The sequence below is a fragment of the Capricornis sumatraensis genome, chromosome 13, assembly GCF_032405125.1.
Source record: "Capricornis sumatraensis isolate serow.1 chromosome 13, serow.2, whole genome shotgun sequence".
Taxonomy (NCBI): domain Eukaryota; kingdom Metazoa; phylum Chordata; class Mammalia; order Artiodactyla; family Bovidae; genus Capricornis; species Capricornis sumatraensis.
In genome coordinates, this window is record NC_091081.1 from 64304808 (window position 1) to 64448986 (window position 144179).

Sequence of the window (144179 nt, forward strand, 5' to 3'; positions counted from 1 at the left end):
TGGCCTACTCAGCATCTGGCACTAGTGTAGCCTATTTGTTGAATGAATGAATTTATGATTGAGGGGTTGTGGCTTCAAAGACAAACTGTGACTCTTTCAATATTTTTCAAGGTCAGACATTACACCATTCCCACAGATCCTATGAATGAGTCCAGCATATCTTATCCCATGTTTCACTGGAAGATGATAAGGATGCTCTGTTTAATCCGGCCATGTCTTGCTATCTATTGATGACAACTGCTGATAAATGCTTGCTATTGGAGCTACAGATACTGACTGCCTGATCCTCATGGAAAGACCCTGCTACTGGAAAAAGTTGAGGGCAGGAGGAGAAAGGGCAATAGAGGATGAGGTGATTGGATGGCATCACTGACTCAGTGGACATAAGTTTGAACAAACTCTTGGAGGTAGTGAAGGACAGGAAAGCCAGTCCAAAATCAAGGTGTTGGCAGTCCATGAGGTTGCAAAAGTCAGACACGACTTAGTGACTAAACAACAACAGCAACAAGAAAAGATGGTACAGGAAGGTCATGCTTGATTTTCAAGCAAGTCTCATTAAAATTTCACTCTCAGTTAATTAGCCAGTGAATAGCTACTTTATATATCTCACAAACTATCCATAGGTGGTCCTACTCTCTCTTGGAAACAAAATTAATATTTAAGACAGAATGATAAATATTTCACAATTTTAAAAAGGGAACTAAGTATAACTCTAATGGTATTATTAGATTCTATAGTGAAAATATTTTATTGAAATATCTGTTTTCCCCCATGGTCATAGGACCATCATCATAGAACCCTTAACAGCTACCCACTATGTTTGGGGATATTGGGAAATTTTATATGCTCTCAGAGTTATCTTTCACTCAATGTAATCAGGGTAACATTTGGTCTGCTGAAAATAAGAAATTACTAATAGATTGCATTTCCATTCAAATAAAGACAGTATGCAGTAGGAAGGGAGAGTGAAGAGCATGATCCTTGGGTTTTAATATTCCTAAATCTCTGAGAGCAGACCCAGGATTAAACAGATACTGTGATAAATATAGAACTTAATCTGAGCCACTTAATGATCTTCCATTAAGGTTATTTCAATTCAATAACAATGAAGTCTAATTACTATTTATTGAGTGCCTAGAAGAAACAAAATTTTGATGATGGGTTTCTTGGTAATCCTTAATTGTTCTCAGTTAAAAGCTCTGTTTCGGTTCTGAACATAATTCATGCTTACATGTCTAACTCCCTGACCTAATCTTGGCTCCTCTATTCTTATAATAATCAAATTATGCTCTATTCTCTTTCAAAATTCTGCTTAAGCCTCATCTCTTTTAAAAGCCTTCCCAGACTAATGGGAATACCAATGGATGCCTCTGGTGGCATTTATCCCCACAATCTCTTTAATAGAAGCAGAAATATTGACTCTCAAGAAGCGAAAAGCATGAACTGTCATCTGCCCAACTTCCATTCTCCAAATTCCTCACAGATATACCTCAATACACCCAGACCAGTAGTCCTTATTCCTGAGTGCACATTAGAATGACACAAGGATCTTTAAAGAAGTTCCTTTTAGAAGATTAAGAAAAACCTAATTTGGGAGATCTTGGTCAGGCTAATGAAATCATAGTCTCTGGGGTGAGGCTCTCACAGTTTATTTTAAAAAATTTTCAGATCATTTTAATATTGGCCTAAGGGTGAGACTCTGTACTGCACAAAGCAGGACTCTCAAGTACCCTAATATACCTGGCTATGTTTCTTGCTTTGCTTTGCATGTGTATGTGTGTAAAATCTCACAGAATTACCATTTTATTTATTTATTGGCCACACCATTTGGCATGCAAGATCTTAGTTCCCCAACCAGGGGTGGAACTTGTGCCCCCTCAGTGGAATCACTGTCTCAACCACTGGACCACCAGGGACATCCCTAGAACTACTAGTTTTAAAATTAAAACTCATAGGTCATCTCTTCCAATTAATTTTTTATTTTTGGAAATCTCCTATAAAGGACCTGGTATACTCAATCCATGAATAAAGCACCATTTGAAAAATTTCAAGATTTACTAAGTAAACGATGTTAGGAATATAATTATCTAGAAAGCAAATGCAAGGGTGCTTTGCATTTGAAGTAGCAGACAAAAGTGAATCCAGAGATCAGTGGAACAGTGATGCTGTGATGGACACACCTGGCTCTAAGATCTCAAGTTTGGCTCCTGGAATTTTGAGTGTGTCTCAGCTCTTCCTCCTTCAGCCTGTGTCCTTATTTGCAAACATGTGGACAGTAATGCCTCCAGGCTTGTTTTGAAGATTAAATTCGGTAAATAACTGTGAAAGTAGATGATACATAGTTTAATTTTTTAACAGTTGTACAATTGTGAGAACCTTCTTTCACTGACCTTAACAAGGTAAAAACAAAAAAACTATTTTGCATTTAAATAAGTATTTCTTTATTCTGCCAATTCTAATGATTTTTAAACATCTCAAAGTTTCCCAGCATAACCTGGGCTTTTTGGCCTTTTGGTTTCAAAAATGTGTCCATTTCTAGAAAGTATTCCAGCTTTCTAGAACTCAGTCTTCTCTATTCTTTGAAGCATGTGATAGAAATATACGCTCTGCTGTTGTTCAAAAGGAATTTATCGTATTAGTAACCTACGAGAGAACTAAACTACAGTGTGGAAACTATATCCCTTTCAAAATTTGTTTAGAGGAAGAAAAAATTAATTATTTGAAGTAAACAAACTTCTTTATGAAGTTATGGTTATAAAAACCCAAAGCAGTTAGAGGACATTGTGATTTATCCATCACAAACGAGGAAGAAGTGTTAGAAATGCAGCCGACTAATGCTGTGTGTGTGTGTGCATGTGTGTGCATGTGTGTGTCTGTGTGTGCATGTGTGTGTGTCTGTGTGTGCATGTGTGTGTGTGTGTGTGTGTGTGAGACTGTATTTTCCTGATGGTCTTCTTTTTAGTTTGAGCCCAGAGCAAAGCAAATACCAAAGCTCTTTTCTCTTAGGCCCAGGGCAGCCTATCAGAGGAAGAAAAACAACAGAAGATAAGATCTTAACTAGAGCAATGGGGGCAAGTACTTGGTTTTAACCTCAGATGCAGGGGAAGTGGTAGAGTTTCAGGGTGTTGTTTGTAAAGCCTAAAGTTTTGCCTGAGGCTGAAGTGATGCAGACGTCTCCCAAGGCCTCTCTGATTTTATGTGACCAATTCTAACATCAAGTTTATTGGGCTAAGAATTAAACAGAAATAAATGCCATTCCCTAATATTTTTTTAAGGAAAAAAATTCTTGGAAAAATCATTTCCCATGGTCTCCTATTCCCAAAGCCTTTCATCTGCTTGGTTTTAAGCTGGGGAAATTACAGAAATTGGAACAGTATAAGAAATCGAGTGATGACAGTTGAATCTAGTTAGAGACAGTGTAGCATTGTACTTGGGGGTAGTGGTGGTGGTTTAGTCACGAAGTTGGGTCTGACTCTTGGAACCACATGTAGTGTAGCCCATCAGACTCCTCTGTCCATAGGATTTTCCAGGCAAGAATACTGGAGTGGGTTGCCATTTCCTTCTCCAGGGGATCTTCCCAACCCAGGGATCAATCCCACGTCTCCTACATTGCAGGTGGATTCTTTACCACTGAGTCAATACTTAAATTTTAACTCCATATACCATATGCCTTGAATGTAAGTTGGAATAATGAGTTATGCTATTTACTTTGATTCAAAAGGCACTATTAGATATATACATATGTATCTTATTTCACCTCTATTAATTTTCTACTCTTCAGGCCTAGGATATCTTAAATTGTCATTCTAGCTTCTCAATGCTTTTGAACTGTGGTGTTGGAGAAGACTCTTGAGAGTCCCTTGGACTGCAAGGAGATCCAACCAGTCCAGTCTAAAGGAGATCAGCCCTGGGTGTTCTTTGGAAGGAATGATGCTAAAGCTGAAACTCCAGTACTTTGGCCACCTCATGCGAAGAGCTGACTCATTGGAAAAGACTCTGATGCTGGGAGGGATTGGGGGCAGGAGGAGAAGGGGACGACAGAGGATGAGATGGTTGGATGGCATCACGGACTCGATGGATGTAAGTCTGAGTGAACTATGGGAGTTGGTGATGGACAGGGAGGCCTGGCGTGATGCAATTCATGGGGTTGCAAAGTGTTGGACACGACCGACTGACTGAACTGAACTGAACTGAACTAGCTTCTCAAAGATTTCTCCACAAATTATAACATAGAATCTTCCAGACAGCAAAACTATGATCAATGGAGAAAAATTATAAGTATGCAAGATTCACCACAACATACAAAGGAACTTTCTGGGAAACAAAAATGACCAATAAGGAGTCTGCCTTTGCTTATTGTCCTGGGAAAATTTCAAGTTAAAGGCTAAATAACGAAGCACGTTTGGAGTTGGCCTAAGGCTAAATGATCATCTGCTTCAGGACATTCCTTCAGTAGAGGGAATTCCAGGGCTCAGTAAGAGCTTAGATTGCTATGTCTCCTCCCAATATAAGATTATATGATTTTGGGACTTTCCTGGTGGAGCAGTGGGTAAGACTCACTCTGCTAATGCAGAAGACCAGGGGTTTGATCTCTGATTTGGGAAGATTCCACATGCCTCGGAGCAACTAAGCCCATGTGCTACAACTACTGAGTCTGCATGCTGCAACTACTGAAGCCAGCATGCCTAGAGCCTGTGCTCAGCAACAAGAGAAGCCACAGCATTGAGAAGCCCCTGAACTACAACAACGAGTAGCTCCTGCTCTCCACAACTAGAGAACACCTGCAAAGCAAAAAGACAAATAAATAATTTAAAATATTAATATACATTTTTTAAAAGATTATATGACTTTGGATAAAATAAATTTGACACAGAATACTTTGGTTTCTACCACCTTTCTGATTTTAGATGATAATTCATCATGCTTTTATGAATAAGGCATTAACTTACAACTGAGAGAATGGTGAATATGGCCTATTTGCAAGCTGGAGAACCTCTTGCTATATTCTGAGAGTTCCTTAGTTTTAAAAACTGAAGTACTGAAGTATCACTCATATTTATTGTCTCGGATTCCTTTTACACGTATTCCCTTGGTCCTCTTATACCTTAGCTGCCAATATATTCTTCTGTTTCATGTTTTACCTATTCACTATGTTCAATTATATCTGAAGATGGGGTACTTTAATGGTGGGTTGATTTCCATGGCAGACTAGAGTGAAACTATATACATCATTTCACCAATAACTTTTGCATACTGTGTCCCGTGTCTACTGCAGACATTAAGATGGCCAAAAAGATATATCATTGGTACATTGGATGAAAAATATATTGCATAAAACATAATTTATTCCTTTTAATTTATTAGAAGCTATTTCAAAACTGATAGCAAAGTTTATTTCTTACCAAAAATGTAAGGGGAGGCCGCAGACAAAATCGAGTCTTTCTCCCCAATGCCTGGGCATCGCACATGTTGAGGTAACAGCTGGCATAGGATATTAATAGATAGCCATTGTCCTGGCACCTGGCTGGGGAATCACAGTCTGAGACTATAACCAGTGCAGCTGCAGGTTCTTGTCAGATTTTTCTGAGCCACAGAAATGAGAAAAATAATTGTTTTAGAAATATATAACATACTGGCTCTCACGAAATACCTCCAATACTCAGGAAAACTAAATGAAGTACATTGTAAAATTATTTTTGAACAGTCTCTAAACTATTTAGTCAATTTTTCTACTGGTGGCTCAGTCGGTATGGAGTCTGCCTGCAATTCAGGAGATTTCATTGAATCCTTGGATCAGGAGACTCCCCTGGAGAAGGAAACAGCAACCCATTCCAGTATTCTTGCCTGGAAAATTCCATGAACAGAAGAGCCTGGCAGGCTACACACAGTCCATGGGGTCGCAAGAGTCGGACATGACTTAGTGACTAAACCACCCACCCTACTATCTTAAGAATAAAGAATATTGATTGTAAAGAAAATCAAACTAGAAGAGGTCTTGGAGTAAGAGGAAAATATGGGGCTAAACACTGATATTTGAATATGTATAAACGTGTGTGGTTTACCAATTCCAAATAAACTAGGGATGCAGTTATGAAAAAAAGAAAAAGTATGAAAAAGCTTGTTTTGAGAAGAAAGAAAATTAAACTAGTACCGAAGACCTATTATACACCCCAGATAAAAAGATGCTACTAAATTTCTTCCGCACCCTTCCTTCTCTCTCCTTTCATTTTATTCCATCCCCTTCCACTGCCCTCTGCATTCCCTTTTCCTCCTCTCTCCTTTGCTTTCACAAAGATTTCCTAAAATTGTCAAATCTATAAAGTCGAGGAGAAACCAGCCCTCATACAGCTGCCACTGTACTTCAGGGAGTCTGTATGTTCGTAAATAATTCAAAAAATAATTTATAACAGATCTAAGGGATAAGTCAATCACAGAGAAGTGTGGCGGGTATTGAGGGCTGGGAGAGACTGCACCCTTCCGGAAGTCGGCGCAGGTCAGACAGCGGAAATGGCGGTGGGAATAGAAAGGAAGGGCGTTTACTTACGGGAGACTGGAGATGCAGAATCCACAGCATCTGGACTCTTCATGGATGAAGCGGGGCGAGTGAGGGGGAGACAAAGATGGCTGCCACTTTTCAGTGATTTATACTGGTCCGTCAGAGTTAGGAAATGGATGTGCCTGTCCTCTGAGGGCCACTTCTGTTCTTGCCCCATTCCAGCCGTGAAGTAGGATCAAACACGACTGTTGGTTCCCCCAAAGGAAATCCACCCCAGAAGCCAGTGTTTAGAGGCTGATACTCCTGGGTGTTCTTTGGAAGGAATGATGCTAAAGCTCAAACTCCAGTACGTTGGCCACGTCATGCGAAGAGTTGACTCATTGGAAAAGACTCTGATGCTGGGAGGGACTGGGGGCAGGAGGAGAAGGGGACGACAGAGGATGAGATGGCTGGATGGCATCACCGACTCGATGGACGTGAGTTTGAGTGAACTCCAGGAGTTGGTGACGGACAGGGAGGCCTGGTGTGCTGCAATTCATGGGGTCGCAGAGAGTCGGACATGATTGAGCGACTGAACTGAACTGAACTGTACACGAGGTTTTATATTGTGTCTTGTGTGTATATGGAGACTGGGGCAGATTGTTATGTGGCAAGTCATTTCCTTGTAAGAGGCAAGTCTTCTCCCTCAAATTTTGTTTCTCCCCCAGATTTACTCCCTTCTGTCCCCACAGCTGATGCGTCTCTGGCTCCCTGACTTGCCTCTTCTCTCCCTTGCATAACACTTCCATCTTCCTCCCCTTCTTGGTCTCCTCCCCACCCACCTTTCCCCTCCCTCTGCACAGAAATATATCTCATCACCCCGCCTCCTCACCCTCACTTAATACAGTCTCTAAGTGTCTGTAGTACTGAGGATGACTTCATCTGTGCTCAACAAACAAAAGATCCTTAAGCTGAAAGATCCACCCTCTTTACAGGGTGGCAGATGGATTTGAAATACTCAATTTTTATTTCTGTCACATACAAAAATTTGTCAACCTTAGTATTTAAAAGCCCTGCTGCATGCAGATCTTAAATATCATTTTGTAATCTTGGCAGCCAATCAAAAGTACTGGGAAATAATAGAATCAATGCAAATGGTCCCCAGTGCTCTCTGACTGGTGGTGGGCAAGTAGATTTCTCATCCGTGCCAATCTTTATTGTTTTGCCTATTTTTATCTGCAGAGATTTGGGAAACGCTACCCGCTCCAGTATTCTGGCCTGGAGAATTCCATGGGCTGTGTAGTCCATTGGGTCACAAAGAGTCAGACACGATTGAGCGATTTTCACTTTCACTTTACTTTTTGTTGTTAGTCCCAATCACCTTGCTATGGAGGTCTTTCTGCCACTCACTTGTCTAGTTCACCCAGGCTGCCCTGTATCGGTTGATGAGGAAGCAAGTAATGGTACAAAGAGCTGGAAAATACTACTCCCCTTTCATACAGGTTTGAATACTGAAGAGAAATACTATCTTCATAAAAACAACCATAAAAGCTTTTGCATTCTTTTTGCTTTCCTTTCCCTTCGAGACAAATCTTGTCACCCCTTTTTATTGAATTTGCTTAGAAATTTAAGACTCTTTGATACCAGATGTATTAATTCTTTCTTTTATATTGACAACTTCCTTTTCTGTTTGCTCTTTCTTTTTCTAGTATCAGGTGGAAATCAAACTCATGACAGGGTGGCAGATGCATATTTTAAAAATCCAGGTTAGCATGGAATCAGAACTTATCTCCCAAATTCCTTTTGCTCTGTGGTCTTGGATTTCTGAAGGAGCCTACTATAAACCTGATATAACTCTAACCTCTCATTGATTCTGTGGGCATCCACATCTCATATTTGTAGACTCCTTTATTCTAAATTTATTATTCATTATATTTAATATTCCAGGTGAACTGAGATATGTACACTACAGAGAAAATGAGAATCTTTCAATTGAAGGCATGTTTTGATTTTTCAAAACATTTATTTATTTATTTTTGGCCGCGTCAGGTCTTGGTGTGGTGCGTGGACTCAGTAGCCCCATGGCATGTGGAGTCTTAGTTTCCCGACCAGCAACTGAACCCACATCCCCTGCACTGGAAGGCTGATTCTTAACTACTGGACCACCAGGGAAGTTCCAGTGTTTTGATTTTTTTAATGTGAACTTTACCATAATGAGAATGGCCTTTTAAAACAATATTCCATCCATAATGAAGGTTAAGCAGGTTAAGTATTTGCAAAATACTTGCATATTTCCTTTGGAAATTGAAGTTCCCAGAATCTCTCCTCAATGATGACAGTGATTCCTCCTCAAAATAGTGATTCCTGCTCCAATAGTTTGAATAATGAAATTGCAGTTGTGTCCCCTCTGTTCTTCTTTAGCACTTTACGCATATTTCTATCACATTATAATGAATTTTTATGCTTAAGTGAACCCCTGCAAAATTGCTTTTACTGAACTGGACTTTGAGGATAAGCCATCAGCACACACTGAGTAGTGCTGTAAGAAATAGATCTACTCCTTTGCTGTAAGGATATTATTGAGGATGCTCTTCAGGATATCAGTAGTGTTGCATTTGAAGGATCCTTGAGGGTTTTTCTGTTTGACCTTATATCAGGATTAGCTATGTTTCCTGAGCAGTTGATTGCTTTTATCTGGTGGAACCCGTGCATTGTGTTTCTTCTTTTACAGAGCTTGCCAAAAAACTTAGAGCCAAATTCCTGGTGGATCCTTAGCAAACACATGTGGGCCTTCATTGTATTTATTTTATGTATTTGTCTGCCTCTGTTGTATGAGTCCATCATTGCTTTCCCTTTGCGTCTTTCTCATTTTCTACTGATATACTTCATTTTCTTTTGTTGCACATCTTTTTGTTCTCTGTAAGACCTTTTGAAGAAAAACATAAGAATGAAGACAGTATCTGTAGATACCTCACCAGGATCTGAGCTCCCTGAGAGTGGACTGGGTTTGTTTCTTCATCGCTGCACTTGGATCTGGCACAAACCTTCATTGTATGTTCAGTGAATATTTTTAAAATAAAGCAAATTAAGTTGCCATTATAGAAAAGAATCGTCTGGTAATTTGATCCATGGCTAAACAGCCATGTGGTAAGATGAACGGAAAGGACTGTGAATCAAATTATCTCCTATAGACAAAAGGCAGAAGATATATTATATATGAATCAAAGATAAATTAGATGAGCTAAACCCAAAGTTCCTTCTGTTTTACCTGTTCATAATATGGTGATGACACTTTTGTGACTTATAAATGAATGGTCTTGCTATCTGTCTATGACAGGGCTTTGCATAAAATTGGTACCAGAGAAATACACATTGAGTAGTTAAATCTACTCTGGATACTAGGTTGAGAAATAGAATCACCTAGAAGGCTGAGCAGGAAGTGTCTGGCACTTTTTTCATCTCAGACTGAAACCTAAAAATGTCTTGAGAAATTGAGATTATTGGGACTATTGATTTAATCCAGAGTTGGTACAAAAGACATCTAGCTCACTGAGCAGTGTCTTTTAATGGCAAAATGCCCAACGTTACATAGAACTTTCAAATCTTGATTAGTAATAAAATAATTTTGATCTTTAAAAGCAAACAAAACAATGTGGTAATATGGTTCTTTTTTATCCTTATGGGCTTTCGCAGAGTAGAATATGCTACCAATTTATTAATGAGTATTAGAATTCATGGTATCAATCTAAACCAAATAAATATTGATGAGATTGCCTTTCTTTAAGATCAAAGACTTTTGTCTTTAGGGTCTATGATTTCTTCCTTCAAAATGTCTGTCATGTACATCCTTTCCTCTGGGTTTCGCTGTTGACCTCCTAATCCCAAACTCTTATGATCTCCTCCCCAAAATGGTGCAGTAGATTTTCTTCTGGCTTCTGAGCCACCACTTTTTCTATCCTGTCAGTCCTGAATGTTACTGTCAGACTATTCTTTCAAAAATACTATTTTCATTGTATTATTTTTTATCTAGTAACTTGTTATAACTTCCTATACCCACACAAATCAACTTCAAACTTTTGGGCAAAGAAAGCATTGCTTCTTATAATCTACCATTCTGGTTTCCAGCTGGGTACACCAGAGTGCGCTCTGTAGCAATCTTAGCATCCGCATGGGTCCCTGGTTTTGACTGTCCCTTTAAAGTACCCGTATTTGCACACAACAGGAAGTAGGGTGTGGTTTGTTCTTGGATGAGACTAAAGTTGTGTGCTGAAAACAGTTTATCCTTGACCTAGAACCAGTGCTGCTTTTAGGAAAAAAAACTTGTTTACAATTGAAGTGAAAAGTTAAATAGCTTTTTCAGTTAAAAGGAGCATGTTTGAGTAGCAACAATGAAAGCAAACTTTAAATGCTTCTGCTAATAAAAATGATGATGGCTCTTATGTATTGAGAACTTACTATGTGCTAGGCACTACACAAATGTTATCTACCTTAACTCTGAAATAGATACCATTATTATCTCTGTTTCACAAATAAGCTGTCCAAGGTCACACAGTAAGCCAAGCCTGAAATCTGGGAAATTTGGCTGTAAGAATAGTTTCCTAACCACACAACTATACCAACTCTTGGTGGTGGTGGTTTAATTGCTAAGTCGTGTCTGACTCTAGTGACCCCATGAACTGTAGCCCGCCAGGCTTTTCTGGCCATGACACTTCCCAGGCAAGAATACTGAAGTGGGTTGCTATTTCCTTCTCCAGAAGATCTTCCTGACTCAGTGATCAAACACATGTCTCCTACATTGCAAGCATATTCTTTACTGCTGAGCCATTAGGGAAGCCCTATAATAACTCTTTCAGTTCAGTTCAGTTCAGTCGCTCAGTCGTGTTCGACTCTTTGTGACCCTATGAATCGCAGCATGCCAGGCCTCCCTGTCCATCACCAACTCCCGGAGTTCACCCAAACTCATGTCCCTCGAGTCAGTGATGCCATCCAGCCATCTCATCCTCTGTCATTCCCTTCTTCTCCTGCCCCCAATCCCTCCCAGCATCAGGGTCTTTTCCAATGAATCAACTCTTCGCATGAGGTGGCCAAAGTATTGGAGTTTCAGCTTCAGCATCAGTCCTTCCAATGAACACCCAGGACTGATCTCCTTTAGGATGAGCTGGTTGGATCTCCTTGCAGTCCAAGGGACTCTCAAGAGTCTTCAACACCACAGTTCAAAATCATCAATTCTTCAGCGCTCAGCTTTCTCCACAGTCCAACTCTCAAATCCATACATGACCACTGGAAAAACCATAGCCTTGACTAGACTGATCTTTGTTGGCAAAGTAATGTTTCTGCTTTTGAATATGCTATCTAGGTTGGTCATAACTTTTCTTCCAAGGAGTAAGCGTCTTTTAATTTCATGGCTGCAATCACCATCTGCAGTGATTTTGGAGGCCCCCAAAATAAAGTCTGACACTGTTTCTACTGTTTCCCCATCTATTTGCCATGAAGTGATGGGACCAGATGCCGTGATCTTCGTTTTCTAAATGTTGAGCTTTAAGCCAACTTTTTTCACTCTCCTTTTTCACTTTCATCAAGAGGTTTTTTAGTTCCTCTTCACTTTCTGCCATAAGGGTGGTGTCATCTGCATATCTGAAGTTCTTGATATTTCTCCCGGCAATCTTGATTCCAGCTTGTGCTTCTTGAGCCCAGCGTTTTTCATGATGTACTCTGCATATAAGTTAAATAAGCAGGGTGACAATATACAGCCTTGATGTATTGCTTTTCCTATTTGGAACCAGTCTGTTGTTCCATGTTCAGTTCTAACTGTTTCTTCCTGACCTGCATATAGGTTTAGAACCTAAATCCAGTATCCACCCTGAAACCCGAGAAATGGCTGCTCTAGGAAATAATATTTTGGGCTTATGTTGTAGAAGAAATGCCATCTGGAAAAAAATTTATTTTTTTTTTAACAAAATCGTGATTTATCATGAGCCCAAAGCCAGCCTAGATGGTCATCTCCCCACCTTGCTTCCATTTTTGTCTGGTTCCTCCCGTTATTGTTCAGCAGACATGTTTCACAAAGAAAACCCACAGTTTAGAGAGCACAGTGTTTTATTCCAAATCAGACCTTTCTCTTCAGTACTACAGATTAGAGTGCAGTGGGATTACTCTATAGTAAAGTCCATGCTGTGATCCTCTGTGAGAGCCTCTTGACTAAACCCAATTTGACAGTTTTAATGGCGTAAAAAAATGGCTCAAGTCAGAAAGACCAGAATCAGTGTCTCTCATTTAAAGACGCTTCCAACAGAAATGTGATCACAGACCATATATGAGTAGAGAGAACTAGACAGTCAATGGAACATGAGAAAGCCTATGCCGAGAATTCAGATCTAAAGAGACATTGGACATGAGATGTTGCCTCAGTTGCCTATTACAGTGTAATCAAGTCCTAGTGACTCAAAGAGCCAGTTGTCACACTTCTTTCTAGCCTTGTATCCAATGGCTCATGTTGGTAACCTAAATTGGCCATGCTAGGAGCACCCTGGGCAGGTGCAAACACTACAAGCTGTGACTCCTTCCCTTCCCCTCTTCAGCGGTTTAACAAAAGTACCTCCCCCTAGAATAGCAGCTGTGTACTACTTCTTACAATTCTGTGAGTTGGCTGGGCTCATCTGGGCAATCTGCTTTATATGGTGATGCTATGGTGACTTTTATGGCTGCCTGCAGCTAGGATAGGATTTCTCAAGTTTGGCATTACATTTGGAGCGAGATAATTCTTTGTGGTGGAGGTTATCCTGTACATTGCAGGATTTTAGCTGCATCTTTGGCCTCTACCTACTCAATGCTAGAAGGGACAACCAAAAATGCAGGGTAAAATTGCTCAGGCTGAGAACCATTTACCCAGGAGCTTGGCTGAGGCTGAAACATCAAAGATTGTTCCTTTTCTTCCACTTGTCAAGGATCCTTTGTTAAAGGACAATGTATTCCTGAAACTTGTCTAAGATGGCTATGTTAGTGGCTCAGTCATGTCTGACTCTTTGCATCCCCTTGGACTGTAGCCTGCCAGGCTCCTCTGTCCATGAGATTTCCCAGGCAAGAATACTGGAATGGGTAGCTGTTCCCTTCTCCAGGGGATCTTCCCAACCCAGGGATCGAACCCAGGTCTTCTGTATTGCAGGCAGATTCTTTACTGTCTGAGCCACCAGGGAAGCCCTATAAGATGGCTAGTCAGACTTTATTCAGGGGGACTACTACTTGGGATGAGAGATTGGGCTCAACTCCAAATACAGCAAGAAAAGTAGGAATTTATAGCCACAGAGCGGGGTTGCGAGGTCAGTGGATGGAAAGTTACTGAGAGGAAACATCAGGGGTCGAGACACTGGCTAAACCAACTTGATAGGATTCTTGCTGAAGGCAGCCTGGGCAATAAAAGACCAAGCATGGAATATTCTTGATAAACTGACTCAGCATGATTCTTACTAAAACTAAACTTTCATGCATTGGAGAAGGGAATGGCAACCCACTCCAGTGTTCTTGCCTGGAGAATCCCAGGGACGGGGGAGCCTGGTGGGCTGCCGTCTATGGGGTCGCACAGAATCGGACACGACTGAAGCGACTTAGCAGCAAACTAAGCAGACCAAGGACAGAACCCGAAATTAGAGTCCAATCAGCAAGAGGACTCTGAGGAGTCTAACTCAACTTTGGTCAATGAAAGAGTCTTTGTCATCTCAGTGTGGACTCTTATCATTCCGCAGTCTAGTTTAAGCTGCTTCACAGCACAGTGTCTAGCTTTAAGACAATAAGAGCAAATGCTAACTGGAGCAACATCACTTTCACTGTATTTTAATTGGTTAAAGCAAGTCACAAGTCCAGGTCAGCCTGGAGGGGAGGGGAAACAGACTCCACGTCCTGAAGAGAAGAGTAGTAAACTGTAGTCATCTTTAATCCATATGGTACCATATTTACATTTACAAGTATACTCTGCAGAAGGAAAGGAAATCTTAAGAGATAATTGTATTCAGGATCAGTCAAAATTAACTCCAGAAATAAGCATAACAGCCCTTTACAAGTGGACAAAAGGTGAACCTGATTATTCATGAGTTGGCAAAGAAAAGAAGTGTTACCATACTCTGAGGATACAGGTGTTTATTTTCAGATTCTACTGTATCAAAGGTTCTGAACAATTTTCCCACTGGAAAAATAAGTAGTTCTTAGTAGGTTGCTGATACTAATTTTTTGTTCTTCAATGGAATAATGATAGGCAAAAAGATGTTCCTGAAAATGGAAGCAGTATTGTGAATTTTTGACTGTTTTATATAATTTAGAATTAATGTTTTATGCATCCTTGCCATTATAGCAGTTAGAGTTTACAGAGTTTTTAAGGATCTTTCCCAAGATGTTTTCTAAAGAACTGGTTGTTTACCAGAGAGATCACTGTCTATTTTCGTCTGAATTTTCACATTTGTATCTTTTCACTAGAATGCTAATGCTAGGAGCAAGTGTTTTTTGCTGTAAGGCGCTGCTGCTGCTGCTGCTGCTGCTAAGTCACTTCAGTCGTGTCTGACCCTGTGAGACCCCATAGACAGCAGCCCACCAGGCTGCTCTGTCCATGGGATTTTCCAGGCAAGAGTACTGGAGTGGGTTGCTATTTCCTTCTGCACTCTAAGGCACTATTTTCCCAAAAAAGCAGAACTCTAGTTTCACAGAATGTTAATGGGTATTACACATAAAGGAATTTATAGGTTGTATAAGCTCAGGAAATTCTAAGTTAGGAATAAGCAGGTTTCTTTACTGCTGGATTTCTTAGGGTGTTTACTATAGTAGTGTATATTATAACTCATAAAATATACAGTGTTTCTTAGACTTATTTAACCATAGAAATGGAGGCACATCTTATATAACTAGTGTTCCTCAGGGTACCCCTGGTAGAAATTATATAAGATGAAAATAAAGGAGGAAGAAAAAATTTGAGAATTCTATTTAAGATCAATCAAAATTTACTCCCCAAACAGGCAGAGCAGTAGCCTTAGCACTTAAAAAAAGCTGTCCCTGAAGCAGGCACTTGAATCCAATAATGTACTATGCTGTGTTTGTTCTAAACATCAGTAGTCTTTTGAACACAGAGTTTTAAAATCATTTTGCAAAAGTTTTTTACATTCATGAAATTTAGTCCTCAAAGATTTCATTGAAACAGTAATTCAGAAAGAAAGAACTGGAACAAGCTTGTACCTTTTCTCACTCTTTTTTGTCACATTGACAAAGAAAAGTTGTTTACGGTGTATAGAGATCAATGTTTGGATATATGGAAACATGATGAAATGATTACCACACTCCACCCTTCTTATAAACTAAATTTGAAGCATTAGGAATTAGAATTTGGATGACAAGCAGTATATTAACATACTTGTGGGCAACTTCTCAGATAGTTTTCAGTGATGCCCATATCCTGGTATTCATGTCTTGTATGATCTTCTCCTCCTGACTGTAGGCTGAGCTTAGCGAGTTTCTTCTAAGGAACAGAGTGCAGCAAAGGTGATGGGTATTACTTCTGAGATTAGGTTGCAAGTGACTGGCTTCTGTCTTGCTTGCTCTTTCCTGCTCTCTGACACACTCAGATGAGGCTGCTGCCCTCTGTGAGGAGGCTCACATGATAAGGAATTGAGGGAGGCCTCAGTCCAGCAGCTCCGAGGAGCTGAATCCTGCAACAACCTCAAGAGTGAATCTGGAAGCAGATCATCCCCCAGTTAAGCTTTGACTTGACAGGACTTCATCCCTGTTGACACCTGAACCTGGCCTTGTGAGAGACCCTGAGCCCGAGGACCCTGCTAAGCCATGCCTAGATTCCTGATGCAGACGCTGTGAAAGAATGTGTTTGTTGTTCTGAGCTACTAAATGGTGGGGCAATTTGGTAGGCAGCAATACAACTAGAAGACCCATGCTGTCTTATCTGAGTCAAACCTTGCAGACAGCGGAAGAAAAGACTAAAGCATTGTGGTGAAATTGTGCTTTAGAGTGGCAGTGTAGAAAAATCCTGATTTAATTGGGAGAAACAAAGACGATCTTGAAGATGAAATCTAGGTGAGAAGAGTCTTGAAAATTTCTGTGCCAGTTCAGGAGGAGAAAGAGGGTGTAGAAAGTGATAATAGTGTGGTCACTGCAATTGCTGAAGAAGATATGGTTGTCCTAGGGCTCCTTGGTATACAAAACTAGCCTCCAAGAGATCACCTTTTGGTTTAACTATTGTGCTAGTTAAGGGGAAGAATGTCAGGGCTACCAAGAACATAGTAATATGGTTTATTTTTTTTTATTTTTAGCGGTGCTGGGTCTTCGTTGCTGCGTGGGTGTTTCTGTAGTTGCAGCAAGCAGGGGCTACTTTTCTTGCTGGTGCATGGTCTTCTCACTGTGGTGACTTCTCTTGCTGTGGAACTCAAAGCAGGTAGGCTTCAGTAGCTGAGGTTCCCGGCGTCTTAGAGCACAAGTTCAATAGTTGTGGCTCATGGGCTTATCTGCTTTGCAGCACGTGGAGTCTTCCCGGATCAGGGATGAACCCGTGTCTCCTGCATTGGCAGGCGGATTCTTTACCACTGAGCCACCAGGGAAGCTCCTCATGTGGTTATAGAAGGTTCCGCTCCTTCCTGTCCCCTCACCGTGACCTCAGGTTTGGACTGTTCCTTTTAGATGTTCTTCTATACGTTGTTTTGTTCCACAAATCTGTATCAAATACTTACCGTCTGTTTGGCACTGTTTTAGGCACTGAAGATTCCATGAAGAAATCCTCACCCTCTTGAAATCTACCTTCTAGTGAGGAAAGACAGTAAACAAAGTAAATAAACATTGACATATCATATAGGAAGAAAAAGAAAAAACATGTAGTTTAGTTATTCAGTACTACTGGGGAAAAAGGAAGCAAGAAGAGAAGAGAGTGAGGGAGTTCTAGTTTTCTTAGTTATCAAAGTTATCAAAGTCTGGAGTCTAATCAGCTGCATGTCCCCTGCTACACGGGGCCCATTGTAATCTGATTATATTCCAGTTCAACCTGACAAACCACCAGAGTCTCTAAGGCTTTCTCTCTCCCTTTGGATGCTCCGTTCTTATACTTGACCACATGGCATGCAGGATCTTAGTATCCAACCAGGGTAAAGGAGGAGCTATTTCCAGAGGAAAAAAAACTGGTGAAAAGAGATAATATACATTGTTCAAGATATCTTTATTTGAAGTGATATTAGCAGATCAGGATAACTCTGGCCCAAATGAATCAGTTCCCTCTGAGAGCTCAGAAAGTGAAAGTGAAAGTGAAAGTTGCTCAGTCATGTCTGACTCTTTGCGACCCCAGGGACTTAGCCTGCCAGGCTCCTCTGTCCACAGAATTTTCCAGGCCAGAATACTGGAGTGGGTAGCTGTTTCCTTCTCCAGGGGATCTTCTCAACCCGGGGATCGAACCGAGGTCTCCTGCATTGCAGGCAAATTCTTTACCATCTGAGCCACAAGGAAGCCTGAGAGTTCAGAAGACAAGCACAAATTTCAAACAGGAAGCCACACATAACAGCCACATTGAAACAATGACCACTTATTCTCCTCCAGCCCTGAACATTAGCTTGTTGCCCCTTTTCTCAAGGGTGTAAATGGTTTAGCTTAGTGACCTTGGTTTGTTGCTGTGTTTTATTTAATTGTACAAAGACCTGAGTGATGGAGTGGGTGATGAAGTTTGGGGGAAGGAAACCTTAGGTAGAGGTACAATTTTTTGAAGTTTATTTCAGAGCACATGAGTTGATCAGGGAAATTAAAGAAGCCATGGGTGGATGTGCAGAACACAGTAGCTTCCTTGGTTTCTTAGAGCTCTTCATGTTTCCTCTGGAAGTATCTGAGGACAGAGCTTTGTGTCACCTCTGCCATCTTGTGCTTTTTAGCCTGGTTCTGTCTTTCCTTCCTTTCCTCCCTCCCTCCTTTGTTCCATCTCTCCCTCTTTTCCTCCCACCTTCAGAAATGATGGAGAAAAGGGAAAAATAAGAGGGCTAGAACAGTAGGAGTGCTGTAAAATTCCACATGTTGTATGAAAGTAAAGAATGGAATCCTTTAACCCTACCTAAGTTTTATTTTTAACATTTTGATTTTAGCACTTCTTGTTGTTGTTGTTGCGATAAAATTGGAACTATTGCCTGTGTGTCAAATTTGACTAAGGCTAAAAATAGGCTAGCTAGGTTGAGCGTGAAAGAAGTGGCCCAGCTTCTCCTTCCTCCCTTTCATTTTGTTTCAGTTTGAATGAGAAGGAGGTGGCTCACACAATGAACAAGAACAGCAACTGGCTGGGTGTCTGTGTTCTTTCAGCCAATTATGATATTTTTGTGGGAAAGTTTCCAATTCTGAAGTCTCAGTTATGTAGAGGTGGGAGGCAGCTGGTGTGAATGTCTGTCTGCAGGGTACATGCATGATTACTCTGATCCAATATGGCACGACAGCAATGCGCTTATTCAAAAAAGTAGTGGTCTCAATTTCCCTGTACTTTAAAGCATCTTTATCCTCACGACTTAAAAGTAAAAACCCAAAAAGCCTTAAAGAGAAAAAAAGGTCAAAGCTGAGTCACCAAAATATTTTGAGATCTCTCAGCCACATTTAGGGAGGGATATCAGTAATGAAATTAATCTAAGTGTAATGGCCTACATTAACTGTTATCTTCCTCCACTCCAATAGCCTCCCCTTGAAGTCGTCATTTCATTAACTACCATCCTTTTCTCAATTTTCAGAATTTCTTACCTCTCTCCTTCATCCCTCACATCCAAATGGCCACCAAATCCTGCCGAATCTACCTTCAAAGCATTTGTCCATTTACTTACTCATGTATTTGTCATGCACTTACTAAATACCTACTGTGTACGATGCACTGTGTTAGGCACCATGGGATACAGTGACACCTCAGAGAGATAGCTTCTGCCATCACACAGCTTATTGTCTGGACGGGGGAGGGGGTGGGCCCAGGCAAGAGACAAGTAAACAAGCAATTTCCATACTGTGTGTAAGCTCTTGTGAGCAAGGTACAGGGAGTACATTGGGATCCCAGAGAACTGATGATTTAGCTGAGACTGAAAGGTTCAGAAGAATGTAGCCAGAAGAAGAATGCTTTAGGCATTATCCATTCTACAAAATTTTATCGAACACTAACTGTGGGTCAGGCTTTATGCTAGACTCTGCAAAGTTAGAAAGATAGACAATCCTGCCTCCCCAACTGCTTAGGGGAGTCAGGGTGAAGGAGACATAGACATGAAAATTGTTGTTGTTGTTCAGTTACTAAGTGGTGTCCGATTCTTTGCGACCCCCTGGACTGCAGCATGCCATGCTTCCCTGTCCTTCATTGTCTTCCAGAGTTTGCTCAAACTCATGTCCATTGAGTCGGTGATGCCATCCAACCATCTCATCCTGTCACCTGCTTCTCCTCCTGCCCTCAATCTTTCCAAGCATCAGAGTCTTTTCCAAAGACTCAGCTCTTCAGATTAGGTGGCCAAAATATTGGAGCTTCACCTTCAGCATCAGTCCTTCCAATGAATATTCAGGGTTGATTTCCTCTCTCCTCTGGCAAAATTAGGGAATTAAAAGATTCATCACTTTCCTCCTAAAAAGTCCAACCTGCTCCTGAGTGTGCTCTCTTGCAGCTCCTGGCTCTATTATGAATGCCCAATATTCCCAGGGAGTTTCCCCATTACGTAAACACAGGGCAAGTACTTCCCTGTCTACCTCTTTATGTTTCAGAACACAACTAAAGATTTTTTAAAAAGTTAAAAAAAACCTAAACCCTTTTTATTTTGTATTAGAGTATAGCCAATTAAAAATGTTGTGGTAGTTTCAGATGGACAGCAAAGGGACTCAGCCATACATATAGATAAATCCATTCTCCCCCGTACTCCCCTCCCATCCAGACTGCCATATAACATTGAGCAGAGTTCCAAGATTCTTTACTGGAAAGCTGGGTTGATTAAAGAAGATCACACTGTATAGGAAGGGAGAACTGTAAATTGTCAGTTAACATAGTTTTCCCTCCACAGTTCATGGGAAAAGAACATATACACTCAACAAATACATGCCAGCTGTCCTGCTGAGGTGCCCAAGACAGATAAAATGTCCTACATGTTGAACTTTCATTTGAGAAGCAGATAGACAGGAAATAAGTAAACATATATACATTGACAACCTAATTAGAGATGGATGAGGTGGTACTTCTGATAGCCGTTTTGGGGAATGGCGTCAGTTCTATCATTGTGAAGGAAGTGATGTGTTTGAGCTGAGACCTGAAGGGTGGGAAGGAGCTAGTCTTCAAAAAAGCCGAAAAGAGTTGCAGAAAAAGAGACCACGGGAAACTGTTCCTGGGGTTCCCTGCCCCTCAAGTCACTGCCTTATCACTGGTGTCACCCTCTGTTCTCCACCTGCTCACAACAGTGGCCGCCGGGCTTTCAGGACAACTCAGTCCACGGGGATTGGGTGTCCCGTCCTGGAAGAGCCTGCTTCTCCGTCCCTGGAGAAGTTTAGTATCATCCCTGGATGGTGGGTTCTGTTTGAACCAGCGGTTTCACCACTACTCTGTGACGGCCTTCTATTCACGGACTCTTCTGTCCTTTCTCATTTTCTAGGAACTTGACTCGATTTCTTTAATTAGTGAATCTACAATTGTTTCTGAATGGCAGAGCTTTTTGATGTATGATTAATTAGAAACCCTTTGTTTTCCAATTCTGTTCTGGTCACCCCTCCACCCCCATTTTCTCCCGATCATATTGTTCTAAGACTCAATTACATGAAGGTCAGAAGGCCTCCGACTAACTCCAGATGCCACTGGACTGGCGTTTAGGGCCATTTCAGGAAGGTAGGTCCGCAGGCACCCAGGTGCAGTCGGAGACCCGGAGTGCGGGCGCCCCGATGACGTCACTCCAAGGCTGCCGGCTCAGCGCGGGGCGTGACGTCACGCGGGCGGGCCAGGCCACCATGAGGTCACCTAGTGGGTGCGGCCAGGCCGAATCCCCAGTGTCGTCACGGGAGGGGGCGGGGCCAGAGCGTGTCAGCGAAGCCGAATCAAAACAAGCCCGAGACCCGCCTTTTCCCTCCGGCTGGAGAGCTTCTTGCTCGCGCCCCGAGCCCGCGGCGCCCGCGCGGCTGCGAGCCTCGGGTGACCGCGCGCCGGCTCCAGGAAGCCGGGGAGGGCGCGGCAGCCGGGATGGCGCGGCGCGGGCCGCGCGGCTAGACGGGCGCCAGCGGAGCCGCCGGCCCGCGCCCTCCGTTCTCGGCCTCCCGAACCCGGCGTCGCGCCGCTGGGAGCTGCCTTCACCGACGCGGGGCACCTGGACGCTCGCGAGATGCCCAATCCCAAAAACAGTAAAGGCGGCCGCAAAAACAAGCGCGCCAACAGCAGCGGGGACGAGCAGGAAAATGGAGCCGGGGCCCTGGCAGTGGCGGGCGCGGCGGGCGCGGCGGCCGGGGGGGCCCTGGCGGCGGCGGCCGGCTGCGGAGCAGCGGCGGCGGGCGCACCCGGCACCGGGGGCGCGGCGGGCGCGGGAGGCGCGGGGCCGGGCGCCGCCAACGCCGCGGCCGCCGCGGGGGCTGCAGCCGCGGGCGACGCCAAGAACGGTAAGTCGGGTCCGGTCGGGCGAGCGCCAACTTCCTCACCGACGGGGACGGCGCGGCGGCGGCGGGGCCCAGGGTGGCGCGGGCGATGCGTGGACAATGCGAGAGTCAGGAAGTGCTCACCCCGCCCCTCCGCCCCGCCGCGGCTGCCCCTTCCCGGTCCCCACGCACCGCGGCGGCGATCGATCGCCGGCCCCGGCTCGGTGTCCGCGCGGCTCTCCGGTCGCGCGCCTCGGGCAGCCTGCGCCCCAAACTCCGAGGGGCTTTCGGGTCCCCGGTCGGGGCGGCGCTCCCCTCGGGCCCTGCCCGTTGTGCTCGCGCTGGCAAAGCCGAGTGTGTGCTCTAGACCAGGGAGGACGAAGGAAGGGAAGAAAGAGCTGCTCAAGTTGAGAAGAATGGTCCGATTGGAAACTTAGGCACCAGTTCCTTCTTCCCTGTGCTCCCCTCACCCACCCGCCTTCGCCTCCCCTGAGTGAAGGGGAGCCTCAAATCCCGGCCGACCGGGGCTTGCTGTGTCGACTGCCACAGGTGAAGAAGCCCCGAGACATTTTTACTGTAGGGTGTGTGTGTGTGTGTGTGTGTCGCTGGGCTGAGGGGGCGGGGGTGTGCTCTTTAATTCTGCTCGCTTGAGGAAGGAAGAGAATCTGAACTTGACTTCCGTTCTCAGCCCGGAGTTAAAAAAAAAAAATCATTATTTAATTCTACTTCACATTTTAGGAGGAAGCTTAATAACCTGAATGCACCTTTTGAGAGAGCGTTTAAGGAATAGTGAAGATGCCACAAGATTGCCGTTGTCACTGCAGAGACACAGTCTTATAGCGTGCTGGGCAAACACTTTTTCGGGCTTGGGCAGTTCTTTGAATTCCTCTCGTCAAGCAGGTTTTCAGAGCAGGGAATATAGGTATATTTTAATGAAGAGAGATTGGGTTCCTAATATCTGACTTTTAACTTGTAGGTTTCAGCTTCCAAAGCCCTTCTTTATGTAGATCACTTACTTTTTAAACTGGTGAACTGCACTTAGAAGAACCCGCATGGTTATCAGAGCAGAGGAGGCTGAAGGTTAGCCTATTAGAACCTTAGGCCCCTTGGCTATATCTCTGCAATTTTGAAATAGGAAGGTTCCCCACCCCCACCCCCACTCCCACCCCCCACCCCCCCCCCCCCGCCGCCCGCCCCCCAGGAACAAACATCCCATTTGTGAATGTTTGAAAAGTCAAAATTTGGCCAGACTGTCTTTGGCGTGTTCTGTTTTTTTTTTTTTTTGCCACCCCATGGGCTGTAGCCCGCCAGGCTCCTCTGTGAAATTCTCCAGGCAAGAATACTGAGTGGGTTGCCAGTCCCTTTTCCAGGGGATCTTTCTGACCCAGGGATCAAACCTGGGTCTCCTCCTTGCAGGCAGATTCTTTACCTTCTGAGTCACTTTAATCGACCCCCTCCCCCATCCCCCGCTTTTTTTTGTACTAAACTTCATCTTGGTATTGATGTGGCAGAGGAGAAAGAAGTGACTCCTTGCTCAGCCATTCAGTTTTGTCATCTCGGGAAGGACAGCTGTTCTGAGCTTCAATTTCCTACCCTGTAAAATCGGGGAAAAAAGAATTATGCTGATTGAATTGGCTCCCTCAGGAAGTTATCCGTGAGGCTCAGAGTGTCCCTTCTCTACCCAGTCCCCAGTACTTGTTGTTTTAGAAGCTGGTTACATTTGTAACAAGCTTAGTCAAGTTTGTCAAGGAAAGTAAGTGATCAGTGAATGACAGCTGTCATTCACTCATTCAAAAGATACTAAGCATTTACCATGTTACAAGTACTGTGTTAAGTATTAAAGGACAGGTGGCAATCAAAGAAAGGACCTACTGGTCCTCACCGGAGCTTGCATTCCTGGGGATGGTTCAGAGGGCTTACCCTGCGTCTGCTTGAAAGTTTCACGTTGACTGTTCCCTTTTCTTCTTTAAAAGATAAGACCTCGTAAGTGGTGTGAGGGAATGTTTTCCTTAGGCTATGGTTATGGTGCCCCTGTTACTGCTTTCCACTGAAGTGGCAATCTCAGGTATATTTAGCAGTTCTGTGTATGTCTGTGTGAAGGTATGTATTTGTGATTTGGAGTTTGTTTTATTACATGAATAGAGGAAAAAAGGAATAAATGGGCCAAACATTGCGATAATCACACTTAGAGAAGGTACAAACTTATGTTAGAGCAGTGAGTTGCAATTTTTTTGCTTTTAATGTTTGTTTATTTATTTATTTGGCTGCTTTGTGTCTCAGTTGGGCATGCAGGATCTTTAGTTTCAGCATGTGGGATCTAGTTCCCTGGCCAGGGATTGAATCTGGGCCCCTGCACTGGGAGCACGGGTGGAGTCTTAACCACTGAACCACCAAGGAGAACCCAGTGAGTTGAATTTTATGATGCCAAATTCTTGATGCTGACGTGGTGTGAAGTCTCAGTGAGTGATCCATCTTAATGTGAAGAATCTGTCACTCCAGTTGATGATCATTGCACATGGGTGCTGAGGTCTCCTGTGTGCAAAATTGATAAATAAGGAGATTATAAATGCTTTTTTGTTCTCTCTCTCTCTCTTTTTTTTTTTCTGTTTCAAGATGTGTTTTTTAATGTGGACGTGGGAAAGGTGGCATTGGTGAATTTTTAAAGGAGGGGGCAGCTGATACGTGCAGCCTCTCATCAACTGATAAAACCCACTTATTTTTAAATTTCAGGATGATGTTAATTGAACTCATAGTATTTCTAAGTCAATTTTTTATTTAGCTATGACATGAAATTTCATAATCATGAATATTACACATCATTTATTTCAAGAGTGTAGTACATTTACATTATTAAACTTTTAAATGATTTGCTCTCACTGTTCAAGTCCGTTGTGATCTACATCTGCAAACATTCAAACTTTATGACTTCACCTAAAGTTAATAGTATTTATTTGTTTTTGTTTGGAGTTCATAGAATGGTTTTATGTCTTGTGCTTCCTGGGCAGTGTGGACACTAGGGCAGGGTAATATTGTTCATAGTTTTTCACTGTTAGTCAGTAGTTATTTATAACTACTGATTCTATAAAAAAAGATTTGATGGTTAGGGAAACCTTGAGGAAGCCGTGGCTGAGTTATAGTTGAAGTTAAACTACTTGAAGTTAAGCTTCTTGGTTAAGTTGAATATTAATTGTAAGGACTTTGTACCCCTAAGAAGAAATTAATTAGTACATTTTCAGATACTGGTTTATGAAATTTTTGTGGGGATTGGAGTCAAAGATGAAGAAGCACTGTCCTCTTTCTACATAGTAAACATCTGTTTGCACATATTGCAACATTTTGATTGTAGATGGACAAGATTTGCAGTGATTAGAAGGCAATGGCACCCCACTCCAGTACTCTTGCCTGGAAAATCCCATGGATGGAGGAGCCTGGTAGGCTACAGTCCATGGGGTCGCAAAGGGTCGGACATGACTGAGTGACTTCACTTGGAATCATGCATAGATTATACCCATGTATAGTTTCACTCTGGAATTCTGGTTCTATAAGGCCACTGGTTTTCGCTTGAGGCCTAAAAATATATGAGCCTTGGTCATAGTATCTACTTTTTAATGGGCCTGGATCTTAAATCCTTTTTATAAATTTCTGTTTTATGGATGACCATGGTTCACCATTCCATTCATTCCTGACTACCGCCAGAACCTCTGGGCTGCTGAGTTTGCCTTCATTCATTCAACCATGCATTCATTATTCTTTGTAGTAGATTGGGTTAGTTTACCCAGTGATTAATCTTGCATTTATTATAATATTATGTATATAATATTATACATAATGTTAAGCTGATGCTTAAGCTCCAATACTTTGGTGACCTGATATGAAGAGCCAACTCATTGGAAAATACCCTGATGCTGGGAAAGATGAAGGCAGGAGGAGAAGGGTTGACAGAGGATGCGTTGGTTAGGTAGCATCACTGACTCAATGGACATGAATTTGAGCAAACTCCAGGAGATAGTGGAGGACAGAGGAACCTGACGTGCTGAAGTCTATAGGGTCCCAAAGAGTCAGACTTGGCTTAGCAACTGAACAACAACAACAATATATAATATAATATATTATATATATGTGTGTGTATGTATGTGTATATATATATATATAGTGGCTGACTTGCATGATACGAGCCTACTAAGGGTTAGCCACTCATGTTAGATTCTGGAAATAGTCTTTGAGACAAAGATTTACCTGCCACATGTTTACTGGATGTGCTCTTTGCATCATTAGTGGTCAGGGAGTGAGGGAAGCAAGACTGAGCAGAGGGAGGAGCTGAGCTGTGATGCAGCGGGAGCTCTGGAGCTCCGCTGGCCCTCCTGAGTTATCTTACCTTGAGGCATATGGGCGGGGCCTTAACTACCCCCCCTCACCCCCACATACACATTGGTTGGTCATTGGACATGGGGTACCCCCAGGAAGAGGGAATGATCTGGGAGGGGGGTGACAACTGTTAGCTGTAGAGCTTCTGTGGACATTTCAGCAGAGTAGTAAGTATAGGTACATCACTATTTTTAATGATTGCATATAATATACCATTGTGTGTCTGTATCTTGGATAAACTGATCATTCTGCTCTTGTTTGATCTTTAAGTTCTTATTTGTATATCTCTAAGCGTTATTCAATGGCACCCCACTCCAGTACTCTTGCCTGGAAGATCCCATGGGCGGAGGAGCCTGGTAGGCTGCAGTCCATGGGGTCGCTGAGTTGGACACAACTGAGCGACTTCACTTTCACTTTTCACTTTCATGCATTGGAGAAGGAAATGGCAACCCACTCCAGTGTTCTTGCCTGGAGAATCCCCGGGACGAGGAAGCCTGGTAGGCTGCCGTCTATGGGGTCACACAGAGTCGGACACGACTGAAGTGACTTAGCAGCAGCAGCAAGCATTATTCAGTTACTTCTTTAAGATAAGCTATTACCTGTAGACTTGCTATGTCCAAGAATATGCACTTTGTTATGATTTTTAATATATGCCTGGAGATTGCCCTATGGAAAGGTTGTACCATTTTAACTTCACTGTGGTCAGAGTGCCCTTTCCCCACGGCCTCTTCAGTTTCTGGCTCATACTGTTTTAAAGGTGTGCTGGAGAATTGCTGGTACTCTCCAAACGTATCAACAGTAGGGAGGCCCATGTTTAGATTCAGAGCCTGGAGCAGATGCTGCCATACTTGGGGTTATTTTCCAAGGCTGCGTTTATTTCTCCTGTGATCTTGTTAGCCACCAGATCAACAAGGATTCAACAAAATACCTAATAGTGGTAAATGGTATCTTACTAACTGGTGATAGTCCATGGGATCACAAAGAGTCAGACACGACTCAGAGATTGAACATGCATGCACGATTGTTAGTGAGGATGCAAGCATAAGCTTTTGAAATTCTTGCTGCACTGTTATTTTAATCTTAAAAAATAAGCCCTAGAACTTTTTGTAAGTTTTAGTCAAAACGTGGTGTTTGAACAGACCTGGGTGTAACCCAAGGTGCCACAACTTAAGGGCAAAGTGACCTAACCTCTCTCAGCCTTCATTTTCTGAACACAAGCCTTTGGAGTGTTTTTGCAGATTAAGAAAAATGGTATATGTGAGAGATCTTGGCATAGGGCCTGGCAAATATGAACACTATTAACAATGTCAAAAGTTTTGTGATTTGTTCAGCCTTATCTAGTTACAAAACTTGTTAAATTATTCTGTTGGGAACAGACACTGAGAGACAATAAGCTGATTTCTTAATGTAGAAAAAGACTGTGGTGTCATACAGATTTTTATTCAGGCATTGATTTGACTATACATGATTTTCTATTCTTCCCTCATCATCTCTCTTTTTCCATAGTTTACCTGGAAAAATCAGAGGATTTAACCAAAAGAAAAAAGTAAAAAGCAAACTGTGAAAATGGTTTCCTCTTCCTTTCTTCGTTCATTCGTTTGTCTATCTAGTTATGTATTGAGTGCCTGCTAGGTGCTGTGTCAGGGCACTGTGTTAGGCTCTGGGATTACAAGGACAAAAGAATCAGCCCCTGGGGGCTTATGGCTTAGTTGGGAGTCCTTATGGAAATGAATGAGAGTAGGTTATTGCATGTACTACGCAAAGGCAACTATGGAATAAGGAGCAGGAACTTGTGAGGTGGTCACGTATCGGATTAAAGCTGGGGCTTGTGTCTGAGGACATGAGCAAATGAACTGAGCACATAGAAGTAAAGAGTAATTCAGAGGAGGTGAGGCGCTTCGGGTGTTCTTTGGGGATCAGCTGGGGCTTAATATTATTAATTAAAGACCCTTTCCTCTCTCCAGGAAGCAGCTTGAAAGCTCATTCATTAGCTCCTGTGTTTGTTTGTTTGCTCATTCACTATTTTGTTCATCTGTGCACTCATGCATTTACTAAACATTTATTTTGTGCGCGCTGTCTTCTATGACTGGAAGTGTGACACTGAATTATACATGGAGACATCAGAATCTGCATGGCTTATGGAAACTGGGAGAGAGACATGTACACGTCAGGGGTAATGATCATAGGTGCCCAGTACAAGAAAGGATTTGTTTCCTGCAAGAGGGGGACCTTTGAGCTGAGTCTTTCAGGAAAAGAAGGAAGCCTCTGAAAGCAGAGGAAGGATGTTCTGAGGGTGGCTGGGGGAGGTGGGCAAGAGCCTTGAGTTCTGGTTCTGCTGTAGTAGTTCATGGCTGGTGTGAGGTTCGGTGGTGGAAAGGAAATGGGTCCAGACAGTCAAATCTGGGTGCTTAGTCACCAGTACAGAACCCTCCCTGAGGTTTATAAGCAAAGACATGATTGGTTGACCCTGCAAAGGGGAATAATCATCGGTTGGCAAGCTTGTAAAGTTGTTGTTTATTTTAACATCGTGGGTATCTTTCGGCAGTCTTTCTTTTATTACAGCTAATCATGGTTTGGTGGTCCAGCCTGCCACTGACCGTTGATTGTGATTTTTTTAGTAAAGTAGTGGGCACACAGCACACACTGCTTTTCTGCACAGCAAGATGAAAGTGTGACAGCCCCAAGGAAAAGTCTCTCTTAATTGTGGGCACCAGCATCCTGATGCTCTGTTAGCCATGGGAGGTTAGCTAATTGAGGTGAACTTCAGAGAACCTGACGCCAAGGGAGGGCTGGGTACCATATGAGCCAAAGAGCTTCCTCTGGATGGAGGGGTTGTCACTATGGTTTATTTTTCACATCTTGATAGAAAGTATCTATCTCTGTGCTGGGTTGGACTAATTATATTTGTAATTTTATTTTTTATCCTCATCGAGTCAGTTTTAAAACAATAAAGTCTGGTGAGGGAGATGTCATTATTTTATACAAAGTGACTGTGTTTTTAAGTCTGTGTGTTTCAGAAAGCTTCCATTTCTCAGTGGTTGGTGAAATAGTAGCTTGCTTTATTTAATCAACAGGATGCTTTAGCTCAATTGTACTTGAGAGGTTTTTGTAAACTGGCAAAAAATGAGTAGCATTTCTAATTCTTAATTGTATGTTCTGATTTATCAGAAGTGGATAGAAAAACAAATTATTTCTGCTAAATTATACTTAGGAGGATAGTACTTGAAAGCATTCTAAAAGTTAGAAACAAGAAAGATATTAAGAGGAAGTTTAAAGAAAAGTGAAGGAGAACTTAAAAGGAAGTGTTTAATGTTAATCATATCATTGTTTAGAATAGCAAGAACGTTTGCATGGTTCTCATATGTACGCATAGTGCAGTGTATTGATACTTCACTGATTTAAATTGTCAAGGAGGAAAAACTTTTCTTCTCCCCTCTTAGGTTCATGATTTTGGGGCTTGCAAATTAAACTGACAGAGTAGCAAGAGAAAAGACAGATTTACTCACAGACAAGAACGTGACTCAAAGGTGTGGTTAGAATTTGTGTCTTATCTACTATCTTAATGAGAGATGGGGCGGGGAGAAGGGTTCTCCTTGGAAAGCAAGTGGCTTCCTAATAAGAGTAGGGGAGAGGGAGAAAGGGTGCCTATAAGAAAAGAAATGAATTTTTGAAGAGCTCAGTGGGCCCTAAAAGAATACATGGGTGATGATCATTTTGTGATAGTGTGTGTTTAGGTGTGGTGTGGAGACTTATTTCTGATGGTAAAAGTCAATCTTCTCAGGTTGCTTTTGAAAGGGATTTATGAGTTGTTTTGAGAGGCTCTGTTTTTAGGCAGAGATTTCAGCAACTCAAATGCCTTCAGCTTAGAATAATTTTTAGGCCACAGTGGCAGATTCTGAACCCCTTCAAAACTTGTTGAAGTTTAGTATCACCCCCATAATAGCAGTTAGAAAAGATAGTGCTATAATTCTGGATTTCTATTTTTCATTTTATTGTAAACTTATTAGAAATAGATGGCCTTAAGCCATATGCCTTTATAAACTGAGAGAGTAAATTAGGCAAAAGTTAGGAAGATATCAACTTGCTCCTATAAGTAAAGAAGATATCCTCGTCAAATTTCAAATGGATGTTTCTCCCAGGGGTTAGTATAGGTTTGATACCTGAGATCGTGTCCCTTTAAATCATAAAAGCATCTCAGGAGTCTTTGACACTAGTATTGAAACTAAATCACAGACTACTTTAGGTTTCTAAATGAGCACTCCTGAATGTGACATTACATCAATATAATATTTAGTTGAACTGTAGAATTTATTAAAGTGACACATTACTTGTTATGCCTGACAGACCTCAGTGTCTGGACAGAAATGGAGGGAATGGGCAATGGAGGGAATCAAGGTCTGGCTATTTTTGATTGGCAGCAGGTGCAGTCTGTAATCTGAGAGGCTGAACCTGGGATGCTTGGTGATGGTTGTTACGAACAAACGCAGCGCTGCCAGAGGCCATGAGAGAGCCTGGCATTGGAAGATAGGAAGCGTTTTTCTGTGGTGGAGGCAGAAACGAGCATGTCTGATACACACAGGGCAACTTGGAGAATTCTTCCACTTCACCTCCTCAGATCTGTTCTTACTGGGCAGTGCTTACAAGTTGGAGTATTGTTAATCCTATAATGATATGTATTGGGCATTTAGTTTTACAAATGCTGATGATGTGTTGTGGTTCAGTAGCAAATTAGGTAAAAATGCCTGGATGGTAGTTATGTTGGGGCTGTAGAACCCCTGGAACTCACAGAAAGCAGGAGCAGCTTTTGCCGGCAACAGGAACAATGATCACTCCCTTTATGGAGCTCTGACTGGGAGCCAGGTGGGACACCCCTGCCGTCTGCAGTCTGCATTGGAGGACAGGGACACTAAGCTCCAGAAATGGCCTCCCTCTTTTTACAGCAAAGGCACACTGGTGTTGGAGGGATGTGCTGGACCCTGATGTTGCAGTCAGATCTTACATGATACTGGGTCTGTTTTGACTGATATGCAAACCTGTGTATGAATAATGAACAAGTTTTTAAGTAGAGGGCTTAAATTTAGTATAAAAACATTAGGGGAAGCAATCATTGTTATTGTTGTTTAGTTCCTAAGTTGTGTTCAACTCTTTTAGACCCCATGGACTCTAGCCTGCTAGGCTCCTCTGTCTATGGGGTTTCCTAGGCAAAAATACAGGAGAAGGCAATGGTACCCCACTCCAGTACTCTTGCCTGGAAAATCCCATGGATGGAGGAGCCTGGTGGGCTACAGTCCATGGGGTCACTGAGAGTTGGACATGACTCAGTGACTTCACTCTCACTTTTCACTTTCCTGCATTGGAGAAGGAAATGGCAACCCACTCCTGTATTCTTGCGTGGAGAATCCCAGGGACGGGGGAGCCTGGTGGGCTGCCGTCTATGGGGTCGCACAGTTGGACACAACTGAAGTGACTTAGCAGCAGGCAAAAATACTGGAGTGGGTGGCCATTCTTGTCTCCAGGGGATCTTGCCAATCCAGGGATCGAACTCGGGCCTCCTGCATTGCAGGCAGATTCTTTACTGCTGAGCCACCAGGGAATCCCAATAAAGCAATAGGGCCATTTAAATTACTTTTAAAAGACCTCATGCTTATCTTTCTGGTACTTGAACTGAAATTAAATTTGTGAAACAAGAAAACATTTGTCCAAGGAAGTACTTAGCTTACACATTGTACGCTCATATTAATTTGATCCTTCTCATGATAGAAGGACTTCCTGGTCTTGGGATGGCGGAAACAGGCCATCTGCATGGACACTTCCAGTTCTTAATGGATCACAGTTCATAGCGCAGATGTGATTTTCTTCTTTAGGCCGAAGTTCTAGAAGTGAGATCACTGGTCACCAGGCATGTGATTTTCAAGGCTTTGATGCCTCTTGCCAAACTGCTGTCCAGAAAGGGTTCCCCTCTTTCCACTGTCTCTGGCGCTGCATGGAGTGCTCCATTCTCCACACTCCTCCACCGGGAGTTTGATAACCACTTTCCCCTATGCCAATCAGATAGGTGAAAAATCACATCCCATTGTAATGTTCATTTCCATTTGTTGACTTGCCAGCTGAGTGAATGTCTTTTTACGTGTATGCTGTTCATTTGTGTTTTTTCCTGTTTGTGTTTTTTGCCCATTTAACTAATGGGCATTGATCTGCACAAGGTCTTTGTATATTCAGGATACTTTTTGACATACATTTCTCCTGGCTTATTGTTTATCTTCTTACCTTGTTTGAAGCATCCTGGCTGGTTAGAAATGTTATTGATTTGTATGACCCCAGAAAATCCACGAAGAGATAGAGACTTAAGAGAAAGACAAGAGAGAGTGGGGAAAGTTGTCTGTAAAGTTACTTGTAGGAAAAGCAGTTTGGGCCTGGCGTCAGGGTAATGACTGAATTCATTTGGGTGTCAACGCATAGTAACACTGTTAGGTTTGTGAGGTTCTGTTTCCTTCTGTTTGTGAGGTTCCTGAGGTTCTGTTTGTATTTAATTTTCAAGGCTTTGTTTCACAGGATTGGTTATAGTTCCCATCACCCTCCTTCACCTCCTCCCTGACCACTCCTGCCCATGGGAGCTGAGCTCCCATGCTCAACACCTGTTGTTTCCTGCACATTCTTAAAGTCCCCTGCAGTTTTTATTCCAGCCAGTTCCAAGGACTTTGAAACTTGTAGATAAAAGCTTACTAATTTACTTATCACTTCTGCTACAAACTGAGGCCGCTTATGGCTAAGTTACCTGTAAATTCCCTGTGATCATAAACTTAAATGCTGAATTATAGGAAAGTTTTCACTTTTTTCATTCTGGTACTTGCATTCAAATTACATTTCTGTGTTAAGAAAGTGAGAACACAGAACTCACCTGGACCAAAAGTTTATTTGTGCGCTGTTCATCACGCTGATCCAGTCTGCCCTGTGCTTCCCAAATGTCTGTGACTTGCAGGAGATTCCCAAACTCACTGCTTTTTTTAAAGAGTGTGAGATTTGAGAGACCCAGGTCCTAGTTTGAGGTTTGCCATTTTGCAAGGCTGATGGAGCTTTCTGAGGCCAACTATTCTTATCTGTGGAAAGCAGGATAACATGATATTGCGTATGACTAACTCTTTGCAAAAACCTGTATTGCTATTTGAAAAAGCCCATGGTTGTGTCATGCTTTGGGGTTTTGGCTATTTTCTAGTTGGTGTTTTGGTTTTCTGTTTGTCATGTGGTTGTGTGTCTGCTTCCCCTAGTGGTGAATGCATGCTCTGATTTGTTGAAAGAACCGGGGCCAACCTGGGCTTTGCCCCACAGCTTGCAGTGAATGTTGCTCTTCCAAAATGCTGATTCTACTTCCTTGGGAGAGCCTTTCGTTTCTCTGTAGGTTCAGGTCTGGCAGCTCTTGCTGTGTGGGTTTTCCCAAGGAATCTGCAGTGTTTACCTGCTGGTCTCAGGGTGAGCGCCCTCCTTGAGTGGGTTCTTCTAGGGTTTCTGACCCACTGAGGGGAAGGCCTGTGGAGGCTGAAGTCATGGGGCGGGTGCTTTCCCCCAGCCTGAGTAGAGCTGACTTGTGGATTGTTTCATTGTGATCTGTGAATCATCTGTCCCCAGGTTTCATTATAACCACAAACTGTGCTGTGGTTTTAACCATTTGATTAGCAGAGCCTTGCATTTGGCCTGGTGTGCCTGTGTCTGTAATCATGCCTTCTTTAGTTTGTGTCCGCTCACTTCAGGCCTTTGTGCTCCCTGCTCTTTACCAACCTCTGGGGTTCTGTGGAGTAGGAGTTTATATTGTAAAAGCATTTGGGATACTTTCATAACACTTGCGTGCATGCTTGCTAAGTTGCTTCAGTCATGTCCGACTCTGTGCGACCCTATGGACTATAGCCTGCCAGGCTCCTCTGTCCATGGGATTCTCCAGGCAAGAATACTGGAGTGGGTTGCCATTTCCTCCTGCAGGTCATAACGCTTCAGGTTGTTTCCTTACCTCCCTTTCAGATTTTACATCTTAAATAAAATTTAAGAATTGTGAATGTACCAAATTGTATTATGGGTTTTAACAAGATAACTTCTACAGGCATATGACACTTGGTATGTATCTGTGTTGGTGTTTATATAAATGTATGGGTGCGTTTTTTAAAATCATTGTTTTTCTTGGGATTTGGTTGATTAAAAACAAGCCTTCTCTTTGAGATATTCAGATTTGAAATTTTTGACTTTGTATCAGTTTTCCTCATAATTTATTTTTTAATGTTCATGAGGTGTGTGATCTAAAGATGAACTGGAAAAGTTTTTGAAGAATTAATTTGAAATTTTTTCTCTTGACAGATTTGGAAATACTGATTAGAATTTACATGGAGTATAATCATATATACATTTGTATATGTTTATATATTTTAATAAAATTGTTTTTAACTGGACAAATTCTTTTATGACAAAAGAGAAATGTCTAGATATTTTTGCTAACTCTTTTATAAATGGTATATTCCCCCTCTAGGTTAGAAATGAATAGTTTTGAACCTTTGAAAATAATCATACTATAAAATTATATTTTGTGTTCCACAAAAGTTAGTAACTGGGAAAGGAAGGATTGTTTAGTTATTAATATAATGACATCTTTGGCTTAATATATCAGTGGGGTAAAAACTTCTGGGGAAGAACTTTGAGCTTCCTTTGCAGTAGAAAATTTTATGGCATATTCTTCTGAAAATAAGTCATATTATAGCAGCTTTATTGAGTATGTATATGTGGTGAACTACTGAGTTTGGACATAGACATGATTTATTTTTGAGTCTAGTTTTCATTTTCAGTGAGGTATGTATAAGGCTTAGACACACCCTCTGCTTTGACAAGTCTTTCCTTGTTACAACAGATTCTATAACTTGCTTGTTGGTTGCTGATGCAGCATTTTAGAAATAGGCCGAGTAGTGTGGCCCCCCCAGGCTAAAGCTTTGTCTTCTCTCCCTAGCTCACAGCAGAGTGACTGCGGGGGTGGAAGGGAATGCTATAACACTTTTTCTCAGCTTTATTTTGAAGGGGAGGCAAGGGAACTGAGTGTATTTTTCAGGGAGTTCAGCAGGATAGGAAAGGAATATGGAAAACAAAGGAGTGTAAGGATTTGATTTAGCTTGGAGTGTGGATAGAGTAGGGAAATGAATTTAGCCACGTTGTGCTGGGGATTTATTGATTTAATGACCATAGTAGCCTGAAAATCTTCTTGGGGATTGCTGGCATGTTGACCCAAGCAGGGTTCAGGCAAAGCAGGTTGAGGTTCTGCTTCTCAATGTCAGCGCTCTTTCTGCTGCCCCGTTCCATAGTGTCTACTGATACAATGCCAAATCTTTATGTTCTTTCCGAGAAAAGTTGCTTTATTCTCCTTGACATGTAAGCCTTTTTTTTTTTTTTGAGATTAGCACTTCTGTTAGCTAGAGTAGATTTGTCTCACTCTCTTTCTTTGTTTTTAAGGAGTGCAAAGATTGGGGTCAGGAAATCTTTATATTGTAATCGGGTTTAAGCACTTGTTTCTTTAATTTGACTTTCTGTAGACCTAGTTTTTAAATAATTCTGGATTGATGTGGGCATTGGCCATTCTGAATAAACTTGTGTCAGCAGTTCGATAATTTTGCATGACACACTATTTCAGATTCTAGAACTGGTTACTGTACCTTGTTACACAGAGTTATTGGTCACTGCCTCTCCTTATAAGCTGGCTCTGTGCTCTATTGATCTCTGTGCAGTATGAGTGGGTATGGAAGAGGGAAGGCGCTTTGCTAGCTGAATGACCTTGGGCAGAGCAGTAAAGGATCCTCTTGTGGGCTTAGGATGTGTTTGTAGAATCTGAACCAAGGGATTGTCTTATTTGTATTGTGTGAAGTTTTGGTATTTTTAAGAAACTTTCAGGGAAAATTATGAAACCATTATCTTCATCCTGATATTCAGCCAAAAGCAGACGTATCTGGGGTCTGTGTCCTTTTAGGTCTTGACATGATCTCTGGTAGATAACAAAACTGTGAAATTTCTACTTTAACGTCATTATTGACACAGATTTCTTACTGGTATCAGGGTTTTTGAGCCAGAATGGAAATTTAAAAATGGGTAAAATAGAAGTCTGTAGCTTTCTATTTAGTTTTAACTTCAGAGTAGGTAGGCTTGTGAATTTTAACTGAACCTAAGAAAGAGTGAGTCTAGGAGAATAAACTGAATCTATTGAGACAACGTTAAAAACCCAAGTTGTTAAATATAGTTGAAGAGCACGTTGTTGTTGTTGTTGTTTTTTTGGTTGGTGGGGGAAATATGAGGCTTCCATGTTTATTTGGGTGGAGTGGTTTGTTTGAGTAGAAGTCTTGTGTTTAATCCTATTCAAAGCATGAAAACATGTTTAACTGAATTTAATCTCCATGTACTCAACTTGCTACCCTCTTTGGAACAGTCTCACACACTAAAATAACATCAGAGAGGATAAACTAAATCAGAGGTTAAGACAGATATGCTTAAGTGAGCTTTACTATAGCTCCCATACTAATTAAAACAAGTTGACAAAATACTTTGAAAGTATTAGTTTCCCTTCGTTACAGGACTTAGTATCTTTAAAAAAGTTTTAGTAGAGAAGGGTCTCGAAATAGTTGAGAAAATTTACTTAAAAACTTTTTTAGTTTTCACTTGAGAAAATACTCACCAGTTAGTCAAGAAATGATTTTTAACCCCCTGGTGAGTCTGAGGTGTGGTATGGGCACCAGCCTCCTTCTCCTCTGATCTGCGCTCAGTACTGCCCCACAGGGAAGGCTGGTGACCGAAACAGAGGCTTGGCACATGGGCCTTATGGGTGACCAGGTGGCAGATCCAGTCCTGGACCTAGTTGTGGCGCTCTTTGAGTCCAGCCGAGGGACGTGGGGCTTTGGGCTGGGAGTTTCTGAGATTCCTGAATGCATCTGTGATGTCATCACTGTAATTTTCAGCAGGCTGATTTGAAGGTGTTGATAAAACTTTTTTTTTAATTTTTATTTTTACTTCATTTTACTTTACAATACTGTATTGGTTTTGCCATACATTGACATGAATCCAACACGGGTGTACATGCGTTCCCAAACATGAACCCCCCTCCCTTGATAAAACTTTTTTAAGACAGATATACTTAAGTGAGCTTTACTATAGCTCCTATACTAATTAAAACAAGTTTACAAAATACTTGAAAAATACTTTTTTTTGCTTGTGTGTCCCCTAAAGGAATTTGAGAAAGCAAAGTCCCTTTTACTTAATACTATTTCACCGTTTTTTTTTTTTTGATTGTTGTTAAGTTTAAATGCAGAGGGTACAGTCTTCAGTTTATTGTAAAACTCGTCATTTTGATATATTGAAACAGAATCCAAATATCATAGTAACTTGATAGCCATAGTCATTTAAAAGATCATGGTCAGAAATTTTACATTTTTTTTCTATTTTTATCATCTTGTCATTTTTCTATAACAAAATATATCTTTAAACTTAAATTTATATTAAGACCTACTTCCGGAATGATAGAAGGACCTCTGAATATCTGCCTCTCCTTAAAAACAATGTGAACACCGGAAAAAATGATCAAAATCAACTTTTCAGAATTCTAGAAATTAACAAAAGACTTGCTTTAATCCTTGGAGTTTTTATTCAAGGGAAATGCCTGAGTCATAGTAGGAACAATGAATTTTGTTTTCTCTTAACTTGCTCTATTCCCGTTCCCTCTCCTTGGCTCCATGGTAGCTTCGTTTTTTTTTAAAATATATATGTGTGTGTGTGTGTGTGTGTGTTTGAAGTATGGTTGATTTACAGTGTTGTGTTAGTTTCTGGTGTACAGCAAAGTGATTTAATTTTATGCATATATATATATGTATACTTTTCAGATTCTTTTCCTTTGGTTGTTATAAGATATTGAATATAATTTCCTGTGCTGTACAGTAGGGCCTTATTTATCTATTTTATATATAGTAGTATACATTGTGAAAGTAGTGTCTGACTCTTTGCGACCCCATAGACTATACAGTCCATGGAATTCTCCAGGCCAGAATACTGGAGTGGGTAGCTGTTCACTTCTCCAGGGGATCTTCCCAACCCAGGGATTGAACCCAGGTCTCCTACATTGCTGGTGGGTTCTTTACCAGATCAGCCCCGAGGGAAGCCCTGTAATATCCATAGTAGCTTTGAAACAAGCAGCCTAGTAGTCATTGGAGGGGGAAGAACAGATTTGAAGCTTCCCCCAAAACTCTAGTCCCAGAGAACTACCACCTTTTGACATGTCTGGAAGCTGCCTGGTAAAATCTCATTCACAGGGCTGGTCTTTATTTGACCTGGCTCAGAGATTACCCAGTGTTAGAAGCCCTCTTACGATGTCTGCTGAACACACTCAGCAGCACTTGTTTGTCATTGTAATTATGATACTAGCCAGCAGCCAGAGCAAACAAGAAATGGGTCAAAACACTTAGGAAGAATGTCTTGAAAGTGGGAAGTCCATAAGGTGTTTTGAGAAGCTCTGACACATTCCTGGTGCCCTAGAGCAGGGGTCCCCAGCCTCCAGGATCTAATGCCTGATGATCTGAGGTGAAGTTGATGCAGTAATGATAGAAATAATGTGCACAATAAATGTATTGTACTTGAACCATCCCGAAACCATCCCCCCAACCCCTGGTCTATGGAAAATTTGTCTTCCGTGAAACCCATCCCTGGTGCCAAAGAAGTTGGGGACGCTGCTCTAGAAGACCATGCATGTGGGCAGGGCTCAGAGCATGCCCAGGGAAGACTTGAAGAGCCCCTCATTGTTGCTTCTGGCTGATCTGGAGACTCCAAAAAAGCTGAAAGTAAAGGCCAGTAAGGTTGTAAATTGTTGAAGCATTGAAGGCTTACCCAAGACACACACAGCCCCTTGGCAAAGGGTGAGACACTTACTGTTCAGGGCATTTAAGGAAATCTCCATCTCTTATTAGCTGACCACTAAACTAACTGGGCAGAAACTTCGGTGGCTACATGTGATGGAAAAATAGAGACCTTAGAGAATTAGTCACTAAACAAACAAACAGCAGTAACAACAGCAGCAGCATACTGGAAGGAGGGAAAATCTGATTTTCAGAGTTGCCACTCTGATTTTCAGAGTTGCCACTGTTAGTAAAAGTGTCTAGTTTTCAACAAAAAAATATAAGATACTCAAAGACACAGAAAAGTGTGGCTAACAAATTTATTCATCATTTGCAGCCCCTGTATGAAGCTCTGGACTGGGCACACAACAGGTGTTCAGAAGTGTTATTGAGTTGACTTGTAATTAGCTGATTTTCAGAGACCCTGTGTGTTTTTCTTTTGTAATAAGTGTTTAACCCTGAGACAAACCCTGGTATGTTTATTTTGTCCCCTAGAACAGGGTCTTTATTAAATAATAACTATTAATAGAAGCCATACATTTGCCCAAATGAGTGTTTATTAGTATTCTGGAAAATTTGAAAGCTGTTCCTTTAATTAATTAAGTATAATAAATCTGCTAAGAAAACTGCCTCATTCAGAGACCAGATTAGTTTGAAATATTTCCTGTGTAAAGTTTGCCTGTGTAGTCTTACAGCATTTTGAGAATATAACTATTCTGTTTTGCAAATGTCCAGATCTCTAGAGACCTGTAATCAAGTGCTCATGTTATCCAGTATTTGACTTCTTTATAGTAGATTCCAAAACTTTAGTGTGTCAGACCTAGTAAACCAGTGTTACATCTACATATCTGGACATGCTTATTAAAAAAAAAATCTGGAAAACAAATCTGGCCTCTAATCCATAATATTTGCAGATGATAAATAAACCTTTACTGTGTTCATGATCAGTCTTGAGGATGGCAGAAATTCAGGGTTATGTACTATATTGACATTCCCTGATTCATCCCAGGAGCAGAGGAGGAAAGTGGAACTGCTGAAGACATCACAGCAGTGCACAGAGTGTTATCAGTATATCCTGGTTTCAGATACTTACTTGTGTATATTTTTCTATATTTTTCATCATCCTTTTCTGCTCCAGTGTCTGTAAAAAAAGATGAAGCAAACCTACTGGACCTGCAGGCCTCAAAACCCCATGTCACTGCAAGGAGAAGATGCTCACTGAATTTGCATTGATGCCAGGGAGGAAGGCAAGGGAATATTAATATCTTGGAGAATGTGGTCAGAATTCCAAAAGCTGTTGACAGATCCCTGCCGAGGCTAATGCTAGGCTGGCAATATTCAAAGAGTGACATGAGCAGGAGCAAGCTGTAAAACTGATAGTTGTTTACTGGCAGTTGTAATTGCCAAAAAGTCTGGGGTTTACCGTGGATCTTGAGGCTAAAATTTAACTGTTGAAGAACTTGGTTAGCAAAAGCCAGGGTCTTTTGTTGTTGTTCACTGTGGAAGTAATGTTGCATCTAGAGTAGGTGTGTATGCGTGTAAACATGCATGTGTATGAAATTACACTGTTAGGGTGATATCTGGTTATTCATAGATACACTCATATACACCTATGTATGACTGTGTGCCTTATTTCAGTTGGCGTGTTATAAACTTGTTTTTTTCTTATATTCTTACATGTGAATACATGTATCTATAATTAGTATACCAATGGACATGACTTTTATTATTAAAACAAGTTGTCATTATAATTGCTAATGCCATTAATAAAGGCTCGATGGCTATAGTAATCTGCTATTCTTGCTGTTAGGTTTTACACTGGCGTTTTTTCCACTTGCCATCTTGTAGGGGCTCAGATGGTAAAGAATCTGCCTGCAATGCAGGAGACCTGGGTTCGATCCCTGGGTGGGGAATATCCCTTGGAGAAGGGAATGGCTACCCTCTCCATAGGGTCGCAAGGAGCCAAACACAACTGAGCAACTAACACGTTCATCCTTAGAAGGTGAAGTTGGTTGGACTCTTGTAGCTGTCAGTGGTGATGTAACCTCGCAGCAGGTTCAGATTGTGTGGCCACATCTGTAATACTTGCCATTTCGCGGTTCACTGCTCTTTTGTCTGCCTCTCCCTTAGAGCTGATCTCTGCAGTGAACATGCGGTTTGTCAGAAATGAACTCCTGGGTTTGCTAGGTGAGGGAGGAGTGGGAAGAAGGGGAAGTAAAGAGGCTGCTGTTGGCAAGAGCTGAGTGGAGACAAGACTGGGCCCACACGGGGATGACAGAGTCTAGGCTTTGTGGTTTAGAGCCCTGCAGACAGGATCTCCTCTTCCCGGAAGAAGATGAGGTGGGGTGGAGTTGGCAGGCGCCAGAGCCCACTTCACCATGTCTCAACTTCACCGGTGAGGCTGGGAGCAGGTGACGGAGGAGGCACCTGCCTGGTCCAGGCGGGACAAGGAGGCCGGAGGGGCTGGATTGGCTGGCAGAGCTCTGAGCAGCAGGAGTCCGCCTGGGATGTGTCTGAGAGACACCAGGCTGGTTGGGAACAGGTGGATGGCTGGGCATGAAGAGCAGAGTGGGAAGCTGAAGGGGCTGAGCCCAGGAGAAGGAGTGAGTGTGGAGCTGGTGAGCACGGCGGCTCCAGGACTCAGTGCTTATGCCGCAGCCAGCCCTTCCTGAAGGGGCTGTTTCTGTGGGGCTCCTGGGCTCCGTGGGTCAGCACTGGCCTCTTCTCTCAGTTTGCATCCTTTTCTGGCTGACTTTGGAAAATGAGGAGGGAGGAGAGCATCTGCCCCCACCCCAAAGTCCACAGTTTGATATGAATTAGGCAAAGCTGGTTTGAAATTTACAGGAAAATGTGGGGAATGGATTTTTGTTTTGATCATTTATAGCCTCCTCCTACAAATAAACTGGCTTTCAAAAATACATGTAATACTATAATAAATAATAAATAAGTGAGAATATTAGTAATAGGGATGACACTGTTAGGAAAAATAATGGATATCTTGGGGCATTGCAAGAGGTAGGTCACAAATGTGGCTTTCAGATTTCTAGTACATGGAGGGAAGAGGCAAACAGAAGCAGAGGTCTGCACTCCAGGGTCCATCAGATAAGAAAACAAAGCAAAACAAAACCAGTGACTTACAAAATGTTATAAAATACTGAGCAATGTCCATGACAATATCCTTTCATAAATAAAACAGATTTATAAGGTCTGCTCACATCATTAAGGGGCTTCCCAGGTGGCACTAGTGGTAGAGAATTCACCTGCCAATGCATGTAATACCTTAATACTGTAAGAGACATGGGTTTGAATCCCTGGGTCAGGAAGATCCCTTGGAGGAGGGCATGGCAACCCACTGCAGTATTCTTGCCTGGAAAATCCCATGGACAGAGGAGCCTGGCTGGCTACAGTCCATGGGGTCACAAAGAGTCGGACACGACTGAGCAACTGAGCATGCATGCGTATGCACCATTAAAAGCAGCCTGTCCAGGGAATAAAACAGTGTGGTCCAGGTAACCAGCCCTGTGACACCTGGCTCTACTAAGAGATAGCTTTTACCTGGTGCAAGGCTGACACACTCAGATGCCTCCAGGGTCCTGGTGTATGAATAAGTACGTGAACAGGGCGCGATGCATCTAAAAGGCATTTACACTTCATAACAAGAATCCCTGTACTGGTTTAATAAGACACTGCAGGCTAGACCACCCCACTGGAGCTCAGATCTAGAAGACTGTGGACATCATCTTTGACATCTTTCCCCAAAACTGTTTCTCTCAGTAGAATGTTTGGACGGTATTAAACAGCAGTGAGTCGTGGGCATATTTTCTGACGGGTGTCTTGTCTGGGATGACCCCTGTTGCCAGTTGATCACACAGCTGAATGTTTTACCCGTTGGACAGACTTGGGGGAGATGAAGCCATTTGTCTTTTCAGCTGAGGCCTTCGGGAATCCATAGGCAAGGGGAGGGCCCAACTCCACTGTGGTCTTTGGTCTTCAGGCACCATTCTGGATGCACCAAGAGAGAAGTAAGCCAACATTTTCGGGACACTGTACTTATAACTTAGGTGGTAAATGGCAATCACATATAAAAATATTATTTTGGAGTTTTGATTATGGCTGTATTTGGAATATTTGTGCATGCAAAGGGAAGGCCATTGACAAGGATAATCAGAATCAGGTTCTTTAGTGTTTCAGGGAAGCAAGGCAAATGCTTTAAAATTGGATTATAGTACTGTTCCCCAAGCCAGACTTCAGCAATACATGAACCGTGAACTCCCTGATGTTCAAGCTGGTTTCAGAAAAGGCAGAGGAACCAGAGGTCAAATTGCCAACATCTGCTGGATCATGGAAAAAGCAAGAGAGTTCCAGAAAAACATCTACTTCTGCTTTATTGACTATGCCAAAGCCTTTGACTGTGTGGATCACAAGAAACTGTGGAAAATTCTTCAAGAGATGGAAATACCAGACCACCTAACCTGCCTCTTGAGAAATCTGTATGCAGGTCAGGAAGCAACAGTTAGAACTGGACATGGGACAACTGACTGGTTCCACATAGGAAAAGGAGTACGTCAAGGCTGTATATTGTCACCCTGCTTATTTAACTTCTATGCAGAGTACATCATGAGAAACGCTGGACTGGAAGAAACACAAGCTGGAATCAAGATTGCCGGTAGAAATATCAATCACCTCAGATATGCAGATGACACCACCCTTATGGCAGACAGTGAAGAGGAGCTAAAAAGCCTCTTGATGAAAGTGAAAGAGGAAAGTGAAAAAGTTGGCTTAAAGCTCAACATTCAGAAAACGAAGATCATGGCATCTGGTCCCATCACTTCATGGGAAATAGATGGGGAAACAGTAGAAACAGTGTCAGACTTTATTTTTTGGGGCTCCAAAATCACTACAGATGGTGACTGCAGCCATGAAATTAAAAGACGCTTGCTCCTTGGAAGAAAAGTTATGACCAACCTAGATAGTATATTCAAAAGCAGAGACATTACTTTGCTGACTAAGGTCCGTCTAGTCAAGGCTATGGTTTTTCCAGTGGTCATGTATGGATGTGAGAGTTGGACTGTGAAGAAGGCTGAGCGCCGAAGAATTGATGCGTTTGAACTGTGTTGTTGGAGAAGACTCTTGAGAGTCCCTTGGACTGCAAGGAGATCCAACCAGTCCATTCTGAAGGAGATCAACCCTGGGATTTCTTTGGAAGGAATGATGCTAAAGCTGAAACTCCAGTACTTTGGCCACCTCATGCGAAGAGTTGACTCATTGGAAAAGACTCTGATGCTGGGAGGGATTGGGGGCAGGAGGAGAAGGGGACAACAGAGGATGAGATGGCTGGATGGCATCACTGACTCGATGGACGTGAGTCTGAGTGAACTCCGGGAGTTGGTGATGGACAGGGAGGCCTGGTGTGCTGTGATTCATGGGGTCCCAAAGAGTCGGACACGACTGAGCGACTGAACTGAAGCGGAGGATAACATGAAGTCTTTTCTGGAGTCTCAACAGTGGGATGGTTTAATAGCTGGGCAGTCTCTCTGTTGTTATATATGTGCACACATTCAGACACACGTGCATATACACATATACTTAACCTGGAGTTCTGTCTGCATCCTGTGGTATTGTGGATTGGTTCCGAGAGCTCATGGACCAGTCTTCAGAGTGAGTGCACGCGGTACATGAAATGCCAGGGTGCTGTGTAGTTCTCTGTGATTTAGTGCCCTCAAGATCTAAATCTCGAGGCAGGAGAAAAGGCAGTCTGCTGATTTATTTCTTAGTATCACGTGATCCCATTGTATGCAAATTGAATTACGCAAATTTCAACTAATGATACATAAATGATAATAAAAGTTTCACGTTATGTGCAAAGTTTTGGCAGGCACATTCCCCCAAATTATGCATCAGGCTATCTCATGTTTTCAGAGCCAGAAGGTCGACTGAATTGTAAAAATGCTTTGTTACCCAATGTCACATCCTTTTCTTTTTAAGAGAAATACGTTCTAACCCTTGGCAATATTATGTGAACTCTTGTTGCTTACAGATATTCTTCATGGATTTAAGTAACATTTGTGTTATTATTTTCAAATTAGGTTATAACTCAAACCTTTATTACAGCATTCAGAGTAACCGAGTTGTGCTAATAATACTCATGCTGGAAAACATCCTGAAAATCTGTAACTTTGGAACAGAAATAGGATAAAACACTGTGCTATGCCATGCTGTCAATTTATGAGGTACAACTGAGAAATATTAGAGATAATTCTGATATTAAAAAGCAGCAGTAAACCAAAAACACAGCACAGCGGCTGAGCTGCAGATTTATGCGTTCCGAGGATGCATTCCCCATACTCCGCCCGCAGACTGTGAGATAATCAGTCTTGAATTATGTAAGTTCTTTAGGAACACATCTCATGAATCAAAGGCAGCCATGCTTTTTGTGAATCCCAGTTACCCAGGCGTGGAAAAGATCTTTTTAGGTTGAAAACTACATATAGCAAGGTACTTGGCTGACACTGAATAGAAGATCTTTAACGGGCTAGGAGAACAGAATTTTCCTTCTGCTTCTTTAAAACTTGTCAGTACATATTTAGTGACTTATTTTATGCATGCCACCCTGCTTTGTTTGTGGGGGGAAAGCACTTATTTTTTGCACTTACCTACAGATGGAGAAAGGAGGTTGGTCACTTCCTGGTTGTAGCTTTGCTCTAAATGAGGTCCTTTTGTTTCTACATCAAGTAATATAAAGTGATAGGGCTGTTAATAATAATTGCGTTTATTTAAATTGTGCTCATTATGGGCCGGGCACCATTTAAACTGCCTTAATAACTCCTTTGATATTCACGGCAACCCTTTGAGGTAGGTGCTCACTCTTGTTGCTGCCATTTTACAGATGAGAAGAAAGAAGCCCAGGGAGGTTGAAGTGGCTAGTCAGAGGTCTTAAAACTGCTAAGTTTAGAGTTACAAGTCAATCCAGGCTGGTTGGCTGGCTCCAGAGTCCATATCCTCAATCACCATGCTCCAGCCCCTCAGGAAGCTTGGAGATAAATGAGCATCCTCAGGTCAGAACAGTCGTCCCCCCAGGGGAACTTGCTCTTCAGACAAGAGGGTGTGCTCCCACTAAGAGGAATTACTGTATGGAACAGACCTGTATCATAAAACAGTTGTTCAGAAACCTTAAAGTTTGCATTTGGTACCTGGATGCTGAAGGAAGGTAGAATAGATTGTGGTAAGTTTGAGGAAGTGAGTGTGAGGGCCAGGCGGTGCCCGAGAGGGGCTCCTGGCTGAGTCTCGAAGGCCTGCGGAGACTGCTAGACAGGGTGCTGAGCTCCCTGGGGGCCACCTTCCCCCACCTTCCCTCCTCCAGCACTCCATCACTGCAGACTCCTAAATCTGACTGGACCCTAGTTGCCTTCCCTGAGACATTTATTAGACACGTGACACAGTTTTCACCGTAGTGGGTTTGCAAGGATGAATGTGACCGAATCCCTACCTTAGGCTTTGTCTAGAAAGCCTCACATGACTTCAGAAGCCTCTCTACCCCGCCAAACTCCCCACCTGCCTGTGATGCTTGAAATTATTTTAAGATCTGTGAGAACAGTTAATTTCACAGTTAAGAAGCTGAAAACAGCAGTGTCTGGTTTGGGGGTTCCTGTGAGTGTGAACGAGTTTATCATCAAGAACTTTGGGTTGGTTGGGCAGGCAGTGTAAATGGCCGCTGTCAGATCCTTCCCTTTCATTAGGTGCCGGGGGTGGAGTTGGGGAGGGGGACACAGGATGAGATGGAGAGGGACAGATGTTGCCCAAGTGATGTCAGCCTCCTTATCTTATTGTCCAGACTGAAAATGACTTGAGATTTTTGCCCAGAATGGAGTGAAAGTAGAAGTGAAAGTAGCTCAGTCGTGTCCGACTCTAGGCCAGAATACTGGAGTGGGTAGCTTTTCCCTTCTCCAGGGGATCTTCCAACCCAGGGATCGAACCTAGGTCTCCTGCATTGGTTGCAGGCTGATTCTTTACCAGCTGAGCCACAAGGGAAGCCCAAGAATAATGGAGTGGGTAGCCTATCCCGTCTCCAGGGGATCTACCTGACCCAGGAATCGAACTGGGGTCTCCTGCATTGCAAGTGGATTCTTTACCAACTGAGCTATCAGGGAGCAGAATGAGGTGAGCCCTGATTATTTTCACTTGGGCAGGGAGAAATTGAGTGTGAGATATTTGATGGTGAAGCCGTAAAAACATGTACTGGAGAGTTCCTATACGTTTTTTAAAACTATACTGTCTTCATATGAAGGAACCTTTTCTCATTTTGCTTGTTAGGCAACACAGCTCAGACAAAAGTCCCGAGGGTTGTGCATAACAGAGGCCCTCACTGAAGTGAGGGTTCCCTTCTCCTCACTTCCCCTCATTTATACCTTTGTGGGACTACTGTTCTTAATAGCTAAGAATTTTTCTAAATTTAGAAGTAGCTTTCAGGAAACAATCAAATACGTTCTATAATGTGGCAAATTTTGTTATAGGTGTGATATTTGAATGCCACTAGTGCTGTTTTTTACAGTTAAAAGAACGTTTGCTATATGTTTCAGTAAATTGCAAAACTTAGGAAACTGAAAAAAAGGCATGGCATTATTCATTTATTGACTTACTTTCTAAATGTCTTGGAGCAGCTTGCATTTAATGGGGGAGCACTACATTTAGAAGAGTTTTTATGGAACTTTACTGTCACGAAGCGCTTCCACCTGCATTTGAGGTGAGTGCGCGCAAGCATCTGTAGCCTTACTTTACAGATGAGGAAACTACTCCAAGTCAAACAGCTAGTCAGTGGTGGAATGGGTACCCACACCCCTTTCATTCTTCCCAGCTGCCTTTCCAAACAAATCCTGAAGGAAATCGTCTTTGAGCAGAAAGGCAAGCCCTTCATGGCTTCACTAGAAGCCTGTGTAAGAAAAAGAAAAGGGGGGAAGAAAAAGAAGGCTGTGTAGATACAAAAGGTTTGTCAGAGGCCCTTTCCCAAGGTTCCCCTATTCCTCACCCTGTTCCTCAGAGCCTCGCCCTAAGGCTGGAGGTATGTAACGGGGCAGGGTGTCTGTTGCATATGTTTGGTGTTAAACAAGCCCTGGCTTTATATCTTCGCATGCAGGCCTGCATGTTAATGCTATATTTAGCGCTTCCCAGGTGGCGGTAGTGGTAATGAACCTGCCTGCCTGCCAATGCAGGATACCTGGGTTTGATCCCTGGGTCGGGAAGATCTCTTTGAGAAGGAAATGGCAACCCCATTCCAATATTCTTGCCCAGAGAATCCCATGGACAGAGGAGCCTAGTGGGCTACAGTCCATAGGGTTGCAGAGAGTTGGATATGACTGAAGCATCTTAGCATGCATACACTTGGCTTTATATATGTTTTTGAGGTCTAACCATAAGGCCCATCAAAGTGGCTGCCATGTGAACCAGCCGAGCTGGCAGGTTGGAGTGGAGACACTTTGTTGTGGAGTCCCACCTGGAGAAATAGGTGGGAATGGCTGTGATGAAGACAGACGGTGTTAGAGGGACAGGGACGTGGAGCTGTGTTCCCTCCTCTGTGCATGTGGTCCAGGCACGAACGTCTTTAGAGCTCTTACCATGGCTTGCCAATCCTTCCAAGTCCGAAGACATGATATGTAGGAAGTGCTCAGGATTGACTGAATGATATGCATTTGGAACTTAAAAAAGATGTAAGAATAATTTTTCCCCTTTTAGTCTACCTTTCTTTAATGTGAAAAATACTTTTAAAAGAAACATCAAGTCAATCTCAACATTTAAAATGTAAAGTTTTAGATATTGTGAATGCAGAGGTACTCCTGGGTCATTCTTAAATTTGATTTCCTTAGTCCTGGGTTAATATCACTTAGGTTTTTGCTGGTACATTTCAGAGTTGCTTCCTTCAAAGCTGTTCCTCTGCAGGATTGACGATAAAAGCCACTGAACTTTGTTTAATTGACTAATTAACATTTTGAAATACTGTGTTTTAAAATGTCACCTGGAGCCTAGGTGACTACAGTTAATTTACCCAGTGCACACACAACTCTTCTTTTCAGTGTGCTTCCCTACCCTAGTCTTTATGCTAGGATCACAGCCTTCTCTCTTCCTTCCGCTCTGATTATCATGTGTGGGTTTCATGTGCCAGTGTCTTTTTAGTGAGCCTTTATGCAGCACTGGATGTGTGCAAGAACTGAGCCCAGTGGTGCCAGGAAATCAGATAAGTGTAATAGGCATCCTCACCTAAGTCATCACCTGATGAGACCACAGTGTGGACTCAGATAAGGTTCAGATCAGAGCCTTCCTGAGAGTGGGGGATTAGGATGCAAGGGAAGAGGGGAGTCCTGATGTCTAGAGGTGGGCCTTGAAGAATGGGAGGAAGCAGAGGTGGTTTGCTGCATGCCAGGCTCTGCTCTAAGCACCACCTGTGTATCCATATATTTCATCCTTTTAAGAACCATATAAGGTCCATTCAGTTGACACCTGCATTTTATACAGAGGAAGCTGACGCAAAGAGAAGTAGTAGCCTGTCCGGGAGCACACAGCTCATCGGTGGTACTGCTGGAGTTCTCACCCAGGCAGTCCAGCTGCAGAGTTCATGCTGCAAATTGCTACACTGGGCACATGGGGTTTGAACAAGTGAAGATGAAGTGTTGTGACTCCCAGGAGGTAGATGGGGAAGCCATGGTAATCACGGAGGTGGATAAGTCAGTTTGGGCCATTTTGCTGAGTTCCTGGAATCCCACACTGAAGGGGATGATTGTACCATAGAGGGCCATGGCTTTTTGGGCCTCATCATTGGCATTACTTTGTTTGGTGGCATGTTGTACTTGTCATCAGTGGGCAGCGGGGATGCTGGGAAGGTTTAGGGAAACTGCATAGCTTCCAAATGTTCATAAATCTTCTTTACTTCTTAAGAAATGGGGTCTACTCTGTGTTACCAAGTTTTACCTCCCTTCTGGGAACCTGCTTGGCCTTTTGTACACCCTGTGGGTAGAGATACCTTGGTGTTCCTGCTTGCTGTCCTCATGGCTTAAGGAGAATTGTTTTGTTTTGTTTTTTTTCTTCATGAACTGGCATGAAGACCAACAGTTAGTTTAATCAAACATCCCACCATTAGGTATCAGACCATTCTAGAATGCTGGGGATGAGGCAAGTCTGTTTTCTTTTCTCCATGGTATTCAGGATTACACAACCCTATGAGGAAGGGTTTGAGAGCCCTTTTGGAGCTACCATCTGAACTTGTTGGTTCAATTGTTATTGTTATTTAGTTGCTAAGTTGTGTCCAACTCTTTGCCACTTTATGAACTGTAGCCCACCAGGCTCCCCTGTCCATGGGATTCTCCAGGCAAGAATACTGCAGTGGGTTTCCATGTCCTCCTCCAGGGGATCTTCGTGACCCAGGGGTGGAACCCACATCTCCTGCTTGGCCGGCAGATTCTTTACAGTTGAGCCACCAGGGAAGCCCTCTTGTTGGTTCCCTAGCTGCATCATATTTTATAGTTCAGCGGAGTGATTCATTTTTAAAAAAACCCTGAAACTGCCTGTCATTACACTCATGTCTTAGGAAGACCTCATACTACACTGTTGCAAGTACTGATGTGCAGCTAATTGCACTGTGAAGGATTTGGGCTTTTTGAAGCTTAATGGTTTTTTCAGCTGATAACAAATATCACAGAATAAATTCCCTTGGTACAACATCCCACCAAAAGAAAGCGGTGAACGTTTTCGAACCCCGTCTGGTGTTATTCCAGTAGTGGGAATCCCCACACCAGAAACGTGCTTTGGCGTGAATGGGCTCAGGCGGGATGGTGAGTGAGCTTTGATCTCACTCTTGGCGTCGGCTGGAATCGCACAGCGCGCCAGCTGACTCTATCTTTCTGTGCTTCTCCCCAGAAGCCCCTTGTGCAACGCCCCTGATCTGCAGCTTCGGGAGGCCGGTGGACCTGGAGAAAGACGACTACCAGAAGGTGGTGTGCAACAACGAGCACTGCCCGCACAGCACCTGGATGCACCTGCAGTGCTTCTACGAGTGGGAGAGCAGCATCCTGGTCCAGTTCAACTGCATCGGCCGGGCCCGGAGCTGGAACGAGAAGCAGTGCCGCCAGAACATGTGGACCAAGAAGGGCTACGACCTGGCCTTCCGCTTCTGCTCCTGCCGCTGCGGCCAGGGCCACCTGAAGAAGGACACGGACTGGTACCAGGTGAAGCGGATGCAGGATGAGAAGAAGAAGAAGTCGGGGTCGGAGAAGAACACTGGGAGGCCCCCCGGCGAGGCGGTGGAGGAGGCCAAGAAGTGCCGGCCGCCCTCCAAGCCCCAGAAAGGCCTGAGCCACGACCTGCCCCGCCGGCACTCCATGGACCGGCAGAACTCGCAGGAGAAGGGCGGGGCCGGGGCCGGCGCGGCAGTCTACGGGGCGCGCTCGCCCTGCGGCTCCCCGGGCCAGTCCCCGCCCACCGGCTACTCCATCCTCTCCCCCGCCCACTTCAGCGGCCCCCGCTCCTCCAGGTACCTCGGGGAGTTCCTTAAGAACGCCATCCACCTGGAGCCTCACAAAAAGGCCCTGGCCGGGGGCCACGTGTTCCGAAACGCCCACTTTGACTACAGTCCGGCGGGGTTGTCGGTTCATAGAGGGGGCCACTTCGATGCGCCGGTGCAGTTCCTCCGGCGCCTGGACCTGTCCGAGCTCCTGACTCACATCCCCCGGCACAAGCTGAACACTTTCCACGTGCGGATGGAGGACGATGCCCAGATGGGCCAGGGCGAGGACCTGCGCAAGTTCATCCTGGCAGCCCTGAGCGCCAGCCACAGGAACGTGGTGAACTGCGCCCTGTGCCACCGGGCGCTCCCGGTGTTCGAGCAGTTCCCGCTGGTGGACGGAACTCTGTTCTTAAGCCCCTCGAGACACGATGAGATCGAATACGATGTTCCCTGTCACCTTCAAGGTACAGGTGTTCACTCACCTTGCCGGTTTTCTGTGTGTGAGAAGTGAAAAGCCAACGAGAAGGGATGGCTGTGTTCGGGCTTCATTTTAACTGCTGGTGTGTCTTTGTTCTAGTCAGGAGCTAGCTAACATTTGAATATTTCAGCTCTGCCCAATGAGGTGGTGGAGGTGATATCCTTCACTCTGATGTCGCACTATACCAAGTATACAGTGGTCCTGGTGGGTAATTTTATGTTTTTGTCTTGCTCTCATTTGAAGAGAGGATTCGGATGTGTAGTGTTTAGTAATTGGGAAGAAAGTTAGAGAAGGAATTGCATAAAAATGTTTTACTTGCTATAAAATAGTTGCCTTTGAAATCTGTGTTAATATACTCAGCAAGCTATAGTATATTCTCTTTGATCCTTGTAAACAACACAGTAAAGGAAAAGGAGGGTGAGAGACAGTGAGTTTTTAGATTAGTTGAATTAATCTTAAAATTTGTGAAAGGCGAGACTTTCTTGATCGCAGCAAAAGGAAAAGTCAGATATTATTCTGGTAGTGAGAGGTGGCTTCCCTGGTAGCTCAGCTGGTAAAGAATCTGCCTGCAGTGCTGAAGACCTGGGTTTGATCCCTGGGTTGGGACGATCACCTGAAGGAGGCCATGGAAACCCACTCCAGTATTCTTGCCTGGAGAATCCCTGTGGACAGAGGAGCCTGGCAGGTTGCAGTACATGGGGTCACAAAAAGTCGGAGACGACTCAGCGACTAAGAACACACATGCGAGAGTAAGAGGTGGGGAGCTTATTAGTGCTGTGGATAACATACAGAGACTGGAGCATTTCATCCGAGAAATGAATGACAGGGCTGGTCAGTTGACAGAGAACTCTGTCAATTCATGTAAAACTATTGAATTTACGTAAATACGGGATATATGACATATAAGCTGTTTATAACTTTAAAACTGTGCTGAGAAAGCCTATAGTAAGAAGGATATATCTCCACTTAACTTCTTCCTACCATCCCCTGCTGTCTCACTTCTCAGAGACACTCTCAAATCTTAACTAACTTCAGATTTTTACAATCGTAATTTTAAAACTGCGAACTTTATTCTCTAATTTTAGGTATTACTTATTGATTTACCTTTAAAAATTAAAAAAAAATTTTTTTGGCTGTGTTGGGTCTTCGTTGCTGCGCAGGCTTTTCTCTAGTTACTGTGAGCGGGGACTAGTCTGTAGTTGCCGTGGGCGGGCTTCTTGTGGTGGCTTCTCTTAATGTGGAGCCTGGGCTCTAGGGCTCAAGGACTTCAGTAGTTATGACACTTGGGCTCAGTAGTTTCAGCTCCCAACTCTAGAGCACAGGCTCAAAAGTTGGGCTCACGGGCTTAGTTGCTTTGTAGTATGTGGGGTCTTCCTGGACCAGGGATCAAACCTGTGTCTCCTATATTGGCAGGTGGATTCTTTACCTCTACCCACCAAAGAAGTAAAGTATTGATTTACTTTTAAGGTGGATGATGATTTATGCTTTCTTGTATCTTTCCCTTTCTCTCAGGATAATGCATCAGAATTCTTAGTTGAATACATCACAATTCTTAGTTGAATCCTTAATGATTTTGCTATTATGAGTATGTAATCCTGAGCCAGCAAGTATAGATATATTTCCTGTATAGAGAGTCATATGTTCCAGGACACCTTTTGTTTTTATCAGAGTTAATAATTGCTTAACCTTTATTGAAGCTTTGGTTGGTAATTCTAACTCTGTAGCGACTCTATAAACTACCTTTCAAAAACATTTCCACATACCTGTCAAACGTTTTATGAATTTTTTTCTAGAAATTTTTTTCGTGGACACTTTCACCTTCCTGCTCCTGTCCATCCTGGTGCACTTAAATGCTACCTAGCTGTACTACTTAGGTGTCCTAGGAAATTCCTTCATCTCTTTCCTATTTTTTATCTTCTGCTTCCTTGACTTCATACTTTCTTTTTTATTCTTGGTTAATTTCCTGTTTGTTGAGAAGCATCCTTTAGGAGCTTTCTGAGAAAGGAGGCTTGGGAATAGATGTTTTGAGATGTTGAAAGTCTGATAATATCTTGATTCTGTCTTCACACTTGATTGGTAGTTGGCTGGGTATAGTCTTCCAAGTTATAATTATTTTCCCTTTGGAATTTTGAAGGCTTTTTTTCACTGACTCCTGTCTTCCCTAGTTGCTACTGAGAAGTCTAATATTATTCTTACTCCTGTTCCTTTATCCCCCCTTTCTATCCTCCAAAGGTTTTTAGATTTTCTCTTTCTAGTATTCTGAAGTTTCATGATGATGTGAGTCTCTTTTTCCATTCATCGTGCAAGATGCTTTCTTAGCTTTAAGATTTTGTAAACTTAGAGTCTTCAGTTTGGGGAAATTTTCTTTCGATTTATTTCTTTGATGATTTACTCCCATTTTCGTTTTCTTCTTTTTTTTAACTGTAAAACAGTTAATCAGATGTTGGAGCTCTTAGACTGATTTTTTTTTTTTTTTTGAGGTGGAGGAGATGCTTCATTATGTATGTCTTTGGTCCTTCTGTTCATCTCTTTATCATTTGTTTCTCTGGAAGATTTCTGTGATTTTATATTCCAGTATTTTTACTGAGTTTAAGGTTTTCTGTTCTGTGTTGTATTTGTAATTTCCTAAAGTTCTTTTTAATAGCATCCTGTTCTTATTTCGTGGATGCTATTTCTATTTTATTTTTCTCAGCAGGGAACGTGAGCTGAATTTGGTCTTGCTCGTTTTCTGGAATTTCACCTACTCCTCTGTGTCTTTTAGCCTTTGTTATTGGGCAGACCACTCTGAAACATAGTGGTGTGAAACAGTGATGATTCATAATTTCTCACAGTTCTATGAGTTGGTTGGTTAGGATGGCATCTCACACATCTCACCGTTGGCAGACTGGTTGGCCTTGGGAGCCTTGGCTAGAATGTCTTATCCCTGTTTATACATCCTTTCGTGTGCCAGTAGACTAGCCGGGGCTTTTGCACATGCTGTTTTCAGGATGGCAGTAAAGATGGCAAGAATGGAGCTGCATGGCCCTTCTCTCTTGAGACTTAAGCTTGGGACTGAGTAACTCACTTCAGTCACATCCTGTTCTTCAAAATAAGTTGTCAGGCTATCCCAAATTCAGGGGATCATTCAATAGACTCTGCTTCTTGATGAAAGTTGTATAGAATGTGTGGTTATTTAGTAATAAATTACTCTTTCTCTGTTAGCACTTCATCTCAACCTCCCCTGTGCTTTTTGTCCAGTTTCAGAGCTGCACCATTTACTATTTCTCCATTTTATTTCTGACCTCATATTTTGGTTCACAGTTGCAAGTATGTCATTGTTTCATGGAAGATGGAATTTGTATTTTGTTACATGATCTTTCTACTGTGTGGGGATAGTTATAGAGGAAAGAAGATGGAAACATCTTCATCATTTCATGACTGGAAGTATTCTTTATGAAAATGAATGAAGGTACAAGGGTACAGGGTACAAGAGAGGAGAGTTGTCCTTTTTCTATTCATGATGGACAGATTCCTTTCATTTAATCAGTTCACCAACCAACCAGACTTATGCATTGCATACTCGTACTGGGTACTATCAGTTCTTGCTACTCATCAATCTATAATCTTAGGATGTAAGATGTATTTATAAAAATGTAACTAACTTTACCAGGCCTAAGGCCCTAGTCTCACCTATGGAACTGGTATCACCTGGCTATTATGTACATAAAGCAGCATCTTATCATTTCCAAGAGGAAAAGGGCACTTTGACCTGGATAGTCAAAGGAGGCAGTGTGAAGACAGATATCAGGAGGTGCGGTGGACTTTAATAAACTCAGGGTCTAACTACTACGTCAGGTGTTTGTTGATAAGCAGTAATGGGAGCAAAGGAATGGTGGTTCATAAAAAGATCAGGAGACAGAGAATGGAGAGAACCATTGGGCTGGAGCAGAGGTTCTCGAGTGGAAAATGAGTAAAGTACGTGGAGAACAGATTACAGATGTCCTTTCAAGCCATAACAAAGAGCTTTGCCATGTTGATGAACTGAAGAATTTAGCAATTTTTTTCTTTTTTTAAGCCAATGGTTTCTTGGGAGAAAAATTGTTTGCAAGGGGTGGAAGCTATGCAGTTGTAACTTAAATCTCCATTCTAGATGCAAGGAGAAAAGGGACCAGCTGAGTGGTGACAGTGGAGATTGAAAGGTGGGAATAGCTGTGAGAGATTATGTTAAAGGGAAGATGACAGCTTTGGAGACAGCTTGACTGTGGAGGATAAAGATGTGTCCTTGTTGGCCCACTCTTAGTCTAGACAAAGTAAATGGTATTATCATGAACAGGAGTGGAGAAAGTTGAGGAAGGGACCAGGCCTTAGACAAAAGAAGATGAAGCATTTGTGTGTATTGGGTTTGAAGAGATGCTGGGACTTTTGTGTGGAGATGTCTCTCACAAGTGCTATGAGAAATAAACATCTAAGATGAACACTGAAGCTTATTTATAATGTTAGTGGCTAAAAGAGTGGAAGAGTTCTTGAATGGGGAGAAAAGAGAAGGAAAAGCAGGAATATATGACCGAGCCCAAGACTAATCTTGTGTGTGTACACACCTGAAGTACATATACATCCACAGATAATGAATGCATTAGGTGTGTACTACAAAGGTATTGAGCAGTTTGATTGTTGATAATAAAAATCTGAGGATCTGGGTGTTTTATCAGTACCCGACAAGTCAGTGCCACAAGTGGGGCCTTGGCATGTGTCTGTGTTTTTATTGCCACATCTAAGAGAAGTCCGTGCAATCTTTTTTATAACAAGACAGTGTCAATCATATCTTCCATTCCAGAGTTTCAACCATGTATTCCTTAAAGCATTTTCAGTTCCAGTAGAAAGGCCCATTCCAGGCCATAAGATTGCAGGCTGCAGTTGGTGATACACTCCTGAAATATTGTATTATTTCCAGTGGTGGACTCTGTGGATTGTCACGCCCTTGCCCTGGGGCCCTGTCCCCCTCACTGTCTTCCCTGGCTTCCAGCTCCTCTTCCCTGACTTTTCCAGATGAAGATGCTTTTGCTTGGTTGTGATCATTTATTAAGGTTTAATACTTTATTAATTTACTGAGAGAGATGGAATTAAGAATTTCTTTTGGTGCTTCTTTACCACTTAGAACCACAGAAATATACTATTTGTTTGAATTCACAATTCTAGAATAGATTTAGAAATTTTAAATTCTCAGTACTTAGGACAACGTGTAAACAGTAATTGAAACAAATCCAGAGACTCAGTCCAGGCCAGAAATTCCCATGATGTAGAGTGGAGGTTAAGAGTCAGACAGAAATTTAAGTCTGGACTTTGCTACTTACTGTCTTTTTGAATGTGAGCAAGCTACTTCAGCTCTAGTAAGTTTTACTTCCTCCTATCTGAAGTGGGAATAACAATAATGACTACATTATAGGGTTGTTGTGAGGGTTAAGTAAAGTGAGTCACATAGCCTCCAAGCACAGTGCCAGGTCCTGGGTAAGCACTCAGGGAGGTTCACTGTCAGCTTCATCATAGTGGTTATTGCTACCAACATGTGACTTCTCCATCTGTCCCTGCCCCAACCAGCCACCTGGGTGTCTTTGAGTGTTGGAGAACTGCAGTGAGTAAGTCTAGGAGGGAGATTGGAAATGAAGCCTTTTCCAGTGGCAGCTGGATACTGAACTGACATCCTGAAATGCCCCAGGCCACTCTGAGTGGGGATGGCATGTGAGATCATTTTATTTTCAGAACACTGCAGAGCAGAGGTGGGCAGTATTGCAAGAAACTGTTGTCACCCATCCCATTTTTGGCAGAGGCCCCCAAGGTTAAAATGTCTTTGGCTGTTAACATGTTCCATCCGTTCATGCAACATGCAATTATGGAGTGCTTTCCATGTTCCAGATACTGTGCCAGACATTGCACCTTCAAGGAAGGCATAGTTCTCACAGAAGTGGAGAGAGTCTTGAAAGTGAATGAAATGAAAGGTTTCCTTATAAGTACTGTATATCCCTTTCCAGTGGGTAAGGAGCAGGTTGACCCTTAACCACTGAAAAGATGGCAGTGGGCAGCACATTCTGAATAAGAAGCCTCATAGGAGTATGTGTCCTGCTGATGGTAGTTTTTAGCACAGTGGAACCCTGATCCCCGTAGAGAGCACATTGTTGCTGCTACCTGTTGCCTGATGCTGGACATTCTAACTTCCTGATTTGAACCTAAACCCTTCCAAATAAACAAGGGTGATGTCTTTCCTTTATAAGCATTAGATATCGATAAATAGTAGAGGGATGAGCTTGTGACTTTCAAGAGCCTAGTAAATAACAAGACATCAAACTCCTTTCAGAAAAAAAACACAAGATATAATTCTGGTTCCTAAATTGGATGTGGTGATGGCTGAGCAATTTTGGAGGCAAGAACAGTTAACGTAGTAATTTTGGTTGTGGCATAATTCTGGGCTATCAATACCAAGACAGACTCTGGGCTTTTTATGAGGGGACGATGAGAGCCCCTGAGCACAGACCAGCATTGCTGGTTCAGCCTCCATATTCCACAGTAGACCGCTGAGCAGAAAGCCCTGCATGATCCCAGGTTGGTTATGAGCCTCTGTGGCTTGGTCACGTGAGTGTGGGTATACGTATTGTAAACCTGGCGGCACTTTTCAGAAAAGTGAATTGAAGCCAGTGTTTAATAAACTTGAACTAAAAGTATGTGTTTCATTGACAGTAGTTGGTAATCCATCATTATTCTAAAAGGACAACTTGGGGATATATGATATGTATCATCTATTTTGGTGTTTATATTTGTTCAGATGAAAAAGTGTTAGCTTATAACTGACAAATAAGTGATTGTTTTAATCCCCTTTGGCGACCAAAGGTGGCTTCTTTGCTCTCAGCCTCGTGTCTTCTGTGCACAGGGAGGCTCATGCACCTGTACGCGGTGTGTGTGGACTGCCTGGAAGGTGTTCACAAGATCATCTGCATCAAGTGTAAGTCGCGGTGGGACGGCAGCTGGCACCAGCTGGGCACCATGTACACCTACGACATCCTGGCCGCCTCTCCGTGCTGTCAGGTTGGTGCTGACCCCACAGAGCAAGCAGTGGGGGACCTCAGGCTTCTGTCCCCAAGTAAATATGGAAGAGTCAGCGGCGGCCCTGGGGTGACGCTGGGGGAGGAGGGAGGGCGTGGAGAGCGTGCCGCAGGAAGGAGCGGCCAAGGGCCTCCCAGGAGTCCAGCAGTGACGCTTGATTAACTACAGCATGGTGCCGCTGCTCCTGGAATACTTGGCAGTCATTAAACGGGATCTTGCAGGATACTGTATAATTCTGTGGGAAATAGTTTCAGTCTTTTAAGTCAAAAAAGCACGTCTTAAATGGCAGAATAGCACACTTTGATTTGTAAAAAGTGAACATGAAAAGGACTCTGCTAGCCTGTTACCAGAGCTTGTTTCTGGACGGTGGGATGGGATGCTCAATGGTTCCTTTAGTTTTCTTATTGCTTACTTGGAGTTTTTAAAGCTTTAAATGTAAGAAAAAGTTGTCATTTAAAAGGAAAGAAGAAAGTCTCACTTCCTCTCGTAGACAGGATTTTCTTTTTGTTTCCTTTGTGTGGGACAGTGCAATTTATACAGGATCTGCCTGCCATGGAATGTGTCTGAGGCTGACTTGAAAGATTTGTAATCCTTAAAGCTCTGCTAAAGGGAGGCATATTCTGATGCTAAGAAAGCATCTGAAATTTAGCTGTCATGAGGAAAAGAGGGAAGTATTAACATGTGAAAATGCATTAAATAAGTCCATAGAAACAGAAGACAAAACAAAATCCTTGGAAATATCTTGATTTGTTTCCAAGTGCTTTGGAAAAGAAAAGGCTTTCTATAAAATTCCTTGATATTTACAGGCTGGAGAGATTATTTTCCTTTCCTCTTAAGTGGCTAAGCCTTTAATATAAACACCTGATAAACATTTCAGTAGTTTATTAATAGTTTTATATCTTTAGCATTATGATTTGATTTTTATAAAGAGAACATCCTTACCATTAGCAGTGTATTCAGAAGATAAGCTGTGTTGGTTGAATGAAGAGGTTGGCAGGGTTGGTATTTCAGCCTTTCTGTGTCTGTACTACTGATCTTAGAAGAGAAATGTAGTCGTGAGAGCCCTGAATGGGTCATTCGTAGCCTGTCGTTTGATTCTAGATATAATTGATTCCTTTTATGCTATTCTCATATACAGACCACATTTCCATTTTAAAACTTAGTCTTGGAAATGAGATATCATTGTCTTTTACTAAGAGTTATTCACTGTAGCATTTTATAATACCCATATACCTTGATGCCTGCTCTTGAGATGAGAGAAACAAAAGGAAGAGTTCTCTCCCACACACACCAGAGAGTTACCTTTTAAAGAATAGGGAAGTGAAAGAATGTGTGGGCCTGTAACTCGTAAGAGTGCTAGCACTGGAAAGGACTCCTTATTTTTCACATGCTGTGGAGGCCTGAACAATTAGAACTTTTCCCCTAGGTCTACCCACACATATCAGCATGACCACAAACCTCTGTCACTCCCAGCCTGGTTGCTCTTTCTGCTTCACCACTGACAGGCCCTGGGATTGCTGTCTTATCTTCAGGGAGAAAGCAGAGTAGTATCATGCCACACCCAGCCTGTTGTTACTCACCATATATTTCTTCCTTAAAACAATTTAATCCCAGACACTTTTTTTTTTTTTTCCTTGCCCCTTACTGGAGTGGACTTAAAAAAAAATCAATTTTTTGACTTAAAAAATTAATTAACTATATTCACTGGGAAAGGTACAAATGTTAGATGCTACAAAGGCATCAAGGAGTGTCTTCAGGAAGACTTTGAGGCCGAAATAAGCAGGAATTCATTATTAGAAACGAGTAACAGGTTAAAGAGAGTGGTTAAAGAGAGAGGTGTGCTTAGAATCTCACTTTTAATACTGTTCGGAGAGATTAGTCAGTTAAAAGGGAGTTTATCTCAGGGAGACTGTACTGACCAAGAGGGTAGGCTCTGGGAAAGCTACTGGGTTCAGATCTCAGCCTTTCTGCTTCATCACCATGCGCTTCAGTATGACCATCTAAAATTGATATGCTACTACCTACCTGTGGGAGTGTTTTGAGGATGAAGTGGTTGTAGAATGCATCTGAATTGAGAGCCCATTGTACTTTATAATTTCCTATTATTCACTGAAGTCCTTGGACCTGTTGCTGAAAGCTTAGGTCTGGCGCTATTAGAGGGAGGCCGGGGCATGAATGAAGGTACAGTGTTTTTGCAGGTTCCAGAAGCCTCGGCGTAAACATGGCCCTTATTTCCAGATCCTCAATTTTACTAGAGTATTTGAGGGAGATTTTATTTTTACCTCGAAGAAAGCAGAAGTATAGTTAGGAGTAGAATGAAAAATGTATTTATATACATTTAAGAAATAAACTCAAAAACAATCTTCAAAGAAATTTCATGCAGGTTTGGATAAGAGAGGTTGGTTTCAGCCACTTTTTAAAACCCATGGGGAAGAGGTTTTTGATTGTTAGGAGTTTTACTGGAGAAGTTTAGGCAGTAGAGGTCGAGAATTTTCTTCCCATCTGTAGAGTAATTACAAGCAGTGCTGCACATCAGGAGAGAAATGAAGAATCGTTAATCTTTTAGGCTGCTGGGTAAATATTTGTGTGTATAATATCTCATGCTTATCTGATGCTCTGCCCACTCTGTTTGGGGTAATAAAGGGATGCTTTGTTAAACTCTTGATCAGGTTCCCAGGTAAGCAGTCTTGAGTGTTGGTTGGTAATGCTGGGGGACAGAGGGGTAGTGTGGCTCACGGCCTCTTGTGTTTCCCCCGCAGGCCCGCCTGAACTGTAAGCACTGCGGGAAGCCGGTGATCGACGTGCGGATCGGCATGCAGTACTTCTCCGAGTACAGCAACGTCCAGCAGTGTCCACACTGTGGCAACCTGGACTACCATTTCGTGAAGCCATTTTCCTCCTTCAAAGTTCTTGAAGCTTATTGATGAAAGCTTTGCTTTAGTAATAGCTATTTTATTGATATTACTTTGTTACATATCTTTTCTAGGGAAGCCTTCTGTGACATTCATTTCTTTTCTAATTGAAAGGAGAGTTCCTTTGTGTACGTGTGCCACTTAAAGGGGTCCTGCCCCTTGCCCTCTCTTGACCCCCATGTGTTAGTCTGTGGTCATGACCAGCACCCAGCCAGGTACTCCTGTGAGCTTGGGGAAACGGTTCGCTATCACTAAGAGTCTCTCAGGCAGCTTTTAGGGTGGTGGGGAGGATGGGGTGAATTTAGGAAAGGGATTACATGGTCATAAACTGAGAGCATGGAAGGAGTTGGGGAGAAACTCTTACTAAGATGTTAACTGCCTACAGATCCACTTTTAAGTCTTCTCTGGGCCTTGGGCAAAACATGTGACAAGTGAATGTAACCTGTGCCTGGAGAGCTGATGGTGTGCTTATCCACTTTGGTCTGGCATTCTGCAGCACACACTGACCTGCAGCTTCCCCTCACTGGCAGATCACTGGGAAGTGGACGTGAGCCCTGATTCTATCCCTGTTGTATTCTAGCAGCCAGTTTTCATACTGAAAATAATATCCAAATTATAAGACACGTGAAAACAATGGGTGTTGCACATGTTTTTAGGTAAAACTGACCCGTAACAAAGAGAATATGCTAAAAGAATTTGGAAATGGTGCATACTGACTCAGAGGGCAAAAGGGCAGAACACTGTCATTTGAATTGTATCTTTGAGGTTGGTCAAACAAGCTTGTAAGGAGAATTCCATGAATAACATGATTTGGGCGGTACTGATTTATATAGGTTTACACTGTCGAAGTGTCATTTGATGTCAGATTCTTCTCACAGGTAAATCTCACAGCCACAGACCCTAACTGGTAAGTTTCACAAGCAGTCTTTGCCACACTTACCTTCTCCCCAAACTGCTTATGGCTGCATTTTACTCGGTTAGTGCTGAGTTTCCAAAATCAAAGATTTGACCTTCGGAAGGAATGGAAAAAAATTATTTGTGAAGCTTTGAGGAAAAGAATAATTTTAGTATTTCTTTTTAAAGTGTTTCATTTTGGAAGATCACCAATTATAATGCATAACAATATGTTTGAGGATAGATTATTCTAAAGATCTCCATGATAGCTTACCACTGTTGAAAAAGATGGTAATTTATAGAACTTTGTTAGTGAGAGCATTGAGCTTTCTAAAATACAGCCTCTGTTTAGAGTTTCCTGATTTAAATAGACTGACACCCCTTATCTTTATAAAACTGGAATTGGAATATGATTTCTCAAAAAATGAATTTGGTAATTTCAGCTATAATACACATATGTGTTATAAGGATGCTGAGAATATCCTTTTATGGGTAACTAAATTTGGGGTTATGTGGATATTTTCTGTTATTTAGTTTATATCATTTCCCCCTCTCACCCCCAAGAGAAAACAGTTGTTTTTCCTCTCAGAAGTGTTTAGGCATCATTGCAAGTGAGTTTCAGTTCTGCTACGTGGAATATTTGATTTTTTTTTTGAAAGAACACAGCTGACTGTGAGAGTTTGACTAATACTCTTCGTCTTTCGGTTTGGATGATGATAATTTGGCTGACCACATCTAGTTTGCATCTAGTTTGATATTTGATGATCTGAAGAATATTTCACAGTGGCGGGAAATGCTCAATGCTCATAAGACGCAGCAAGTTGCTTTAGCCTGACAGTGTTTGATGCGAGGAAAAGAGGTCTATAGGACATAGCCCTTGCAAATCTGTCTTTGATACACAAAACTGTAACTGAATCAGCTGTTTCCCTATTGATTCTCTGTCATGTACCAGGTATAAAAAATTGAGGAGTTTCTCTTGTCTTCAGTGTACCATTGGATTTTATTTCTTAATTTCAAATGAGTAGTAAAATATTTGTAATGCTGTTCTTTAACCCACCTAAATTTCTAAAGAGAAACCTGCTTGTATTGTTGTTCTGAAGCTTAAAAGCTTACATGTAGATCACCTACATGCCCCTCAGCCTAAAACTATTGCAAGTGTAGATGTTTTCCCCTTACGTTGTTGTCTACTCTAGGAGAAATAAGTATGAGGAAGTTTCACTGTAGTTGAATAAAATTTGCTTGTGGCCTTTATTTTGATGGCTCTGTTAGGATTCTGTGGGTGCTAAATTGATAATGCCTTTACGGCATTGCATTCTTGTCTAAAATGGAAAATTTGGCAGATTTGAGAATAAAATATAATTGAGTATGCAACCATGTGAAGAATAAATTTTATTTTGGAATCTGCTGACCTTAATATTTTCATCATACTTTCTAGAAGTACTTTGCTCTGAGTACCTTGATAGGAATTGGAATGTACCACAAAAGATGATTATTTTGATTGAGTTCAGATGTTAAAGAATATTAGTCATCCAAGAGGTCCCTTTTCTGTTTTTCTAATAGTGTTCAAAGACATGAACCCACTTATAGGTAATTTTTATCTACTTTAACTTGTTTTATCATTATTTTTAAGAGTTAGGAAGGAACGTCAGAAGGAAGGAAGGAACGTTGCTCAGTCGTGTCTGACTCTTTGCGACCCCATGGACTGTAGCCTCCAGGCTCCTCTGTCCATGGGATTTTCCAGGCAGTAGTACTGGAGTGGATTGCCATTTCCTTCTCCAGCGGATCTTCCTGACCCAGGGATTGAACCCAGGTCTCCCCATTGTAGACAAATGCTTTACCGTCTGAGCCATAATAAGGCTCAGAGTTAAACCTTGAACAAATAAAATTACCTGCTTTAGTTTAGTGGGATGACTATTTCTGATTGTATTGTCGTCTTCTCTTCAGGCTAGCTCAGTTCTTCACTCTCTTCTGTTTTCTGGTTGCATTTGAAGCAATTGATACACCTATGGCCGTGAAGTTAGGGAGTGGGCTGAATTATCCCATTGTAATTAAGAAAGAGCTTTCTCCAAACAGAATATTCCTAGGTGTTTAAATCCTAAAACTAACAGATAAACTTTTAATGTAACTTGTTAGATCACCCAGACTAACTTGCTGAAATCTTTCATTTTGTCCCGTAAGATCAGTGCTTAACATGCAGTCTCTACTCCTGTGTTCGGGTCAGCCAGTCCAGTTTGCTCTTCTATTTAGTCTCACGGTAGCAGCTGTTGGGTCACTGCAGTCAGAGGTTGGGGAGGAGGTGAGGAGAAAGTGCTCTTGTTCAGTGTTTTGGTTCCTGTAAAAGGATGCTGCCTAACCCAACTCATCTCTGTGTCCTGTTGACTTTATTATTATTCCACATCATTGAAAGAAAACGTAATGGATGGGCGTCATTAACACCAGCTCAAAAATACATTCTTGTCAGTAAAGATTTCTTGTCAAGATGTCTTGGATTGCACTTTTGTTGAGAGAAGACAGTGTAAATAGTTAAAGAATGTTGATAAAGTTGAAACATTTGGAATTGTGTGGTGTTAGGAGGTTTCTGTTTGTGAAATGTATGTATTAAAAATAATAAAATTTCAGAAACTAATATTGTATTCTCTCTTTAGTGTGCCACTTTATTTTCTGTTGGGATTTTAGGTTTTTGAGCATGGTATTGTTTGATCAGAAAAGATAATAGAGAAGTCTTTCCTATGGTTTGGTCACTATTCATGTAGCTATTTCAAAGTCCCTATTGCAGCTAATAAAGACTCAGAACTTTTTTTGCTGTTTAAAAGTGATGTGTCACATACAAATTCCCTTTACAACAAAATAAGCATTGTGTATAACAGAGTTGGTTCCATGTGGATGATCCACAATTATTGTTCTGGTTATAGGGAATTATATCTGACTAAATAGATAATCCTATTCTACAATTTTTTGTTGTTGTTTCTAGGCCTGTAACAATTTGCATAATGAAAAGACTAGATTATATTCTTCTTCATTATAAGAAAATGAGAACTGAGTTGTTAAACTTCTTGCTGACTTGAGGCACTGTGATCTAGTTTAGCTTATGTTTCAAATTTCCTTGTTCCCTTCATTTCACATATTATTCTTAGCCAAAGAATTGAAATCCACAAAATCATTAGAATACATAATAACATGTGGAAAGGAGGGTGAGGAAAGAGTCTCCAAGGGATTCCAAGCTTGTTTTACCATTATTTCCTATAGACATCTGAGATATAAATTTTATTTTATTCAAAGCCTAGTGACTTAGGATATCATGATTGCTACTAGTGTAATTTGTTTCAACAAAATTCCTTTGCAGTTGTAAGGAACATAGTTCTTACTATGGTAGAAAGAAAAAAAGTTAAACTGATTATTAAGAATTATGTTTAATGGAGGAAAATTTTATTTGTTCTTAGTAGTTTCCATTTCTTTAAATCTTGCTTATGTAGCTTTGACTTAAATTTTGCAGCAGTTAGCTTGCTAATTTTATAGGCTGTTTCTCTAGTAAAGAGTTAAATTTTGGAAGAAAAAAAAGCTGTGTGTGAGCTTTTATTCTTTTTATGTTCTTTCAGTTCTCTATACCTGGGATAAACCTTATCTAATGAATATGAAATATCTTTGAAGATCATAAAGTGTCATACAGATACACTAGAAATAATGTATTTTTAAAGAACACTTTTATTCTAACGATAATCTTTGACACTGTGGTAATTAATTCATATAAGCTCAATTTGGTATTGTCTCAGGGACAGCAAAAATAAACAAAGCGCTTTGTCTCATGGTATTCAGTAAAGACACTGATTACATCTGTCAGTATCCAAGTGGAACCCAAGTGGAATCTGGCCCCATAGCACCATTTCCTTGTGATGGACACCATGCCAGGGGTTCTGATACAGTTGTTTGAAAGTTTAGATCATAACTAAAATCAAGTTTGGAATTATCTAATTACATTCCCCATAAGCCTAAAAGTAGAAAATTCATAGCTGTAACAGTCATAGAATTAGAGATCCCAGAATTTAGAGCGAGGACTGTGTTTTTTGTCATGTTCACATTGTGTGTGTGTGTGTGTGTGTGTGTGTGCGTGTGCGTGTGTGCGTGTGCGTGTGTGCATGCACGCGCACGTGCGTGCATGCATGCGTGGGCTTCACAGGTGGCTCGGTGGTAAAGAATCCGCCTGCCAGTGCAGGAGTGCAAGAGACACGGGTTTGACCTCTGGGTGGGGAAGATCTAGAAGAGGAAATGGCAACTTGCTCCAGTATTCTTGCCTTGAAAATTCCATGAACAGAAGAGCCTGGCAGGCTAGGGCTGCTAAGAGTTGGACACAATTGAGCATACACACACATACCTTTAACTGAAGTATAGTTGATTTACAGTACTATATTAGTTTCACATGTGCAACATAGTGATTCTGTGTTTTTATAGATTATATTCCATTTACAATTGTAAAAGATTGGCTGTATTCCCTGTGCTGTACCATATATCCTTAAAGTTTATATATGTTATGCATAGTAATTTATACCACTTAATCCCTTCTATCATGTGCTTCCCCGCTTCCCTCTCCCCATTGGTAACCAGTAGTTTTGTTCTCTGTTTTGTTATTTTCATTTGTTTGTTTCAATCTTACTGACTGTTACATTCATCTTAAAGATAAACTGAGGCCCAGAGAACTTGCTGCTGCTGCTGCTAAGTCACTTCAGTCATGTCCAACTCTGTGCAACCCCATAGACGGCAGCCCACCAGGCTCCCCTGTCCCTGGGATTCTCCAGGCAAGAACACTGGAGTGGGTTGCCATTTCCTTCTCCAATGCGTGAAAGTGAAAAGTGAAAGTGAGGTCGCTCAGTCATGTCCAACTCTTCGCGACCCCATGGACTGCAGCCCACCAGGCTCCCCCGTCCGTGGGATTTTCCAGGCAAGAGTACTGGAGTGGGTTGCCATTGCCTTCTCTGCCAGAGAACTTAAATCTACATAAATAAGTCTGAACAGTTATTGGCTGACTGGGAATTAAGTCTGGATTTCCTCTCCTATTTCTCAAAATGACATCAGTGAGTGTGTAGTTTGTTTTCAGTTGAGAGAGAGCTTTGGATTTGTTTTGACAAGGCATGTGTGTGCTTAGTTGCCTCTGACTCTTTGCAACCCTGTGGACTGTAGCCCGCCAGGCTTCTCTGTCCATGGGATGTTTGAGAGTACTGAAGTGGGTTACCATTTCCTCCTCCAGCCTATCTTCCTGACCCAGGGACCAAACCCCTGTTTCCTGTGTCTCCTGCATTGCAGGCAGATTCTTCACCCACTGAGCCACAGGGGAAGCCCTTTGACAAGGTGCTGGATTTCAAAGGTACAGTGGCCTTCAATTCAGCAGCAGTGGTGCTAGAATGGAAGTAATTCTGAGAGGCTTGCTGAGCCCCCTGTGTGAGGGTGAGAAGCACATGGGAAAACATCTCCTATTTTTAGAAAGAAGAAAACAAACGAGAACACTTCTAATTTCTAAAGAGGAGAAGTAATATTTGAAATCAGAATAATTGTGTCTTTTCCCTCATTTTTTTGTGCGTTCATTTGTTGACTGCTGTTCTTTTGTTAAATTCAATCATTGCTTGAGGAGAGCTGTGTCTGAGTGTCGGGTGACATTGCAACAGTCTACACTAAGAATCTGTCACTTCTTCACTTGGGATCTGACTTTAAGATGTTTCTGGATTCAAACATGTCAGGCTGTCAGATTTGATAGCTTTGGTCTCCCCAGCTGGGACAGGGTTTTCCTTTTTGACTAAGTTTTCAAACAGTTGCTCTTGGTGTGTTTCATGTTCTATTTCTCTTCAGTGCTCTTTGTCTGAAGCTCTAGTATTTCAGACTTTTTTGAGTTACTCTACCTGATCACTGTTTTTTTGTAGTGCTGGGAGAGAAATTTTTTCATGTTGTAGGGGTTATCTCTTGAGCTAATCATTAGTGGCCTCCCTAATTACTGTAAAACCATGGATTGGCAATCACTGCCTTACAGTTTCTTGTTATTTTTTATCACATCAATGAATCACATATTTTTCTGAGGCTCTGATGACACCGCAAGTTGTTGATGGAGAAAGTAAAGCCAGATGAAGCCCCTGGGCTGGAGTTTGTCTGAAGCTCCAGAAGAACGCCATGGCTCTCAGAAGAGAGTGGTTTGGGCCACGGATGAGACAGTGGCAGTCCCAGGGGCTTCTGTGACTGTTTCACAAAACTTAATGGGGTTCAAGATGTTACCTATCGCAAGACTGCACAGGATATCTAAAAGGTCAGTTTATTTTTGGCATGAGTTACAGCAATCTTGGTTATCCCATACTGCTCAGAAACAATGGTATATGCCTTTGATGAATTATATATGAGAACATAAATGAATTAATATCTAATGCTGTTTATTTTGTAGACATAACTTTTCAAAACAAGATAAGAGTTCTGTTAGGTGGAGGGTGGTCTTTGTTGATGGCAGAGTTGAGAAAAAGCCACTTTTTATTAATGGAAGTGTCAGCTTTTTCTAATCTTTGTCTTATTACCTGTTGTGATACCTTTGCTTTATCTTTTTTCTACCTGCCCATCTTGTCCTTTCTTCTGCCTTCCCTTCCCTATCAGTTTTCTTAACCACTGGAATGTAGCAAAGTGAAGGTGGCTCAGTTGTGTCTGACTATTTGCAACCCCATGGATTGTAGCCCACCAGGCTTCTCTGTTCATGGACGTCTCTAGGCCAGAATACTGGAGTGGGTAGCCATTCCCATCTCCAGGGGATCTTCCCAACCCAGGGATTGAACCCAGGTCTCCCACATTGCAGGAATACAGTAAAAGCCCCCAGACAAACCTAGACATGAGCTGGTTGGTAAATCAAAAAAGTTAAAAAGAAAAGATTGCTACAGTTGGCACAGAAATGGGAAAGTGAAAGTGTTGTCGCTTAGTTGTGTCTGACTCTTTGGGATCCCATGGACTGCAGCCTGCCAGGCTCCTCTGTCCATGGATTTCTCCAGGCAAGAATACTAGAGTGGGTTGCCATTTGCTACTCCATAGGGTCTTCCCGATTCACGGATTGAACCCATGTTTTCTGCTTTGCAGGCAGATTCTTTACCATCTAAGCCACCAGGAAAGCCTGCACAGACGTGGGCAATTTGATCAATGGAAGGATAGAGTTCAAAAGTAAACCATGCTTAACGTAGATGGGCAATTAATTTTTGCCAAAGGCATAAAAAGAATTCAGTGAAGAGAAGATAATGTAACAAATGGAGCTGGAAAATTTGATATCCATATGTGAAAAAACAAACTTGGATCAAGACTCTTACCTTATTAAAAATATTTAACTAAAAGTGGATCATAAATGTAAAATCTAAAAAAGATAAAAAAGATACTAAAATTAAGAGCTTCTCAAAAGATATTATTAAGAAAAAAAAAAAAAAAGCCACAAACTGGAAGAAAGGGCTTAGACCCAGAAAATAATGAATAATTCCAAAATGTAGTAATAAAACAAATGAGCCAATTTAAAAAAAGTGCAAAATATTTGAATGCTTTGCCAAAAAAATAAAAATGACAAACACATGATAAGATACTCGACATTATTAGTCACTAGGGATATGCACTTTAAAACCATCATGAAATGCCACTACACACCCATTGGAATGACTTTTAAAGAAAGAATACCAATTGCTGGCAAAAAATGTGACATAAAAAACACTCACACGCTATTGGAAAATAGCCGGTAGTTTCTTAAAAAGTTAAACATATACCTATTTTGTGTCTTGGCCATCCCACGTCTATGTGTTTACCCAAGAGAAGTGAAAGCATGTCCACAAAAAGACTTGTTTAGAAGTTTCTGGCAGCTTTATTTGTAATAGCGCCTAACAGGAACAACACAAATGTCTATATCAAAAGGAGAGTGGATGAACGAAGTGGGGGCTGCCTATACTATAGAATAGTGCTCCACAATAGAAGGGAACAAACTATTGATGCATGCAACATGGCTGAGTCTCATTTACACTAAAGAGAAGTCAGGAGGAGGAAAGTATATACTATATGGCTCCATTTATGTAGAATTTTAGAAAGTGCAAATGAGCCTGTATTGGCAGATCAATTTTGCCGGGGGATGGAAAGAGGAAATGGGGGAGGGTTTCTCTGGTGGCTCAGATGGTAAAAATTCCGCCTATAATGTGGGAGACCTGGGTTCGATCCCTGGGTTAGGAAGATTCCCTGGAGGAGGGCATGGCAACCCACTCTAGTATTCTTGCTTGGAGAATCCCAAGCAAGACAGAGGAGCCTGGCAGGCTACAGTCCATGGAGTTGCAAAGAGTTGGACATGACTGAGCGACTAAGCACAGCACAGTGAGGGGGAGGGTAGGTAAAATGATTACAAAGAGGCACGAGGACCTTTTGGGGGTGGTGAGTGAGTGAGTGAAGTCGCTCAGTCGTGTCCGACTGCGACCCCATGAACTGTAGCCTGCCAGACTCCTCTGACCATGGAATTTTCCAGGCAAGAATACTGGAGTGGGTTGCCATTTCCTTCTCCATTGGCAGTGATAGATGTGTTCATAATCTTGATTTTGATGATGACTTCTTATATATATGTCAAAATTTACTGTATACTTTATGTGTAGTTTATTATATGAATTACCCCTCCATAAAACAGAGAAGTCCCACTCCCAATGACATATACCATCAATATTTTTTTAAATTTATATAAGACATACACATTCATTGGGCAGATGTGGTTCTTTTGCTTGTTTTAACGTGTGATTCTGTCACTTGTAGGACCAGGCTGCCTTTCTTTCTTGCAAAATCTCCTTTTGTGATGCATTCTCTAAGAAACCTCCCATTTGGGTTTCTTCAAGATGGAATGAGAACATAAAGGCGTAGGAGAAACTATACATTTACCAACTCTCTTGACTTTGGGGGTTTCTGGCCCCTAATTTTTGACTGTACTATCTCTTGTGTGTATTATACTCAACAACATTTTTGTGTGTATATGATTTGTCCTGTCACTCCAAAGCATCTTAGTGAGTTACTGAAACGGTGTTTTCTTTATATAATTATATGTCATTGGCTTATGTACTATTTTTATTAAATTACATTTTTGCAGTGCCAAGTATAACTGGCACAAACAAGTTTGGGGACAAACACGACTAACTCTTGGTAAGGACACAGCTTTGCAGGGGTAAACTGTATGGAGACCCTGCCTAAGAGCAGCTACCAGCTACTAACATCCACAGTACGGAGGTCATCCATCACAGTGTAGATTTACAAAATGAATTGGAGTCAGTGCACTTGCTAGATTGGCCAAGGAAAGGTTGGTTGAGGATGATTTTCCTGCTCAAGCACTCATACTGTCTTTCATCAGCTGCAAATAGTAAGAGTGTCTGCCTAGGAGTAAGGGTATTATTATTAAGGTTTAAATGAAGTAATGTAAACAAAGTGCTTAATGCAATAAAATGCTTTAGCACATACCCTGGTGGGTAATAAGTGCTAAAAATGCACCTTATTTTGATCATGTATGTTATTTCAGAAAGCGTTTTTATAATAGTAGGGCAGGAAGGACCTTAGAAATGGACTCAACCCATTTATTTTACAGATGAGGAAAGTGGCCCAACCACACACACGTTGGCAAGCATTTTGCCAAAAGTGGGTAATGCTAAGGGTGCTTCACAGGAGGCTTCTTCCTAAGGGGCTCCTGAAGATATGGAGAGTTCTCTAATACCAGGGGAGGAATTGCACACCTTGTGTCAGACTCATAAAAGAGCTTCTTTTGAGAGCAGGCTTGCTTGTTCAGAAGGCAGATCATCTTCAATAGCTGTGAACATCTTTTGAAAAACGTTTGCTGAATTCTGCCCTTGAAGTGTCAGTATTCCTCCCCACAGCCTAAAGCAGTGGGTGTGTGAAGTGAGCTAAAACCAGCATCAGTGAGGCAGTAAGGAAAGAAGGGGGGTGAGAAGGTGATGGGACTAATAGATGACACCTGATTTAGTAAGGTGGGTTAGGCATCTCGTGAAAGCCATGTTTGATTATGCCTATTTGGGTTTTTAGCTTCAAACTGAGACCTGTGCTTTCTTGGGCTGGGAAATGATCCACTTTTTCCCCCCTTCATGGTGGAAACAGACGGGCCCGTCAGTTGTGCTACAGTGATTATATTTTTCATCTCAAGTATGCCCATGAAGGCTGGCGTCCGTACTCCTGACTTAGTGCAGTGAACATCACTTGCAGATGATAACGCTTGGAGTGTGACAGTGAGATCATGGTCGCCCTGTGCTGGCCAGGGTGATGTCCTATGGTGTTGGTATCTGCCTCTACTGGCCCAGTCCAGCTTGAGGCATCAAGGTTGCGATGTACCTGCTGAAACACTAGAATCAGTAACCCCTAACAGGCATCTGAACTCACTCAGCCAACCAGGGACTTGGAGGCAGGAAACCAGGGTTTAAACTGTGCCTTCTTCACACTCAGGCGTATCACTTGACGTTTTGGGTCACGCTTGCTGTTACTGCAGGAAAACACAAGTACCAACTTTCTAATATTCTTAGAGTGAGGTTTAATGAGTTAATAGCTTCATGAATTTATAAACTCTTCACTGAGAAACAAATGTAAGAGTTAATTAAAATGAACAAGTTAGTAATGACTGTTTCTACTTAAAAAAAATCTATCCCAGATGCTCTTGATTTCTGATATTAAACAGCTATGACTATCTCACTAAAATTTGTCTTTCACACGTCATGCTTGAGATGCTAAATGCTAGTCAATTCAGTGTTTATTGAGCACATATTATGTGCAGGGGTAGGAGCCAAAAGGAGTCATGATTGTTCAGAAGACTGGTCACATTTGATAGCTGTGTGCAGCTTTTAAAAACTGCTGAATTCTACTTCTGAAGTGGTGGCATTCCATGAGAGGGGACAAGACTCCTCAAGGTATGTACACCTAAAATATTCTTGCTGAGAATTACTGTGTCATCTGTGATCTTCCCTGACACCGAAATGAAATTTTAAATATAGATCCTTCTTAAAATAATGAATTAAAATTCGAACAAAGCATTTGGCATATATGATTTGCGTTTTTTGTTTAAGAAGAATTTTACTAGATTGAAAAAATTCTGAAGAAGTTTCACTCCAGGCATGTCTCTCATTTACATTTTTGTCAGGTTTGTTAATGCATATGTACCACATTGTGTGCAAGGCAGCAAGAGTTCTTTTTGAAGAATTGTGTTGAAATCACAATCATTTTCCAGAGGTCTTTTAATCTGTCATCTAGGTAGATGGGATGTAGGGTCTGGATCTTACTCTTTTGAAATTGGGATTTTAACATTAAGTATTTATATGATGTTTAGTGTAAGAGGTACTAATGTTTTATTATAGCTTTTGGGGGTGAAAAAATTAAAAAGGAGGTAACAGGCAAATTCTGTTTCTGTTGCTAAAAACCTTATAATTTCTCTTAAAGCTGGTGTGCATATTTGGGTTTGTATTAGTTGAAAGCTTTAAGAAAATATCTCTAGAAAATCACTGAAGCTGTGGAAGAAAGTGTATTCAAAATTGCTAAGTTCTAAAATTCAAAAGAAACAATTTTATCAAAGAAGAATGATGTTTAAAATAGTTCAGGAGAAGTTTTTTCTTTTAAAGCTGTCTCTATTTTGAGATTGGAGTGGGTACTTTGGCACTTTCAGTTTTCTTGGTTTGTGCTGTGCTCTGTTAAGTCACTTCAGCTGTGTCCAGCTCTTTGTGACCCTGTGGACTGTAGCCTGCCAGGTTCCTCTGGCCATGGGATTCTCCAGGCAAGAATACTGGAGTGGGTTGCCATTCCCTTCTCCAAGGTATTTTTCTGATTCAGGGATTGAACCTGCATTTCTTAGGTCTCCTGTACTGGCAGGTGGATCTTTTACCTCTAGCATTACCTGGGTAAGCCCTTTCTTGGTTCAAATATAATTTAAGTTAACAAGATACTAATTATGAGTGTAAAGATTTCAAAATTTATAGTTCAACCCCAAAGGAAGAAAATCAGAAAGGCCTTGAAGTAAACGGTCTGCTTTGGAGCTGTGCTCATTTTGAAAGTATACATTTCTGGACCAGATTTCTAATGTGTGCCAAGGAAGTAAGTTTGCAAGGTACTGAGAGAAGTTTCTCCCAGCAGCTCACCTAATGGTTAAACTTGAATTTGTAGTAGCTGATAGTTGCTTTAGGTGCCCTCTTTGAACTGAATTGTAGGAATTAAAGAATAAGCCATCTAAGAAGTCTTACCAGGTCAACAGTTGAATGATTGGCTGGAAACATGTTTTCAAAACTACTTTGCACAGAACCTTGCAAAAAGAAGGGGGCTGTAATGGATGGAAAACATGATGATTGAATCTTTATGGGTAAAACTATGAGCTCACATAAATATTTAATACCTTAAGTTATTGCCCACCTGGACTGTAGTCAAAAATAAAATCATAGTAAAATACCAGAAAGTTTAGCAGAGCCTTAAATGCAATTCTCACAGTAGTAGCTTAAGAAAGTTTGTGATGTGATGTGAAAGTCGCTCAGTTGTGCCCAACCCTTTGTGACCCACAGGGCTATATCAGTCCATGGAATTCTCCAGGCCAGAATATCGGAGTGGGTAACCTTTCCCTTCTTCAGGGGATCTTCCCAACCAAGGGATCGAACCCAGATCTCCCACATTGCAGGCAGATTCTTTACCAGCTGAGCCACCAGGGGAGCCCAAAAATACTGGTGTGGGTAGCCTATCCCATCTCCAGCGGATCTTCCTGACCCAGGAATTGAACTGGGGTCTCCTGCATTGCAGGTGGATTCTTTACCAACTGAGCTATCAGGGAAACCCTAAGAAAGTTTAGTTTGTGAATTATTGATTCTCCCTTCAATTTGGGTATCTTGCATCCAACATGCATCTTTGCCCATTTCCAATTATTTGTGTTTACCTGGCCTCTTCCTGGAGAAGGAAGCACCCCTGTACAGTTCACTGGATTATGGTTGGATGATGGCTGTGGACCGAGGCTGGGTACCAGGATCTCTCTGCAGGAAGGGTCCCCTGGGGTGTTCAGGTTCTGCTGCCCAGATGTAAAAGTGTGTGACCATATCACCCAGTTTGGGGTGTTTTACTTAATAGACTGTTTATTTACTGACCTATTATTTGTATGTATTGAGGAAGTAAGATTGGGTCATTAGGTGCTAAAAACATTTGAAACCATAGTTTATTGATCATTGTCAGAAATGCACTATTAGCACATGTGGAGGAGTTTGTGAATACAGGGAAGGGATTGAATACTTTGAGAGTTTTCCTGGCATTATTTTCAGAGAGCCTGGCCAAGAGGACCGGCTTAGGGCATCTGCAAAGCAGCTATTTTGAGAACAAAATTCCAAACATATCATTTGTCAGTCAGAAACTCAAGAATCAAACCAAAACAGAACAATAAAGAAGTCATCATGACTTCTTCTCAGCTTAGTGACACAGGGAAAGATGGAAAACCCTTGGAGGTGGGCTCTGGGGAGTGAATCGTGGCTGAGTTCAGTGAGCGTGTTTCTCAGCTGTGGAATACGGACACAGCTTCACCACCTTTCTGTTGTTGGTCTAGTGTAGATCATTCCTCCTTCTGTCCCTGGTGCCTCACCCACCGCCTGCTTAAGGGTGAGCCCTTAATTGTGTTCTATAAACTCTGCAGTTGCTGGCTTGCCCATGTCTCACTTAAGTGGAATACTGCCTGGATCCCAACTGTAGTTAAGTTTCAAGTTTGTTCAGAGCAAAATGAACTTCCTTGTAACTTTTTTCAGTGTAACTCTCAAAAACAGTCACCAACTTTGGCAGAAGATGAGGCCTCCTTAATGACTGTACAAAGGTGGTTTTCAGGCCCGCCCTGGGTGCCATGCCCGTCTTGCTGGCCGTGAAGCCAGCTAGGCCTGAAGTGCTCAGTAGGTGGCGCTCGTGCTCTCTCTGTGCCGCAGCCATCGCGGAGGGTGTGGGTTTGGGCCGCAGGAATGCAGATACATCGTCAACTCAAAGCGGCTTCTTTGGGTCGGCAGCAGCATAAACCCATTATCGGCGCGGTGGCAGCTGCTGCTGAACTGTCCTTGCTTTGGCATCTGTGAGGTTGGGCATTGCAAGAAGCAAAACCGCTGACTGAAATAAGCAGGTTAGGGGTCTGTTATCTGGTTCCCTGCAGATGGATGTGGGAGCAGCTTGGAGGCCGAGACCAGAGTCCAGGAAGGCCCTTCTCTCCTGTAACTGTGGTCTGGAAAAATCTCATCAATGTGGCCAGCTCTCTAAAGCCCCATTTTGGAGCCAATTTAGTGAAAATCAAGAACATTTTGAACCAGTGACAGAATTATAATTTTTATACTTATGAGCTGGCTTCTCCTGGTCAGTCTTGATTTCCAGCATTCGATCTTATTACTGATGTAAGAGCAGTAGCCCTCAGTGCTTCCTTCTATTTGGGGTATAGAATATATAGTCACCATAATTACCACTTTCTGACAGCTGCTGCTGCTGCTAAGTCGCTTCAGTCATGTCTGACTCTGTGCGACCCCATAGATGGCAGCCCACCAGGCTTCGCCGTCCCTGGGATTCTCCAGGCAAGAACACTGGAGGGGGTTGCCATTTCCTTCTCCAATGCATGAAAGTGAAAAGTGAAAGTGAAGTCACTCAGTCATGTCCAACTCTTCACGACCCCATGGACTGCAGCCTTCCAGGCTCCTCAGTCCATGGGATTTTCCAGGCAAGAGTACTGGAGTGGGTTGCCATTGCCTTCTCCTTCTGGCAGCTGAGTATCAAGCAGTGTTATGGACTGAATGTGTTCTTTGAAGTTCTTGTGTTTAAATTGTAATCCCCAATATGATGAGATCCCTTGGAGGAGGGTGTGGCAACCCATTCCAATATTCTTGCCTGGAGAATTCCATGGACAGAGGAGCCTGGCAGGCTCATGGGGTGACAAACAGTCGGATACCAGTGAGCGACTAATGTGATGGTATTAAGATGTGGGGCCGTTGAGAGGTGATTCAGTCATAAGGGTGGAACCCTAATGAATGGGATGAATGCCCTTGGAGAAGAGGTTCCAGAGAGCCTTCTCATCCCTCCAGCAGGTGAAGACACAGAAGATGGCCAGCTCTGAACCAGGAAGCAGGCTCTCACCAGACATTGAATCTGCCTGCACCTTGATTTTGGACTTTCCAGCCTCCAGAACTGTGAGAAATAAATTTACGTTGTTTTTAAGCCACTCGGTCTGTGATATTTTGGTATAGCAGTATGAAGACTAAGACAATCAACAACATGCCCCCTATTTCTAACTTCAATTCTTATAAACAAAGTGATGGGAAACCAAAACCTTGAGTCACTGAGATTTGGCTTTTGCTAGTCTCTGGTAGTTCAGCTGGTAAGATCCGCTGGAGAAGGAATAGGCTACCCACTCCAGTATTCTTGGGCTTCCCTGGTGGCTGGTGAAGAATCTGCCTGTCATGCGGGAGACCTGGGTTTGATCCCTGGGTTGGGAAGATCCCCTGGAAAAGGGAATGGCTTCCCACTCCACTATTCTGGCCTGCAGAATTCCATGAACTGTACAGTCCATGGAGTGGCAAAGAGTCAGACATGATTCAGTGATTCTCACTTTAGTCTCTTTTAATAAACGATGCAAAGAAGTATAAGAAAACAATAGAGTGAGAAGGACTAAAGATCTCTCTGAGAAAATAGGAGGTAACAAGGGAACATTTCAGGCAAGGATGGGCACGATAAACATCAGAAATGGTAAGGACCTAACAGAGGCAGAAGAGATTAAGAAGAGGTGGCAAGAATACACAGAAGAATTATACAAGAAAGGTCTTAAAGACCTGGATAACCACAGTAGTGTGGTTATTCACCTATAGCCAGACATCCTGGAGTGTGAAATGAAGTGGGCCTTAGGAAGCATTACTGTGAACAAAGCTAGTGGAGGTGATGGAATTCCAGCTGAGCTATTTCAAATACTAAAAGATAATGCTGTTAAAGTGCTACACTCAGTATGTCAGCAAATTTGGAAAACTCAGCAGTGGCCACAGGACTGGAAAATGTCAGTTTTCATTCCAGTCACAAAGAAGGGCAGTGCCAAAGAATGTTCAACTTCTGGACAATTGTGCTTATTTCACAGGCTTGTAAGGTCATGCTCAAGCCAGGCTTTGGCACTAGGTGAACCAAGAACTTCCAGATGCACAAACTGGGTTTAGAAAAGGCAAAGGAACCAGAGAGCAAATGGCCAACTGATTCATTGGATCATAGGGAAAGCAAGGGGATTCCGGGAAAACATCTACTTCTGCTTCATTGACTATGCTAAATAGAGCCTTTGACTGTGTGGATCATCACAAGAAATTGTGGAAAACTCTTAAAGAAATGGGACTACTTAGACCCACCTTACTTGTCTCCTGAGAAACCTGTATGTGGGTCAAGAAACAACAGTTAGAACCTTACATGGAACAAATGACTGGTTCAAAATTGGGAAAGGAGTATGAGGTTGTATCTTTTCATCCTGTTTATTTAACTTCTCTGCAGAATATATCATGTGAAATGCTGGGCTGGATGAATCCCAAGCTGGAATCAAGATTGCAAGGAGAAATATCAACAACTTACATAGGCAGATGATACTACTTTAATGGCACAAATTGAAGGGAAACTAAAGAGCCTCTTTAGTTCCTCTTTAGAAAGAGGAGAGTGAAAAAGCGGACTAAAAACAACATTCAAAAAACTAAGATCATGGCATCAGGTCTCAGCACTTCTTGGCAAATAGAAGGGGGAAAAGTAGAAGCAGTGACAGATTTTCTTTTCTTGGGCTCCAGAATCACTGTAAACAGCGACTGCAGCCGGGTAATTAAAAGACACTTTCTTCTTGGAAGGAAAGCTATGACAAACCTAGCAAGTGTATTAAAAATAAAGACATCACTTTGTGGACAAACAGTTCTGTAGTCAAAGCTATGGTTTTTTCAGTCATCATGTATAGATGTGAGAGTTGCACCATAAAGAAGGCTGAGTGCTGAAGACTTGCTGCTTGAACTGTGGTGCTGGAGAAGGCTCTTGGGAGTCTTTTGCACAGCAAGGAGATCAAACCAGTCAATCCAGAGGAAATCAATCCTAAATATTCACGGAAAGGACTGATGCTGAAGCTGAATCTCCAATACTTTGGCCACCTGATGCAAAGAACTGACTCACTGGAAAAGACCTTGATGCTGGGAAAGATTGAAGGCAAAAGGGCTGAAGAGGGTGGCAGAGGATGAGATGGTTAGATAGCATCATTGACTCAGTGGACACGGGTTTGAGCACACTCTGGGAGATAGTGAAGGACAGGGAAGCCTGGCATGCTGCAGTCCATGGGGTTGCAGAGTTGGACATGACTTAGGGACTGAACAACAACAACAATCTCTTAGTTTATGGGATGAATATCTGCCATGTTAGCAAACCTTTGCCCACCTTGCAAAGAGAGGTATTAGCTGTGTCTTTTAAAAATCTGAATGCATACAAAGTAACTTCTCAGATGAGTCCACTTGTGGGGTATTTTCTTTGTGTCTGACAAATGCCTGGCAAATATGGGCCACCACTCCTCTAAAGGGCAGGCACTATTCATTTATCATGGCACTTTCCTGCTGGATCGATTGTAGCCTCAGAGTCTTTGGCACATGGGAAAAAAAGAAAATTCTTTGTCTGGTTTCAACTATGGTTGATCTTTAACATTTTCATTGTATTAGATAATAATAAAGATCAAAATGTTAGCTGAAACAACAAAGCAGATCCCCTTGACTTGGTTCTTTAAGGGAACAGAAACTCTAAGGAGAGCCATAGGGAATAATTTAATTTTAGAGCTCAAGAGAAATGGGATGAATTTCCAGAATCTCAAAATGAAATTGATGCTCAGAAGACAAGCTGGGTGGGAATTTTGCTTCTAGTAAGGGAGGAAGCACTCATTGTAGCTGTTCTTTGCTCCAAGAACAACTAGAAAAGATGAAGAAAATACATAAAATGCCTTTGTGAAGGCTCTGGAATGCTACTCAGGCAGCAAAAACTTGAAGGGACAAGGTTCTTAAGAAAAGGAAAAAAAAAAAAATGAAGTGACATGGGACAAGGTCTTTAAGAAAAGGAGAAAAAAAAAAAAAAAAACAGAAATGAAGTGGCATTTGGACTGGTTTTCTCCCTCAAGGAACTTGCAAAAATCTGAACTGTGGCTGAGAGGCTGAGAAGCTCAGCAAAGCTTCCTATAGCTTTATGGGGCATCAAGAACAGAATTGGTGTTTAGAGAGTTGATGACCTAGGCTTCCCAGGTGGCACTAGTTGTAAAGAACCCGCTTGCCAATGCAGGAGACCTAAGAGATGTGGGTTCGATCCCTGGGTCAGGAAGATTCCCCTGGAGAAGGAAATGGCAGCCCACTCCAGTACTCTTGTCTGGAGAATCCCATGAACAGAGGAGCCTGGCAGGCTACAGCCCAGGCTCTTTAAGTCACAAAGAGTCAGGCACAACTGAAGTGACTTAGCATGCAATGATCTAGGGTCCTGACAAAAACTCAGGCTGTGGGATGGGACTGTCTAATTACTATATCATAGGAAGTAGAAGATTCTTTAAAAAGTCAGAAGCCCAACTTCAAATCACTTCAATTTATGCTTGAGTAAGGCAATCTGCTCCAATTTAAGTGTCTGTTAAATTGCTAATATTTGACATCTACCAATATTTAAATTTTTGTCAGTCTAATGAGCAAAAGAGATAGTATTTTTTAAAATTTGTTTTATACTTTTTGTTGGCCTGATGTATTTCAGTCATTTACATTTCTTCTGTGAATTCCCATCCTGTTCCATGCCAGCAGTGTAAAACTCTTCTGAGTTTACATTGCTTTGTAGGATTTCTGTTTGTTTTCTGCATGTTAATGCTTTGTTGTAATTTATTATGACTGACTTCTCCCAATCTGTGCTTGTCTTTTAATTTTATTTATGGTTAGTTGTTTTGTTCCCCTTAACTTTGGAAGATCATCAGTTAACTTGTATGACAGGCAGTTCATTTGTTATAAAGAAATCTCACTCTCCTTCCTTTGGCTATTGCTTTGAATTACTCCCAGATGGAACTGGAGGACTTCTGGATCAGTTTTCTAATAATGGACAAGGGAGCAGCCAGTTGGTCCAGCTATGACAGCACAGCTCATCAATACTAGGTATTTTTGGAAGATGAACTGTATTAGAGCCAAAAAGCTCTCTGTGCAAAGGATGAGTCATGGGCATGACTGGTGGACTGGTAGCATCTGCAATCAACTCTGGTTCCCTTCTGACTCACTGATTAAGGCATAAACGGATTGGGGGACTATCTCCTTGGCTTTAAGTTCAGAGAAACATTCTTGATATTCAGGGGGTTGGTTTCAGCTGGATACTGGTTTAGCAGAGATAGAGAAGATTATAACGCTGCCTCCAAGGATCCTGCCTTTAGAGATGGAGGCCATGTGAGAAACTTATTTTACATACAGAAAGACCAGGCTTTTTGCTGCCACTGCTTATGTTCCTTGCTCACAAGGTCTCATAAGGTCTGTGTAAATTTCCCCAGATATACCCATAGCCTTGCTTGATGATGGAGTCATGAGTCAGTGGTGGCTGGCACCTTGGGCTGGTGGTGTGTGCAAGTATTTCATGAATAGCAGCCACTTTTGTGGTTTATACACCTGCCTGTTTATTCAGAGGCAGATTGTCAGCCAAAAAAGAATGAGTCTTGTGACACTACAAGCAAAAAAACAAAGGATTAGCTGTGTAAACGGAAGTCTGCAATAAGACATGATCCTATGAAAACAAGCTAGCCACATACCTAAAAGCACATGTATAGCATTTCAGCTTTTCAGTTCCCAGACATCATGCACATGCCATAAACCCAGACACAACTACACACACTTATGTAGGCTCACGTCAATTTACTATGCAGTGGTATAGTTACATTCAGCTATAAGCATTCACATAGAGATACATTATAGCACACACTTGCACAAAACTGCACACATAAACTGGTACATATAACACACAAACCTTGTAAATGCCCTCACACACAAGTATGCACTCAGACACATATATTCACATATATGTACATATACATATATATGCATGTACATTCACACACACAAATAACCACAAACATGTTTCATATAATCTTCCTGCTCTACCAGGAACACACACTTTCCCACCTGGAGATCTGGGTGGCATTTGTAATGAAAATGCTCCTAGCGGTTTCCTTCCTGCTGTTTGGCTGCTGAAATTTGTGGGACAAGTAGTGGGAGGGATGCTCAAGTCTGAGTTAGATGACCAGGTGCTCTGATTGGAAGCAGATAGAGTCAAGGTGTGGGTGGTCCTGAAATCCTTGGTTCAGCCTTGTAGCCACTGCCATTCCAGTGGCCACTATGGAACCTCACACATAGAAGGACTTCAATATTTGTTGAGAAAAATCAACAAACCCCTTAACGCTTTGTCTTTTAAAATTAAAAACAATTTATTAGGGTAATTTCGTGTCTCTTTCCCCTTGCCTAACTTCAAATAGACGTGCCCAAGGTGATGTGCAGATCTCTTAGACTAAAACCTCCCTGTAGAGCATAAAACACACATAACTCCTGACGTCTTTTGAGAATTTAATCAGAGATGCCAAAACCCTCAGAGATCATCTGCTGCTGCTGCTGCTGCTAAGTCACTTCAGTCGTGTCCGACTCTGTGCGACCCCATAGATGGCAGCCCAACAGGCTCCCCCGTCCCTGAGATTCTCCAGACAAGAGCACTGGAGTGGGTTGCCATTTCCTTCTCCAATGCATGAAAGTGAAAAGTGAAAGTGAAGTTGCTCAGTCGTGTTCGACGCTACTTCAAATACAACTAAGGAGACAGCAACAAAAAATCTAATCGTAAAGTACATTAATATCATAGATAAATCCAAGGTAATCATTTTGTAGTTGAGTGAATTGAGGCCCCGCGATGTTAGGTGGTTTCTCCAAAGTCACACAGCAAGTGGGCAGCAAAACAGGAACAAGAGACTCAACAGCCTGATTCCTGGATTAGTGCTATTTACATTTTTCACTTTGATTGGACTTGAGTGATTTTATTCCAGGGAATGACTCTTTGATAAGAATGCTAAGAAAACAAAGACTTACTTGTAGTATAGACTATATTACAATAGTTATGAGGAATTACACTGGTTTGGGTAGAGCATTGCTATATTCGATTAAATCTTGCCTATGCTATCACACTGGTAGTATTCCAACTAATACATGTTTAACCATGTGACTTTAGATGTGATGAAAGGCATCTCTGTCATACTCTTTTTATAAATTTGGACTCTGATTTTCTTAGCATATGGGATTCTTGGCTATTCCATGGCTGTTTGCATCTGCCTGGTAGATATTAGAGCAATCTCAGGTTTACAATGGTTTTTAGCCTTGTCCAGCTTAATGGATGTACTATAACTAGTGCCGGCAACCATCATTTCATTAGCGCAACAAAACCACTAACGGTCTCATTAACTTTGAAGAAATTAGATTTGCTTGAGAACATTGACCTTTATTTAGCAGTGATAGATGGTATTATCATATGTTTCCTGTCACTTCATCAACTGGAGTTTGACTTTCTCCTGTTTTGTTATTTAAGGCATTTGTATTTCTTTAGAGTAGGTTTCTGATTTTTATATAATTTTTGAGCTGTGTTAGGTTTAGACATCTCACTCTAGCCTATGTCCAGGAGATTTACTTGAAAATGGTAGAATGTTTACGTGAATTGCATTGCATAACTTTTCCAAACAACGTAGAAGTGTGCTGTGTATTTGTCTTTGCATAGTCATGCTTATTCCATAAGTAATATAATAAGCTTCCATGTAAGCATATAAAATTTGAATACACAGTGTGAATGCACAGATCCGGTGGCTATTAACAGCTATTACCCTCACTTGAACTACTGTGCCCTCCCAGTGTTAAATAAAAAAGATAATTTAAAATACACCATTATATAGTGAATACTGACAGTGGTTGTTAGTGTGATGAAGTCATGGGAAATTTTTGTTTTCTAAATGTTCTATACACTTTAATACTAAAAAGAACATGTTTATTATTTTAAAAAAAAGGCAAATGAGAAGACAATAAAACCCGATGCTGAGAAACATGCTTGTAAAAATTCCCCAAGTTGCAGTTACCATGTGGAGATGTGTGAATGTCATTATGGTACTTGCCCTTCATTGATGTTCTGCTTTCACAAAGGGGACCACCAATTGATGTGCCACTTCCTTCACTGCTCTTCATAAAGTTTTATATTTTTATTTTTTCTTTTATATAATAGCTTTTCTCTCTCCTTCTTCCTGTCCCTCTCTTAACACATGGCTTCTTGCTTTGCTTCTTATGGTGGTTTTGTGTCATTTGTTGTAAGATGTTATCCACTGGCTATCAGTTCTGAGATAATGAGATAACATACCTTACGTTAAGGTATGTTTTAATTATGATATGAGGCAATTTAACATTATGATACATCACCTTTAAGAAATTCAAAGTTAAAATTTAAAACATAGCCAATATTTTAACATAACTGTAAATGGAAAGAAACCTCTAAAAATTGTATAACAGTTTAAAATTTTTTTAAATGGACTTAATTAAAAAATTAATTTGGGGTTAACAAAGAATCAGATAAAATTTCAAAATATAATAAACACTTCTTTCATTCATTCAAAAATGTTGTTATATATTGCAAATAAATAAATGAGACACATGTTGGTGTTCGTGGAAAGTCTGAGGCTCTAATATCCAGCAGGAAGGACTTGCACTTGGATTTTACCAACCTTGATTGTCCTGCTGAAATGATTTATCTCATTTCTCATCTCCTGATAGAGTGAAACAGCTTCTATGAATAGTTTTTATGCCATGGATCAATGAATTTGTAGGTTTCTTTTGCTAGTTAAATGTTTCTATCAAATATCCTTATTCATGCAGGAAATGATTCCTTTTTATACTTCATCCAGGAAAAATGATGCTAAGTATCCTTTGAAAATACAGGTGCAAAGACTCACCCATAGTAACAGAATTAAATCTAGGTCAGTTTTATACATGTGTGTATTCACACACATCTCCATCAGTGGATGCAGATGGAACTTCTATCTGTGGAACTTCTATCAGGGGATACCACCAAGGAGACTCAACTTTAGGTACTGAGGATACAACTGAACAGTGCTAAGGAAAACCTTTAATGCTATCATTTGTGAATGTTTCTATTCTCATGGCGTGCTCTCATGGATAAGCTAATGATAACTTTAAATTTTAAGGTTCAGAAATGGCAATTATTTAAGCCTTGTGCAAATTTAACCTATATACTCTACTTGCTTACTTACTTATGATGGGAACAAATTTTAGAGACCAGAGTTATCATTTTTATTTCATATCTTCTTTTAGAGAATTCTTTACATTTTAATTACTTTTATTTTTTTCTAAATACTGGATGTAACTACTGGTTAGAGAAGGGGCTAAGGAAGTTTTCCTGAAATGATCTCTCTCCTAATGGTATATCTTAGCCTTATTGAAAAGCAACCTCAGTTTTGCAATGAACACATAATACTTTTATCATTTCAGAAAAAGGAGATATTTTAAAAGTGTGTATCTATACAATACAAAAAGGGCAAGGTTTAATCTTTCTTTGCATTCTAGTTAAGCAATCCTCTTCTCCAAGTGTGCTAGGAAATGCCATGTTCAAGAAGCCCCTCCTGGATCAAGATGGGTTGGGGAGAGGGAATAAGCAAAAGGCAGAACAATGGGCCTCTTCTGGTCTTACTAGAGAAAATGCTTAAGGCACTTAGAGGAACTGGGTAGAGAAAGGAAAATAAGCTGACACCTTTGTACACTCTCTCCCTCAGGGTATTTCAGAGAGGGCACCTTACAGAGAAACCTGTGGAAACCTAGTTTCAGGGGAGATTGACACTGACTGTAGGTCTGAAGCAGTGATGGCCATCCACTGGGTTCTTTGCTCTCATTAGATGTGGGTCGTCATGTTCTCTCCATCTCCCTTCCTCCCTCCCTCTTTCCTCTCTCTCACACACAAACCAAGATTTCCAAAGTGTTCATGTACATCCTATTCATAGACTAAAAATTCAACCAAGAGAATATAACCACAATCTGTGTTAGGTAATATTGAAACACAGGAGTAACAAAGGTAAAAATAAATATAAATAAAAAATTTAAAAAGAAAACCACTACAGGAGCATGTGGGAAGAGAGGTACCTTTTTAATAAATACATAAATTATAGTTATTTAATTTAGAAACCACCAATAATTCCAGTGTTTCTGGAAAGCAGACTTACCACCTCTAGAATAGGTTACATGACCTTGATAAAGAAGAGAAATTCTTTATTCTTTTGGGTCTTATGAGTTATTGTTATAATTAGTAAGGCCAAAGGACTATAATAAAACATTCTTTGAATATTAAAATAATTACTTCAAAGCCTATATTAAGCCTTTCAAATTTTAGGCAAGTTATTGTATCTGAAATTTTGCCCAAGATATACACTGTCATGAGTAATGTGTTGCCATGAAAGCTTTTGGATTACAAAAATGAACTTTGGGTATTAGAATATTTGATTTACTAGATTTTGGCTCCTCTCCTGCCTGTTCCTCTTGCTAAACATTCAGACTGAGACTTTACTATGATTATCTAATCTTACCCATTCTTGGAAGTTCAGTTGCTGAAAATAAAGAGGAAGGAGACCCTCCTAGATTGTTCTAGTGCATATTTGGCTCTGAGTTAAATGAACATTTAAATCTCTAAGATTTTCAGTTAATGTTGAATTTGGCTGGATACCCTGTGGTTATGACATCTTAAGCCTTTAAAAATACATGGGTTCTCAAATAGCAATATGCTTTTTTCCTGATTTTTTTCCCAACTAGCATTTTGTTATGACTCTCACTGTCTGCATCAAACAAATTTTATGCAGTTTACAATGCTTACAGCATACGGTTGCCACCTACAAGTACTCTGTGTGCCTTAGCAGACAGCCATGTGCAACACTGAAGAATGATTTCTTGGATGAGTAGTAGAGAATCTTGCTTCTGTCCATTTTTCTACTTTCAAGGTAGGACTGGGTTAGATGTTTTTTCCTCTTCCTCCCTTTCTCTCTTCCTTTTTCCTATCTCCCTCTCTTTTTTTCCTATTTCTCTGTTGCAGCCTCTCTTTACTACAGATACGGTAATTCATGCTGTCAGTATTAGAGGTTCTTATTATGCAATGATAATGTAATACTCGTGTAGACAACCCCAGGTGTTTCTAGCTTTTGCATCTCCTGAATCTTCACCTATGTTTCAAGTCATTTTGAGTAGGAATCCATTTGTCCTTTGCTTTGTACTTCTGGCTGTATAGTATTCATTAAAGCAGAAAATGTGTTAGCTTGTACACCTCATCACTCATATTGAGACCCTGTGTAGGTTTCTGTTTCAGAAGAATAATAGCTTTTACTAAGCCATAATTGAGATGAGGGCTGAGTGTAATTTTCTGCTGTAAAGGAGAGGATTAGAAAGAAGGAGCAGAAGCTTTGAGAATTTAGACCACGAAAGTTACAGCAGGAGGTAGTGGGGAACCCTCTGCAGAGAGTGGTAGACACTCTCTCAGAAAGGCAACTGATGAGTTGGCACGGTCAGTTGAATATGGTCTTTTGAGACCTCTAGCTGTGGGGGGGAGGGGACGGGGGATCAGAGCACAGCCTCTCAAGTCTGAGGGCCCTCAATGCCTCCACCCCCTAGTTCACTTTCCCACTTCCAACTCTTTCCTTGCAGGAAGCTGCCTCACCACATGAGCGGGTTGCAAAGCAATGGGCTGAGTTGTGTAGGAGAAGCAGCTGGAAGAGGTGAGCAGTCCACTGCTGTGATTGTTCCCCCCTTTTTAGGGCCTCTTTTGGCTCTCTTTGTGTCCATGCACTCTCTATAGCCTCGCAGTCTAACTCAATTCTGTTCTGTCACTTAATCCGTTGGCTGAATTTATTGACCTACCATTGGGTTACTTATTTTTGCCCAACATTATATGGCCTAATATTTGTGTTCTGAACATATTTCTGATTCACAGAACATTAATCTACTACAGTCCCAAGTGCAAGTAAGAGATAATTTTTTTTGATTAGCATCTAAATATTTTGCATGAGAGAAAGCCAAAAAGAGGTAAGAGAAATGTGTATGCAATATTTGTTTGCATACATATATATAAAATATGCATGCATATATGTGCATAGACACATATATGTATATATTCACACATATACATGATAAGCATACATACATATGCATATATTATTATATGTATATAATGTCTAACTGGAAACCGATCATCCATTTAACTTACTGTGGAACTTATTAAACTCTATGGAAATAAAGCATTACATTTTCAGTATTTATGTAGTGGAAGTCTTTAAACACCAAATCTTACTGTTGATTAAGAAATTGAAATAAGTACCATCTTAATGGCAAATTAATATAGATTTGCTATGCTGTATGTTTTGTTGTCATCTGGGAAAATTATACTATCAACCAATGTTAAACAGAAAAGCTCCAAATCAATTATGAATTGAGAACAAATAGCAAAGGCTGAAGATACTTTACATAATATTTAAAACTGTATTGATTCTAATTAAGCCTCTTCCATTAGACCTCCCTAGCCCTTAATGTCTCCTTCAGGAGGTAATCCCGTTACCATGATGATGGAAAGTCAGGAAGAACAGCCTCCAAAGGCAGAGGAGGCTTAGTCTACTCCTTCCAGATTGGTGTCAGCCACTTTGGGCAGTGGGGGTCCACCTGAGGCCCCTCCTGGCAGCCCCTCTGCTGCTGGTGGGGGCTGTCCCATGGGCTCACATCCAGACTCCCTAGCTGGCAGGTGTGCTCCCACTGCAGGTGGTGGGGTGGAACATTTGGCGTCCATCACACATAAGGTCTCAGCTGGGGGCTCCAGGGCTTGACCGGAAGTCGCTGCCTCTGGCTTCCGGGGCTGCCCGTTCACTTCCATCACCGATAGCGAGGCCTCGGCTGCGGGCTCCTGGGCCTGACCTGAAGCTGCCTCTGGCTTCCAGGGCTGCTTATTGGCCTTCACCACCAGTAGGGAGGGCTTGGCTGGGGCCTTCCGGGTCTGACTGGAAGCTGCTGCCTCTGGCTTCCGGTTCTGCTGATCAGCCGGTGCTGCACCAGGGAGACCATCGCCTTGGGCCTCAGCTCCTGTCTCTGTTCTGAGGGTAGGTTCTGTCTCACTGACTCCCTTGTCCTCGGCCTGAGGATTTGGGGGAGGGAGGGGGATTTCTGAATGGCATGCGGGACTCAGAGGAGCTTGTTCCAGCCCCCTGAGGGCTGTGTCGCAGTCCCCTGGAAGACTGTCGACTTCTGGGTGGATTTCTTTGGCCACGTCAAGGGTTGACTCTGGACAATGCATTATCATGAAGGCCGCCGCGAGATTTTGCACAGCCTTGTGAACGCTGTTGGCTTCCTCTGCGTCAGCCTCTTCATTCACAGAGGTGTTTGGCTCGTCATCAGAGGTGTGCTGACCTTGGTCATCCTTTTCAGGCTTTTTTGCTTCTCTGATTTTTTTATAGAGTTCATTTCTCTCTTCTTGTAAAGCTCGACAGAGGTTCTCTAACCTTCCAATTTTCATCACGAAGCACTCATATTCTTTAGCTCTCAATGCTTTCTGTGATTTAAACACACACACACAAAAACAAAACGGTGTGAAAAGTAAAACTGCCAGGTTTTACTGGAGTAAAGTAAAATGCTCTCTGGAGACAATCAAAATCGTTAATCCAGGAATTTGTCTGTTAGGCTCTGACCACAGGGTGGTGGCTGAACAGATACTTGGTCAGGGACATCACTTCTATTTTTGCATTATGTGGGAGACTTCAGTAGAATTTTAATCCACTTTTTTTTTTTTTTAAAGGAAAGAAAGCAAAGCTTCTTTCTGCTTCGGTCTAAGGTTTCTAAAAATCTTAAAATAGATGCATTTTCTGTTTCTAAGACTTAGAAGGAATAAGCAGAGGCTTGCGGCAGAATGACTGAGATGGACTGGGATTTGGTCAGCAATGCCTTATCTGTCCTATAGATAAACTGCTATATGCTAATCCAGCAACTGTTTGATTTCTGTTTATGAATAATAAGCACATCTCTTTGGAATTGGTTGCAGTTTGGGATGAATCGTTAAAACAGTAATTATATCCAGAGAAAGTAACCACACTCTTTCATGATGCTGCTCAAACTATTAAGTTCTCCTTTTCTCTAGAAATGTTGGTGTGTTGTGCATGGAATCATCTTGCTTCTCCACCCCCCCACCCTCCCCCACCCTTGTGCTTTGTGCTACTCTGTACCTTTTAAGACTTTTTTTTTCACCTGTAAGCCCTGCCTCTCACGTTAAGGGTCATGTATCTTTGCTTTTTATGATCTCAAAACCTCCAGAGCCTGACGTAATATCAGTATTTAAATGCCTGTTGGAGGAATTAAACAATGTACATGCACATCTGTCTGTAAATTAGCACATACTGTGGGTGCTTGGGCTGGTGTTTTCTCTCAGTATGCTTGAATCAATTAATAAATTTATTCTGCATCTGTTATGTGTCCGGCACTGGGGAAATTCAAAGACAGGTAAAACACTCATCCTGCCTTTGAGGAATTCACAGTCCAGCAGGTGTGGTGCTGTCTTGGGCACAGCTTTGGAATCAACAAGTAGGCATGTGACTTAGGGTCACAATGCTCTTTATGAGTCTGGACCCAACTCTAAATTACTTTTGCTCTGATTATTTTTTATTAGAGTATCATATACCACACCCTAGAAAAAAATTAAGCTCTTCAGAGGTCATCATTTGTGCTATTGGGGCATAATTATTTTCTGAGTATAAATGTATTGACAAGGGAAGATGAGCAAAGGGAAAAGCTTCCTCACCTCTTCAATCATGTCCAACAGAGCTTTGTTACAGTTCTCAAACCGAGCTTTCCATGTGGCTGTGTCCTTTTCCAGCTTCTTCATTTTCTTAGTGGTCTACAGAAATTATAGTGTTTTAATGTTAATTCTGAACAGTTAATATATCAGAGAAACTATCAGTTCCATATGTGACATCAAGAAAAAGTCCCTTCATTACTAGGTGCTGAAGCAAGCAAAAATCCAATGTCAAGGAATGAATACTGAGTGGAAAGAGTCATGATACATTTCTGAATCATCTAGGTCAGTGGTGAACAAACTTAATTGCACCAGAGCCAGTTCAGGAGAAGGAAAACTACTTAGGTCCTTCTTTTTTTGTCATTGTGTCTTCTTTCGTTTAAAAGTAAAAATAACTTTATTGAGTTCCAAGAATAAGCTTTAAATTTAGATTATTTACTGTATTGAATGCAAGACTGTTAATGAGAAAGTTGGCCCAGCTTTTTTGCTATTAAAATGTTGATAATATCTGGGCACATCTGAGAAGTAGCCACAAAAAAGCAACTTTCAGTTTTCTCAGCCTTCTTATTTGTAGAGTGCAGTAGGATTCACAGAATGTGATTACATGCGTTACTCATTTCATCCTTGAGACAGTCCCCCAAGGAAGGTTCTGTTTTCAACTCTACTTTATAAATGGGGAAACTAAGGTTCAGAGAGATGGAGTAATGATTCAGGTGAGTTTTCAGAGGAGTAGGGCTGGAGTCATTTCCATTTAATGCAACATATGCAGAGTGCCTTCTGGTGGCTAGGCAGAGGCTGGGTGTAGGGTATACAGAAATGAATAAAATGCAGCCTAACTTTTGCAAATCTGAAACTACTCTGCATTCCTGGTTATAGAATCTCTTCTCTGCTTGGATGATGTGAAGGACAGGGCTTGTATTCAGGGACAATTACCCTGGATTAACTACACATGGGCACTGGTTGCTTCATGTCAAAAAGCCTAAGGTTAGGTCTGCTTGGAGGCCCAGGCTGTTGGCTTCTGGGCTCTGTAGAGAAGCTACATGAGCCTCCAGTGCTTTTTTTTTTTTTTCATCATTTCTTAACTGAGTTAATAGTTTATTAACTTTTTAAGATCATCAGCCCCTTTAAGAATTTAATGAAATCTATGGAAAGTGGAGGAGAAGGAAATGGCAACCACTCCAGTATTCTTGGTGGGCTGCCATCTATGGGATCGTGCAGAGTCAGACACGACTGAAGCAACTTAGCAGCAGCAGCAGCAGCGTGGAAAGTGGAAGTGAAAAATAGATTCCAAGGGATTAGATCTGATAGATAAGAGTGCCCGAAGAACTATGGATGGAGGTTGGTAACATTGTATAGGAGGCGGTGATCAAAACCATCCCCAAGAAGAAATGCAAAAAGACGAAATGGTTGTCTGACAAGGCCTTACAAATAGCTGAGAAAAGAAGAGAAGCTAAAGGCAAAGGAGAAAAGTAAAGATATACTCATCTGAGTGCAGAGTTTGAAAGAATAGCAAGGCAAGATGAGAAAGCCTTCCTCAGTAATCATTGCAAAGAAGTAGAGGAAAACAATAGAATGGGAAAGACTAGAGACCTCTTCAAGAAAATTAGAGACACCAAGGGAGAATTTCATATAAAGATGAGCACAATAAAGGACAGAAATGGTATGGCCATAACAGAAGCAGAAGATATTAAGAAGAGGTGGCAAGGATACACAGAAGAACTATACGAAAGAGATCTTAATGACTCAGATAGCCGTGACGGTGTGATCACTTACCTAGAGCTAGACATCCTGGAATGTGAAGTCAAGTGGGCCTTAGGAAGCATCACGACAAACAAAGCTAGTGGAGGTGATGGAATTCCAGTTGAGCTATTTCAAATTCTAAAAGATGTTAAAGTGCTGCACTCTATGCCTGCAAATCTGGAAAACTCAGTAGTGGCCACAGGACTGGAAAAGGTCAGTTTTCATTCCAATCCCAAAGAAAGGCAATGCCACTACCTCACAATTGCACTCATCTCACACTAGCAAAGTGATGCTCAAAATTCTCTAAGCCAGACTTCAACAGTACATGAACCGAGTACTTCCAGATGTTCAGATGGATTTAGAAAAGGCAGAGGAACCAGAGATCAAATTGCCAACATCTGTTGGATCATAGAGAAAGCAAGGGAATTCCGGAAGAACATTATTTTTCTTCATCGACTATGCTAAAGCCTTTGACTGTGTGGATCACAATAAACTGTGGTAAATTCTGAAAGAGATGGACATACCAGACCACCTGACCTGCTTCCTGAGAAATCTGTATGTAGATCAAGAAGTAACAGTTAGAACTGGACATGGAACAACAGACTTGTTCCAAATCGAGGAAGGAGTACATCAAGGCCGTATATTGTCACCTTGCTTATTTAACTTCTGTGCAGAGTACATCATGTGAAATGGCTGGGCTGGATGAAGCACAAGCTGGAATCAAGATTGCTGGGAGACATATCAATAACCTCAGATATGCAGATGACACCCCCTTATGGCAGATAGTGAAGAGAAACTGAAGAGCCTTTTGATGAAAGTGAAGGAGGAGAGTGCAAAAGCTGGCTTAAAACTCAACATTCAAAAAACAAAGATCATGGCATCCGGTCCTATCACTTCATGACAAATAGATGAGTAAACAGTGGAAACAGTGAGAGACTTTATTTTCTTGGGCTCCAAAATCACTACAGATGGTGAGTACAGCCATGAAATTAAGACACTTGCTCCTTGGAAGAAAAGCTATGACCAACCTAGACAGCATATTAAAAAGCAGAGACATTACTTTGCCAACAAAGGTCCGTCTAGTCAAAGCTATGGTTTTTCCAGTGGTCATATATGGATGTGAGAGTTGGACCATAAAGAAAGCTAGCACTAAGGAATTGATGCTTTTGAACTATGGTGTTGGAGAAGACTCTTGAGTATCCCTTGGAGTGCAAGGAGATCAAACCAGTCAATCCTGAAGAAAATCAGTCTTGAATATTCATTGAAAGGACTAATGCTGAAGCTGAAGCTCCAATACTTTGGTCACCTGATGCAGAGAACTGACTCATTAGCAAAGACTCTGATGGTGGGAAAGATTGAAGGCAGGAATACAACAGAGGATGAGATGGTTTGATGGCATCACTGAATCAATGGACATGAGTTTGAGCAAGCTCTGGGAGTTGATGATGGACACAGAAGTCTGGCATGCTACAGTCTATGTGGTGGCAAAGAGTCAGACCTGACTGAATGAAGGACCTGAACTGATGGGACTACACCTAAAGAAATGCAGTATGCATATCAATTTTTTTGCTAATTCTACTAAAAGTCTATAAATGAACTTCAGATAAAAATTCTTGCTCTAATATTTAACTAAATCTTAAAACTGTTTAATTTTGAAATAAGTAATATTTTTATACTCTAATATTTATTCCAAATTAAAACTGTAATTAAAAAAATATTTTTAAAATGGATGAATCCTTTCTGGAGTGGGAAAGTTGTAACTTTTAAGAAATGTTGACCTATTAAGTTTGGTTGTGAATGGTGAAATTTATCATATATGTTTGTGAAAATTTTTTTTTTAAAGAATATTTTCTATACTTAAAAGAGGTTAATGCTAGTGCCTGTTCAGAAAAACAGTTCTGATGCTGATTTGTTTTGGGAAAACAATGAATTAAATAATTTGAACATTACGTCCAATAATAAAATTAGCAACTTATATTTGTAAAAGTGGACTTCTCTGGTGGCTCAGTGGTAAAGAATCTGCCTGCCAATGCAGGAGACATGGATTTGATCCCTAGGTCAAGAAGATTCCCTGGAGGAGGAAATGACTACCCACAACAGTATTCTTGCCTGGAAAATCTGTGGACAGAGAAGCCTAGTGGGCTGCAGTTCATGGGGCTGCAAAAGAGTCTGACATGACTTAGTGACTAAAACAGCAACAAACAATACAATTTGTAAAAGACTTTTAAAAAGTTTAAAATCCTTAAAAATACATTAACTTATTTGAACTTCACAATCTTGTGACATAGGCAAGAAAAATAGCATTTTAATAAAGGAGAAGTTAAGTGAATTGTTTACTGCTACTTGATGAGTAAGAGCATGCCCAGAATTTGAATTCAGACTTCTCATTAAAGACTGTCTTAGTTATATCATATTACATATATTCTCTTCTGAGAATATTCTATGAAATGGTATTTTCTACTCTTAACATTCTGCTCTTGCATATTTGTATGAAAGTTTTTTTTTTAATCATTAGAAGATTTGATATTTTTATTTCAGCATAAACAACATAATATTATATTGCTAGCTCTTTTCTTTTTAAACCTCTCCATGGACTAGCAAAAGAAAATATTCTTCCTCAGGGTGAAAATGTATCCTGGTGTTTTTGGATTCTTCCTAAAGTTAATCCGCCAGATATTTAACCAATAAAATACAGCTCAGATCTCATTTGCATGTATAAATGTTTCATTACTTCATGAAATGCACTGAAATATCTTAGCGAGAGAAAAATGAACCCAAAGGAAAATTGCCTGTCAAAATAGAAAATGTCAGTATTTTATGGGAGATAAGCAATACTCACTTTATCCATTTCTTGTTTGAAAGTGGCAAACACCTCATTGCTTTTTGTCAGTGTGCTCTGAAACTCTTCAAACCTCCCAGAGTAGAGAGTAAGCTGTAAACAGGGGAAAGAGTAGATCTGTTTTAGGCCTGCTTTCCTGTTTTAGGAATGCCTCCAAAACAAAACCAGCTGTCATTGTTTGTTATTTGAAAAGGAAAATGGTTTAGGAGAATTCTCAATACAATGTTAGTGATATGTTCAATTCTTTTTACTTTGCGATCAGCCTAGGTCAGTGAGTATGACCGAAGTACTTATTTAAAGAAAAATGACACAATAAAATATATCATCACCATTTCATTGTATCATAACTTTTACCAACAAACATTTATTGAGCTCTGACTGAACATTGCAAGGACTGTTATATACAAAAGCATTCAACCTGTATCTGCTGTTTTTGACGGAATCCCAAAGACAACTTGATTACAGAACAGTGAACACAAAGTACCAGATTAGTTAAGTACTGATCAGAGAATGAGATGAATGTGGCAGGTGATCATATAAGCCACATTTTTGTAGAGAAGGTGAGCCTTGGGCTTGGTCTTGAGGGGAGGGAGAATGAAGACAAATATGGACCAGGTATGGACTAGGGATACTGCCGTTACGTGGTTGTGCCATTATAAGCACATGTCATTTCCCTTTTTGACACTGCGGTTTTGTGTGTTTTTGAATACAGTGTTCTAGCCAATAGCAGTTAAATGTTCCTTTTCAAGGAAATGAGTATATTATACCAATTTTTAATAGAAATTATACCAGTTCATTGGAAGGACTGAAGCTGAAGCTCCAATAGTTTGGCCACCCAATCCAAAGAACCAGCTCATTGGAAAAGACCCTGATGCTGGGGAAGATTGAAGGCAAAAGGAGAAGAAGGCGGCAGAGAATGACGTGGTTAGATAGCATCACTGAGTCAATGGACATGAATTTGAGCAAACTCCTGGAGATAGTGAAGGATAGGGGAGTCTGGCATGCTGCAGTCCATGGGATCACAGAGTCAGACACGACTTAGCTGCTGACCAATGATGACGATGATACCACTTTTAATGGAAATAATGAGGAAGAAGTGCGTTTTTCTAATTTGCACCAAAAAATATCTTATGGATGCAGGTATTGAGAAGAGCCTCTGTACTTCCACATTTCAGGGCTTGTATTTGGGGTAGGAGTAGGGCAAGATTGTATAAATACTTGATTGTTATTGACAGTGATAATAAAATCTTACTTTTGAAAATAATTTTAGGATGGCATGTTTTGAGTGAGTGGAGATTTAATATGGATGATTCTAGTTTACTGACATGGAACTCTTCCATATTCAAATGAGACTTTGGTACTCTTGAATGTCTGGAATAGCCTGAAATCCTCAGTTGGGCACCAACTGACTGTTAGGACCTGTAGGACTGTCTTTTCAAAAGCACATAAGAATGATAGTCACAGCCAGTAGGTTGGAGAGTTCCCAGTCTTGGGAATGGGACTTCAGAGGGATTGTGTGGGAAGCAAACAACTCCTAGAACCAAGAAAATTAGCGCATCTAGAATGGTTCATTCTCACATGATTCAGAATAGCAGAGGTTTCACTGCAGTGCATGGGCTTCCCTTGTGGCTCAGCTGGTAAAGAATTTGCCTGCAATGCGGGAGACCTGGGTTTGATCCCTGGGTTGGGAAGATCCCCTGGAGAAGGGAAGGGGCTACCCACTCCAGTATTCTGGCCTGGAGAATTCCATGGACTATATAGTCCATGGGGTCGCAAAGAGCTGAGCAACTTTCACTTTACTGCAGTACACAAGAACAGTAAAATAACATAAATCCTTTCATAAGAAACAGATTTTCCAAAGAAAAGTTGAAACAACAGCTCATCAGCATTTTGAAATCGGTCATTAACAATGTGAATAGGTGATAAATTTGGGGTAACTCTAGTGGCTTAAAACTTTTCTCATGATTCCTTGCCATACAAGGAATGAAAAAGACTGGGTACAGTGTCATCAGGGAATTCACGGCCAGGAAAGCTTTTAGACAGTTCAAAGGACAACACAGTTAACTCTTGAACAAAGCAGGGGGTTAGGGGCATTGACCCTCCATGAAGTGCAAAATCTGTGTATAATACATAGTCAGCCCTCTGTATTCCCAGTTCCTCATCTCTACAGTTCCCTACCCATAGATTCAACCAATGTCAGATACTGCAGTACTATAGTATTTGCTATTGGAAAAAAAAATCCATGCATGATTAGATCTTCACAGTTCAAATGTGTGTTGTTTAAGGGTCAAAACTAACTCATTATGTGCAATGCACTCTTGACATATTCTGTTTAATTTAATAAATTTGTTTCATTTTTTCCACAGACAAGTGGCTAGGATTCACTGAATTGATTTCAGGGTGCATGAATAGGTCAGGTTCCTCAGTTTGAGGATAAGCCCCTGTGGGACTGCCTGCCTGTGGGAACAAACATCCCAGCTGATCTTCACCTATCACAAAATCCATTCATTTGCATCTTGGACCAAGTCTCCTGTTAAATTCTTTTCTTTACTCTCCTCTTTCTTTTCCCAACTTTTCAGTAATTCCATTAGAATTACAGTGGTTGTATAGATATGGTCTCCTGAGCTGATCCTCCCAAACCCTCTCTTGCAGTTCTATAGCTAGCTGCAGGCTGCAGACAAGAGGGGAAGGCGGGGCCGTGTGTGTGATCCATTTCACCTGCGCAACCTTAACAGGGGATTTCCCTGGTGGCTCAGCAGTAAAGAATGCGCCTGCAATGCAGGAGACGCAGGAGACATAGGTGAGATCCCTGGGTCAGGAAGATCCCCTGGAGAAGGGAATGGCAACCTACTCCAGTATTCTTGCCTGGAAAATTCCATGGACAGAGGAGCCTGGTGGGGTACAGTCCATGGGGTCGCAAAGAGTTGGACATGACTGAAGCGACCAAGCATCCATGCATGCATGCAACCTTGACAAGATCAGCGGGAGCACCACACCCTCCCCGGCCAGCTGTCTTCTTCTCTAGGCTGAGTGTTCTTTTGATGTATAAACTGGATGGGTTTTGTTTTCCTCCTCGATGTTTTCTTGTGTCATGGAGAAGACAGATACACCAGAGTTGAGGGATTAGTGTCTCACTTCATCACCACTTTGGCCTTTTTCTAGTGACCCTCAACTTTCTTATCTTTTAAATTGGGTAAAATACACATAACATTCACTGTCTTAACCATTTTAAGTGTACAGTTCAATATTGTTAAGTAAATTCACATTGTTGTGCAAACGGATTTCCAGAAATTTTCATCATGCAAAACTGAAACTCTATAACCCATTAAACGATAGCTCTCCATTTCCTCCTTTCCTTCTAGTGATTTTTTTTAAATATTCTGCTTTTCTTACTGTTTGACCTTTTTGTCATAGGTGGCAAAATCTATGTGAACTATACTTTTCTCAGGTAACCAACTCTGACACTCTTTACTTATATACTAACTAAAAATGTACACTTCCTGTTTCCTTTATGGATATTTGTTTGGTCGTATTTTCCTTCTCACTTTTATGTTGACATGATGCATGTCTGATGTGTCATATTCCCTCTTTCACTTTGGTATATCAGAGAAGCATGGAAAGAACATCCAGAGGTCATCCTCAGGATTCTTACGAGAGGCAGAAATAGAAACAAACTACTCTAGGGTTAGTAACAACAACTCCTGCTCCAATATTTTACTTTTAAATGGGCTGGGTGACACATGCATTCTTTTAACTGAGCACAAATTTTGATTCTAACAGCACAAGAGAAGACTCTACACATGGACATCACCAGATGGTCAATACTGAAATCAGATTGATTATATTTTGCAGACTGTATAGAACTTCTCCATCTAGTCAGCAAAAACAAGACCGGGAGCTGACTGTGGCTCAGATCATGAACTACTTATTGCCAAATTCAGACTTAAATTGAAGAAAGTAGGGAAAACCACTAGACCATTCAGGTATGACCTAAATCAAATCCCTTACGATTATACAGTGGAAGTGAGAAGTAGATTCAAGGGGTTAAATTGGATAGACAGAGTGCCTGAAGTACTATGGATGGAGGTTCATGACATTGTACAGGAGGTAGTGATCAAGACCGTCCTCAAGAAAAAGAAATGCAAAAAGACAAAATGGCTGTCTGAGAAGGTCATACAAAGAGCTGAGAAGAGAGGAGAAACTAAAGGCAAAGGAGAAAAGGAAAGATATAACCAGCTGAATGCAGAGTTTGAAAGAATAGTAAGGAGAGATAAGAAAGCCTTCCTCAGTGATCAGTGCAAAGGAATAGAGGAAAACAATAGAGTGGGAAAGACTAGAGACCTGTTCAAGAAAATTAGAGACATTTCATGTAAAGATGGGCACAATAAAGGACAGAAATGGTAAGGACCTAACAGAAGCAGAAGATATTAAAAGAGGTGGCAAGGATACACAGAAGAACTATACAAAAGAGATGTTAATGACTCAGAAAGCCATGATGGTGTGATCACTCACTTAGAGCCACACATCCTGGAATGAGAAATCAAGTGGGCTTTAGAAAGCATCACTGCAAACAAAGCTAGTGGAGCTGATGGAATTCCGTTGAGCTATTTGAAATCCTACAAGATGATGCTATGAAAGTGCTGCACTCAATATGCCAGCAAATTTGGAAAAGTCAGCAGTGGCCCCAGGACTGGAAAAGGTCAGTTTTCATTCCAATCCCAAAGAAAGGCAATGCCAGAGAATGCTCAAACTACTGTCACAATTGCGTTCATCTCACACACTAGCCAAGTAATGCTCAAAGTTCTCCAAGCCAGGCTTCAACAGTACGTGAACTGTGAACTTCCAGATGTTCAAACTGGTTTTAGAAAAGGCAGATGAACCAGAGATCAAATTGCCAACATCTGCTGGATCATCAAAAAAGCAAAATAATTCCAGAAAAACATCTACTTCTGCTTTATTGACTATGCCAAAGCCTTTGACTGTGTGGTTCACAATAAACTGTGGAAAATTCTTAAGGAGATGGGAATCCCAGACCACCTGACTTGCCTCTTGAGCAGTCGGTATGCAGGTGAAGAAGCAACAGTTAGAACTGGACGTGGAACAACAGACTGGTTCCAAATAGGAAGAGGAGTACTTCAAGGCTGTATATTGTCACCCTGCTTATTTAACTTCTATACAGAGTCCTGTATATTGTCATTTGCTTATTTAACTTCTATGCAGAGTACTCAATGTGAAATGCCAGGCTGAATGAAGCACAAGCTGGAATTAAGATTGCTGGGAGAAATATCAGTAACCTCAGATATGCAGATGACACCATCCTTATGGCAGAAATGGAAGAACTAAAGAGCCTCTTGATGAAAGTGAAAGAGGAGAGTAAAAAAGTTGACTTAAAACTCAACATTCAGAAAACTAAGATTATGGCATCCAGTCCTATCACTTCATGGCACATAGATGGGGAAACAATGGAAGCAGTGAGAGGCTTTATTTTTTTGGGCTCCAAAATCACTGCAGATGGTAAGTGCAGCCATGAAATTAAAAGACATTTGCTCCTTGGAAGAAAAGCTATGACAAACCTAGACAGCATATTAAAAAGCAGACATTACTTTACCAACAAAGGTCTGTCTAGTCAAGGTTATGGTTTTTCCAGTAGTCATGTATGGATGTGAACATTGGAGTATAAGGAAAGCTGAGCGCCGAAGAATTAATGCTTTTGAACTGTGGTGTTGGAGAAGACTCTTGAGAGTCCCTTGGACAGCAAGGAGATCAAACCAGTCAATCCTGAAGGAAATCAGTCCGGAATATTCATTGGAAGGACAGATGGTGAAGATGAACCTCCAATACTTTGGCCATTTAATGCCAATGACTCATTAGAAAAGACCCTGATGCTCGGAAAGATTGAAGGTGGGAGGAGAAGGGGACAACAGAGGATGAGATGGTTGGATGGCATCACCAACGTGATGGACATGAGTTTGAGTAGGCTCCAGGAGTTGGTGATGGACAGGGAAGCCTGGAGTGCTGTAGTCCATGGGGTCACAAAGAGTTGGACGTAACTGAGCGACTGAACTGAACTGACTGAAATTTTAATTACAAACATTCATAGCATATATGAAACATAAAGTTGTCTAGGAATTGTCTTAGCCAACTTAGGTGATTTGGCTTGGGAAGTAATCCAATTATTATTACAGTTGCAGAGAAGTTGCCTCTCATCTTAAATAGATACAGTGAGGTCTTCTGAGATTAAAGACTGTGATTACCTGTCTTTAAGAGTTGACTCACTGATCTTTCCCCTTGGGTAGTATTTTGTGTCTGCAATTCTGTGTTGTGTTGATATTGCTGACTTTCCACATCTACCACCATCTTCAGCCTTATTGATCCAATGAACACTCTGTTTGTAGCCACAGTTGTATTCCATTGATCATCTCTGACATTTACTCTATTGCCTTGGTTTGTATAATTGAAAGCCAGACATCTCTTCCCTAAGTGAGAATCATGCCCCAGACTGGCAAGCTATTGTTTTAGGACTGAAAAGTGACTTCCAGCTAGGAAAACACAATCTGTCCTTTACATTGTCTTTGCTCAGACCATAGAGATGGGGACTAAGGTGTCTCCCTTCTACTAACCCACTCTCTTTTTTTTTGCAGCTTCATGGTTGGTTTTGGCCAAACTTTTTATTTAGTATTCTGTAGTTGGTTAACACACACTTAAATGATCTTATTGGGGAGGGGGAAAGGAGAGGTTCTTGTAGATTCCCAAGGAAATGTCAGAAAGGCAAAATATGGCCAGCATTATCCATTTGCTTTTTTTCTGGGTTTACTGGGCGAATAGCACTTTCCTTACATATATGCATCTGATCTCAGGTTTTTCATACTGAGAACATTTGAGATTTCAGCTTGAAGACACTCTGAAATCCTAAGAGTAGCATACCCTGACCACCCTCTAATAGCTAGCTTGTATATATAGGCAGGAGGATTCATCTCTCCATTTTAGATGACTAGATATTTTGTGTAAGATAAACTGCTTGCCTCATCATTTACTGGGGAAAATCCTATAGGAAGTGGCCTTTAGGGACACTTTTACTTGGAAGATTACACCACTAGTACACGTCAAGTCTTAACACACTTAACATTCCATTTGCTTGTTGAAAGCAATGTCATAAAACCAAAGATTAAACATGTTTTACTTTCTTTCCTCACAAGAACATAAAAATTATGGAAGGGGAACTTAACAGGAAATTTTTAAAAAGTAACACAATCTTTCCTTTTAGTAGTCCTTGGGTAGTTATGATAGAACAGGTTCCACTTTTGTTTGTTTCTTTGAACAGGGATTTTGGTCCAAAGTTGTTTGTTTTTAATATCTGCTGCTGCCTCCCCCTCTATCAGATCGGCTTCCTCCACGGCCACCACCTCTTGGTGCTCCACGGCTTGAACTGCCGTAGGAATCTCGTGGAGGAGGGTACCCCCTTTCCATAGAAGGGGGAAGCCCTCTTTCTTGTCTGCCAACCCAGTCACGACCACTTGAGTAGAGATCACTTTGGCTGCTTGAGTAACTGTCTCGACTTCCACCATATCCGTCACGTGAGCTGCTGTAATCATCTTAGCAACTGCTTCCACCATAAGATAGCAGGGGCCCTCATGGAGCACTACGTGAGTTACCATAACTCTCATATGAATCTCTGTAGGAACCTCCACTTGGATGATCTGAATAGTCACGATCATGACCATAGCCATCTCTATCACTATAGCCTCTTGATGGATAGTCATCACGTGAACTAGAATGACCATAATCACGGTAAGTATAATCTCTTGGTGGTGGTGCATAATCTCTTGTATCACGAGAACTTGGGTAATCTCTGCTTGAATAGCTGTCTTTAGTAGAATATCCATCATCTCTTGGGGACAAATAAATATCTCTACGAGAGGGCAAGGGCTCCCTTCGAGGTGGACCTCCGTAACTATCTCTTCCACGTGATACAGGAGCTCTTCCTCCCATTCCACTGCTGCTGCGAACTGGTCCTGAAGGGGCAGATCTTTTAGGAGGAGCCCCACTTCGTGGTGGTGGTCCTCTTTTTACCGGAAGTGGTCCCCTGGAAGAACTCATGTTAAAATTCATGGAATAGCCACCATCATCCATGTGCCCTCCATGGGATGGAGGTCCCCTGGTTCCTCCACTTCCTCCTCTTCCTCCTTAAAGGCCTCTGGGAGGGCCTCTGCTTCTTGGAGGCAGAGGTGGTCCACGTCTACCACTTTCAAATGATGGTTTAGTGGCTTGTTCTACCTTGATGGCTTTTCCATCTAAGGACTTTCCATTCATGTCTCTGGCTGCATCCTTAGCATCTGCTGGGCTTTCAAAGGTGACAGAAGCAAATCCTCTAGATTTGTTGGTTTCACGATCTTTCAGAGAACTTCCACTATTCGTCCATATTTGCCAAATACTGCTTCAAGGGCTTTCTCATTGGTTTCTGTATTGAGGCCACCGATAAAGAGCTTTCCTGGGCGAACTGCCTCAACCATTTTTCCCCCCTGGTTAAAACTGGAGAGGTGACGACGGTCTCAAGCTCCTACGAGCTCGCCAACAGCAGCTTCCTAGCAGCTCGGCATGCGGGAGGGCAGCCGACCCTGAGAACGGAAGCTGTAAGGCGCTCGCACTACTGTGCAACGAGCTAACCCACTCTTTTAATTGTCAGACCAAAGGAAGTATTTGAGTGGTTTGCAAAATCATCTGTGATACACTTTGTTTAAGCTGGCTTAAAACCCAACATTCTAAAAACTAAGATCATGGCATCCAATCCCATCACTTCATAGCAAATAGAAGGGGAAAAAGTGGAATCAATGGTAGATTTTATTTTCTTGGCTCCAAAATCGCTGCAGATGATGACTCCAGGCATGAAATTAGAGGATGCTTGCTCCTTGGAAGAAAAGTTATGACCAACCTAGACAGCATATTAAAAAGCAGAGACATCACTTTGCTGACAAAGGTCCATCTAGTCAAAGCTATTGTTTTTCCAGTAGTCATGTATGGATATGAGAGTTGGACCATAAAGAAGGCTGCATGCATGCATGCATGTGTGTGAGCTCAGTCGTGTCCAATTCTTTGTGACCCCATAGACTGTAGCCCGCCAGGCTCCTCTGTCCATGGAATTTTCCAGGCAAGAATACTGGAATGGGTTGCCATTTCCTCTTCCAGGGGATCTTCCCAAGCCAGGGATGGAACCCGTGTCTCTTACATCTTCTACATTAGCAGGTAATTCTTTACCACTGTGCCACCAGGGAAGCCCATAGAAGAGTGCTGAAGAATTGATGCTTTATAACTGTGGTTCTAGAGCAGACTTTTGAGTTCCTTGGACAGCAAGAAGAGCAAACCAGTCAATCCTAAAGGAAATCAATCCTGCATATTCACTGGAATGACTGATGCTGAAGCTGGAGCTGTAGTACTTTGGCCACATGATGTGAAGAGCCAACTTACTGGAAAAGACCCTGATGCTGGGAAAGATTGAGGACAAGAGGAGAAGGGGATGACAGAGGATGGGATGGTTGTATGGCATTGCAGACTCAATGGACATGAGTTTGAGCAAACTCCAGGAGATTGTGAATGACAGGGAAGCTTGGGGTACTGCAGTTCATGAGGTGGCAAAGAATTGGACATTACTTAGTGGCTGAACAACAACAGACTTTGTTTTTCAGGGTTTAAACTTTTAAAAAATGTAGTGCTGATACTTTTCAATAGAAGCTTGTTTAAGCATTATTACATGTAGGGATTCAGAGCCTCCATATTCTTCTTGATGTTTAAGTAATTATTGAAAATTTAAAAATGCCTTGAAGACAAAAGAGATAGACAAGAGAGGGTCCTTGCAGAGAGAGCCAAGCACCATGGAAAGCAAAGTGATGGCGGAGGCAGGGTTAACTCAGTTTAGTACCATGCTTCTACAGCCCTGGAAATTCTCTATGTTCATGAACTAGGGCTGAACAGCGTCCTGAGATCATCTTTTCCAGTGGTTCTGAAGCTTTTTGGCAATTAAAGAACTTCTTTGTCTCATCTATCACTATGTGTGTCCTTACCCATGAGATAACAAAGCCTTCCTCAGTGATCAATGCAAAGAAATAGAGGAAAGCAACAGAATAGGAAAGACTCAAGATCTCTTCAAGAAAATTAGAGATACCAAGGGAACATTTCATGCAAAAATGGGCTCAATAAAGGACAGAAATGGTAGGGACCTAACAGAAGCAGAAGATATTAAGAAGAGGTGGCAAGAATACACAGAAAAACTGCACAAAGACGATCTTCACGACCCAGATAATCACGATCGTGTGATCACTCACCTAGAGCCAGACATCCTGGAATGTGAAGTCAAGTGGGCCTTAGAAAGCATCACTACGAACAAAGCTAGTGGAAGTGATGGAATTCCCGTTGAGCTATTTCAAATCCTGAAAGATGATGCTGTGAAAGTGCTACACTCAATATGTCAGCAAATCTGGCAAACTCAGCAGTGGCCACAGGACTGGAAAAGGTCAGTTTTCATTCCAATCCCAAAGAAAGGCAATGCCAAAGAACGCTCAAATTACCTCACAGTTACACTCATCTCACACGCTAGTAAAGTAATGCTTAAAATTCTCCAAGCCTGGCTTTAGCAATATGTGAACTGTGAACTTCCAAATGTTCAAGCTGGTTTTAGAAAAGGCAGAGGAACCAGAGATCAAATTGCCAACATTGACTGGATCGTGGAAAAAGCAAGAGAGTTCCAGAAAAACATCATTTCTGCTTTATTGACTATGCCAAAGCCTTTGACTATGTGGATCACAATAAACCGTGGAAAATTCTGAAAGAGATGGCAATACCAGACCACTTGACCTGCCTCTTGAAAAACCTAAATGCAGTTCAGGAAGCAGCAGTTAGAACTGGACATGGAGCAACAGACTGGTTCCAATTAGGAAAAGAAGTATGTCAAGGCTGTACATTGTCACCCTGCTTATTTATGTTATATGCAGAGCATCATGAGAAATGCTGGGCTGGAAGAAGCACAAGCTGGAATCGAGATTGCTGGGAGAAATATCAATAACTTCAGATATGCAGATGACACCACCCTTATGGCAGAAAGTGAAGAGGAACTAAAAGGCCGCTTGATGAAAGTGAAAGAGGAGAGTGAAAATGTTGGCTTAAAGCTCAACATTCAGAAAACGAAGATCATGGCATCTGGTCCCATCACTTCATGGAAAACAGTGGAAACAGTGTCAGACTTTGTTTTTTGGGCTCCAAAATCACTGCAGATGGTGATTGCAGCCATGAAATTAAAAGACGCTTACTTCTTGGGAGGAAAGTTATGACCAACCGAGAGAGCATATTAAAAAGCAGAGATATTACTTTGCCAAGAAAGGTCTGTCTAGTCAAGGCTATGGTTTTTCCATTGGTCATGTATGGATGTGAGAGTTGGACTGTGAAGAAAGCTGAGCACCAAAGAACTGATGCTTTTGAACTGTGTTGTTGGAGAAGACTCTTGAGAGTCCCTTGGACTGCAAGGAGATCCAACCAGTCTATCCTAAAGGAGATCAGTCCTGGGTGTTCATTGGAAGGACTGATGCTGAGGCTGAAACTCCAATACTTCTGCCACCTCATGAGAAGAGCTGATTCATCAGAAAAGACCCTGATGCTGGGAGGGATTGAGGGCAGGAGGAGAAGGGGACGACAGAGGATGAGATGGCTAGATGGCATTACTGAGTCGATGCACATGAGTTTGTGTGAGCTCCAGGAGTTGGTGATGGACAGGGAGGCCTGGCGTGCTGTGATTCACGGGGTCACAAAGAATCGGACACGACTGAGCGACTGACTGAATTGGACTGAACCCATGAAATAACACCAGTATTAACTCATACACTAATTAGTCGTTAGCATTTTAATTAATATTATTGTTATCACTAGATTGTGAGTTTAATTAAGCAGGCATTGTTGGTTCTTTAATTGAGTAGTATATCTCTAACATATAGAGCCATGCGAAGCCCTTAGATGCTCAGTAAATATTAGTTGAATTAATTATGCTTATTATGGGGCAGACACTGAATTAAGTGTTTTGGATGCATAACTTGAAAACAAACTGCATATATTGCATAGACTCATTTTCCTTTTATAAATTGAATCAACTATATGAATAGCTACCATCCATGCTGCTAAGCGAAGATGTTATAATGTCAAAAACAACTACATTTTAGATAGCAGCTGCTGTCTCATATGCTGTTATGTTTTGGAAATACTGAAAAGTAATAGGCTTCCAAGAGGTCAAAGGACTCCAGCTTGGGATCTTAGATACATTGCAGCATCCTTGTTTTACAGACCAGGAAGTTTAGGTCCAAGGAGGTTTAGGTGAATTGTACAGAATCAGACAGCTTCTCAGCAGAAGAGCCATCTGGTCCCTGGACTCCACCCAGTTTTGAGGATTGAACAAGGAACGCTGGCAAGTCTAGACCCTGGTTTCTTTTTTTTCAAACTTGAGGGAGTATAGGTGGGACATTAAATCATACCTTTCAGGTTATTAAAGGCCTGTTTTCTGATACCAGCTGAATGAACCACTCTCTAGCCCAGAGTCTCATGGTATTAATGTATTCTTCATTTAGCGTAGAAGAGTAGAGGTTGCTTATAACAGATGCTGTGAACACTGAATAGCTTCAAGTACTGTCTGTTGTATACCTCAAGGCTTTGTGCTGTGAATGGGACAGAGATAGAGCCAGAAGCCCTGACTTGATGCTCTGGATTCTCCCCTCCTACCAACCCCTGCCCCACTACAGTCAGGTCACACCTCCTTCCCCCTGCCTACTTCTGGCTCTGGAACTGCCACTGCCTGCCACCCACCTCACACCATGAAATGATGTGCTCTGTGACTGCCTAAAGGATGATCTTGAGTTTGTAACTTTATAATTTAATCTTTTAATTCTGAGTCCTTTGAATCTATTAATAGTGAAAAAATATATTGTTCAAATTTCTATGTAATTAATATTTTAAAATTGTTTCGGTATGTTAGTGGGGAAACAAGTCATCATTGTGTTTGGTAAACACATTGGAAAAGTGTTCTTTAGGAAGGTTAGAAATCAAAATGTTATCTTTGTTTTTGTCTATGCAGTGATGTAATTTGTTATTTTGCTTCTTTTAAATTTTCCTTTAAAAAAAGGTAGGGCTTCCCTGGTGGCTCAGAGGTTAAAGCATCTGCCTGGAATGCAAGAGACCCAGGTTTGATCCCTGGGTCGGGAAGATCCCCCTGGAGAAGAAAATGGCAACCCACTCCAGTACTCTTGCCTGGAGAATCCCATGGAGGGAGGAGCCTACAGGCTACAGTCCATGGGGTCGCAAAGAGTCAGACACGACTGAGGTAAAAAAGGTACAAATATTCATTGAACTTGTTTGTTCATACAATGAATAATTTTTTAATATTTACAATGGACAAGTATTCAGCACTCAGCACGTAAACATTTATAAGTGAAACATTCAAATCTTAAATTAATGCTGCCCAGTTTTGGAAGGCTTCTGATTTTCTCGCTTTTGGTGAATTTTCACTGTGTGATTTTACAGTCCCTTTAGCACGTGGGCATTTCTCCCAGCTGGGGAATTAGGACTCTGTGGCCCAGCCTGTGGCACGATGAGCAGAGCCCCAAGGGCCCCAGAAAGATGGGAGAAGTCTGGCTTTCCTCCAGAGCCAGCTGATGCATGAAGCTTTATTTTTGAGCCTGCAATATGCATTCCTATAATCTAATCAAAATACACTCATAACAACATGAAACCAAATAAAAATGATTTCTAACTTGTCCACCGTTTTTAATCATTCAGCACTGGCAAGGCCAGCATGACTCTATTTTGCTGACTCTATTTTTCTAATTTCCTTTTATTGTGAATAATATCAAACAAGTAAGGACATTTTCAGTATTGGGGATTATGCTGCTAAGTCACTTCAGTCGTGTCCGACTCTGTGTGACCCCATAGACAGCAGCCCACCAGGCTCCCCCGTCTCTGGGACTCTCCAGGCAAGGACACTGGAGTGGGTTGCCATTTCCTTCTCCAATGCATGAAAGTGAAAAGTGAAAGGGAAGTCGCTCAGTCATGTCCGATTCTTTGTGACCCCATGGACTGCAGCCTACCAGGCTCCTCCATCCATGGGATTTTCCAGGCAAGAGTACTGGAGTGGGGTGCCATTGCCTTCTCCATTTGGGAATTATGGATGGTGCATTTGAACAGGTTCCATCAAGCCTTACCTTGATAGGTTAATGGGGGAGGAGGGAGAGAGGACCTGTGAACAGATGGGCAAGGACCTGGCCACCAGCCTATGTTGGTTGACCCTCATTTGTATGTCAGCAGACCTTTTGACCAGAAGTTGTTGGTGCAGAGCATTTATTTTTCTTAGATATAGCATTGTGCCTTTATTTTTACTTAAAAATAGTAAATATGAAGTTATTCTTCATTTCTAACTCCTGTCCCACTTCCCCTCCCACGTAGAAGGCCTTGTGTAGACTATCTTTGGTTCACAGCAAGGAAGACACACTGCATGCACTGTTGTACCCCTACTTCACCTGAGCCTGCAGGACTGTCTCTTGTTCCTTCAGCACTTTAGCCTGAAGTTTCCACTCTGCTGCCTGGTTCAGCAGCTGTAAGGAGAGAGAACGCATGGAAAGACTGTCAAATTGTCTTTTAAATTACCGTTTATTGTAACTTAATGGCTTGCTAAATAATCTTCTTAAGTAATTTTGGGGGAACTTTATAAAGAATCTCAGAAAACTAACAAAACAACTAGTTTTAAAGGTCTTATTCTCAGCTAAAAGTTAGTGATTCTAATGGGAAAAAAAAAAAGGAAAGAAAGTCTCCACTCAAGCATGAATCACACAAAATTCAACCTCCCACCAAATTCTGGACCCCTCTGTAGCAATTCTGCCCAGCTATCATTCAGCCTGTGCTTGAACATTTTCAGATTATCCCTACCTGGGGCATTGTTATGAGCAACTGTTCCTTTGTATTAAACCTAACTGTTCCTTTCTGTTAGACCACTATTCCCCATCATTGTATGCATCAGAAGCTCCTCAGGGGCATGTTGAAATGCAGATCCTTCTCAGAGAATATGATAGGAAGTGTAGGGTGTGATTAGAATCTGCACAGGGAGCAAATACCCAAGATGGTTTGGCTATTGGTAGTCCATGGATTTTATTTTGAGAAACACTAGGTTAGAAATTTGACCTATTGGTCCAAATTCTGTATGAAGTTTACAAAAGTAGTCTCGTGCCTGTTCTGTAAGGCAGCCCTTCAAATACAACCATGTCAAACATGATCAGAACTGGAACTCATGGGTTAAATTGGAAAAGTTGTTTTGGCATAAAAATGACACACACATATGTAAGACATGTTATTTTAACTTAAGATGTATATTCATGTATCAATTTTGATGTAAGGCTGCAATCTTTGTTTTGGATATGGATCTCCCAATTGGAATTCAGAGGGTTTTTGTTTTTTACAAAAATTATATCCATAATATGCCATATAAGAGTTATAGTTTTTTTTTTCTTTTTTAAAACAATAGTGCTAGAACTGGAAGACCTAAGATATTTAATTTGTAAAGCAGCTTGATTGGATAATCCTCTTGAGTTTTACAACTTTCTTCCAGTCTTTTATATCTGCTTGCATCCAACTTGACAATCGTTTTTTTTTTTTTTTTTTTCTATATGCCTACATCTAGGCTTTTGAAGCATTAAAGCATAGTTTTTATAGAAACAACTTTTGACATTTATTTCATGAGTTTATATATTATTCTATTGATTTACATAATGCTAAACCAAGGATAACTGGGAAAAGAGTTGGGAGCGAAGATCTGACTCTTGGTCTTACTTAGCTTGGGCAACCATGTTCAGATACTGCAGAGTAGCTAACTTGCCTCAGGACCCAACATGCTGTGGGCCTCGTCAGTATGTTTACAGAGAATGGTGAACGTCATGGATAACCCAGTCAGTCAGTCAGGTGGCTGTCAGTTAAGAAGTTTCTATTTTATTTCACGATAGGCTGATAGAATTTTTTTCCTTTTTGTTAATCCATAGATTTTAAAAAATGTCCATTTTTGTTATTGGAACCAAAAATAATAAAATCGTTATTTTTAAAAACTTGGAGGCATCTTTTTCCTTATCCAAGTTAGTCTTGACCTCTCCATTTATAAAAGGGGGTTATATGTGTTTCTCTATGCCTCTTAGTGAGCAGTGAAGATTAGTTAGTCTAGAAGTGCACTGTAAGAGACGAATGAGGCAGCTGCAGTGCAGAAGCCCTGCAGCACCCACTCTGGTCATCTGAGCTGTGTGGCAGCAACGTACATGGTGGGCTGCTGCTAGACCCACAGGGGCCCTGTTACGGATGAGTTATGAAGAGGGAGGAAGGAGGCTGCCTGTTCATGGGATGAAGAACCCCACACCCCAGCTCTAACATGTTGTTTCAGCACTTTCAAAATATCAGAGCCGGAACCCAGGAATGACCAGCGTGGAAGAACTGAGGGGGACTACCTTTCTTTTTTAACAGAAGCAGAAGATATTAAGAAGAGGTGGCAAGAATACACAGAAGAACTGCACAAAAAGATCTTCATGATCCAGATAATCACGATGGTGTGATCACTCACCTAGAGCCAGACATCCTGGAATGTGAAGTCAAGTGGGCCTTAGGAAGCATCACTATGAACACAGCTAGTGGAGCTGATGGAATTCTAGTTGAGCTAGTTCAGATCCTAAAAGATGATGCTTTGAAAATGCTGCACTCAACATGCCAGCAAATTTGGAAAACTCAGCAGTGGCCACAGGACTGGAAAAGGTCAGCTTTCATTCCAATCCCAAAGAAAGGCAATGCCAAAGAATGCTCAAACTACTGCACAATTGCACTCATCTCGCACGCTAGTAAAGTAATGCTCAAATTCTCCAAGCCAGGCTTCAGCAATACAGGAATCATGAACTTCCAGCTGTTCAAGCTGGTTTTAGAAAAGGCAGAGGAACCAGAGATCAAATTGCCAACATCCGCTGGATCATCAAAAAAACAAGAGAGTTCCGGAAAAACATCTATTTCTGCTTTATTGACTATGCCAAAGCCTTTGACTGTGTGGATCACAATAAACCGTGGAAAATTCCGAAAGAGATGGGAATAGCAGACCACCTGACCTGCCTCTTGAGAAACCTATATGCAGGTCAGGAAGCAACAGTTAGAACTGGGCATGGAACAACAGACTGGTTCCAAATAGGAAAAGGAGTACGTCAAGGCTGTATATTGTCACCCTGCTTATTTAACTTATATGCAAAGTACATCATGAGAAATGCTGGGCTGGAAGAAGCACAAGCTGGAATCAAGAGTGCTGGGAGAAATATCAATAACCTCAGATATTCAGATGACACCACCCTTATGGCAGAAAGTGAACAGGAACTAAAAAGCCTCTTGATGAAAATGAAAGAGGAGAGTGAAAAAGTTGGCTTAAATCTCAACATTCAGAAAACTAAGATCGTGGCATCCAGTCCTATCACTTCATGGCAAATAGATGGGGAAAAGTGGAAACAGTGTCAGACTTTATTTTGGGGGGCTCCAAAATCACTGCAGATGGTGACTGCAGCCAGGAAATTAAAAGACGCTTACTCCTTGGGAGGAAAGTTATGACCAACCTAGATAGCATATTGAAAAGCAGAGATATTACTTTGCAAACAAAGGTCTAGTTAAGGCTATGGTTTTTCCCATGGTCACGTATGGATGTGAGAGTTGGACCATAACGAAAGCTGCGCCGAAGAATTGATGCTTTTGAACTGTGGTGTTGGAGAAGACTCTTGAGAGTCCCTTGGACTTCAGGGAGATCCAACCAGTCCATCCTAAGGGAGATCAGTCCTGGGTGTTCATTGGAAGGACTGATGTTGAAGCTGAAACTCCAATACTTTGGCCACCAGATGCAAAGAATTGACTCGTTTGAAAAGACCCTGATGCTGGGAAAGATTGAGGGCAGGAGGAGAAGGGGATGACAGAGGATGAGATGGTTGGATGGCATCACCAACTCAATGGACATGAGTTTGGGTAAACTCCAGGAGTTGGTGACGGGAGGCCTGGCATGCTGCAGTTCATGGGGTTGCAAAGAGTCGGACACGACTGAACGACTGAACTGAACCTTTCCTTGACTTATATCTGCTGTTCTGCTTAATCACTGAAGGAAAAGAGGGCATCATTTTAGTTTCTTGCTACGATTGAGTTACTCCATGTCTGTCCCATAGTCTCTCTCACAAGAATCTTTGCCTGGTTTTTCCTCTGTTGTGCCTCATATATTAAATCCAAAGGTACTGGTATTCTATAGGAAGCATAGTTTACCTAAGGATAATTACATCTAAATAATAAATACTTTATTTCTTACTTTGAGAGCTAGGTTGTAAATGGATTTAATGAATTAATCTTTAAGAGCACATGGACATCTGATTGAAATTATGCAGTGCCCACCAGGTTATGTTTTCCAAAATTCACTCTTTTGTTGTCATGTTTGAAAACCAAAGTTTATAAAAAAAATTACTATTCTGACAAACTGAAGTGATTCCAGTCTGATTTTAGGTAAATGTAAAGCTCGTGATCAGTTGTTAAATGGCCAAATCTGAATGACTGGTCTGTTGTCTCTCCCCAGCAGCAGACATGTGCTTTAACTCATGCCTCTGAAACACAACTCTAAGTGTGATGTACTATCACAGAGCTTGGGATCTGGGGACAGATGTACTGGAGATGTAGCAAGCATACCCAGGTCACTTAGCAGTGTGTGACCTTAAGCAAGTCACATATCCTTTTATGGGCCTCAAGTCTCTCATCTGTTTTGGAGTGTTTAGGGGGTTAATAAAATATCAGTAAAAGATACCACTTGGTTTCTTAAACCAAAACTCAGGAGTCATCCTTGATTCTGTTTCTTCACTGTCACCATCTTCCAGTTCAATGCATGGCTTGTTGGTTATATGTTAAAAACTTAACTTTTATCCACGTCCAGCTCTCCTCCACTGCCACCTCCCGTCAAAGCCATCATCAGATCTTGCCCAGACTGCTGCCTAGCTCTCTTGCCCCTCTCTAGTTCACTTTCCACCTATCAGCCAAAGTCACCTTTTACAGATGCAAAGCAGACCCTGTCACTTCCTTTGCTGAAACTACCCAGTACTTTCCCATTATATTTAGAATAAAATTCAAACTATATTTCAAGCTTACAAAGCAATACAGTTTGCCCCTTGCTTACCTCTACAGTTTCATTTTGAAATTTTCTCTCATTGGAGCACCTACTCTTGCTACCCTGACTTTCTCCTATTTCTGGAGGATGTCAAGCTGGTTCCAGCATTAGGACCTTTGTCTCTGCTACAGACACTGCTGCTGGGGACCTCCTCTCTGACTCCCTGATCATCAGGAAGGGAGCAGCTCAATCCTCTGCTCCAGGAGGCCCACCAAGTCACCCAGTCTAAAGGAGGCCTCCTTGTTCTGCCCCTTTGAAGTTCTTCCTTATTTCCCTAGTAGCACTTAGTATCTGAAATTATCCTTCTTTGTTTGCTTGCTTATTTATTGCCTTTTTCTTCCAAGTTAGACTCCAGTTTCCATGCTTGGATGTGGACTTCTCCATCTTGTTCACCACTACATGCCAGCACCTAGAATGGGGCATAGCTCATGAAATGTGCTTGCCAAAGGTTTGGTGAATGGATGCATGATACAGTGTTACAGTGATAGGTACAGTGTTTCCTCCTGGGCTGGCCAGTGTCATTCTCCAGGGAAGCTTAGGCTCTTCCTCCATCAGTCTAGTACTCTATGACCATTACCAAAAACATTCTCAGGGGTTTCTGACCCCAAGACAGACCAGACAAGCACATAGATGCATATGATAAATACATATTCCTTCTCGCGTTTGTGTCGCTCCTCTGCTTCCTTCATCATTTCTTGTGCCTGCTCAAGTTTCGCATCCACTAGCTTCTGCTGCAGTTCTCTGTGTTTAAATATTTTGTCGAGGTGCTGAGGAAAAGTAAAGTGCATATATCAAGTTGAGTTATTACGCTGAAAAACATATATATAAAAAAGTAATATTGATATAAACGTGTTGTCTAGGTTTTAAGAGTTAAAAAGAGGAGGAATAAAGGCATTGGTGTCACTTATGGTTTTATACGAAAGTCATAAATTGGTGGAGTCTCCTGCAGTTTGCACTACATGAAAGTGACTACAAAAGGTGGAGGTGCCAGAGTTCAGCAATGCAACACCAAAAGGTCCCAACAATATTTTTCTAAATATGACAACTATTATACGGCACTAGTTTACCCTAGGCTCCAAAGACAGTGATGTGTATCACAAGGGCTGTAGCACTATCACTTGGTATTTTGGCTCTTTCTGTGAATATAAAATCACATTTAACCACAATATTAATTCAGTTTATCATGGTGAATTCTCTACATGCTTGCCTCAAGGGTGTGGGGAAGCCTTGAGGTAACAGCCTGTGGCCTTTTGTCTGGGACTGAGGCAGTAGCCCCCTGATATCAACTTTGTTGCTCTGGTGAGCAAGCAAGGCTCAGGTTTGCAGATGAATTGATATGCAAATATGCTACTTCCTCCTTCACACTTTTTGACCTGTTGACTACCTTGGTCAAATGAAGCTTCCAACTCCACCTTAGTGTGGAGAATTTCTTGGTTATTAGGGGTCCCATTGGCAAGAGGACATGTAGAATTTGGGCCTTACCTAGAACCAACCTAGGAATATACAACTGGTCTACCAGGTCATTCCCATACATAATCTCTGTGCAGAGTATGGGCACCTTTTTTTTTTTCTCTTTTTAGCTCCTTCTCTTTTGTTTTTTCTTGAACCTCCACTTTGGAGCAGGATTAATCTTTGTAACAAGATAAAATGGTAGCATGGAATTATGGCCTACTGTGAGAAGTTTCTTGATTTACTGAACTGCTATATCAGCTTTTTTTTTTCCTTGATTAAAGCTTAGCATGTTGCCAGTAGAGCCCCTTTGACTATGTTATATTACATTGTAAGGCAGAGATTTAAAATTTTAAGTGAGATGGAAAAAGGGATATGACATATCAAAATCCAGAGGGGTGCATCTGGAATCTTCAAAACATATTAAATATTAAAATATAATCTTGGAATAATGAAAGATCTTTATAGTCCCCCAATGTAAACTATTGATAACAAACTTTTTTGGCTTTTGTGATTGTAGATATGTGATTTAATCTTGTAGCTTCTGCTTCCCATCTATAAAATGTGGATAATACATTATTATCTAATACATAAGATTGTTGAGACAGTTAAATGACATACTGTATGTAAAGTATAATACTTAGCATATTGCTTGGTACAAACTAAGTAAAAATAACAATACCATTATTACTACAATTATTATATATATACTATATAATAATAGTATATATATTATTATTTGTGGGGTATATACAATGCAGACTTTAAATTTTGATGACATGGTAATTCTTAAGAGGGCATGCATGAAGTATTTCTTGATTCTGTAGAGAGAGTTTAAAAAGGCTGAGAAATAATATTTTTTATTTTCAAGGATAAATCCATTCATGTCCTACCCCTTGTTTATTGCCTCTGCTTTGCAGTGATTCTAGTTTTGAAGAAATCCTCTATGGCTTTCAGCCAGGTATTTTGTAATATCATATGTTTTTATTTTGGCTAGTAAAAGAAGTCCAAACCTAAATATTAATCAGTTGAGAAGGCTGGTCATAACTTTGTTATTAACTGACCTCTCAACCTTCACAAACCAGACCCAGACCTATATGGAGTGTTTGTAAGTTGTCTGATGTGGTTCTCACCTCCTCTCTGAGCTCATACTGATCAATGATGCTTTTTAGTTTCTCTGCAAGCTCTGTGTTCTCCTGACAGAGTTTCATGTTTCGCTCACTCTGCTGCTCAATCTGGGCCTGGATATCCGTCAGGGTGTTCTGGAAATGACTTGTGATCTCCTTCCTTTTCTCTTCTTCCTCACGTGCCCGCTGAAGGGTTTCCTCCTGTAGAGAGAATGCACGCTCTTGTTATGCTGGTTTATAAGCCCCTAGGTTTACAGAACTCAGAGTTTGGTTGATGGAGAATAGTGTGCAGGGTAAGTAGGATATATTTCCTCAGTTCTCTAGAGGTAACATTGCTCAGCCCCAACATAAATGTTTGAGCTGAGGTTTCAACTGTGAATACACGGTCACTCAGAGCAGGTGCAGCAGGGGCCTTGAATTTGATAGCTGGTGGTAAATAGACTTGTTTTAAAGACAACGGGTCCCGTGCTGAGTAAATAAACTGCAGTGTTTCCTAACAGACATGCCGCCTGAAGGTTCTGTCTCTTGGTTGTGGCCTAGAAAAAAGGATACTCAGTCTTATTGATTGATGGGATAGATCCCGTGTTCCCTTAGTTTGGTACAGAAAGAGGAACAGCAGATCTTATGTTCCTGTGTAAAAATGATGGCATATTGATCATGTAATTGTATTCCCCAAGTTTTGTAACTATAAGTGATTACAATGTATATTTTTTTCTTATTAAAAATAAATGTCATCCAAAAGCTTGAAAAGAAAACTAAGATAGCCATATATGAATTACAGCAATTCAAAAGTATCAAAAAATTTAAAAAATATGCTGGGTATTTTTTGAAGGAACAATCATCCCATGAGTCACACAGAGTAATTGAAATATTCAGTGTAAATTTTAAATCTGAAAGCAATGTGACGTTTCAAATCTTCTTTAACTCTAAAATGAAACATCTAATTTTCCCCTCTTCCACTTTGTTAACATTGAAGAATTGAAAATTAACTTTTTATATCATTTCTGTTCTCTTTTCTCCTAAATCAAAATTCCCCTTTCATTGCTAACTACTTACAATGTACCCAAATTTCCCCCGTATCTATATTGAGAATTATTTGCTTTGTGCTTATTCCTGTCATTCTTTTAGAATAAAAGGGTTTAATCTTCTACATACACCAAAGATAGAGACTCTGCTGACAAGTGATACAGACATTTTAGGATCCCTTTAGTTCTGATTAATTTTATTATGAAAGCTTTCTTCATTGTTGGCAAGTAAAATTATACTGCATTTAGTTGCCTATCATGATCAAATTATGTAACAGGGTTTTTAAAAAGAAATACTGATTGAGACAAGTAACTGTGCAAGTCTTTATTATGATAGTAGAATAATGTGATCAAAATAAAAGCTGATGCTGGAAATACATGCTCTGGAAATATTTTATCATTAGATATCCCCTTTCTTCCACAATATTGATATATTTTCTAACTCTGACACCTGATATCAGAATCACAATTTATTCATGGTATAAACATTTATTGAGTGGAAATTTTTTCAGTTCAGTTCAGTCACTCAGTCGTGTCCGACTCTTTGAGATTCCATGGACTGTAGCATGCCAGGCTTCTCTGTCCATCTCCAACTCCTGGAGCTTGCTCAAACTCACGTCCGTTGAGTCAGTGATGCCATCCAACCATCTCATCCCTTGTCATCCCCTTCTCCTCCTGCCCTCAATTTTTCCCAGCATTGGGGTCTTTTCAAATGAGTCAGCTCTTCACATCAGGTGGCCAAATTATTGTGCTTCAGCTTCAGCATCAGTCCTTCTAATGAATATTCAGGACTGATTTTCTTTAGGATTGACTGGTTTGATCTCCTTGAAGTCCAAGGGACTCTCAAGAGTCTTCTCCAACACCACAGTTTAAAAGCATCAATTCTTTGGTGCTCAGCTTTCTTATGGTCCACTCTCACATCCATACATGACTACTGGAAAAACCGTAGCTTTGACTAGACAGACCTTTGTTGACTGAGTAATGTCTCTGCTTTTTAATATGCTGTCTAGGTTTGTCAGAGCTTTTCTTCCAAGGAGCAAATGTCTTTTGATTTCATGGCTGCAGTCACCATCTGCGGTGATTTTGAAGCCCAAGAAAATAAAATCTGTCACTGTTTCCACTGTTTTCCCATCTATTTGCCATAAGTCATGGGACCAGATGCCATGATCTTAGCTTTTTGAATGTTGGGTTTTACGCCAACTTTTTCACTCTCCTCTTTCACTTTCATCAAGAGGCTCTTTAGTGCTTCTTTGCTTTCTGAGGTATATTTCTTAGGAAATTTCTTAGGTATACTTAGAAGAAATCTACACTTCCTAATCTGGAGAAATTAAGTATCAGAGATGTTATTTCCTTGAACTTTGAATGCTAACACTTACTATATGTATTTCACTAAAAGTGATTACAGCCATCTGTTAAAAGAGTTGTTGACTATACATATGATAGTGATTCTCTCCTTATTGTTCCTGATTAACTTAGAAGTCAACAACCTCCTAGTTAGAATTATAGTCCATGATTTGGATATTATTTGCATTTATAACTATTCCATCCATGAATGAATGAGTAAATGAAAGGACCATCCCATGCTACCCAGCAAGTCTGAGTTTTTCACTGGCCACTGGCTAGAAAAAGAGGGTATAGCTGTTAACATGGCATTAAACACATGTCAAACCATCATAGCACCCAATCCTGGCCCATAGAATGGCATCTTGCATTTTATATTACACTGTTTTTCAATGAGAGAAAAATAAATCTATTGAAATCATAAAATTTGATTCCACTAATAAAACAATCATTTGGGCAATGTCTGAGGTAGAATTTTCTTTACCATGCACAAAATTCAAAGTGAAAATTAATAATGCAAAAAGAAAATTGAGGGACAAAATCTGAAATAACTAAGAAAACAACTTTTCAGGAATCACTGTGCATCTTAAAACCAGTGCTGTGCCTGGCACACAATCCACAGGTATTCCGTAAATGTTTATTTAATGAGTCAACAAATTTCATTAATTTACATATAGACATATGAATAGCTTGGACTAGATGATTCCTATTGTCTTTTCCACATTAAAATTCAGTGATAGTCTGATAACAAACCCTGCTTATTTCTTTACTAAAATCATATTGCCTGAGACACTAATTTCTTACAAGGTGGGTCTTTTGGTATAATTTGAGGCTCAAAAATACTATGTTCATTGATAAAAAGGAAAATATCTCAATAAAAAGGCACTGTCAAGAGGAAAATAATCTATAAGAAAGAACAAAGTGGAAATTCTAGAGTTAAAGTTTACAAAATATGAAGTGTAAAACCACTGGGTGGGCTTACAGTAGAATAGAGATAATAGAGTACAAAGTCAGTGAATATGAAGATAGGTCAGTGTGAAGTATCTAATTTAAAGATCAAGGAGAAAAAAGATTGATGAAAAACGTGAAATGAGACTCAAGGACCTGTGAGACAATATCAAAATATCTAACCCATATGGAGTTAAAATCTTAGAAGGGGAATGCGAGAGAGAGAGAGAATGGGGCAGAAAAAAATATTTGAAGAAATAATGACTGAAACTTCCTGAAATTTGGTGAAAGACATAAATTACAGATATAAAGTGAAAGTTGCTCAGTCGCATCCGACTATTTGTGACCCCATGGACTATACAGTCCATGGAATTCTCCAGGCCAGAATACTGGAGTGGGTAGCTTATCCCTTCTCCAGTGAATCTTCCCAAGCCAGGAATTGAACCGGGGTCTCCTGCATTGCAGGCAGATTCTTTACCAACTGAGCTATCAGGGATACAGGTAGGTATAAGAAGCTCAACAAATTCTAAGTAGGATAAATATGAAGAAAGCCACACTTGGGCATAAAACAAAATTCCAAAAGCCAAAAATCCATAGAAAAATCTTAAAAGTAGTCAGAGATAAGTGACATGTCACATCAGGAGAACAATAATTCAAATTATTGTTGATTTTCATCAGAAATTGTGGAGCCCAGACTACAGAATCTATAAGAGACTGAGTAAGAGAAAGAAAAAGAAAAAAATTCTTGTCAAGCCAGAATTCTTTATCCAGTGAATATAGCCTTAAATCATAAAGCAAAATAAAGACATTTTAAAGATAAAAAGCAAATAAGAGAATTGACCTATGCTATAAGAAACACTAAAGGAAGTTCTTCAGGCTGAAGGGAGTGACACCAAACAAAAATGTAAAGCTTTAGAAGGAATAAAAAGCATCAGAAATGGTAAAATCCAGGTTTGAAAAAAGACAGTTTTGCTTGAATTTTTAAAGGACTATATGAAATTGTTTAAAAATTATAGCATTGCCTCAAGAGTTTTATAAATTATATAAATATAAGATAGGGAGCAATAAAGGGACCTTCTTTTTGTAATGTTTCTACATATTATATGAAGTGATACAGTTTCAACTCCAGATAGACTGTGACAAGTTAAGAATATCTATAGCAATCACAGAACAACCACTAAAAATGGAAAGAGATATAATTAAAAATCCAAGAGATGAGATAAAATAAAAAATGTAAAAAATTTCCAGTGATCCAGATAAGGCAGGGTAAAAGCAGAGGAAGAAAAAACAGATGTGACAAATAGTAAATAAGTAATAAAATGGAAGACATATCCAACCACTCCAGTAATTACATTATATTAATGGACTACTACTCCAGTTAAGGGGCTTCCCTGGTGGCTCAGTGATAAAGAATCCACCTGCCAATTGAGGAGTCCCAGATTCCATCCCTGGGTCAGGAAGATCCCCTGGAGAAGGAACTGGCAACCCACTCCAGTATTCTTGCCTGGGAAATCCCATGGACAGAGGAGCCTGGGCTACAGTCCATAAGGTTGCAAAAGAGTCAGATATGATTTAGCAACTAAACAACAACAACAGTAATCACTCCAGTTGAGTGGCAGATATTGTAAGAATGAAAAGAGAGAAGGCCCAACTATAAGAGATGCACTTTAAATAGAAAAACGTAGAAAAACCCAGGTTGAAAATAAGTGGATGGAAAAAGATATACCATGCAAGCAATGAGTAAGAAAGCTACAGTGGTTAGATTGATATCAGATAATGCAGACATTCATATTGATGAAAGTCACTTTATCAAGGAGACTTAGAAATCACAATAGTATACACATGTACTAATGCTTCAAAATATTAATACATGAATCAAAAATTGACATAATTGAAAGAAGTAGGCAATTTCACAACTATAGTTGGAGAGTTTCTACACCCATCCCTCGGCAATTGACAGAGGAACAAGTCAAAAATTCAGTAAAGACATAAATACTGTAGAGTTAATTATTATTTATGTAGCATAACACCTAACTTCTGAAAAACAGACATTCTTTCCAGGTGCATTTCGTATGTTCATCAAGATAGACCATATAAAGGGGCCATAAAAATTAAACAACACTTCTAAATAACCCATGGGTCAAAGAAACAATCAGGAGGGAAATCGGAAAATGTTTTGAATTTGAGTTCTGCTTCTGTGGTGGGTGGCTCAGAGGTTAAAGCATCTGCCTGCAATGTGGGGGACCTGGATTCGATCCCTGGGCCAGGAAGATCCCCTGGAGAAGGAAATGGCAACCCACTCCAGTATTCTTGCCTGGAGAATCCCATGGATGGAGGAGCCTGGTGGGCTACAGTCCACGGGGTCACAAAGAGTCAGACACGACTGAGCGACGTCACTTTCACTTTCACTTTCTGATTTTGACAAAATATTCATGTCCTTAGACAACTGATTTTGATCACTCAGTCTCAGTTCCTTCAATAAAATGGAGGTACTAGCTCATGGTTTTTGTGAAGATTGGACAAAATAACATGTAAAGCACTCAGCACAAGTCCTGGCATAGTAATGCCACTTAATTCCATTGTCCACAACTGGAAGTCATTACTGAGGGTTTGCAGATATATGTACAGGGTCTCCTGCCACTTCCATCATTCTGTCTTTGAATGCTATCCAGAGAAACTACACCACATCATTCCATCCACGTCATCAAAGGAGGTTTAACTTTTATCTACTTACACTACAACACTACTGAAAGCTGGGAGATTTATGTAGGTACGGAGTGCTATTATTTGATTACATATCTGAAGTTGAGGATAATGCCTCCATTCCCATCTAACCTGGGTTTTGATGGTCCCAGAGCAATGATTAAAGAGATGCCAGAAGTCCATCTTCTACAACTCGTAATTTGAGAGTTAAAACTTCATCACCCTAGCATTTCATTTCCCAAATATAAAAAACTGACTGTGGGGGTGGGAAGAGGCTCAAGAAGGAGGGGATATATATGTGTGTGTGTGTGTGTGTGTGTTCAGTTCCTAAGTCATGTCAACTTAGGACTGTAGCACATCAGGCTTCCCTGTCCTTCACTATCTCCTGGAGTTTGCTCAAATTCATGTCCACTGAGTTGGTTTTGTCAGAACTCTCCACTGTGACCTGTCCATCTTGGGTAGCCCTGCATGGCATGGCTCATAGCTTCATTGAGTTACACAAGCCCCTTTATCACGATGAGGCTGTGATCAGTTATGACTGATTCATGATGTCGTATGGCAGAAACCAACACAACACTGTAAAGCAATTATCCTCCAATTAAAAAAATGTGAGAGATTAACAGACTATGTCAAGAATGGTTTGAAATTTTAGTGACCTACGTCAAGGTTGTATATTGTCACCCTGCTTATTTAACTTATATGCAGAGTATATCATGAGAAATGCTGGATTGGAAGAAACACAAGCTGGAATCAAGATTGCCGGGAGAAATATCAATAACCTCAGATATGCAGATGACACCACCCTTATGGGAGAAAGTGAAGAGGAGCTAAAAAGCCTCTTGAAAGTGAAAGAGGAGAGTGAAAAAGTTGGCTCAACATTCAGAAAACGAAGATCATGGCATCTGGTCCCATCACTTCATGGGAAATACATGGGGAAACAGTGGAAACAGTGTCAGACTTTATTTTGGGGGGCTCCAAAATCACTGCAGATGGTGATTGCAGCCATGAAATTAAAAGATGCTTACTCTTTGGAAGAAAAGTTATGACCAACCTAGATAGTATATTCAAAAGCAGAGACATTACTTTGCCGACTAAGGTCCGTCTAGTCAAGGATATGGTTTTTCCAGTGGTCATGTATGGATGTGAGAGTTGGACTGTGAAGAAGGCTGAGCGCCGAAGAATTGATGCTTTTGAAGTGTGGTGTTGGAGAAGACTCTTGAGAGTCCCTTAGACTGCAAGGAGATCCAGCCAGTCCATTCTGAAGGAGATCAGCCCTGGGATTTCTTTGGAGGGAATGATGCTAAAGCTGAAACTCCAGTACTTTGGCCACCTCATGCGAAGAGTTGACTCATTGGAAAAGACTCTGATGCTGGGAGGGATTGGGGGCAGGAGGAGTAGGGGACGACCGAGGATGAGATGGCTGGATGGCATCACCGACTCGATGGACGTGAGTTTGAGTGAACTCCGGGAGTTGGTGATGGACAGGGAGGCCTGGCATGCTGCGATTCATGGGGTCGCAAAGAGTCGGACACGACTGAGCGACTGAACTGAACTGAACTGAAGCTTTTAGTGACCAAAGCAGAGTAAGCAGTGGAGATATGGTAAGAGCTAAAGTCAGAGAGGTAATCAAGGGCCATGTAGGACCTCATACACCACACTAAGGATAATGAAGAGCCACTGAAATGTTTACGCAGGAAGATGGCTAGATTGGTATTTTAGAAGGATCATTGTGGCAGATGGATTAGAGAAAGCAAGACTGGAGGCAGGGAGATAGCACCTCTGAAAACTGATATCAAAATGAATAATATTCTTTTTCTACTTCAAAAACCCCTAATTTTGGAATATGAGGAGCCATTCATTATCCAATTCTGTTTTTCTTCCTAATTCCATTGTACAAACTCAGCAATGATATTAATCTCTCTGTTTCTTAAAGTATCTCCTTTTAAACACTGGTGATAATAACTATATCACAGGAATATTGCTGTCTAATTCCCATTTGTCAAAAGCTTTAGGATCTTCAGCTGGAAAGGGGATTGTGGCTGCATGCAGTACTATCTTGGAGAACTCTGCATCTTGCTTCATTGAATGGAGCTAGTGTCTGTGTGTAATCAAATTAACCACACTGCTAGAGGCTTACACTGTGATTAATGAAGCCCATGCAAACTGACTGAAGTGATCAGTCTATTATTTTTAGATTGAATGATTAAGCTTAGAGAGCTTCAGTGTTTTTTTCGAGTAACTTCTTTTTTCAGATGACTATTGACATTTTAGCTCTCAATCTTCCCTTTTTTTGTCAGTTAGCTTTGTGTCAACTTGTTTCATGTCACGCAGATTTCATTTTCAGACAAAAAAATGTTGTATTTTATAAATTTGTATTTTAAAGAGTGGAACTAAGTCCTACCTTAAAAAACAGAACAAACTCAACATAAAGAGGAATAACACACAGTTTACCAAAGTTCTAGTATTCACTGAGTACTACATGAGAACCTTACATATGTGGTCTCATTTAATTTTTTCCTGACCACACAGTGACATTGGTATAATCCCCATTTTATGGATGAGGTCACAGGCTTGGGTGGTAAAATAATTTATTGCAGGTCACAAGTGAGCAAGTGGCAGGACTAATATTTGAACCCAAATCTCTCTGATTCTAAAACTCACACCAGGAATGGCAGAAGCCTGTGCCTACAAAGCATGCAAGAAAGTGTGTTATTTGGGGCCTTGGTGACACATACCTTCAGTGTCTTGTTGTGTCTCTGCAGCTCCCGGCACAGACTCTCCAGTTTGCTTCTTGCGAGGATAGCTCTGCTGTGTTCACTTTGTAGCTGGTCCTTTTCTTTTTGGATCTGTGCCTGTTTCTTTTGTAGGAGTTTTAACTTCCTTTGCTCAGTGCGATGTTCATCCAGCTAGATGTGGGGGTGCAAATGTGAAAGAAAATGGCAGGAATCTCTGTTGAGTTGATAGGAGCAGAAGAGCAAATGCCTAAAGACCACCCTCTGGTTGTTTGGAAAAGTTGCTGCTATCATCAGTGTCCCCTCTGGAGTCAAATGAACTTCATGAGTGTTACCATGGCAATACTTGTAGATATGATTTAAAAACATAACATTTATAGGTTTTTCCTTTATCATTATTATTATTGATCTCTTTTACTTTGATCTTCTTTTCAGTAGTCTAGAAACAGTTTTATCTTTCTTGAGTCTAATGAAGCCAGTCAGTATAGAAAGGCATATTTCAGAATTCATGATAATGCCTTGCCTTAGGAAAATGGTCAGTGGTGTGTCTTCTTGGTTTACATTTAAATTTTCACAGTTCTTTCTCAAAACAAGCTTTAGCAAATATTTTTTTTTCACTGTTTCTTACTTTATTTTACTTTATAATACTGTATTGGTTTTTTAAAAGTAGGAAAGTGAAAAGCAGCTAGTAAACAGAAGGTGAAGTGTGTGGGTTATGAGAAAGGGGGAGAGGAACATGTGCTCCTCGACTATTTCAGGATTGATGATCTGTCACCAAAGTTTCCGAAATAGCCACTGCACAACTCAACAGCACACAAGGGAAGTATCTGTAACAAGCCTTGCTCTCTGCCCATCCCCCACAACCTCCGTGCTTATGGTGAATAAATCATGACACTTGTTTCTGCTGAGCACAGGTGGGGCCTCCTCTCACAGCAGCCACAGCTAAAGTATTGAGGGCAACATGGAAAATGAAACCAGTGGACCCCTGGATTTTCTGTCTCAGGATGCTAAAGTTCTGAGCTAGGGGTTGCCAGATAAAATGTAGGACACCCAGCTGAATTTCAATTTCAAATAAATAGGGAAAAAGTTTTTAGTAAAAGTAATTCAAAGTATTGCCATTTGCTGTTGGTTTACTTGAAATGCAAAGGTAACTGGGCATTCTGTATTTTTGTTTGGTAAATTGGCAACAAGTATTTATGGAATTCTAGTTGGAATGGGGAAGTGTGGGTTCAGCCTCCCCCATTCCAACTAGAATCCCATAGATATTTGTTGATATAAATTAAGCCTCCAGAGACTGCATACTAGAAGTAGGACTGGGATCTGACAGTGTGACCATGAGAAAGCTGGAGCCTTTTTCTCAGAGCCGTTTCCTCCACTGGACTGAGTTCCCTTAGAATCTGAATGACGTGTAAGCCAGGTGGGTACTCACTGTGATAGTTATCTTGTTGGCTAATGAGGAGGAAAAGGCCTGGAAGCTTGTGGGTTCTTTGGACTGCAGATGCCCTTGATGCCTCTCAGAGCCAGATACAAATGGGTACATACACACACACTGTAAGCCCTGATATGTGTCTTAGTTATCTTAATTTCTTATCTTGAAAAAGCATTTGTTCTTTCTGAGCTAGATGAACACGATTGTCACACTTTCTTCAGTTCACATCTTATTTTAATCCTTTCCTCCCTCCCTCCCTCCCATTACACTGAAATGTCCATGATAAACCTTTGCCAGATTAAGCTGGGGATATTCATTCATGATATTCTATCTTCATACTTATGTATGTTTTTACTTATTAGTGAGTGTTAGCATCAGGAAAAACTAGGTCCATATTATCCATATTACTATAAATATTAACTGAAATTGGTATCTTTCTTGAGGTTCAATTGGAAAGTCAGTGATATTTTATTATATATTTATCATGCTCACTTCATTTTGCACCATAGTTATTAGATATGGATGAAACTTCTTGTCCTTGTGTGTGGACTTTAAATGAACTGTTGTTCTTTCTTGAAATTTATATGTTATTATTACTGCTATTGCCATTTTAGTTTAGACTTTTCCTTTGGAAGATTAAACAATTTGTCAGGGTTTCTCTGCCTTAGCACCATTGACATTTGGTGACAGTTCTTTGTTGTGGGGGTTGTCCTGTGCATTGTAGGCTATTTAGCAGATGACCCCTACCAACTAGAGACCAGTAACATCCCCAACTGTGATATCCAAAATATCTCCAGAGACATTGCATGTTGTCCCATGGTTGGCAAGACTTTCCCTCTTTGGGGGAACACTGCCCCATGTAGATTTATCTGAGCATAAGGAGAAGGATACTTTGCTTATGTTGCATAAGTTGGAAGAGATGATTTGTGCTTGCTCACTGACCATTTAAATGTTTTAGTTTTACTGAAGGATCATACACATTTGACAGATAGCTAGGTCTATCTTGCTTTGCTCTAAATAAAACCCCTTAACTTTCCAACAATTTTTTTTAAGAGTGTGACTAATTTTGTTCAACTACTTCAAGTTTATGTGATTGCATATGGTGTTTCTTAATGGATGAAAGCAAACATTACAACTGAGTCAACTTCAGTCAAATGCTGGCTCTGTGATTTAATAATACATTTAGATGTATGCCTTCTGTCCAGTTCTAACAGGCATATAGGATTTTTATCTGCAGTTTCTCTTGTTCTCTCTTTTTTTTATTATTAAGTTAAAAAAGTGAAATTAATGCCAAGTAGTTTGTGATGTTGTAACTACTTATAAATTGAGGAAATTTTAAAAAAATATTTCTTCCAGTTCATTTCTTAATTTAGTCATGAGGTATCCTTATTTATTTATGAACTTATTTATTAATAAAATACAGTTGTTGATATTACAGGATTTAGAATCTGTAAGGGTGAGTGAACTTGAGTAGCAATGTGATTCACAGCTTTTGAATTTAACAATTTATTCTATGTTAACACTTAAATTCCAGAAACTCTCTATATTAATTTCTGAATCAGTGAGTAGGGAAATAGCTTTTAGTCTCCAAGTAAAAGATTGAAATTCTTCATAATTTTTACTTTCTTAAAAGGATATATAATAGGATTTTGAGGTCAATTTTCTCCTATTTATTTTTTCTAGAATGATCTTTTGAGTTTAAAAGTTTATTATGGGATATGATACAAATGCAAAAATATAGTAAGACTGAGCTGAGTAGAATTTCTGGAAAAAATAACCTCTGTGGGATTGACTGCTTGGCTAGTAGGGTGAGTGGGTTTGGGAATTCTTGGAGACCCGGGTGAACAGCCCTGGCTCATAAGAAAGATCTTGGGCAGACTGGATAAGTGATTCTTTTCTGATGTACTGCTGTGAGGCTACAGCAACATAAAGAGTAGTAGTCTGGAAGATGCCCAGTTCATCTAAGTATGGGACATGATACTAGAAACTAAATATGAAAGGTCTTGGTGTCAATAAGTAAATTGAAGGGTAAATTAAAGGGAAATCAATGTAGTAATTATTGAAAAGAGCAAGGACAGACCAGTGAGGATGGGGTCAGATTTGGGGGGAAAATATTATTTTCGACACCTATTGTTTTATGGCACTGAAATTGTTCATGAGTGGTTAACAGGCAATATTAAACAAGTTGCAATAAAATTGATATACTTGCTTTAGAAATTTATACCATTCTTTTGGAAAACAATATGGCCATTAAAAGCATTTATACTGCTTGATTTAGTAATCCCAATTCTGGAACTTTTCCCAAGGATCATAAAAGAGAAGGAACAAAGCTCATGCATGATGATGTTCACTGCACCAATATTTGGTAATACAAACAGTGGAAGGAATATAAATGTCCCCAAACTAGAGAACCACTAGAATAAAGTCAATTAATGGAAAATTTCATAGCTTTGACAAAATATAATTATGAAGAACACATGTGAAAATGATTGTCACATGAGCCAAAAAAACAGATACTAAATTCTGTGCACCTAATGATGGTAGCTATACAAAAGGTATCTTTGTATAGTAGAACTGAAAAGGAAGATAAGTCAGCGTTCATGTTTTAGACTGTAGGATTAGAGATATTTTTACTTGTGTATTCAGCATTTTCCTTATATCATTGTGATGTGGTTTATGTGATTAAAACTAATTTAAAAGCATTGTCGGCAGAGTTAAACAGTCACTAGTCATTCAGGGTTTCAGAATTTCTTTGAGGCTGTGCTGTGATGTGCTGTGCTGTGGCTTCAGTTGTGTCTGACTCTTTGTGACCCTATGGACTGTAGCCTGCCAGGCTCTTCTGTCCATTGGATTCTCCAGGCAAGAATACTGGAGTGGATTGCTGTGCCCTGCTCCAGGGGATCTTGCTGACCCAAGGATTGAACCTGAGTCTCTTATGTCTTCTGCATTGGCAGGTGGGTTCTTTACCAGTAGCGCCACCTGGAAGGCTCTTTCTTTGGGTCTGCTGTATGACAATTCAGCTTCCCGGTGTACATGAATGTACAAGGAAGAAAGCAAAGACTACGCAGGATCACAGGACTAAAATCAGAGTGAAAAAGAAGGTAAACAAGCCACTCATAAACTCTACTCCATCAATAGGGATATGATGCAACCAGTGACCTGAGTGGTTTGTGGGTCTCAGTTTTAGAGACCTTCTTTAAAAAAAGAAGAAGATGAGAAAAAAAAGAATTATCTTCAGGGCTTCAGAGGGGCCTATGCAAGTGAGAGGCCCTGACTCTTAAGGTTTTTTGATGTGAGGTAAATCTGCCTTCAGGGGCAGTCCAACCTACTGCCAGGAGGAATTGTTTTGTTGGTTGGGGGTGGGGGGCTGTCACTGCTTCTCTGAAAGAAATAAGTAAGTGAAAACAAATGAGGGAAAGAGGCAGAAATGAGAGTGAGGTGGCATATTGCCCAGCCTCACTTGAGAGGATGCCACATCCCCACAGTGGGTCTTGTACACCCCAGGGCTGGTGCGTGGGCCTCAGATGCAACTCCTTTAGTCAGTTTTTGTGAGGCCACACTGAAACTAGTGGTGCTGGCTTTGCTGAGCCCTTTTCTTTCTTCCAAGTGGACTGTTGTAAGAGTAGTGGTGAAGAGACCGTCCACTTCACGGGTTCTCTGAAGTCTGGGAGTGGCTTCTCTTCCTGCCACTGGCCCTAACTTGTTGAGAGGGAGACTGCATGTGGAGGATCTATAACTGGAAACAAAATCCACGTCAAGTGCTTTGCCATTGTGTGGGACAGGAGAAGAATGTAGATCATGGAGAATAAATGAATGAATGCATTCATCAGGAATAAATGAGAATGTTTCACAAACTGAGGGGTGGAATTCAGTCAACCTCTGCCTTACTTGAGAAGACCATTCCCTCAAAAAACCTGTGCTTAAGAACCGGTTGAAAATTTACTTATTTCTAGTGTACTTCTGTTTCATTGCAAAGCCAAGAAGAACTTTTAAATTTTCACAACTTTTCACAAATTATCTCTGATTTGCTGTTCCATCTCTCAAATTATGCACATAATTGAAGGTGGAGTGATTCCAACTCTGTTCTCTTTCTTCCTTTTGCTTTTATTCTTCAGTTTTTCTGCTTCTTTCTTTCCTTTTTGAAAACTCTGCCTTTGTGAATTCTGATTTTGACTTGCCTGAGGGAACCAGCCTTCGTCTATAATGATGTACCTGAAAAGCTAACAACCTCCTTTTCTCAGCTCTAACCAGAGCTTAAATCTTTCTGGCAAAAGGGCTAATCAAAGATCTTACCAATTCAGCATATTTCTTGAATAAAAAATCAAACTTTTCCTCAGGAGTTTGCAACTTGTTCAGATTTTGCATTAGCAGGTTGGCTTCTTTGCCTTAAAAGAAAACAAAAACCATAAAGACATTTTAAAAATTAAGAGTTGAACTTGAAGTCAGATGATAAGGGCTGGAATCTCAGGTGGTCTACTTGTTGTGCTAAGTTGCTTTGGTCATGTCCGACTCTTTGTGACCCTATGGACTATAGACTGCCAGGCTCCTCTATCCATGGGGTTCTTAAGGCAAGAATAGTGGAGTGGGTTGCCATGCCCTTCTTCACAGGATCTTTCCAACCCAGGGATTGAACCCACATCTACTTGTTAGCTGCTATCCAGCCTTGGACAAGTCACTTAACCTGAGATGCAGATGTAATTTTTTTTTTTCCCTTGGAAAAGGAATGACACCTACTTTGCAAAATAAGTGATTAATTGAGAAGTTTATAAAAATGTATGGTACAGTGTTAGGCTCGTGGTAGATTCTCAATAAATGTTGACTATAAGTGAAAGTGAAGTCGCTCAGTCGTGTCCGACTCTTTGCGACCCCATGGACTGTAGCCTACCAGGCTCCTCTGTCCATGGGATTTTCCAGGCAACAGTCCTGGAGTGGGGTGCCACTGCCTTCTCCAGGGGATCTTCCTGACCCAGGGATCGAACCCAGGTCTCCTGCATTGTAGACAGACACTTTACCGTCTGAGCTACCAGGGAAGTCTATAAGACTATAAGAGTGGTCCCCAAATTTCCATCCCAAGAATTTGTTCTTAGTTACTTCCCCTTATATTCTAAATATTCCAGGGGATTGTGAACATTCTGAAAATATTCAGAAGAATAAAAAACCACTGACTTTATGGAAGAGTAAATCATCCACTTCCCCATGTTAATTATTAAAAAAAAAAAAGAAGCAGCAGCAAACCAGCCTATATCTGACTACTGTGAAACAGCCGGCATTAATACCTGGAGCTGTAAAAAATGCCAGCCCAAAGCAGAGAAACTTGACAGTTTAGTCTGCCCATGTTTTTGGTTTTGTTCCTTTAGTGCCTCTTTCTTTTTGGGGAGGGAAACCAATTGTCTTGTTTCTGTGTGTGAGCCCATTTCATGCAGTTTGTGTGGGAATGACTCTGATCATATTTCCTATCAGAGAATAAAGTGAATATATAGAGAAAAGGGACCCAAGACAATTTTCCCCAGGCCTTTTTGTGTCTCTTTGGTTACAAGTTTAGCCTCCCCGGATCTTCCCTTCTCCCACCTAGGCCTTAATCTCTGTCGGCAGTTTCATTTTCTGTTCCCAGCCGGAGTTTGTGTTATGTTTAAAAACTCATCTGTTCATGATTATTTGATAGTGAGCCTTAGATTCTTTCTTTTCTTTCCCCATTGTTCTTCCTTTTGTCTTTTGAGCTCAACCTCTCAGTTAGCCTTCCAGAGATGACTGGATCTTTGGTATCCACAGGGATACCTGTAGATCTTTCAGTATCCACAGGGTTGAGGGTTGCAGGCAGGAGCTGGACCCTGAGGCTTACACACATGTACCACTGAACGTATCTTTGCCAACAGTAGGGTCAAGGTGGAGCAGCTTCCTCATCCTCAGCTACCTGTTATAGCTGCCCTGTCTAATCTGAATAGAGAGGTCAAGCCACCCAATGGAGCCTACATTTCCTGATGTAAATCTGCTTGAGAATGTTAACAATTTTGACAACCTCTTCCACAAGAACAGGCGTTTCTCCTTTGTTGGAATTTTTGCTTTCATCTTGGAGAGGCAAATATATCATGGAATTAGGGTTTCCAGGTGAAATATAGGACATGGAACACTCTTCTACTAAAAAATAATGGTGTCTCTGAAATTTAATGTTCCTTGGGTGGCTTGTATTTTCACACTTGCTAAATCTGGTAACTCTAATGGCATCAAAGAATTTTAGGTTTAGAAGGAACTTCAAAGAGCAGCCAGACAACTGGTTAATTTTATAGATTAAGAATAGAAAGCCCAGAGAAGCCCAAAGTTATGTAATTAGCACTGGCAGAGCCAAGGCTTGGATCCAGGATTTGTCTACTTGTTCTAAATCACTCCACTCCCATGTGGAATTTTGATGCCAGGGAAACCTAGAGAAATAAAAAGAAACTTCTTTTGAAAAAAGAAAAAAATGACCTCATTCCTAACAGCTGGTTTCATCTATCTTTGCCCAGTGAGTCAGTTCAGATTAGAGACATGGTCTGAGACGGGGGAGAGGGTGGGGGTGAGTGGTGCCCGACCAGCAACCCAATTATGGCCTATGGCATAACATTACCTTTAAACTGATAAACTCTGGTGTCCCTCCCCAACCAGGCCTGGCTTTGAGTGATTTCTGTAGTGCAGGGATGGCTTGTGTTGGTCTGCCCATCCCTTCACCCTAGTCTTCAGTTTGTGGAAGGCGCTCATGTGAGGACTGCTGTCCTGGGTTAGAGGATCATCCATTAAAGGCAGGAGACTGTACTGTTGATCATGTCTGGCCTAGAACCCCGTGTAGGGTTTGGTCCATGGCAAGTGTTTAGTGAATCTTGGTAATAATGGAACTAAACAGAGCCAACCTGTGCACACTAATATCATGTAAATCAAATAAACACTGTCCAGAAAACAACTTTGTGATCAACTGGAGGAAAGACAGGTCTTACTCTCACCTGTGACCTTTAATGTATGCTTAGCATAGCTCTCAATGTGAGTATCAACCAGAAAACCATATCGTGTTTCTTTTGGGAAAGATAGAAACACTTGAGTGAGGCCAGTGGATCTCTTTTTCTATGTTCAGTATCTTCTCCCCCTTTAGTTTTTCTAACAATGAGAACAGTTTTTTTTTTTTTTTTAACTGTCACACTTGCTGAGGTCTTTTTCTGCTCTCATATTCTCTTATTTTGTATAGAAGTTTAACATTCAGATGCATCAATCTACCCTTCAAAAATGATTTCTAAAAAAAAAAAATCCAAGAAGTTGGAGACAAACATGTACATAATCCATAACTTTGTAACATGAGAGAGCTTAGTTTTTACACATCCATTAAAATTTTGCTGGACTAAAGTGCTGTGTGTGATTGTGTGGAGGAGAGATTAGACCAATCATCTCATAAGAAAGGCTGTCATTACAATTTTAGGAAATGGGGTCATTAGGTGACAGTGTCAGACACAGGAAGAAAAATCAGTTTTATGTGTTTAAACTACTAGCAGTTTCTTAGCTATAACTATAAAGAAAGCTTTCCTAAAAAGAAAAAAAAAACTGAGCCTAATAATGAGATTAGCAAGAAGAGATAAGAAAGTCTTCCTCAGTGATCAGTGCAAATAGAGGAAAACAATATAATGGGAAAGGCTAGAGATCTCTTCAAGAAAATTAGAGACACCAAGGGGACATTTCATTCAAAGATGGGCACAGTAAAGGAAGAAACGGTATGGAATCAACAGAAGCAGCAGATATTAAGAAGAGGTGGCAAGAATACACAGAAGAACTATACAAAAAAGATCTTCATGACCCAGATAATCATGACAGTATGATCACTCACCTAGAGCCAGACATCCTGGAATGCGAAGTCAATTGGGTCTTAGGAAGCATCACCACAAACAAAGCTTGTGGAGGTGATGGAATTCCAGTTGAGTTATTTCAAATCCTAAAAGATGATGCTATGAAAGTGCTGCACTCAACATGGCAGAAAATTTGGAAAACTCAGCAGTGGCCCCAAGACTGGAAAAGGTCAGTTTTCATTCCAATCCCAAAGAAAGGCATTGCCAAAGAATGTTCAAACTATCACACAATTGCACTCATCTCACACTGTAGCAAAGTAATGCTCAAAATTCTCCAAGCCAGGTTTCAACAGTACGTGAACTGTGAATTTCCAGATGTTCAAACTAGACTTAGAAAAGGTAGAGGAACCAGAAATCAAATTGCCAACATCTGTTGGATCATTGAAAAAGCAAGAGAGTTCCAGAAAAACATCTACTTCTGCTTTATTGACTATGCCAAAGCCTTTGACTGTGTGGATCATGGATCACAAGAAACTGTGGAAAATTCTTAAATAGATAGGCATACCAGACCACCTGACCTGCCTCTTGAGAAATCTGTATGCAGGTCAAGAAGCAAGAGTTAGAACTGGACATGGCACAACAGACTGGTTCCAAAGCAGGAAAGGAGTACATCAAGGCTGTATATTGTCTCCCTCCTTATTTAACTTATATGCAGAGTGTGCAAAATGTCGGGCTGGATGAAGCACAAGTTGGAATCAAGATTGCTGGGAGAAATATAAATAACCTCAGATATGCAGATGACACCACCTTTATGGCAGAAAGTGAAGAGGAACTGAAGACCCTTTTGATGAAAGTGGAAGAAAAGAGTTAAAAAGCTGGCTTACAGCTCAACATTCAGGACTCCCCTGGTAGTCCAGTGGCTAAGACTCTGAGCTCTCAGTGCTGGGGCCCTGGGTTTGATCCCTGGTTGGGGAACTAGATCCCACATGCCACAACTAAGACCCTGAGAAGCCAAATAAATAAAAATAAATATTAAAAAAAAACCCTCAACATTCAAAAAACTAAGATCATGGCATCCAGTCCCATCACTTCATGGCAAATTGATGGGGAAACAATGAAAACAGTGATAGATTTTATTTTATTGGGCTCCAAAATCACTGCAGATGGTGACTGCAGCCATGAAATTAAAAGACGCTTGCTCCTTGGAAGAAAAGCTATGAGCAACCTAGATAGCATATTAAAAAGCAGAGGCCTTACTCTGCCGACAAAGGTCCATCTAGTCAAAGCTGTGGTTTTCCCAGTAGTTATGTGTCGATGTGAGAGTTGGACCATAAAGAAAGCTGAGCACTGAAGAACTATGCTTTTGAACTGTGGTGTTGGAGAAGACTCTTGAGAATCCTTTTGACTGCAAGGAGATACAACCAGTCTGTCCTAAAGGAAATCTGTCCTAAATATTCATTGGTGGGACTGATGCTGAAGCTAAAGCTCCAGTAGTTTGGCCACCTGATGTGAGGAACTGACTCATTGGAAAAGACCCTGATGCTGGGAAAGGTTGAAGGCAAGAGGAGATGGGGATGGCAGAGGATGAGATGATTGGATAGCATCACCAACTCAATGGACATGAGTTTGAGAAATCTCTGGGAATTGGTGATGGACAGGGAAGCCTGGCGTTCTGCAGTCCATGGGGTTGCAAAGATTTGAACACAGCTGAGTGACTGAACTGAACTGAATAATGAGATTATTCCAGGGAAAACAAAACAAAACCTTACAATAAAAAAGAAAAATATCAGAAAAAGCAGTAAGAAATAAATATATCCATTTCCAACTTGGGTCAGAAGAAAGTACTAATCATTTTACCGCAAACAATTATTTTTCCCTTAATTCACTTACTCCTCTAAACCCTCCTCTCTTTCCAGGGTCTGACCTAAGTTTGAGCATCCCTATGCATCTATTCATGAACCCTTCAGTCTCTGTGGATTCCTCTCTCCCCTAAATTCCTCTGGTCTCCTACCATTTCTTCCAGAAAATTTAGCATTTGTTTCAAAGCTACAGTTTGTTTCTTTCTCAGAGTGAAACTAGAAATCAAGCTAAAATCTTATAAAACAGACCACCTGGGAAGGTGACCGTTCTAAGGCAGAGTAAGTCAATAGCTGAAAAGACTTTAGAAAACCAGTGTCCTAGTCAAGATGCTACTCAGAAGGTAGAACTGAAACTCCCCTGTAACTGGAAAGATGAAACCCATTAAACTGAACTATAGCTCAGCTAAATGCTTCTCAATCAACCGACATACTGATTAGTCTCTCTGGTCCTGAACATTAGTGACTTTAGGTCTGCACTTTGCTTTCCTTATGACTAATCGCACAATCACATCAATTAGTTGAATAACTTTTGGGGGCAGACTTTAAAACTCTCTAGGCTTTAATTTTCCTATCTAGAAATCGATACATTGACTAGATAAATTCTGAGCTCATAATAGACCTGTGGATCAGCTTGTTTTTCTCCCAGATTTATGCTTCAGATCCATGATATCCTACTCAATCGGTTATCAACCTGAATATCAAAAGGGATATTACATTTATCATTGTTTTGTGCTTCTTACTATGTGGTACTTGTGACACTCACATAATGTTGATAGAGAAGAGATGAATAAGACACCTGTGAGCTGGAGGATGGGGTGAGGGGAGGAAGGGACATACTTAGACGTTAACAGGACAGGTCATAGTGCTGTCTAGTGGGGAATCTGTTTTTATTTTGTTCAGTGCCAAGGAGAAAGTGACTCCACCAACTAAAGAGATTTTAGTGTTACCTCAACTGCTCTGGTGTACAGTGTGTTACTAGTGGGAGGATATGCAGCCTGTAAAGGAAAACAAGTCCTGGGTGCTTGGATTGTAGAGACATTTCCCAGATATTAATCAGTGTTCTGTGAAAGATGGATGTTTTTGGTCCAATAAATTTAGGAAATATTGTAAACTATGCCCATCACTATTGGAGATTTTCACTGTTGTGTATGTTAAAGGTCAGAGAATTCTGCCAGTTGGAAAATTATCTTGCTTTGAAATGTCAAATATCCCAAAGCATATACTTTGGAAAATTTGGGGTTAGAGAGTCAGAACATTTCAATATCTCAAAAATATCAATAAAGCAAATGTTATCTGACAAACATACACTAATTAAAGATTGGTCTTTGATCAAATATGTAAGCAAAGACTAAGGATATGCCTTAGATATGGATTGAATGACATACTCAAATTCTGTAAAAGTTCTGAATAGTTTCTGAAAGAAGACCACATCTGGCACTTTATATTTTTTCCAGAAAGGTAGAGGAAGCGTTTTCTGAAGCATAAAACCATCGCTTCCACAATCTGTTTGTGTCAAAATTACCCAGAGTGCCTTGGCCCCAATCCAGACCTACCAATTCTGAATCTCTTTGCTCAGGAATGGCATTTTTGACAAATTCTGTATTTGATTCCAATGCACAGTTAAGTTTGAAGTCATTGGTCTAGACCATAGTTTAAATGACATAATAATGTCATTTAATTGATAAAGAGCCAAGCAGTTTGTTGAAGCCACTTTCAGGCAATTGAAATGATGTTTAAAACAATGGTTACATATTTAAATTAGCCTAAAAATATAGTTTAACTCATAATGTAGCTGAAATAGTACAATGTTTAGAGAATATATCGACAGTCTTCAGAGGAACAGCTTGAAAGTATCAGCAGCTTATACACATGTAATTAGTGTGCACCCATGTGGGCACTCTGATCACAAACATTGGTCCTGATAAACACATTCAATTGAACTTTGTTAATTTATACATAATGACAGAATTAGTTGTGACATTTTTTTCTTTCTCTAAATTTTTTTAATTATTTGGTAAAGGAAAGTGTGAAGTCACTCAGTTGTGTCTGACTCTTTGCGACCCCATGGACTGTAGCCAGGCTTCTCAGTCCATGGGATTTTCCAGGCAAGAATACTAGAGTGGGTTGCCTTTTCCTTCTCCAGGAGATCTTCCCAATCCAGGGATTGAAACTGAGTCTTCCACATTGTAGGCAGACGCTTTACTGTCTGAGCCACCAGGGAAGTAAGTATGTGGTTAATACGCTTCCCAGGTGCATCTGTGCAGTAAAGAATCCTGCTAGTACAGGAGACCCAGGTTCAATGCCTGGGTCGGAAAGATCCCCTAGAGTAGGAAACGGCAACCCGCTCCAGTATTCTTGCCTGGAAAATGCCATGGACAGAGGAGTCTGGCAGGGCTACAGTCCATGGGGTTGCAGAGTTGGACATGACTGAGCTACTGAACACAGCAGTACATGAGGTTAATACAGATTTTGAAATAACTCGTGGAAGACAGTCAAAAATTGGTCATCTTTAACTTTTCCCCTGCTTTCTTCATATCTATCCCCCATTATAACACATACAAACTCCTACATAGAAGTAGTTTTAGGGTGATAAAGCCAAAGATCTTTCCTGATTAGAAACACTTGAAATCATTCACCTTTGCAATGTGATTATGGTGGCTCAGAGGTTAAAGCGTCTGCCTGCAATGCAGGAGACCTGGGTTCGATCCCTAGGTTGGGAAGATCCCCTGGAGAAGGAAATGGCAACCCACTCCAGTATTCTTGCCTGGAGTATCCCATGGACAGAGGAGCCTGGTGGGCTACAGTCCATGGGGTCACAAAGAGTTAGACATGACGGAGCGACTTAACTTTCAACAATGGAAAGTTTAACAATGACTAATGCAAAAGCTTATTTCTGAGATGCCTTGGATAGAGAACAGAAAATACCTCTATAACACAGAGCAACTTTATTCTCTTTCCCAAAGTTCCAAAACACTAGAGTGATTCCAACCTTGCACTTTAGAACTTGGTATTATCTGAGTTAATCTTTATGCTGAGTAGGTAAAGTAGCTGTTTGTATCTTTTAGCCCTTCTTGAAAGCATTACCAGCAGTGCTTTTAAGCCTCATAGTGAGGTCCTATGCCAGCACAGACATACTTTGGGGTTTGCACATAACCTATTCACTGAAGTCTGAACCCACTTCTGACTCCAGTGCCCATGATCTTTCACTCCGCCACACCAGCTTCCAGAAATTAGCGAGATGTGACCACTATCTCAATAGATTCTTGCTCCCGCTTGGGATACAGGTATATAAACAGATGATTGCTGCAGAAAATTTAATGGAGAACTACAGAAGATGATGCTAACTCTACCTGGGCCTGTCAGGGAATGTATCACATAGGAGGTAGTGATTGTAGTGAGTATTTCAGTGAAATTTCACCAAGGAAGACAGGCAGAGAACACTCATATGGGTAGTAACATGCCCTCACTCATAGCTAAAAAAATTAACTCTCTCACTCTTCTTGTATAGACATTTTAGGTGTTTCCAACCCCCCTACTCCATGCTCTCCTAACAATTTCCTGTGCCTGTTCTAGCACTTATCCTATATAGCAGTTAGTGTATGCGTCTACTTTCTCTCTAGACTTAACCAAAGTCCTTAACCGAAGATCTTTTTTTATCTTTGTGTACCTCATAAAGACTAGGCATTAGTAATTATTTGCTGAACCAGTGAACTAATGAAAGTGAAAGTATTTTCTGCAATTTTCAACATTCTATAATTAATATGGAGAAGGCAATGGCAGCCCACTCCAGTGCTCTTGCCTGGAAAATCCCATGGATGGAGGAGCCTGGTGGGCTGCAGTCCATGGGGTCGCGAAGAGTTGGACTCGACTGAGCGACTTCATTTTCACTTTTCACTTCATGCATTGGAGAAGGCAATGGCAACCCACTCCAGCGTTCTTGCCTGGAGAATCCCAGGGACGGGGGAGCCTGGTGGGCTGCCGTCTCTGGGGTCACACAGAGTCAGACATGACTGAAGTGACTTAGCAGTAGCATAATCAATATATTTTTGAAGTTTTATTAAAATAAAAAATATTTGATATGTGTAGTAATGGAAATACTCAAGTGATCCAGTGACAATCATTTTATATACAAAACCATCCCTGTATTTAGACTTTGTTTAAATCTAGATTCTACTAGCTTTGCTTTGAACAATTTCCTTTTCATTCATTCACTCATTCATTCATCCTTATAATGGATATTCAGCAAATATTCATTGAGCACCTAGGACATGTCAACCACTGTTCTAGATGCTAGACATCCAATGATGTCCAAATACACACATTGCCCCTGCTCTTGAGATAGAAGACCTAGTGGGGACGAGATGTATTAATCAAATAATCACAAAAATAAATGTATACTCTCAAATGTAAATGTCAGGAAGAAAAGATATATAGTACAACTGAAATGGAAAACAAGACTTCAGGGTGAGACTAAGAAAATGCCATTTGAGTTGTGAGCTAAGTGATGAGTTAAGTTCTGAGAGGGCCGAACTGGGAAGTGGGGAGGGATTTCTAGGTAGAGAAAATAGAATGGACATGGGCCCTGTCGGGGAGTGGAACATGGCCTGTTGAAAGAACTGAAAGAGAAGATGAGAATGACCAACTACTAGATGGTGGTGATGATAGTAATGGTGTAATCAGGGCAGCGTGTTCAGAAAAGAGGCTTTGGGGGGTAACTTGATGAGAGAAAGCTGGTTGGGCCTGAAAGAGGCCTGAAAGACAATGTTAAGAAGTCTGGTCTTTGTTCTGTGAGCAGTGGGAAACCACAAGGGACAGAGAATAGATGGGTAACATACTGAAAAGTTCATTTTAGTTCTGTTGAGGGGGAGGGGGCTGGGGACAAGTATAGTAAGAGAAGATGTAGGGCGATCCCGAAGGAAGCTGTTGTGCTAAAATCCAAGTTTGAGGTATGGCTTTTAGCAAAGGTTGGAAGTGCCCCATTTTAGGAATAATTCAAAGAAAAATCATACATTAGAATGTAACTACTTGCCTAATCCTTTTAGAATTTTCTTCTCCAGTTTTTGCTCTTTGTTGCTGACAGGCTCTTTGGCTGTGGATGGCTCTCCAGTGGCTGCGGGTTCTCTCTCCGCCTCTTCAGGGGCCTCCTCGCCATCTCCATCCTCATTGTCAGGTGGGTCTGTGTTCTCAGGCTGCTCCTTGACCATGGTGGTACCCTCCTTCCCTGCCGCGCCGGCAGCGGACCCGTATGTGTTAATGATGTCTTCCAGTTGTCGGTTCAACTCTTCAGAGATATCGTGGGGTCCCCGTTCCAGCTGTATACCTGCCGCCTGCTCTGGTGCTGGGAGTGGGGTTGAGTGGTCCTGATCATTTTGCTTCTCCAGGCCATTTTGACTGGACAGTGCTGAACTGTCCCTCGCAGGTGCTGATGGTGGTTCCCCCGACAGCTGCCCAGGCTGATTGCTCTCCATACTGGGAGTGATATCTGTTGGTAAGCACAGCCAGGGTTGATGTAGTTAACCCAGTTACAGGCATATGGTAAGGCTATCACCACACTGGTACCTACTGATTACAGTTTCTAACACAGAATGAATGTACTTCCATAAAGCATTGATATTGCAATTAGTTGGGTAGGAACAGTGAGAAGCATTTCCAAATTAAGTCATACTTTTAGCATATGTTTGATTTTGGTCTTTAATTTCCAATAGTATCTCCTATTATTGACATTAACAGATTAATTCAAGGTATTATTTTTCATGGTCATATCTGTCATTTTGCTTAGAATAGCCAATTAGTGTTATCATTCTCATCTATAATTCTATGTAGATTTACAGTAATTGGAAATACATTAATTTAATGTTTAATCTACATTTAATGTCTAAATTTAAATTGATACTTTTCTCCCAAAGTTAAAACATTGAGTATAAGAGCCACTGACCTTACTAAAATCACTCATAACAGTAACAGTCTAAACTCTATTTTAGTGCATGT

General features: G+C 41.2%; 2 protein-coding genes and 1 pseudogene across 2 annotated transcripts; 1 reads left to right on the plus strand and 2 right to left on the minus strand.

The window, feature by feature from the left end:
• Window positions 1-21792: 21792 nt before the first annotated feature.
• On the plus strand, window positions 21793-65707 carry HECA (hdc homolog, cell cycle regulator). The gene is made up of 4 exons (XM_068985111.1): window positions 21793-22063; window positions 51196-52245; window positions 59158-59312; window positions 62090-65707. The coding sequence occupies exons 1-4, from the start codon at window positions 21793-21795 to the stop codon at window positions 62252-62254; spliced, it is 1641 nt and encodes a 546-aa protein (XP_068841212.1). The 3' UTR covers window positions 62255-65707.
• A 24117-nt stretch (window positions 65708-89824) lies between these two features.
• On the minus strand, window positions 89825-143659 carry TXLNB (taxilin beta). Its single transcript, XM_068985441.1, has 9 exons — window positions 143221-143659; window positions 132827-132918; window positions 127108-127278; window positions 118362-118556; window positions 116427-116546; window positions 111110-111184; window positions 96570-96662; window positions 91997-92092; window positions 89825-90757 (listed from the first exon to the last, which is right to left on the minus strand). The coding sequence occupies exons 1-9, from the start codon at window positions 143657-143659 to the stop codon at window positions 89825-89827; spliced, it is 2214 nt and encodes a 737-aa protein (XP_068841542.1).
• On the minus strand, window positions 103917-105079 carry LOC138089703 (RNA-binding motif protein, X chromosome-like; annotated as a pseudogene).
• Window positions 143660-144179: the final 520 nt, after the last annotated feature.

Coding starts and splice junctions, on each gene's coding strand:
- HECA (XM_068985111.1), top strand. CDS start 21,793: ATGCCCAATCCCAAAAACAGTAAAGGCGGCCGCAAAAACAAGCGCGCC. Junction 22,064..51,195: donor CGCGGGCGACGCCAAGAACG/GTAAGTCGGGTC, acceptor GCTTCTCCCCAG/AAGCCCCTTGTGCAACGCCC. Junction 59,313..62,089: donor CCGCCTCTCCGTGCTGTCAG/GTTGGTGCTGAC, acceptor TTTCCCCCGCAG/GCCCGCCTGAACTGTAAGCA.
- TXLNB (XM_068985441.1), bottom strand. CDS start 143,659: ATGGAGAGCAATCAGCCTGGGCAGCTGTCGGGGGAACCACCATCAGCA. Junction 118,557..127,107: donor GACACAACAAGACACTGAAG/GTATGTGTCACC, acceptor TTCTCTCTACAG/GAGGAAACCCTTCAGCGGGC. Junction 90,758..91,996: donor TGTTGGACATGATTGAAGAG/GTGAGGAAGCTT, acceptor TTTAAATCACAG/AAAGCATTGAGAGCTAAAGA.